Source organism: Amblyomma maculatum, chromosome 8, assembly GCF_055883805.1.
Source record: "Amblyomma maculatum isolate TAMU_Amacu chromosome 8, ASM5588380v1, whole genome shotgun sequence".
Classification (NCBI taxonomy): domain Eukaryota; kingdom Metazoa; phylum Arthropoda; class Arachnida; order Ixodida; family Ixodidae; genus Amblyomma; species Amblyomma maculatum.
The window spans coordinates 125,388,560-125,532,738 of record NC_139351.1 but is presented as its reverse complement, the minus strand read 5'-3'; the positions used below and the strand labels follow the sequence as shown (position 1 = coordinate 125,532,738).

The 144,179-nt window shown below is 47.2% G+C and overlaps 2 protein-coding genes across 3 annotated transcripts; both read left to right on the top strand.

Moving 5' to 3' along the window:
* Positions 1–37,290: 37,290 nt before the first annotated feature.
* On the top strand, positions 37,291–54,860 carry LOC146182487 (uncharacterized). Its single transcript, XM_084575960.1, has 3 exons — positions 37,291–37,647; positions 39,050–39,213; positions 54,496–54,860. The coding sequence occupies exons 1-3, from the start codon at positions 37,291–37,293 to the stop codon at positions 54,704–54,706; spliced, it is 732 nt and encodes a 243-aa protein (XP_084432086.1). The 3' UTR covers positions 54,707–54,860.
* Positions 54,861–75,358: 20,498 nt separating this feature from the next.
* LOC146182486 (uncharacterized) lies at positions 75,359–139,468 on the top strand. Of its 2 annotated transcripts, XM_084577614.1 has the most exons (22): positions 75,359–75,899; positions 94,779–94,851; positions 97,942–98,030; positions 102,016–102,105; positions 102,638–102,765; positions 103,997–104,170; positions 105,466–105,521; positions 105,771–106,062; positions 106,566–106,692; positions 107,316–107,404; positions 108,715–108,932; positions 109,403–109,568; positions 111,847–112,010; positions 112,674–112,893; positions 115,571–115,768; positions 117,462–117,603; positions 129,884–129,925; positions 131,132–131,164; positions 134,667–135,672; positions 136,335–136,470; positions 138,098–138,332; positions 139,240–139,468. In XM_084577614.1, exons 2-21 carry the CDS (start codon positions 94,790–94,792, stop codon positions 138,308–138,310), a joined length of 3,645 nt encoding a protein of 1,214 aa, XP_084433740.1. In that variant the 5' UTR covers positions 75,359–75,899; positions 94,779–94,789; the 3' UTR covers positions 138,311–138,332; positions 139,240–139,468. The 2 variants fall into 2 exon arrangements, with proteins under 2 accessions (XP_084433740.1, XP_084433741.1); XM_084577615.1 differs by lacking the exon at positions 131,132–131,164.
* Positions 139,469–144,179: the final 4,711 nt, after the last annotated feature.

Below are 144,179 nucleotides of genomic sequence, written 5' to 3'. Positions count from 1 at the left end.
AGGTAAGACCCGGAGCAGAAGAACTCGAGTACACACTGGTCTGCGCGGACAAAGGCCGGCAGACAAGAACAGTTGCGTACGCACCTTGCGATGTCTCGGAGGGGTCTCCCTCTGAGCTCCGCTCGGACAGTAGCGCGAGCGCGGCTGTCGAAGCGGTGCCGTGTTCCCGCCAAAAGGCGCCAATGAGAACCACCACTGGAACGCCAGGGCGGAGCTGTGGCCCGAACGACAGTGACAAGTCGTTCGAGCCCCTCTCCGCCGCCTCAGGCGGGAGAAAGGGAACGGGAAGAACAACTGGGAAGCGGGCGGCGGCCGCGCAAAGGGCAGCCGCAGCAAGCCCGAATCCCACATCCTCCTCTCCTTAATTGCCCTCCTACCCATCAGTGAAAGCACGCGGCAGGTCCCCAGCATGAGGAAAAGAATGCTATTCTCACGCAACAAGTCAACTACACTTCAGTTCCAGCAAGAAAGATCTCGAAAAGACACACTCAAGAAAGACAAACATTATCAAGGCGCACAAAAAAAAAATGAACAAGATGACATGAAGAATAATGTACAAAGTTTCGGAGGCTAAGTAACAACGACTATGTACAGAACACAATCATGTACAGAACACAACTATGTACAGAAGTTCCAAAGTTCGTCGGTGCAGCTCAGGGAGCCTGCGGTGACTCACCGCTCGTTGACTTCTGGGTGGCCAACGTTCATCCTTGGCTGCAAACGATCTCGGTCGGTGGTGGTACAGGTTAGGTGCAGGGACAGCGAACACGCCGAAGAGGCCCCGGGTGTGAAAAGTCCGTGACTCCGTGGCGATCCAAGGCGCACATGGGAAGACCGCGCGGGGCTTCCTTTCTACCGCGCTTCGCACACGCCGGCAAACACACATGGCGCGACGTCGTCGCCTCCACGCCCAGGCACGCACACGCACAGCCACTCACACACCAAACAAAGGGTGATGCCGACCTTCAGCGACGAACCTGTCCCGAGCACCTTCGCAACCGCGGCGGCCTTGGGTGAAAGGGGCATCGTCCATGTTCCCCGTCCCCAAACGGCCCCAACTTCATCTCCACACACACCGGAAAAGCCGCGCGTAGGGGCTGCCTAATGAGCAACCCTCGCAATTTCAAAAAAAGAAGAGAGATCACGCGCTGTACAAAAGAAGGCACTCACTGTACAATATTTACAAGATAAGAAGCAAGAATGGAAACAGAAGAAAGCGAAAAATGGGAACAGAGGCACACACAAAAAAATAATAATAATAAAGCACACAGGCTGGAACTGAACGAGCCAGAAAAAGGGGGAGACCAACCTTGCTTCCGGGTAGGGTTGAACGAGCAAGCTCGCTCGGTGAGGCGGTATGCCTTCGGTTGCGGAAAAGGCCCGCCGTCCGGCATCAATCACACAAGTGAACGTCGCCTCACCTTGTACCGGTGCGGGGCACGGCTGCGTTCCACCGCATCGGGTGTGCCTTGGCGCTTGCCTGTGGTGACAATGGGCACCAGCGCAAGCTCGTCAGACCGTTACGCATAGGCCTTCAGGTCTGCAATGTAGGCACGGCTGGCTTTCCCCATAGGGGGATTCTCCAGCAATGAGCCCCTGCTTGTTACTGAGGAAATGCCCCATGAAATCGCAGGTGGCCATCTGCCACGGACGCACACTGTCAGTTGGTTTCGTCATGCCCGGTGGCTTGCCACCCCTTGACTTCTCCATTTGACAGACATGGCAGGAACGGCAACAGCGGAAAATGTCGCGCTTCATGCCGGCTGCAGTCACCGATTGACTTAGTTTCTTAAAACCTTGGAGCCACTCAGATGACCAGCCAATGGTTTGTCGTGAGAGAACGCAACAGAGCGCCGCTCAGACATTGGGGAATAGCCACTTCAAATGGTTCAAGGACTCATCATCCGTGGCTATGTATTTCAGCGCGAGCCCGTCATGGCCCAGCAAACATGAATCCCCGGGGCACGCCGCGACACACGCTGGCTCGTGCCCCACTGCGCCCGCTCAATACAAGTAGCGTAACGGCGCTTCGTCTCCCAGAGACCGTCGCTGACATCGCGACAAAACGGGTCATTTTGCTGGACCGTCGTAGCTCTTCGTGGCTGAAAACGATCCCAGACATCCCAAAGGAGAGCCTGGTTTCGTCCATATGTATCAGCAGCGCATGGATCGTTACCAACTAGCCCGACAGATCGTGTTATTCAACTGGTTTCGTCCCCCCGCAGGTTCGCAGCAAAACTTCCGCTAGCATCGGCGTCTCAGATGTGCTCACAAAGAGCTTTCACCCTCGCCTGCTTTGCGAAGCGCTGCTTACCCGGATAGCGGAATGGGGAACCCGTCTGCGGGCGTCCCCTCCGTGCCGCTCTGCGGCTCGTCCGCTGTTTCGCCCCCTTCGCCCGCCGTCCGTAAAGACGCCGCCGCGGGCGAGTGGGGCACGGGATAGCGCGTCAGCTACCACGTTCGTTCTCCCCTGTAGATACTGCACCGAAAAGTCGAAATGCTGTACCAAGAGAGAATGGCGCGCCAGCCGGCTCGCAAGTTCAAGGAGCCGCATCAGCCAACTGAGCGCGCTTTCGGTCCGGTTTCCAGAGGGAGCCCGGCCGACACCTCGCCGTTCCCCGAACAGAAATGACTGCAAGCGGGGTACGGGTGCTGTTGTGCGGAGATGCCGGCAGCGGCGGCGTCGCGCACATTGCTTCCGCAACGGCGTAAAGCTGAAACAGCGGAGGCATATGGTCAACGGTCGCACCGCAGGGTGGTCCGAAGAACCATGTAGCGTGTTTCAGTGCCTTTGCCGAGTGCCGCGCAGGGGGCGGCAGGCATGGCGCATGAGCTTGATCGTCAAGGCGACCGGCTCGGCCGATGTGCTGTCCAACGACTCATGGAGCCAAGGACAATTCACGTTGGGCGCCAGTTGTGGTTTCCTACGTGGACATAAGCCACCAACCACCGCGGGTTCGAGCGTCGCGCGAGCCGAAGCCCCGATCAGCCGTCACCGCGCGCGCACTGAAACACTGCAGCGCGCACTCAACCTCCACAGGGAGGAGAGCACTTCGCTGCAAGGACACAAACCTCCAACTTCACAAAGGAGACGTTTATTGAAACGCCATCCTCCAGCGGCACACACACACACACACACACACACACACACACATACACATATTTACAAACGCACATAAACACACATACGCAGTCACCGTGTCAAGGGAGCGCGCGAGGAGCTAGGCTCCCCTGCGCGCACGAAGTGACACGGAGTGCGCGCCGCAAGCACGCAAGGGCGTGCTGTGATCTCTCTCTCGCAGTAACCAAAGGGTCCCTTTGAGAAAGATTGGGCAACCACCGCAAGGTACGCCTGTCGCGGTTCGTTGGATCACGATCGACAGGCTCGAGCTTCGCTCTTAGGTAAGACCCGGAGCAGAAGAACTCGAGTACACACTGGTCTGCGCGGACAAAGGCCGGCAGACAAGAACAGTTGCGTACGCACCTTGCGATGTCTCGGAGGGGTCTCCCTCTGAGCTCCGCTCGGACAGTAGCGCGAGCGCGGCTGTCGAAGCGGTGCCGTGTTCCCGCCAAAAGGCGCCAATGAGAACCACCACTGGAACGCCAGGGCGGAGCTGTGGCCCGAACGACAGTGACAAGTCGTTCGAGCCCCTCTCCGCCGCCTCAGGCGGGAGAAAGGGAACGGGAAGAACAACTGGGAAGCGGGCGGCGGCCGCGCAAAGGGCAGCCGCAGCAAGCCCGAATCCCACAGCACTTGTCATGAGTCAGATCGGAGATCCTATGTGCATGACTATATAGAGTCCACGACTTATGTAAATCAAAGTGATGACCATGAAGTGCCTAGTCATGCATATCAAAAGTGCTTAGTCATGACACTCAAAAGTTCTGACTCATGGTACTCAAAAGTGCCGAGTCATGACACTCTAGGAGCTACTAAAGAGCAACCAACGCACATGATTTCGCATTTCTCCAATGCAGATCTGTAGTGTTCTGAAAGTTTTTTTATATTTCAAATTATTTCAAAATTCCTACATTTATGTGACAGCCGTGCAAGAAGGGCGCTACCAAGTAAACGCCAGCTTCAGATTTCGCTACCTTTTGTGGAGGCGTGGCAGCCGAATATATGTAGCAGGACCTGCCATTTGGCGCATCAGTTCTACCACTGCTGGAACTAACTGGTGCCAGTTGGGGCAGTCTAGAAACCTAATTAGTTCTAGAGAATGTGGCTGGAAAATTTTCATTTCGAACTGATGGACTTTTCCAGCTGGCCAGCCAGCTCCGCCAAGAGGAGGACGTTATTTGGTTCAAATTCCGGCGACAATTTCTGTGCTGCGCACGGTCGTACGTCGGGCCCGAAAAGTCTGCCCTCCGCGATTATCATACTCCGGCGAGTTTTTAAATGGCAAATGGCACCTGAAATGATAGTTGCAGTGATATTCTAATGCTAGAAATTCAATGCAGGTGATCTTTGGGAGTAAATAAACAATATCAATAATAATAATGGTTTACAGGAAAGTAAAAGTGCTGTATTCCGTGTTTCTGCCCAAGCTAGGCGAGACCAGCTCGGCATTCAACTATTACTAGAAAAATAACATCTCACTAGTGTGAACGAATTTCTGCAAATTTTTCGGTAAAATTCCTTCCGTCAAAAGTACTTCACCTAGCGGCCGCAAGAGGGATGCGCTACAGAAAAAAGTTCCATTGAAGAGATGATCATAGACAGAAAGGACACAGGACCAGCTTTCCTGTGTTCCTCTTTATATCGGTGATTTGCGTTATAATGAATCCGGAGACAGCATATACCATCTAGCCCGCTTTCATGTTTTTGTTTTAATATCTGCTGCATGCGTGAGCACACCGTATTCAAATCGCTCGGTCGTTCTGCTTGCGCTCCTGCAATGCGCGCCCTGCTCGTGCTCTTTCGGTCAAGTTGAACTTGGTTTGGTTTGGTTTATGCGATTTAACATCCCAAAGTGACTCAGGCTATGAGAGACGCTGTAGTGGAGGGCTCCGGAATAATTTCAACCACCTGGGGTTCTTTACCGTGCACTGACATTGCGCAGCACACGGCGCCTTGCTTTTTGTCTCCGTTGCTTTGGCCGCTGTAGATGCTCTGGCGTGACACTGGTCTAGTCCTTACAGCGTGTCACAAGTAGAGTTGATCGCTGCTCCACATTCTCAGTGCCCATATCGTGGTGGTGGTGAAAACTTTACTAACGCGAGTTGTTTAGCCCTTAAGGGCTCTGGGCCTCCGCACGGCCCCACCTGCGATCAAACGTTCTTGTGACGCACATGACGTTGATAGCTCTGCATGTGGCAATCTTCTGCCGAACAGGGTCCCCGAATCGGATTCGACCTCCCAGTCGTTTGTGTTGCTCTCGCGACTGTAGTACGGGCGAGTTCCGCTATGTGTGTAAAGAATTACGCAAAGTGCCTCATTTTCCAACTCAAATTAAACTGAGCAGACAAAGATGCCGTCAACATTGATCTGAACGCCCTCGCCCATCTTTGGTCCCCGTACGTGGCGCCGAGCCACGCGCTCGATCCAGGTAAATCCAGGCGGCTAGGCCATGCCAGCTAACGATTGGAATGGATTTGAAAGAAACTTTATTGATCAAGAAGATCTATAGGATGGGATCAGTGGTTCTCTAACAAAGGGCGACCTCTCCCAACCAGTCCGCAAGTTTGTCTTATGTGCTCTTGTCCGGCCCAAGGAAAATCCACCACCACCGAAAGATCTCCTACAGCACCCACACAGGGAGTAAACGATGCCAACGGGCTGCGCGTTTTCGAAGCGTTTCACCAGATGGCGGCTTGTGTGCCGTGAACTTACGTGAATTGGGTGCCTCGATGCGCGCGCGCGAATCGGGCACGTGAATCGCGTAACTGTGCACTGAATCGTGGATAATAGCAAACTAACTACGATTTTTTCCTTTTCCACTTTCCACTGTTATCAATTTTATTGTGAGAGCTTCAGCAAATACTATAAAAAACTGCTAGGCAAATTAGGAAATTCGAAATAGAAATAAACCTCTGAACTGCCACGGGGGTGTCAGTTGCTCTAAATATATCGGCAGACTTAGGTCTATTTAACTAAACTGCACAAAAAAAAAAATCGTCTGCATAGTTTGGTGACAGCAGGGAGTTCGTTGCTGTGGAAAGGACGATGCCGTGTCAACTTTTGAAGAAGGTGATGATGATGAAAACGTTTATTGAAAGCCACATTGGCCTAGATTAAGGGAAGGCTGATTGGGTCCCTAGTCCGGGACACTGTTGGTAAAAGCCGCTGCCCATGCTCTTTCGAAGAGGGCTCGTTGTTCCTTGAGGTCCGAGCTGGACAGGGCCGCGCCTCCCAGCCTTCCCACCTTTCTCTGATTTATAACATCAATACTGGTATTTTGTTGACAAGCCCATACCATACGGATAAGCTTGCCTTCTGGCCACAAAATTTGCACTGCGCCGAAAAGGACTCGGGCTCAATGGCGTGAAATGTTGCTGGATTATTAAATGGCATGTTTTATAGCCTTCGAAGGTGACACTCTTCTGAATTATTAAGACCCTTAGCGGGCTTCGGGAATGTGTGCTTTTCAAGGCGCAAATGCTGTAATATCTCTGAATATGTTGTTAAATGAGAGGGGGAGCCTAAATCAGCAAGGGAGGACATAGAAGGATTCCGGGGAAGAAAAACTCGGGCCGAAGCGTGTGCATGCTCGCTTCCTTCAACTCCCTGGTGACCTGGTACCCATATTAGCTCCTTCCGTGCAGCTGAAGTTCATACATTGACTCAGAATTTTGCAGGCTAGCGGCGTGATTCTTCCAAGCATACAGTTTCTATAAGCTGCCTGGGAATCTGTAACTATGTATTTCGATGCGGAGTGCGTTGAGGCTAGGGCTATCGCCACTTCCTCCATAGCCTGCGTATCCCCGTTACGAACTGAAAACCAGTCCACGACCTGCATTTGGTGCACCACTGATATTGTTGATATCCCCGCTACACCGCAGCGTCCATGAAGAAGGCTTCTTCTTCTCTTAAATAAGATCCGTTCATCTTCTTGCTTCTCGCCACTCGTCTAGAATGATGATACTCTGGGTGCATGTTTGTCGAGGAGCGAAAGCGTAAGGAATTTGCTCTTCCACTCTTGAGGTATATCTTGTCTCCCGGCCACTTGTTGCGGAAAGCAAATGTTCAAATTTTCTAAGACCCAGCTACCAGTCTCGGTTGTGGCCATTCGTATTACCTGGCTTGTAAGATGAGCGCTAATCAGTTCATCAGCCATATTGTGTACCCCCAGTTGTAGCAGACGCTGTGTAGATGCTTTCATGGGTAACCCGAGCGCCTTCTTATAAGCAGTTCGAATGATAACGTCCAGGTGGTTTAGATCGGTTTTCCTCATACGAAGGTACGGGACCACGTACACTATCCTGGAGATGATAAAGGCCTGTATTAGCCTAAGGGTATCTTCTTCTTGCATACCGTTCTTCTTGGTTGCGATCCGAGATAGCATACGGATGACCTGTTCGCACACCGTTCGGAGCTTGATGATCTCTGCTGCGTTCACACCCTTGTTGTTAATAATTAAGCAGCCCCAAAACCCGCATTGTCTCCACCTCGGGAATACGTGTATCATGGACCGAGATTTCCAGCGGTGCAGTATCCCCCTTCCCGCGCAGGACGAGGAGCTCCGACTTGTCCAGGAAACAGCGCAGTCCCCATCCTTCTGCATGCTTTTGGACTGTAGTGGTAGCCTCTTGGAGGGCCTCTTCTATCTGTCCCAAGTTTCCCTCCGTTGCGCATATGGTTATGTCATCCGCGTAGAGGGCGTGGCGGATTCCCTTTATATGAGAAAAAGGAGATGCGGAACTGATTTCCGCGCCGCGTCGGTGCAGTGGTAAGACGCCCAACTATAGCTGTGCCGGAGTTTCCGGGTTCGATCCCGGCCGCGGCTGCTGCGTTTCGATGGAGGCGAAACGAAGTGACGTCCGTGTGCTGTGCGATATCAGCGCACGTTAGGTGGCCGAAATTACTCCACAGCCCTCCACTATGACTCCCCTTTCTCTCTTTCTACTTTCACTCCCACATTCCTCCCTTCCCTTACGGCGTGGTCCAAGTGTCCACAGCGCAAGTGTGACAGATACTGCACCTTTCCCTTCCTGTGAACCAATTATTATTATTATTATTATTATTATTATTATTATTATTATTATTATTATTATTATTATTATTATTATTCCGCGCAGAGCCGAAACCACGCCACTGCGGACGTGTTGCTTATGCCCACGGCACCAAATTTGAACTCCCTACTGAACTGCCCCACGTCACGCACATTGTTTGTGTCCTACGCGGCCGAAAGGGGTCTTTCGTGCTCTCTGCAAAAATTCGAACTTTTCATATATAACCCAAAATCAATGAGGTGCAAGGGAGACTTTAACGTAGAAATTAAGGTCGATGGCAAAACCGTACCAAAAGTCCAGCAAATCAGAATCCTCGGACTTTTTATTCAAGAGGACGGGTATAACGACGGAACGATAAAAAAATTCACTACCTACGCAACGCAAATAACAGGGATATTTAGGAGGATTGCATTCAAAGGCAGAGGCCTCAAAGAGAGAAGCCTCTTGAGACTGATGCAGGCGTACATAAGCCGAATATGCTATGCCACACCGTTCCTCAACATCAGGACCAATGAAAAAGATAAGATAGACGCACTCATCAGGCGTTGCGTCAAGAGGGCGCTGGGTCTACCCATCTCCTCTTCTACGGAACGCATGATAGAAATGGGAGTGCATAATAGCTGGACGGAACTTGCTGAAGCGGTGAAGATCGCCCAACATGAGAGAGCAAGTAGGTCGAGCACGGGTCGAACCATCTTAGAATGGGTGGGTCGAAAAATAGATAGGGGCATAGCCGACAAGATTGTCCTACCGCCACAATGTCGCGAGTCCGTCCTCTCCCCCACAACATGCACCCAGAATACCACAAGGAGAGACGAGAGAAGAGAGCGGAAGCACTGGTTAAAAGAGCAAAAGAATTCAGAGTAAAAGAAATTGCCTACGTGGACGCTGCAAGCGGCCGATCAGAGGCGGCAGTCGCTGCGGTAGTAGATGGTAGCGGCGCACCAGTCGTCTCCGCCACCATCCGAAGCAGAAACATAGACACAGCTGAAGAGGTCGCAATAGCACTCGCTTGCATCGGAACGAAGGCTAGATTGATATTTAGCGACAGTAAAACTGTTCTCTGGAATATCGGAAAAGGCAGGGTCTCACAAGAAGCCGCCCGAATTCTAACAGCTGCAGCTAAAATCGATCGCAAAATCACCCTAATTTGGATACCAGCACACACGTACGTCCCCGGCAACGAGGCGGCCCATGATTTAGCCTGAGATCTCTACTTCCGGGCAAACGCGGAGCCTCCCGACTGCCCGGCGATGGACGAACGTTTGCAAACCTATATAGAAATAATCGAAAATTATAGATTAGGAAGACGTCTGATGCCGCCACCGAATCCTAGCTTAAATAATAAAGAGGCCATAGCCTGGCGACGATTACAAGCCGGAAATTTCCCGAACCCTGTCTGGTTGTTCCACATCCAGATAGATAAAAGAAAAAATGATAAATATATAAAGCCTGCGAAGCGAGGAGGACCCTCGACCATATACTTTGGGAATGCCCTAAGTCTCCGGGCGCTAGGGACAGCATTAAAAGTAGAGAAGCCTGGGTAACCCTGCTGCGAAGCGACGTCCCCGCTGACCAGCAAAAAGCCGTCCGCCTGGCGGCTGAGGCCGCGAATAACCAATGTATATTCGCCAGTCCTTAGTCGCGGAGGTTCCAGCCCCCGTTCCTCAGGCCTGCGTGCTAGGAGCGGCGAGTAGGGGGCCTCCTAAATTGGTAGAAATTAAAGTTTAATCACCATCATCGTCGTTTTTTTACTTGGCGCATAGAAAAGGCAACTATGCCAGCTACACATGGTGGCTATCTGGTTTAGTTTGACTTATTGCGTTTAACGGCCCAAAGCGACTAAGGCTATGAGAGACGCCGTAGTGGAGGACTCCAGAAATTTCGACCACCTGGGGTTGTTTTACTTGCGTTGACATCGCACAGCACGCGGTCGCCTTGCTTTACGCCTCAATCTAAAAGCGACCATTGTGGCCGCGATTCGATCCCGCAGCCTTGGGAACAGCAGTCGAGATCCTCAACCGATGTACCACCACGGCGGGGATGGTGGTTATCTCTTAAAGCGACAAAGTTTAGGGAGCAGCATGCAGGGGTGGAATAAAGCGAGCGGTTCGAATTAGCGTCGTTGTAATTGCAACGCGGCACCAGCGATTCGGATTCCGATTTGCATGAAGGAAAAAGAAAAGGCTCGGGTTTCTTAACGCTTTTTTGGTTATAAAGATAGAGAACTGCTTCTTTCTTTTTCACATCAAAAATCGGTAAAGAATATATTGACCACGCTGTAACTCACCACCCGTGTGGACTACGTTTACAAATACCGGTGTATTAGCTCATTATTTATACGGTTCTTGAATGGCTGCCGCCCGCCGCGGTTGACAGTGTCCCCTTGAAATATTTCATTTTAAAGCCCCATATGAATTTTTGAAACCGCTCGCTGAAACGACCGGTATACACTATGTACTTCGTAAATTTATTTTCTTCTTTCAGCGCACACGACGTAATTGTTAAGCCTCGGTGCCGCCTGGTCTCGCCAAGATTTAGATGCGTATATCGCGATGAGTTTTCCCGTGTTGCTCAATTCTGGACGATTTACATACCCACAAAGCTTGGCTCGTCTACCGCAAGCGGCACACTAGTTTCTAGACTTTGTCAATCACCCACACTTCTTGAGCACATGCTTCCTGCTTATGTATTTGCCATATAAGCGTGCGCAGGCCGCATTCCTTATGGAAGAAAGGGAGGACAAGTTCCATGGCACTGCCTGTTTGTGTTCCCCTGGTAGCAACGGGCCCTTGCCCTGCCCCGTCCATGTGCACTCCTAAGGTCATTGCTTCTTTCCTGGATGGAGAGCGTACTCGCCCAAGCATGGTTTTGGCCATCACCTGTGTCCCGCTATATATACGGCTAAAATAAAACTTAACCCAGACACTATTCCATTTGCCGGGACTGCCAAGCAGACGGTCGCAAAATTAAATTACCAGTAGGTCTGCCTGTAACGAAAAGCTAACTTAACACTACATGATTATGGATGCTTGTGTTACGGGGCCCATGGCGCTCGATCGTCATTTCCGCTACTCTTCAGATGTGAAGGATCGCTCGCGGCTCAAACGCTCACTCATGTGCCGAGAGTTTCAGGGAACTGAAAATAAGACTTTCGAAGTATAAATACGGCTTCAACAAAAGAGTACCGGTAATGGCGTCTGACCAGTAGGCTGATTAACTTTTTTCCAATAGTTCCCCTCTTACCCACAACGATTGATTTGCAGGTGACTGTTATTAGTCGTTCTTTTTCTCATTCTTTCTTTCTTTTTCTTTTTTTGAAGTTCGCAAAAGCGATTGTCACAAACTCTGTGACTCAGAAAATACTGGCCACCTCGAGCACACCAAAACCCGCGCGACTTAAGTATGCGATCGCACCAACACTCACTTCCTGGTGCACGCGTCATATGACCCCCTCTGCCCCGCTCGCGCCTCTCGCTGTTCCAGACCGCACGAGAAAGGAGGAAGAGTGACAAGCGTGGAAATTGAAAGGTGCGCGAAATGGCTAGAATTAGTCAAGTCACAACGCCCGGTGGTCACTTCGTTTCCGAAATTATAGAGGTTGGTCTAATGCCAGTAGCTAAAGGCTTATCATCAGAAATTAGCAAACCAATTCACCGACCGGCATAGCTCACCCATTATTCACTTTCAATTAACAGCGGTATTCCTATGTCAGAGGCCTCTTTGATACCTGATAGGAATCTGTTTTTTAGCTAGAGGCCGGCTCCCCGGAAAAGCCCGGTATATATGTAACTTGCTGACGAGGGTCTAGAAGTTGAACATTACCTAATAGTTTACAGATACAGAGTGTGCAGCCACCGAACCAATGCACAAATGCATAGGTGACCTTGGAAATTTGGCAATTTAATTCTCATCAGCGCAAGTGCATTCCAGAAACATGTAAAGCTCAATCGCCCGTTCTACGCTGCCTGCAAAGCCTCAAACCCGGTATAGCGAAGTACGTCCTTTTCGAACGAATTGCTGTTCTCAGATCGCGTCGGTACGGACACTAAATATGACAACACACTGTTCGTTGAAAATTGTTTCTGCGCGATGCATCATGGTCATGAAAAGGGCAAGACAAAAAACGGAAGCACACTCAAAACGAGACGCGATGCGCGCTTTCATTTAGCTGAACGCTGACGTACTTGGGCAGAGGAAATCGCAGCAATGATAACGATGTTGTAGTGAGCGCAGGCAATGTACAGCATACAATTGCCTAGACTGCATGCTATGTGCCAGCTATGCGTGTTTCACATGCCTGGATGCGGAGCTAATCGTTGTTGACGCGATGAAGGGTGCACCAAAGCTTTGTTTCGTTGTACTGGTTGCGTATTGTGACCTCCGGCACTTCGGCCCTGCAGGCAACGATGCGTTTGGCGGCCGACTGCTCGGGTCAAAGATAGTTTCGCGTACGGGGCAAGGCGCGCGGCCTCTCTCCGCTCGCTTTCTCACGGCGCGTCGCAAGAGAGGCCGGTTTATGCGATACAAGAAGAACGGCCTTTCGCAAGCCACCATGGAATGCCGAAGTTCATCGGCGCGAAACCGTTTTTCTTTCCATCGTACTGCCTTCTTCCCAAACATCGCCTCTTCCTCCTTCTGCCTTGCCCGCGGAGGTCGCGGTCACGGCGCTCTCGTCTGCTACACGTGAGGCTGTTGCTTCGTCTGCTACGAGCAGAGATCGTCTGCTCTTTCTGCTTGCTTCATTCGATATCTCCATAACCGCCGCCTTCGTCTGCTTCCACCACCGTTATATATGGCCGTCCTAACGGTGTTACGGTAGCGAAGCGTGTACATGACTTCACGCACGGACGGTACGCATTGCGCGGTCTGTGTCGGCTATAAAAGCGGAACGGTGGACTGGCCTGCTACACTGTGATGCCTTTTCAGCGTCGTCTGTTTCTGTTTATTTTGTGATTAAATTAGCCCCTCTGCTTCTATAAACTGTGCCGTTTGGTAGCGATCCGCGTGCGCATTTAATTTAATCGTGCGCGTATACAGCCAAAGCACTGGGCGGTCCGAATGGACAAGCCGCGGGCAATAAAAGCAGACGGTGCGCTGTGTGTGGTGCAGACGATAAACGCTTTTTATACGGTCGGGGGCAGTTCGGACGCGGACATCGACGTCACTCTGCAAAGGTGACCCGTTTCCCAGGTGTGCTACATGTGTATCAGAGCGCCGTCTACCCTGTACTTTCACGACGTCTCGCGTGGGAAAGGTACAGGCAGTCCGCTCAGCGAGTATGTGTATATGTCTGAGACCGCGAATGAAACAGGTTAAGTTGGTCAGTTCTATCAGCTCCTCCTAATAAGTTTAAGTGACACGGAACCGTACGTGTGGACGATTTTCAGATTGCAAGAACGCCGAAAGCTCTATGCATTGTGGGTATTCTTGGGCAGTCCGCCATTTTCCTGTACAGTGCAGCAGTCGACCGTGGAGCGCGGGCTGCGCAAACAGTGCCAAAGCGATCGTTTACTCTGCGGGTTGTAACAGCCGAACGCAAACTAAAGCGCAAAAGCTAAGTCCGGACGAGACGACTGGCGAGTTTTTAAAATACCAAAGGTACGCTTGCACGAACGACCAATGAGCTCTCGGAACGTCGCCGGCGAGAATGGCTCGCACGCATCAACAGACATGGCATTCACAGCAGTCCGGACAAATACCAAGTGTGCGAATGTCATTTCATGTCGGGTACATAAACGGTTATGGATGTTACGGCAGCCCGTACGTCGCACTAGTCAATTTGTTTACTTTTTCGCAGCCGCGTGTCTTGCGGCAAGAATTCATACTTCCACTGGAAGCTTATATAAGCTTTGCGAGTGGTTGACCTGGACAGAGATTACAACAAAACTAGTATCTCACCGAAATTGTATCTCACTAGAATGTCATTTCGAATGCTTACCTGTGTTTTGAGAATGACGGTGTTGGCTGTGACCACTCTGGCGCACTGCTCGCGCACCCAACCACTCGTTCAGTAGTTGTGACCCTCAAGAGCTTTGCTGGCTTTCAGCTGTAGCTTGTCCTTAAAAGAAGAAATTCATCGATATCGGTGACGTCGATACACGGCAACAAGTTCACATCCATGGCACAGTCGTCCACGCCTAGCGTGAAAGGGTCTAAGTACGCCGTACTGTTTTACCGTCTCTTCATACTGCACGCGATCTTTCGGTTACATTGTCGCGGCATACGATCCCAAGGAAGCCACAGACATTCTGTGCGCACGTATTACACCAACAAAGTGAACCCGGGATAGGTCGATCGACTGTCAAAAGTGCGCACTCGGTTTGCACGCAGCGTACGCTGCTGCATGCAACTGCATCGTCTGCTGCATTGTCTGATGCGTCGTCTGGTAGTACGGGAATATGACGGCCTAATGCACAGCATTCGTGTGTTCGAACACTTCGTTCTTCCGGTGGTGACAGCCCTAAAAGTGCCACCAACCTCTTCTACAAAACAGGTTCAAACTTAAATTGTGTACCTCATCCTTCGCTGAACTCGTGCAAGCTAAAAAGTATCATAAGTTACCGTGGTTATCGCAACCTGCGTTCTTCCAGAAGGCTCTGTGTATCCATATTTTTTGGTGGAAACAACCCTACCGTGACGTATTAAGCCCAGAAGCCCACCGCAATCCTGTAGTCTCTCGACATCTCGACCCGCTTTCTTTTAACAAAACAAGGCACTTGATCATTTAAAGTCGCGTTTAAAGGTGCTGCGGCTGTGAAAACATTCCATGAAATGTTTCCTTCGTTCATTTTACCAGATCGACCTTCAAGTTATCCTGCATACGCGTTCAGCGCGCTTGTCTGCTCGCCCGGGAGGTGGAATTACCACTCCCCCTTGCCAACCCCCGTGCATGCCTGCATAAATCCATAGATCAAAATCAATCTTCCTATCGGCGTTGCCTTCCGTCAAGCCTATATTAAAAGCGGTGCTTGTGGTTTGACACTGCAATTTGGGCACCGTGCAGCCTCCCTAAACAGCACCCAGCAATGCATCGGCTGCAAAAGCGTTCAGCCGTCTGCCCGGTCTTCCGGACGACAGACGATTTCGAAAGGACTCGTGACGCCATGCCGAGGGGTTCTGGCTTAATGAAAAATCCTGTTCCCGTCGGTTTTGTCATCGACTGCGCACGCGTAAAGAGAAGCGATGACGACACGTGACAAGAGGAAGGAAAAAAAAAAAGTACGTATGCAAACAAAACGGGCAAACTAATCGAAAATGACGCCCATACCGGAAGAGCTCCGCGGCCGCTGCAGCAAACATATCAAGGCAGAAGAAGAAGAATGTCCCGTTAGAGGCCGAGGGAGCTTGCGACTGAAATGAAAATACGCAGAAAAGGAAAATCACTTGCCTCGCCCGCTCGTCGCGTGGCTTGCGTCACTTTTCATTTTTACCTGCGCGCGAGTTTTAGCCGAGCGGGTTTACGGCCAGCGGAGCGGAGCGAGCGGGCGCGGACGCCACTGCGCATGCGCAAAACGCTGGGGCGGCGAGCGTGTTCACGGCGCCCCGCTGGGAAGCCTTCTTCAGCGGAGCGCGCGAGCGTGCGCAAGCGCGCGCGGGCGTGTATGGGTAATCAAGATGGCAGCCGCCAGCACGACCGCCAGCAATGCTGCTTCGTCGGTTACGACCGCGGCGCAGGCCCGTTTGCAAGCCAAAAAGCCTCGCAAATGCTTCACACCTTATGAAGATATTTGTATTCTGCGGGAAGTGTCAGCAACGAGGCCTTTTGACGACGATATTAAATGGATATTGGTGATCACCAACTTGAAGAAAGTGATCAAGAGAGACCTCACGCTGCGTGGAGTGAAGGAGAGAGTCGATCTTCTTCTGGGATACTGGAGGCAGCAGGACACGAAGAATTTGAAGAAGTAAGTTTTGTTTGCGTATACTGCTAAAACAGTTGTACACTATCGTTCACTTGTTTATGAGACGTGTGTATTTTGCCATATTCAGGTCGGGCACGGAAGAAGAATACGCCGAAAAGGAACAGATCCTGCAGGATCTGTCAGATTATGCTCGCTCTGTTAACTATGAGCCCCGAATATTTCCACGAAGAGGGGGCACTTTTAACAGAAAGAGGCAGCAACTCGCAAGCAACTACACTACCTCCGTGAAGAGGACCGCATTTGACGTTGGAACAAGCAGCAGTAATTCGGCACAGGAAGCAGCTCGTTACAGCAGCGATTCCGCGGCGGTGGCTTCCCAGAGTTGCGTGTTAGGAGCGGTGGATGGTAAGTTTTGACATGTGTGGGTCCGTGTCGCATGTCTATGCTTTTGATCTCCGCCAATATTAGAAAATGCATGCAGAATTCGGAACATATTATGGGTCTTCTCGCGCTATGCATTTCTACAAATGAAACACTACAATATGAAGTCTAACTTTAATAATGTAGAAAGAATACACACAAAAGGGGTAAGGTTTCTTATAATAGTTTTAAGCATACTTCAGTCAATGCCTGATTAACAAGAGCTAACTTGCCCTCAATAAGTCAAAGGAATCATGTCAGCAGATTGAAGTTCTTATTTCAATTAATAATGTACACTATAAAACCTATATCTGAAACTATCTCCTTCTCAGCTGGTTATGCTACTAGACAAAGGCATGTTCCATATCAGCCGCATAGTAACTGTTATTGTATTGCTTTTCTACAAGAACGGTGACATGAAACGGATATTTTTCTTTTTGTGCTTTAACTTGTTTTGTCATTGCACTGTCTGGTGTATTGTTATTTTTCCCCATCTCATTTAAATTTCAAAATGCGAGATTTCAGTATCTACGAACAAGTAATAAAATAATGCCTAGATTGTTGCTGCTGTAGATTTGCAAGATGTTTAAAAGTAAGAATATGTACCCCATACTAATAGAAAGTAATCCAGCTTAAGGCAGTGGTTCAGAAGGCGACATGTAACGATCATACTTGCTATCAATCAACTTGGCGGCACCTTGTGCATTATCAATAGTGAAACAAAAAAAGCGCAGTGCAGCCTGAAATGTACTTTTAGGGAGGACAGCAGAGGACCCATGTGTTATTCAGAATGTTGGTCGCTTATACGCACATTGACAACATGACATAGAAATGCAACTGATTGTAATTATGGTATTGATTAGCCTTCGGTTTATTTACAAAACATGGGAGGAGGAGGCTCAAAAGTATCTCTTGTTCAGGATTTGATAAACATCTAAAAAGTAGCAACAACCCCTGCCTTTAATTATAAAAACTACATAAATGCTCAAAATACGCATTTATTAATGCGAACAAGCAGGATCATTGTTTTAATTTAGTCCTGAGAATACAGACCAGAAATATATGCATGAACAAGAGCAGTGGTAATTTGATAAGCAAAACAAAGTCTGGATTACAACAATAACAATGCAGTACTCAACACGAAATGCAATATAATATTGAGAAGAAAAATTATTATGGCATCCGTTGATTTTATTCTCGACTGCTGAGGCTTCTGAAAATGAATAGTCGGATGTGAGCCTGTTTATTTTTACATGGATCCATTTGCAGGAAAAGGGGCTATTAGACTGACTGCTATGTTTTTCTCTCCATTTTGTTTTCTCTGCTGATGCATTAGAGTCGCAATCTCCTGCTGCTCAGACTCTCCTCAGCATGTACAACACAGATCCAGTAACCCCATCTGCTGCTGCTTCTGATGGAGAGGTTGAGGAGCACCAGGAAGAAGCTTCGCAATCAGCTAATGAACATCAGCCGCTGCCCCAAGTCTCTGCAGGACAGCCACATCAGCAGTCGACGACTGTGGCTGGGCAAGATCTGCGCCAACCTGCAACTAGGCGACAACTCCTGCCTTTCATTACTACAGGCAAGATTTCAAGAAACGTTTATCCATTCACATGCGTAGTCAGTGTCAAAAATCTCTGGATAGCTAATAAGGAAATTTATACACATTGCCTCCACCTTATTTAACAACTACAATCATTCCAGTAGCCCAGATTACTGACATCAGTATCTCTTTCCCTGGCGCAAGTGTAGTCTTGTCTTGGTGGATAGTAAGGAAGCAACCATATAATTTGCTCACATATCCAGCAACATTTTTTCTGAACTGCTCAAGATAGAATGACATGCACAGAGGTATAAACACCAGCTTTAAAGCCGCCTTTAGTGTTTACGCATTTAGCACTGAAGAGGCATTGCAAGAGAAACTCTGTTCTTTATTTCTTTTCTCATATTTTCAGACACAGACTAAGAGGTGGCTGGGGCAAAGGTGATGACAAAACACCTAACAAAAGCTCCAACCCCTTACACAATTTTTTTATAAAACAAGACAAGACAAAGTTTGGCCCATGGCTTATATATTGGCAAACAATACAGACTCAGCTGTTGCATAGTGACATGTCAACACATACAGATACAAATTAAAAGAGCTATACACATTGGGAACATGATTGCAAGGCAATTGCAGCATAACAACGTTCAGTCAGTAGTTGAAAAGTCATAATGAAAACAGAAAAAAAAAGATTTTAAATGCTTTACTGTTCCTATGGGTTCTTTTTCTTTTTTTCATTTGTGTGCATATTAGTATTTCAACACTGATTTCATAAAAATCAGTCAGCTTCAGTTGTGGAATGCCAATTCATTATGTTTTGTGGAAAAATGCCATTCTGGCTTTTGTGCTTTAGCAAATTCTCTTACATGAATTAATTTTTATTATTCGAGAAGTTTGTTACAAGGCATAAGTTGAGAAAGGGGAATGGAATTCAGGAGATAGAAAGTTAAAAGAAGTCCAGTTTCACTAATGTAGTCGCAGAGGTATGAATTAACATTAAAACTAGCCTTCTTTGCCTGTCTTTGCAGGAAGCAGAGGACTACAACATATGGGCCTGCAGCTGCTGACCATGCGTGAGACAAACGAATACGAAATACGCCTGAAGGAGGTGGAAATTGAAAAAGAAAAAATTAAAATTGAAAATGCAAGAGTGGAAAATGAGGCACGACGACTCGCTCTAGAGGAGCGAAAGCTGGACCTAGAAGAAAGAAAACACCAGCTTGAAGTCTCTCGCCATGAAAGAGAGCATGAAAAGCTACTTGAGAGCTTTCAAAAAATGATCAACGCGCAAAGCCAAGCAATTTTTCACTTTTTCAATAAAAATACGTGACTCCTGTGGTAAGTGTTTGTGTTTAGACTGTATTTTAAGATAAGGTTTTGCAAAAGCTCAGATTTCACAATCTGTTTGTTTTGCTGGAACTACAGAGGAGTGAGGTAAGTTTCAAGATCTGGTGGATCAAGTCCAAAATATTGTGATACCTGGGCACTGTATAAACAGGTATGACAGTTTGCAAGAAGAGCACTAGCTTTGTAAATTCGGGGCAAGTTCTGGAGGTACATCTTTTGGTTCTTTTTAAAGTCTACAAAACCAAACAGCCCTGCAATTTTACCAAATCCCCACTCCACGGCCTGCCTCACACTACTCATAGCCTTGTTAAATTCGCACTGCTCCGGAGTCAAGTAAGCACCGCCATAGGGCTTCAGCAGAAGGGGCCGCAGGGGGTAGGCAGGGTCTCCATAAATGCAGTAGTCATGCCCCTGAACAAGCTTTTCCAGTTTTGAGTACACTTTGCTGATCCCAAAGTTACCTGAAACAGTTAAAAAAAAAAAAAAAAAAAAGGATAGTATGAAATGTGTCAGCAGCACTTGGTTAGGCCAGCTGGGCTCATTTGTTTTTGCTGAAGTTGGTTATTCACTCACCAGCATCATGTTTACTGCCGGGATATGACCCATCCAATTGGCAAATGATTCCATTGGGACACATTATGGCTTGATACTTCAGGGCATGGAATCGTTTGTGGCCGCTGAAATAAAGTTTTTGGTCCCTTGAGGGTCGGCAAATTGCCCGTGCTGTGCCATCGATGAAAGCCCAGCAGTTCGTCAAGGGGGCTCCTTTGGATTGAATGGCCTGAAAGAACAAACAAGTGGGTTAAAAGTTTCTGCAAATGGAACTGTGATCCTAATTATGATGTATTTCCCCGCCATGCTGGCGCAATAGTTAGGGCGCTCGACTACTGTGCCCGAGCATGCCCGAGCTGTGCCCGAGATTCGATCCCGCACGGGATCGAATCTCGGCTACGGCGGCCGTTTTTCGTCATAGCCTGAGTAGTTTTCAAACCTAATTATGATGTATTAGCCACTTACCTGCGAGAATTTCTCCAGCGTGTCGAGGTTGAGCCAGCTGTGGTAATTTACGTCGTCCAGCAAGTGAAAGAAACATTCGTCGATGTGCCGGAGAACTTGATTTGTCAAGGAGGACATCGTTGAACTGTGCCGCCCGAAAAGGTCTTCGAGATCGCATAACCGGTTTGGATAAGCCAGCCGTCTAAGCGTTATGCACAGAGCCTCGTCGCCAGGTACTGAAACCCTCTGCGGGGTTACCACGCATTCGGGCATGCGCAAGGCCACCCTTAGTCGCCGTACATCATCCTTTTCAAAACGAAAATAAGTCCTGAAAACACCACTGTCCATCGCGTCAATGTTGAGAAGTCCACGCACGGAAAGTGGGTCACGGCGCGTCTGTCCAAAGACTTCCAGGCACAACAAATCTTCTATCTCGGACCATTTAAGTCTTGACAGTAGTAGCGGATCTTGCAATATGCTTTTCGGCATCGTGGAATGTAAGCAGAGCAGAAGCAACTGAAAAAGCGCGCGAAAGATCTACTGACCTGGCTGTTCGGACTTGGCTTCATTTTCGTAACGTCGCAGTCGCAAACATTTTTTCTAACACAAATATTCCTCTACTGCATCCAAAACACCACTATTATAAATTAATATAAAGAAAACAAAATAAAATTGCAATTATTCAGCAGTTATAGCGTATTAAAACCAAGCGCGACATGTATTCATATTACGCTAACTCCAATTCTGACCACGAGATGGGGCCGCAGAGCGCGCCAATCTTGTCCGCTCGGGCGGGTTCCGGACCCGCCGAGCTAAAAGTCTTTTCTCGCTCGACGCTCCGCTGGTGTATCCGCTGGGCCACTCAGCGCCGCTGGCCGCAAACCCGCTCGGCTAAAAGTCTCTATTGACACGCGCGTGTTTGTATCTTTGTGCTTTCGCTCGGCCGTATTCGGCCGTAGGGAGAGGAGAAACCGGTTGCACAAAGCCGAGCAAATTACGCGACGGGACGGCGAGCCTCGGGTCATTTTTGGCAAGCCAGCGAGAGCAAAACGCGGCGAACTGTGAACACGCGAGGTGACGTAAAATAAATTCAAGCGGCCGGTCGAACCCAGTTAAAAAAGTGCAGTGTTGGAAAGGGTACGAGGTGTGCCGAGAGGCCGTCATTACAGTACACCGCCTGGCATCACGTACAGCAAGCGAACTGTTCGGACAGATCGCACATGGCCCATTTATTGTTTAGCGAGTTTAGCCTCAACACCGCGGCTTCAGAGCAATTCCTTCAATCATTCTTTTGGCAAACGAGTAGGGAAACATACATGAAGACAAAAAACAAGACTTCCGTGTACGGTGCGATGTCAGCGCTCGTTAAAGAACCTAAAGTGTTCGAAATTTTCGGAGCCCTTCATTACCTCATAATCTCATAGCCCGAGTCACTTCGGTATGTTAAACCCTATAAACCAAACCAATAAACCAAAGATACTGGTTAATTCCGGTTTCTCAGTGCTATAGACTGTTGTGCCACCTAGGAGCTTGGAACTCAACTATTGCAGCGCTATGAAATTCTGCTGCTCACTTGACCGCAGCAAGTCGGGTAAGCGCCGAGTTTATGAAGTAATCAGAGCCGACCTTTAACACATGAGCCCAGCGGGGAATTTCCCCAACTGCTGCCTTCATATCTTCGTACCAGACCTATAGGCTATAGCTCTGTTTTCACAGAGCTGCGTTTCGTCTGCGTTTATCGTGGAAAGCAGACGACTTTATGCTTCGCACGAATACATGCTGTACAGTGCACTATCGTTCCACGCCCGCATGCCTATTTCATAACGCTGCACCCATTTTTGTGCGTGCACAGAACACACCTAAGAAGTACCGGTCGCGCCGGGGAGAAGTCGCGGTTCCGTAATCTGGTTCCGGGGCGGAGTGCCTGTAATGACAGCGTTCGCATGCGAATAGATTAGGATCAGGAAAAATATTAGCGTCATCCGGGATTACTTTTTTTTTTCTCTTGCTCGCTGGCTAGTTTTGCGCGAGCACGCGTTCGAGAAACTTCCGGCGTGTGCGCGTGTATAATGTATGCAAGTGCGTGTGCGCGCGCATGGCTTTAAAGCGATTACTGGCCCGTCACAGGTCGATAACCGTTGCAGCTGTATCTCCCTTGGGCAGCGGATAAAACGGCTATAAGCAGACACCTTCGTTTACAGAAATCAGACAAGTTCTCCATGCGAAGTGTCTAATGCCAAGATAAGCAGTCGTCTGCTGTCCGTAATCTACAAAGTGCAGTAGGTACAGATGAGAGAGAAAAAAAAAAAAAAAGGTGTGATTCCATTCGGCTGAACCTACTTATGTAGAGTGAAAGGATCGGTTAAGCACGGTTAGACACGTTTGTTGTGCTTGGTTTAAACTTTATTGCACATCCGTGTTTCCGCGAGGCGAGAGAGCGTCGCCGGCTTCACGCATCGCACCTGCAGCAGGAAGGCGCGGCGAGACACGGGGTATGACGTAACGGACACACCTCCGCTAAGCCTCTTGAAGGCCAAATTTTCGGTACCAGATGACCTTCAGGGTTGGCATGACTCGAAGCCTGTCCGAAGCGCTCCATAGACCTACAGAGCTGTTAGGAAATCGCCATGGGTGGCAAATTTATCCCTCACGAGCCGTAGACTTGAAACCAGGCTGGTCGGAAAAGGCCCGCGGACGTCGAGCTAAGGTTGCGTGAGGGAGTTAAGACATCCGAGCCGTCACTTTCCAACTTCCCCAGGTTCTTCAACCCTTCCTTTTCTCAATCCAAGCGCTATTATCGCGGTGATTGGTGTTTTGTCAGAAACTTGGTAACAATTCACCTTCATCGCATTATTTCTCTAGAATAAAAAATATGATACTGAGAAGTAGGCAAAATTAGATGCCACAAGAATAAACACTAGTGATATCTGTACACATAGCCGTGATTTTAGTCACAGCACGTTGTTCGGCAAGCCACAAGAAGCATCGCATCCGTATACGACAAACTTAATGTATGCTAGCTGTGATCCCTGGAATGCGCTGGAAGGCGCTCGAGATTGAGACTCAAGCGCCGGACGAATGTGAGGCGCAGTAAGGACTTCACATAATGACTGACAGAGACATAAACTACCGACTGTAATGCATTTATCGGCGAACATTGTACACGCCTAATGAGTTCAAGATCAGATTTTGCGGATATTAAAAAAGTATACGCATACAAAAGTTAGTATCTTAGTCGTATATACGGCAGAAACATTGAGGCTAGAGGAAAGGGCTCAAGTTAAACTGAGGACAATACAGGGAACTATGGAAAGGAATATGATAGCTGTAGCGTTAGGACAAGAAGTAGTCAGAATGGGTCAGAGAACAAACGACAGTTAATGATATTTTAGTTCAACTCGAGAAGAAATTGACAACACAAAGGCAAGATAACCGACTGTTGCCAAGGTTGACAGAATGATTCTCAGAGGATGCAAGCATAGCTTCGCTGCAGATAGATCAGGAGGACAGATAAGATTAGGAAGTTTCCAGGGGTCAAGTGGATGCAGCTGGTACAGGAACGGAATAATTGAAGCAATGTTTGCAGTCAGGCTGATGATGATGACAATGCAAAATATACGAACAACACTATACAAAATTCATTTTTTTGTGCAATGTTTATGTGGCCAGATAAAGATTGTGAACTCAGTAATGAACTAAGCTTACTAATGAACTTTTTATTCACTGCAGTTATTGCGCGCGCCTTTACAGTGAAACATTCGAGACAGTGGTGTTCAAAGATTACTCTAGCCTGTTTTATACAAATTTACCTCCCCCTCCCACTCACCCTACGAAAGTAACCATCTATTTACCCGTGCGAGACCTCCACACTCTGCATGTAGCTCTTCTCTGGGTTCGCATTTCGAGTTTGCTTCGTGTTGGCATGTTTTCGCTCTTACCTCATTGGTCGAATCGCAGGAACCGGAAGTCGCCGCTCGCAGACGCAGCTGAACTGATATTCGATTTCTGAGCTTCCACCAATCGGGTGGCGGGCGAAAAAAACACCTTCAAAACGACGCAAAGCCCCGAAAACGAGCCCTGATATTACGTATGTGTTACCCATATGTGGCGTTTCGTCCCACAAGGATGTGTCCGGGAAACAGTCATGACCTTAGTTATTGGCCACTTGGTTATTTATCGCACCGTTTGACCGCATGTGAAGTCTTAGGTGGCAAGTCTTGTCTTCCACTCTACAAGCAATTACACTAAGAAACTGCGCTTGTGCCACGATATCCTTACAGTGATGAACGTCACACCGTTGCCTGAACACACACATGTCAGGCGAAATGCCGTTACGTAACGTAACAGCTGCGTCACACCAAGGCGGAGCTTCATGTCAAGCGCGGACGTCTCGCATGCGTAATTCGACGGATTGAGCTGAACTTTCAGATTAGCATATTTCAAGACACTGGCACATTTCTAATATTCTACCAGACAGAATAGTCTGAGTGCCACTTACTCTGAGTATCTAATTTAATGAGGCATGGTAACTGAAGTGATTAAAAAGTTAATCTTCGCTAATTTCCAAGCTCGCGACTACAATTTTTCTCACAATATGTTTCCGTTCAGCCGCATAACCCATTTACAAAAACGACTTTCGAGTACTGCGCTTCGTATTAAACAAATTCCGTAAGGTCTAGTTTTGAACATACCATACACCAAAAGGTGAAAAAAGGCTACAGAAGTGTGTTGCGTACTTACCATCCCCAAATTTCTAAAAGCGATACGTCTATGCTCAATCATGCCCAGAATTTTCGTTGACGTCAAGGAAACAGACAAATGTCCGGGGCTAATTTTCTTAACTTCAAGGGAAGTCTGGTGATGCTGAGCTTCATTAAGTGCAGGAATGCCGGTAAGATTAGCTTTCCTGTTTTACGTGGCTATTGCCGGGAATACAGCTTGAATTCAGCCACAACAATACGCCTCTTCTCAATGTAAACCTCCGTAAGACTTCGAAAAGGTACTATGAAAGGTTCCATTAGAGGAACACCGAACTATCACTCGAGTCAACCCAGGCGACACAGACCACCGGCCCAACGTTGACACTGCAATGACAATGCATTGGTCCTACGTTGGAGTACCAATATTGTGCCAATGCTTTGTGCTGCCGGGGAAGTTTATTGAAGGATTCAACAACACGCCGAAGAAATTATCTGCGCGCAAAGGAGATCATCGCGGCGCAGTTATCGATTCTCTTTCGATCCAGCGATATAGAGCCAAGTCGAATACGAACCTTTGTCTTCGCGGCATTTCTCTTTTTCTCTCCGGGTAATATTGAGAAACTCTATGGCGCAGAGAAACCGGTCGTCTGCGCCGGCGCCTTCGACGACGAACGTGAGCTAGGGGGCGGTCAGCCGGCCAACTGAGATTCATTTTTCGATAAATTTAAAACTACGATCACGTGCACCCCTGTCACGCGCTTTGCGTGTTTGTAATTGATCGACAGAACCGGCTGTGGACTTGGCCAGGCGGCAAATGCATTCACTAAGCCATGCTTCGTCGCCACCATTGCAACGCGTCTAATCGATTAATCCGCGAGATAAAGAAACAACAGGGAATTGAAATTTTCATCGCGTCGCAAATGGCCTGCAAATAGTGTTTTCGAGCGCACTTTAGTCGCCTGCAGTGAATAATGCACGAATGCATGTTGCCTATATCTTACGAAAGAGCGCACAGACTGCGTGTCTTAGTCACAATACATATGACCTAACCATTGCTTAATGCAGATTTTATCTGATATTATGCCCGTACACTAATAAATGCAGCGAAGTGGTCTGCTGTGTAAGCGCACGCATTCTGATAGTACGTTGAGGAATGCTATCTAAACCCCAAGGGGAGCCAGTGTATAGGTATGAAGGGAATTATATGCGTGATACCTACACCTTTTCTGAAAGGAAGAAAAATGAAGTAAACTCCATAACGAAACAACATCGTATACAGCGGTCAAGACATCGGTAAAGATCCATCCAGGGACGCCTCCCTCCCTTTCTTCCCCTTTCGATCGCCACAAGATCGATGCGCTGAAAAGAATGTGAGATGCCGGGCATGCGCACATCTAGACCTGTACGAAGCCTACTTTTGGTTTCGGTGAAATAGTACGCGCGCGATGTCCGGGCAGCAAAGAAAGTCGCGTTCAAAAAAAAAAAAAAAAAAAAAAAAAACATCCCAGCCCCCCCCTTCCCCCCCCCCCCCCACACACACACACAAACCGCGAAAAACCAAGGCCGACGCGACTAGGCCGAAAGCAAATCTTTGGTCAGACACATTGTCATTGGTCACAAGGTGATCATGTGATCTCGGAATGGAGATGTCATTACATGTTATTCATGAAACACGGGAATACCATTTCTATGGCCTTAATTACCAGGTTCGATCCCGACCGCAGGCGGCTGTGTTTCGATGGAGGGGAAACAGAGGCGTCCGTGTACTGTGGAATGTTAGTGCACGTTAAAGATCCCCAGGTGGTCGAAATTATACGTAGCCCTCCACTACGGCTCCTCTTGCTCTCTATACATCGCACGTTAAAGAACCCCAGGTGGTCGAAATCTCCGAAGTCCTCAATTACGGCGTCTCTCATAGCCTGAGTCGCTTTGGGACGTTAAACCCCACAAACCAACCGAACCAACCACTTTCACTCCCACCTTCCTCCTTTCCCTTCCTGTGAACCAATTATTATTATTATTGTTGTTATTATTGATATTAATGGTCATTCAATAGGGATGTCATCGTGCTCATGAACTCACTTCAAGTAGTGATGATAGAGACGACGAGTTTGTTTTGTAAAAAAGAAATAGAAAAAACGGCTATCGACCTTAGCTAGATAGCAAAAGTTTCCTCATTGACAAGTGCTCATTCTGTTTTGTAGAGACTGTTGTTCTTGTTGGCACAAATTATTGAGTTTGCTCCCCCGTTATGAATCCTCTCCGGACTTTAAGAGGAAAATAAATGAAAACATGTTCTCTTTGCGTAGAATTCGACAACCCGGACGGGTTGCAGTGGACGCTGGTTATATATGTTACCGGGGTAAGCCACATGCGGAACGTAGTTGGCACCAATCGGAAGGCGCGGGCATAATAAAATGACTCAGGGGCGTTTTCTGGCCGGCCATCGGTGTAAGCACGTTCTGCTTCAAAATGGTGTGCCCAAAGGACTGCTGCCGCCTTTCTTTTTAGTTTTGGTATTTTGTGACATGTAGTTACACCGTGCAACCAACAGCAAAAAAAATGCAGGACTATGCTTAACTCCGCTCAAGAGCGGAAATGTCGAAAGCCACACATTTTAAGGACAATTTTCACTATCATCATCATCATCATCGCCATTGGGGTACTATCATCATCATTGTCACTGTTGTATACTATCATCGTTATAAAGTAAATGTACCGTAATTGCCGTTGCTACTATTGTCAATACCATTATCACTAACTACAGTGGCTACGCTAACTGCAGCGTCATTATCATCGCTACTGTCATCATCATCATTATCACAAACTGCATCTCCTTGTCATCGCTATTATCCTCATGCTAGACTACCTGTTTCTCACGAGCCTGGCGTGGCGCAGTGGTTTTGCGCGCTCGGCTGGGGATCGGAGGGAAAGTGGTTCCATTGCCGGTGGAGACAGTTTTTATTGCGAAAACAATACTACTTTCACTTTCAAGCCTTTGCGGTGCGACGGCGGTGCACATGAAATCACCTTTCGCATGACCTTTGTGTGACGTCACGCCTCAAAGCTGGGCGACCAACTTGCGCCGTCCGTGAGAGACGGCGGTGCGCATGAACGGCGGCCTAACTCCCGCTCTCTCCGCCAGGAGCGCCACAGGTGTTATGACGTCACGCCTCAAAGCTGGGCGACCAATGTTGTGACGCGAGATTTCTCACCTTTGTCACTTGAAAAAGATTGGTATCCCGAGAGTTTTGCTGCTTTACCCGTCTCTTGCAGGGCTATAGCTAGTGGTTTCTCATCTAATAGCGTCAAGTACTGTTGCAATAACGCAGGCTTGCGTTGGAAACGTTGGAAATTTTTCCTCAGCTTTTTGCTGCCATTTTCCGATGGCAACTAATTCTGCCCTTTAAAGTTGTGCTTCGCCCGTAAGGGTTTGGATCTGGCTTTGAATTTGGTTTATTGCTCCCATAATTTGGGTCATGAAAGATTCAAATTTAGCTTCGATTTTGGCTTCTAATCTTCTTTCTAGTGCCACCAATGGATCAGCGTCATCCCCTTTGCGCTTCATTTGGGGCGGTCTCGCCGATTCTACAATCATATTTCCCTCCTCCGGTGCCGCAGGGTGCGTGGAAGTCGCAGCCTTAGGGGCCAGGGCAGTTGGTTTCGATACCAATTTCGGTGGCGCTCTATGGGGGAGAGGGACCCAGTACGCGCTTGCCCTTTTGGTCTATGCAACTCTTGAGTGAGCTTATCAATATCTTTAAGCTCCCCAACTTCTTTCCTTAATTTATAGATCTCCTCGTCCTTCTTATCATTTGCCTGGGAAGCCCCACTCTCAAAGCTTACATTTTTACGGTCCCTGCTCAGGCTCCGCTTCTTAGTCCACGGGTTCTCCGGGTCCCTGGAACTCGATCTCCAGCTGCGTCTGGATCCAGAACGCCCCCTGGAGCTGGAACTCGACCGGCCGCGCAGCTGTCGCCCTTCGGTAGTCTCCTCCAGCCTCGGAAAGGAGTCGTTTCTGGCGCGAAAGTCCTCGTTTCCACGCTTGACCTTGGAACGACCTCGGTGATTTTGCTTGCTTCTGATCGCGGAGGTCTCTGCTCCCGTCCCTTAGGCCTGAGTGCCGGGGGCGGGAATTGGGGGCCTCCTTATCTGGTGGAAAAATAAAGTTGTTACCATCATCATCATCTGGGCTACCAACTCGCGCCGTCCGTGAGAGACGGCGGTGCGCATGAACGGCGGCCTAACTCCCGCTCTCTCCGCCAGGAGCGCCACAGGTGTTATGACGTTATACAGCTGTATAACAGTAGCATTGATAATGGCGGTGCATTTAGTTGATAATAATGATGAGAGCAAACGTAATGCACCGTATGCAGCATCAAAACTCCAGCTTTCGCATTTCTGCAGTGTAGATTCCACAGTGCTCTCAAATTTTTTTCCTTAAGTGCCAATGCGAAGGACGCTTTGTGGTTACGTTTTCTTCTCACACTTTCTGTACGCACCCCGCATGTGGCAAGAAAGGCTTTCGCCTAAAAATTCACAAAGCGGTGAATGCGATTGAGGCGGAGGGAAATGCTTTGGGATGTAATTTCTCGGTGATTTGTGTTGAACTGGTTTTGTACATGGCGATGAGGAATCGTTTGCATTGAAAAAAAAATTCACATGTCTTTCAATTTTTGACTCTATTTCGAATTCCTTCCGCCCCGATTCGTCCCACTCCTTCTTGCAATCTCTGCAACGTACCTCTGAGTCAAAATCACCTAATCTGGCAATGCCCCGATTCTCCGGGAGCTAAAGAAACTGATCACCTTGATCAAATTACCTGGGGGTCTTACATCTGCATGAGAAGAGAGGAGTCGCTGGAGAAAGATTTGATGTTGGGAAAGGTTGAGGGTCGCCGGAGAAGGGGTAGGCAGCGAACGCGATGGTTAGATGGCATTCTCGAGGCATTGCAGATGAAGCTATGTGATGTTAAGAAGATAGTGAGAGACCGGAAAGCGTGGCGTGACATGGTCCATAGGGTCACGAAGAGTCGGACACGACTGAACGCCTGAACTGAACTGACTTACATCTGCAGCCCAAATGTGGATGAACAAAAGATCGTCCTACGCCTGGCGGAGGAGGCTTACTCCAAGACCTTCTCTGCGGCCACGGCGCAGGAGAGTCGGCAAGGAGACCCTCCCGCTGGCTGAGCCCCTGCCCCGAGGTCCATGTCGGTGTAAATAGTCATCTCACTCACTCACTCCTTCTACATTATCAAGTTTAATTGAAATCGATCTTCAATCTCGGTTTGCGTATTCTAATCTTGATCTTAATTTCAAATCCAAGTCTAGTTTTAAATAAATTTGTAATTTCAATTTTATATTTCATTTCGATTCTATTTCAATTCGCATTCACCCCTCTGCACTTGCGTAGATTTTTTGAATTCCGATATATTCATTTCAAGTTAAATTCCAATTTCGATTTTAATTCTAATGCTAATTTAAATTATATTTCTAATTCTATTTCCAATTCCAAGTGACCCCCCCCCCTTTTTTTTTTTTACTTCCACCAGTTTTCTGAACTCCCCCACACCTGCTAGTCTCACTCAATGCATGACGTCGAACCGTTTACAAACGTCGGCCGCCGGATTGTCGTTAATATAACCATCATAATACTATCGCATTAATGTTTCAGACGCTTGGAATCAGAGCCAATATTGTAATCACGTGTATTCTTTTCACAGGTGGGATCTATAGTCCAGTTACGCACCTTATCTACCTGTAACAGTGTACCATTAGATCAAACGAAACCAAACAAGTGTTCAGGTACGGACAACGTTTGCACAAGTGGACTTATCTTTGTATGGGCCTAGAAGAATACAAGCACACTTGTCGAAACTTTGGCTAGCGAACTGAGGCTGCTCCTGAATCCCTTGGTGGGTTTACTTTTGGGGCAGATTTTAATCAATAAGCAATTGGAAACCAATTCTCACTTGAGGTTAAACGAATTTCTAGCAATTACTGTATTGTAAATTAGGTTTTTCTATGCTAATTGCTAGCGTCACGACTTCCGATGCGGTTGTTAAAAGCTTTCTTTCATTGCTAATTACATCAAATAAGCATTATTTAAGAAGGGAAAATGCTTCTATTGCCAAAGTATAGCATTCCGTACATTTCGCGGTGCAAATATATCCTAAGGGCTTTGAGAGAATACCGCGTGCCCCTATAAGGGAATACGCTAGAGGGAATGTCACTCCCGTTTTACTCCCTTATTAGCTTATTTATGTTTAGAGTGTGTATACCTCGTTCTACACTCCAATGTAACCATAGGGACTTCGCGCCATAACAATCATGCCTTTTTCTAAGACCCGCCGGGGTGGCGCAATGGTTAGGGCGCTCGGCTTTCGCGCCCAAGAATGCGGGATTGAATCCCGGCCTCGGCGGCCGCTTTTCGACAGAGGTGAAAAGCAAGGCGCCCGTGTGCTGTGCGATGTCAGTGCACGTTAAAGCACCCCATGTGGTCGAAATTTACGGAGCCCTCCACTACGGCGTCTCTTATAGCCTGAGCTGCTTTGGGACGTTAAACACCACAAACCAAACCAAGCCTTTTTCTAACTTATTATTCGGAGGCATCGTTCAAAGAGGCGAAAATGTAGCCCTTATGTAACTTGGACGTAAACGTATTTCCACTTTCTTAACCTTTCAACGATCCCTGCACAGAACGTAGCTCTCTGTGATCATCAAGCTTCATTCGGGCATAGTAAACTCCTCGGTTTTTTGGTGCCAGCGAACGGCACCCTTTAGAACTAACACAAGTGGGCTATGGCTGTTGGACACCCTATGCATCGACAGTGACGTTATATACCCTCGTTTCCTCCTGTACGTAGGCCGACGGTGGCATACCAGTCTCATTACTCGCCATCCGGCACCAGTAAAAAAAAAAAAAAAAAAAAAAAAAAAAAGCATGTATTTATTAACCCGACGTCCGTGATGGCGGTCACACGCGATTAAGCCCCTGGCGCGCTCCCGGCTTGAGTAAAAGTAGTCGCAGCCGATATCGAAGTTGCGAGCTTACTTCCGCGGGCCACGGACAATGCAATTACCGCTCTCTCCACACCGTCTCATGGCTACGCATCTCTCCGCGTAAACGCCATACTCCCATACTCCTGCTGGTCCACAAAGTGGAACTCACTCCCACCGTGGGGGGGGGGGGGGGGGGGGGGGGGGGGGGGGGGGGGGGGGCTTGCGACATTTTTAAAACTAAATAATAACACTATGATTACAGCCTGGCCGTCGATCTTGGCAAAGCGCGTAAGCTACAGTCCGCGGATAAGTGTTTTCGTTTCGCTTCCAGTCTTTCCAGTTCCATTTTGTTCTCTCTCTCTCTCTCTCTCTCTCTCTCTCTCTCTCTCTCTCTCTCTCTCTCTCCGGAACCTACCAAGTCAGACGCCTCCTATACGCACGTATACATGAAGGACCCTTCCTTTGCTCAAGTGTGACCACTTTTTCTGATTAACGATACGGATCGGAGGGGGGGGGGGGGGGGGGGGGGCGAGGATAGCGCTGGCCTTGATTCGTTTCTTTATATGTTAATTCGCCTGTCCTGCGAGAAGAGTGGCGGTGTTGTTATTATAGGGGGCAAGCGTCGCTCGCAAAGCCCCCTTTCACCCGCAACCTTTTTGGTCTGGCGGTCACGTAGCATGTACCCGCGCGATCGCCTTTTCACCTCCGCCGTTGCGCCGCCATCTTTAATGAGAGCTCGAAACAAAGAAAAAAACCTCCTGCATCTGATTCGGACGCTGTGGGTGATGGGGCAGCGTTGAGCGAGCCTTTCGTATCACTTAACGGCCGGGCCGCTATGCAATATTGCTCCTTGCGCGCGTGTGGTGTTGCCGTAAACGACCTTGCGGGATCGTGCATTATATGTTCGGCTGATCCCCGAGGCGCGCTAATGCGGCCGTAATTGTTCCCGGCCCCTACACCGAAGGACCGCAGGCGTTTCACACTCGTTATTTATGCCGCAGTCCAACGAAACTGGGCGCTTGAAGTTTTGCGCTGCAATTATTCATTAGCCATTGTAATAGCGACTTGTTCTCTTCACGTAGCCTCGGCGCGCAGTGAAATTAGCCTTTCGATTTTGCACTCTTCTCTCACCGTTTTTTTTCTTTTTTTTTTTTTTTTTTTTTAGACGAAAAATGACATCTGAGGCTGAGCCTTATGCCAGCTATGAGACACTGATCCCGACGAGGTTGCGGGCTCGATACTCTCGACCAAACTGGGCGTATCCTTTTTTCTTTTTTTTTTGAAGTGAAATTTGAGCTTTCCGCCGAAGGTATCGGGACGACTTGAAAAAGAAAAAGCAAACAAACAAACAAAAACGCGCTGCTGTGTGCACGCTCTGTCGACTTCTGCAGCCGTTGCTTAATATGCCATCCTGACTTTATTTGCAGTGCGCGACCCACTTCACCGTATCGGAGCTGGACTCCGTTTCCTTATCAAATGTTTTCCTTTCATCGCGGCCGGCATGCGCCCTTACCACTCTGCCCAGCAAGCTAGCGTTGCAGGATTCAAGCTACTACAGAACGATCGTTACACCTGCTGAGATATTTTTTTATCGCGCGCTATAGAGAAAGCAGAGTCTCTCTTGCTGGGCTAGTTGGTCTGACTTTGTGTTTAACCAAAGGAAAAAACAGCGCTAAATATTAGAACGCACAGAACGCGCTGTTTTTTCCGTTGGTTAAACACAAAGAAAGCAGAGCTAGCGATTATAGATCTCTAAGGGGTAGCATGAGCACATCTCACGTACCAGGAAGTCCTCCTAAGCGCGACACAACACCAGACCTGCATGGTGTCCCTTTGAAGGCGTGCCTCATAGTCTTTCACGGTGTTACTTTCGATATGTAAAATTACGCTTTTTAAAAGCATCGTATATTCTATGCAGCCGTGGGCAAACGAACAATTGTTCCGTCCGCGCAAGCCAGCGCGGTGGCATATTGCAACCGCACACTGCTGAGTCCCGGTGTGGCCGCGACCAAGGTCGTGGGAAATGGGCGCTCGCGCACGCTTGGGAACCACGAATCGTGCGTGCCGCCATTTGATCAGACGCGCTCCGCGAGGAGGCACCACCCTCGCGAAGACTGCGCCGCCGTCACGCACTGGGGATATTTCGTTTTTTTTTTTTAGCTTGTGTTTGTTTGTTCCGCATACGGGCGCTGTGCGAACGGACAGTTGATTGAATACCACTCTCCAAATCTTCGTTCGGCACGTCCTCGCCGCTGCGGTTCGGGAAGTGTAGATTTGCGCGCCCATGGTGACTGCGTTCTGGGTCACCGGGTCGTCGACTTCCGCATTTCCCGAGCGAGCATTAGCACGATGAGCGGAACAAGTCATGTCACGTGATTTGGGCCTGTACTGAAACTACAAATCCGTTTTTAAGTTTAGCCCGCACTCAAGATGGGTAAGAGTTCTTTGGGGCCGAGAAATATCCGTGCGCCTCCATTTTCGGGCACCCCAGATTACCACCTTTTAAAACCAAAGCTTTCAGACATTACTAAATCTCTATCTTGCAAGCATAGCGCATGCCTGCTGTGGCTCCTTGTTTGGTGTCCCTATACCTCTATAATCATCATCATCAGCCTGACTATATCCACTGCATGATGAAGGCCTCTCCCATATTTCTCCAATTAACCCGGTTCTGTGCTAGCTGCATCCACTTGACCCCTGCGAACTTCTTAATCTCATCCGCCCACCTAACTTTCTGCCGCCCCCTGCTACGCTTTCCTTCCCTTGGAATCCAGCTTGTTACCCTCAGCGACCATCGGTTATCCTCTCTTCGCACTACATGTCCTGCCCATGCCCATTTCTTGTTCTTAATTTCCACTAGAATGTCAGTAACTTGAGTTATTTTTCTGACCCACTCTGCACGCTTCCTATCTCTTAATGTTACCCCTACCAGTTTTCGTTCCATAGCCCTCTGAGTTGTCCTCAACTTAAATAGAGCCCTCTTGATTTTTGCCGACCCGCCATGAATCGAGGCGAACTGCAAAATGGCCGTATGCTCATGTTAAGAAAAGCGGCAATGACATTCAGGTGGCTTGAATTGTTCCTGTGCTTCGTGTAGGATATTGCGTTGCCTAGATACGAGAGGATCCAACAACCCGTAATGCCGCGATACGACGCGTCAGAAGCATGTGCGCAGTCTTTGGATCCTCATATCACGTCTTGGCGTGTTGCTCTACAGCTGCTCCTAAGCGTTGGAAACTCAACTTTAAAGCCGGAATGTGCAATTAAGCTCTTGCATATCGCGCTAGGACCCGTATTCCGAGTTTGCGTCTTTTTCAGAAGTGTCGTTTTCGCCGTGGTGCACCATTGAACTGGCATCCTGTTCCGGCATTTCCACCAATCAGATGAAGTCGAAAACGACACATCTGAAAACGACGTAAACAGAATACGGGCCCAGTTGTGATGTAATTACCGGCCCATATGGCCCCGTATGTGCGTTTCCATTGCTTCGAGTATTTAGAAAACTGTCATGGATACGGTGGAGGACCGAACCTCTAAGGATCGAAGACTCAGCACTAATGATGGAGACGAACGTGTAACTTAACTACACGTTAAAATTTAAGGAGCGAAAGCTGTTACTACTTCGCTCCGTAGCTTTTTCGCCGTGTGCGGTTGTTTGACCTTGAACTGAGGAGAAACGACGTGTCATCTATGACCGGCGGCGCAAACTGAAGTAACCGCACGCTCGCCCAGAACCACCTATGTATGGTAGGAGGTTCTGGCTCGCCTCTGCCTAACCACAGTTACCCTGAAGCCGTGGCGTCGCTCTGTCTATAGGTAGCCTCCGCTGCTGTTGAAAATAAATTGACGAAACGCCGCCTTCGCCCCAGCTAGCGCGAACAATAAATAAGTGGCATAGGCCAGACGGCTGATTGCGTTCTTTTTTTATTCCACCATATCTGTTGGTGCCGAAACCCGAGAACGAACCAAGGATCTTCACATGCCGGTTAAATGCTTTTAACCGGTGCCAACGGATCGCAAAAGCTCTCGACAATTTAACGGCAGCAGTAGTCATTGATGATCCAGGCAAGACACCTCGTGAACTGTCTGCGTCTCAGAGGTCGACGTAGCTAGCCGAGCGCCTGCCGCACAGAGACGAAGAGGCAGATCGAGCAAAATGTGCCACCGATTTCGCTTTGGTTACCTAAGTTTAGCACACTGTAAAAAATGTGTGTGAAATTACAGGTATTTTTGAAGAAAATGTCTGTGCCAGTACAGAGGATATCTGTTCTACTTCACTAACTGAAATACATTCACAAAAAAAAAAATCTAATTTTCTGTTTTCCAGCCGAAACCTTGATTGGAAGGCAAACAATTCGATATACTTTTGCCGCCTGTTCTTTTTTTTTACCGAAAACTGATTTTTACTTGAATAGTAGGTAAATTCTGAATAGAAAGCGAAATGGTATGACAAACCCAAGACGCTGTATCGGCTGCGTAACATTTTCGATTCGAAAGAAGATAACTAGTAGCGCCACAAAGAGGTCCGTTGTTGGTTGGCTCCCTGCTACAGTGGTACCTGTTACGCATTTTGCCACTTTTCGGTGGCTAGACAACGCTGGTTGCAACCTAATGGGTGTCATCGATTATTGCCAGCGCCGAGAGATATTTGTTGGATGGAGTTGGCAAGGCTTTCGCCCTAAAATAGTGTTTATTGAAGAATTGTCGCTTAACGCAATTTTGTTGTTGTTACAGGCAGAAAACGTGAAATGAAAGACGAGTAAAAAAGAAATATTTGTATCATTATTTTCACTGCGACATAAAAAAACAAACAAATAACAAAACGCCATATAACAGCAAATTTTTTCTCAAAAATTTCTATCAGTTGTAAACAGAAAAAAACTAAAATCACACAAAAATTAAAAAAAGAAAACATAACAGAACAGAAAATTTATGGCAGGACAACCACCAGAAAATTTCTGTACTTTTCAACAAAAAGTTTTTACAGCGCAGAATTAAGCCTTGCCCATTTTAAAGAAGAAAAAAACATCAGCTGTGCTCTGTAGCAAAGCTCTATTGGAGGTACTGGAGGTTTGCTACACTGGTGTAGGTAAAAGAATGGCCTTTTCATAAACGGCATTGCACCAACAGGGCGGTAATGTTATTCCAACGCCTCTGCAAATTCCTGTCATATTTTGTAAATAACTAGAAAAAGGCAAGGGTCAGGCTCCTACTGTAGCTGGTATAACTAGCGTCTCACAATGCCGCTGACGCAGCGAACGGCAGCAGCAGAAGCAGTCATGGATGATCGTGGGCCGCCGCCGCCAGGGGCGATGCCTCTGCGCGCGCACGCGTCGGCCGACTCGGCGGCGGTGCGGGAGAGCAGCTTCGGGTCGGCGCGCACGGCCGACTCAGGCGGGGCTGCGCTCGAGGCCTGGGCCCGCCACCCCTACTACAGCAGCCAGGATGAACAGCAGCAGATGTACCAGCCGCTGCAGGCCTCTTCGGGAGGAGAGCTGAACGCCAAGGGCTCGCGCTCCAAGCGCGGCGGGTCGCGCAAGCACCGTGGAAGCAAGACGAGCAAGCACAGCTCCGGTATCTCAGCCAGCGGGGGATCGGTAAACGCACTCATTTTGTCCGCACAAAAGAAAAAATAATAATAATGTGGGAATGCCAATGTGCTTAGCATTGTGCGCTGATTGAACACCTACTAGCGGCCAAAACCATGTGCATCTTGGCTGCAGCCTCGATTTTCGAACATAAACATGCCGGGTCGTCAACTCTTTGAACACTCGGCGAGGTGGTCGCTCTCTTCGAAGCTCCGTTCTGTCCGACACAGCTGCGTATTGAAGCGAAATGTCGTAGGTAAAGTGGGACGTGAAGGTGGTACTTCGCATGGACTGTCATTTTACTTCGATGCGCTGTCGGGTCGGGCAGACTGACGCCCTGAACAGTGGCATTCCGTTCGGGTGTTCCCGCTAACATTTGACGACCCTGTACATATCATAATAATTATTTAAGAGTCGTTATAGTTCACGTTGGTTTCACAAGGCTCACGAAGGTCCCATTGATGATGAAGACGTCGTAGTGGAAGAGCAGGCAGGTGCGTATGTATGCGCGTTGCCCTTGTCTCAGCATTGAACTGCGCGCAGTTCGCAAGTTGATAAAGCGACGTCTAACTTTGCGGATTCTCATTTTTCGTAAAGTGTCGGCTGTGAGGGCGATCACTCCGCCTTACACGAAACTATTCGTGCGGTCGGGCTACCAGGGCTGAACCTGGGAAAGATGGTGCCAATTGAGCTTAAACGTAATGTAGTTGAATGCAGAAACGGTTCATGAAACCTACCGGGAACTTGAAACGCGTTCCACGTACATTTTGTTTAAAGTATGGTACCCATCCAGAGTTGCGGGCTTCAGGGCCGTGGCATATGTGGCTCATTGTGCATTAAAACCATTTCAAATTTTTGAAGGTAGCAGGAAGCCCGAATCCAAGTCATAGCCAATCCAGAATCCACATAACAAGCCAATACCGAATCCAGTCATTAGGAATTCGCTATTATGCCTTAATGACAATGCACAATGACTTGCAACGCTATTCATATCGTGAATCCCAGTTATTACCAGGAATCCAATGCTGAATCCACATAACAAGCCAATACCAAATCCAGTCGCGATTAATTGACTATAACACCTTAATGACAGTGCATAATGACTTGCGGCATTAGTCATAGCCAACAATGCAATCCAGAACGCAAGACGCCCCAGTGTGCTTTCGCATTACCATACATAAGGAGACTTAAGTGCACAGCTCTTAAACTGTATTACGGAACGAGTGAGTCCTGCAACTTAAACCATATGTTACGACTATCACGAGATGACAGGAAGTCTCGGAGGCTCGAACACCTTCAAGGAATGGTGTATCACGTCTTTATAAGCTCCGCATCCTGAAAATGCGCGTGTGCATCCTTCCTACACCACATCACGTCGGAGACCTTTTCTACTCTCCATCTCTGCTTGCAGGGTGAGGTGGGCCTCAGCAGTGGCGGGATCCCTAGCGACAAGCAACAGCTGCACATGCAGATCGAGCAGAACCGCGACGCCATGATGGCCCGCCAGAAGGAGCTGAAGAAGCAGGAGGCGGCCCGCGCTTACAGGACCATGCGAGAGAACAAGGCCGCTGCACCGTAGGTTGCCTCTCTCTATTCATACGCTACCCGCGAGGCCTATAGCTCATCTCTTTGCGCACCTGTTGTTTTAAAGGGCTCTCAGTAAATTTCCTGATTTTCCTGATTCGACATATTACCGCTTTCTAACGCCAGAAGTGGATATATGCTTTAAATGAAAATAAAAATTTCACGAGCTAGGAAAGTATAGAGGAAAGCGATAAAGTCGATACCACTCGAGTTCTAAGCTGCATTGCTTTTGTGTTTCCGTCAGTTTCATTACCGTTACTGCCAGAACATCAGCCAACACCCATCTGGGTTAAAGGTAGGACTCCACATTTTTCGGGTGGGCCAAGGGTGCCTGTTGAATTTGTTTGGTGCGGCTGATGCTCTGGGATTCGTTCTTCGTGGTAAAGTGCCTTCTATATTAGTAAGGTTGAAAGTTGGGCGAGTTGAATCTGGTTCATTTTGAAGGTAGCGCGAAAAACGAGGACCAAGGAGGACCTTCTATGACGCCGTATTTGCCTCGACCAGTCAGCTTTGACTCTGACGGCAGCCAGGTTTTGGTGTAACTAGAACTTGATTATTGAAAACAAAATGCAGGTATCGCCATTACTAACCCATTCCGCGAGGAAATTGCCTACATCAACACAGTTCTAATGCGAAAGCAATTCTTGCCTCATGAGGGATGTGGGCAGAGCCTATCGTCAATATTATTATTATTATTATTATTATTATTATTATTATTATTATTATTATTATTATTATTATTATTATTATTATTATTATTATTTGAACATACTGCTGGCCTCACATTTGAGGCCGTCGCAGGAGTGGGACATCACATACACTAGAATAACACAGGTCAAGTAAGTGCTGAAATGTGTCATGCACGAACTGGCATTGAGCAGGAACATCCTGTCACCACCCGAAATCGAACCACCATCCTTCCACTCCTCAGCGGTGCGCACAAACGACTACCTTAGAACACGTTCGTAATACCCCTTGTCTAGCGCAAGGACGCCGGAGGGCACTGAGGGAATGGGCAACAATTACAGTAAGAAAAAGAATGATAAAGATAAACAAACATTCGGGAACCTATCACAGAGTAAATATTATGGCGGACAACGAAACTGTTTCGAAACCTGCACATGCAAAATTCAAAACAAAGACAATGAATCGCTCGTTAGACGCGTTGCGCCATCTAGAGAGGTTGACACAAAACACCACCGCACGACAGTCTCGACAGTCTCGTGCTGCAAGGAGAGCAGCAAATGAACCTCGAGCCTGGAATTACCCTTGATTTATAGCGAAAGACGGGTGTCATAAAAAGCAAAGGCATAAAGAAACGAATACGCCGCAATGTATTTGGCATCAGTAACAAGAAAGTGGTTTCGCATTACAGCACCTCAGCAGAATTAAGTGTGCATCTGAAATTTTTTTGATGTGCGGATTCCCGAGACTAGGCTACACAGCGGTCCAGATAAAACAGCGAGAAAGGAGAGCAGTGGCAGAAAAGGGAAAGGCGATAGCGAAAGTTGGAATTAGGAGGAGGAGAGTATACGGCGGGGGCAAGCAAGAGGTGTCGCGCGCAGTTTGCGTCTTCTGTTGTCTAATGTGACGTGGTGAAATGTGTGCGTGCAGAACAGAAATTTGTATAAGCGTCGCCCGAAACTAGGTCGACGATGTGCGGCGGCGACTACTCCCACAGCTCGCGTAACTCATGGATACACCTCGCCTTTCAGAACAAGGCTTTAATGGTCCGGCATCTTAACATCTGGCACTTCTCAGATCTCAGATTATAGGCCATGTTTGTATAGTAATAAAAGGGAAATGAGTGTCATCTGAGGGATGATTACGAGTAGGAAACCAAAGAGTGGTGTTTAAGTGCAAATATATAAATGACTCTCCCAAATCTCGTATCTGCCTTAGCAACTCGTATTTACCTTAGCGGACGGCAAAACAAAAATTGTAGACTTGCGCTCGGATATCGCAGCACCCAGTTTAGTAGTAGCCTGCCAATTTTTTTATTCGTATCTCCTAGATCTTACTGCTGTGAAGACCTCCCTAATGGGCGTATAAGCCTCACCTTTAATTATGAGAGTCCTTTTAAACTGCCTCCATAAAGAGTACCGGCAACGTTTGAACAGTGTCAACTTTAATTTGGCTGTTCTCCTGACGCGTATCTTCACCTCATTAGCTCGCCGGCACGGAAGTTGACTGAGATATCACTGCTTGAATTATTTTAGGGGTTTTATAGGGTCTCAACGCAACCTCAGTAGTGGTTATATGCTGAACGGGTGGAACGGGAAATTCTGGACGGTTGATTGGCGAGAAAGCGCCTTTACATGCTAAGTTTTCAGGACACACTCTTCTATTCAAGACCTCAAGGCAGCACTTGACAGTTTTCGCTGTGGCCTGGCAAATTTGAGGCCTCGTCCTGGCGTCTTCACTGGTCTGGCGGGGCCGAATAACGGGACTTGCGTTTCATGAAAAAGGTTCCTGACGTTTCGAGACGAGGAAGATCATGTGTATTAGCATTTGAGGTCTCGTCAGTCTTCGCACCACGTGGTCTTTTCGTTTTTACACGAACTTAAAATGCGAATATAACATGAAAGTAATGCATCTTTCTCCTCATTTTTTTTTTTTTTTTTCGTTATTCGGTTTTTCTGTGGCGCCTAGACGCCCTTCACTGTAAACAGGCGTAGGCCTGCCACGGCAGATGCGACACAACCGCGCCGAATCGCGTAGGCCGGGCGTTGCAAAACGGCGTCTGCTACATTGGCGGCCTCAGTGTCTGCTCGCCTCGCAGACGGCGTTAAGGCGACGTAAAAGACGAGCACAACGTGGCGTAGGCGCCGTCTGCGCGCCACGGCGCGTTGCTGTGCAAGCTTGCGCGAGCAGACGATTCGCGCCGCCTTCACATCTTCGTGACGTCTGCTTCCGGTTTAGAAACCACCGGGGGCGGGGAAAACGATGACGATCCGTATGCGCTTGTGGATTGCTTTTCGAAATACCAAAGTTTCTCGAATATAAGAAGCCTGTGATTTGTATAAGAACCTTACTCACGATTTCCATATGTCATACGGTGGAAAACAAAACGACATATCTGCTGATTAACGTAAGCATCCCTTCCTTCAACGCCATCATGGAGATGTCTCAACCCACGTGTGATGTTTTTTTTTTTTTTTTCAAATATTTGAATCAGAAGCCCCGAGTTGGAAAGTATTTGCGGACGCTAGTGACAAATTGGAAGACAGTCCGATTTCGAGAAAGCGACTGAACAACGCGATGGTGAAGGCGGCCAGATGATTGTGCACTTGAATTTTATTTCTGGACAGCACGCATGACGTCACTGCACGCGCCACGCCGGTTGGTCACGTTCGTGAAGTTATACGTCACGTATTGCAGTAGAACGCACAATGCTGAATGGGCCGGAATCGGTGGCGTCACTTGTGGCAGCATAGAGACGTTACACGCACGCTGCCAGAAAAAGCTGATTATAACGAATGATGTTTTCCTTTAATATTCACCGCGACCATCCTAGACATACCCCTGAACGTAGCCCTGACACACTTTGACTGTCATGTAAAATGTTTGTATCGACATCCGTTAGTCTCTCCGGACATCAAAGGACCGTAGGTCGTCCACAGAAAGGAGGAGGGGAGGAAGGTAGACGCGGGCCGAGGAAGCAGGCAGGGTAGCCGAGGAGGAAAAGCCAATAGCGAGAGTGCATCAGATCGAGCGGAGGCGTGAAAGCCCATCGAATGTGAGGTTGACTTACGGAGCGCTAGAAAACTGAGGGGAAACTAGTCTCTCCGCTGTCCAAACTTCCCCTTTATGCATCACAATCTTGTGCCCTTCCTGCATCCTAATCATGTTCTTTTTTTTTTTTTTTTTCGCAAAGAGCCATGATCCAACTAGTGCAACATTAAACTTTGACAAGGTGGAAGAAGGGGGAGTATGTGGAATCGCTGAAAACTAAAGAGCCTTTTTAAATTGAGTGTTTCAAAATGACAAAACCTTTGAATTACCGGCACTCAATCGCGCACCTATTTCAAAAGTCATGCACCGGCTACTGCGAGAAAGAGCTAGCCATGAGCAGTGCAATAGAGCCTCCACTGCGCTTCCTGTGGTTCGAATTAAATTATATTATAGGAAAGGAAAGGCCCAGTATCTGTCACGCTTTCTACGTGGCACCTGAACCGGCCGTAAGGGAAAGGAAGAAGGTAGAAGTAAACGTGTAAAGGGACAAAGAGGTGCCACAGTGGTGGACTACGGATTAATTTCTACCATTTGGGATCTTCAACGGGCTCTGACATCACATAGACAGCACTTGTTTGGTTCCGATACAGTAGTCGGACGTCTTGACCACTGCGCCACCGCAGCTGGGTTTCCTCAGTGAAAAAACTCACAACGACAAAAGTGAAAAACGTGGTGAACAGGTGAACTGCACGTTAACGTTAGGACTAAAAAAGGGAGTCAAGAAGTGAGAAAAGCACCGGGAGGTTTCCAGATAATTATTTTACCACCTGGAGCTCTTTAATGGGCATTTACACATGAAGCTCGCGGGCTCATTTTCAGTTTTACCCCTGTCAAAACTCACGATGAGGAATGAACACTAGCAGCGATAACGAATAAAATCACCTATGCCACGAAGCGGCATCGTTAATTAGCACGCGTCGAGTACCTGTAAAAAGCGTCACCAGAAAAAGGCGACAAACACATCAGCGACAGTTCCATTCTGAAATCGTTCCGCTGCATCAAGCACAGCAAAAACTGCCAGGCCAACACATGGGCCAGACAGCCACAGAGCTAGGGTGCTTTAATAAACATTTTACACGTTAATAAGTATGTTACATCATTAATCAACCAATCAATCAATCAATCAATCAATCAATCAATCAATCAATCAGTTTATTTCACTCTTAGGAAAAAGTTTACAATTACAAGCCTGCCAAAGCTTCATAGGGCTTCTATTGCAGCACCTAACAGACAAAGTCGCGTGCAGTTCAGTTCAGGCGTTCAGTCGTGTCCGACTCTTCGTGACCCTATAGACCATGTCACGCCACGCTTTCCGGTCTCTCACTATCTTCTTAACATCACATAGCTTCATCTGCAATGCCTCGAGAATGCCATCTAACCATCGCATTCGCTGCCTACCCCTTCTCCGGCGACCCTCAACCTTTCCCAACATCAAATCTTTCTCCAGCGACTCCTCTCTTCTCATCAGATGACCAAAGTAGCTGAGCTTTAACTTTAGAATTTGACCCTCCAATGAGCAGTCAGGGTTTATGGTCGACAATATCGACTGATTTGATCTTCTGGCAGTCCAAGGAACTCTTAAGAGTCTTCGCCAGCACCACAATTCAAACGCGTCAATTCTTCGGCGGTCAGCCTTTTTCACAGTCCAACTCTCGCATCCATACATCACAACTGGAAAGACCATAGCACGGGTTATACGGATCTTGGTTGGCAGACTAATGTCTCTGCTCTTTACTAGGCGGTCAAAGCTAACCATTGCTCTCTTTCCCAGAAGCAGGCGTCTCCTAATTTCATGGCTGCAGTCTCCTTCCGAGGTAATCTTGGCGCCCAAGAACAGAAAATCTGTCACAGCTTCCACTTCTTGTCCCTTGATGCTCCAGGACTTGATAGGGCAAGACGCCATGATCTTCGTCTTTTTAATGTTCAGTTTAAGCCCAAACTTCTCACTCTCTTCTTGTACGCGCATCAGAAGTCTCTTGAGTTCCACTTCACTTTCTGTCATTAAAGTGGTATCATCCGCATATCTAAGGTTGTTGATACGTTTTCCAGCAATCTTCACTCCAGACCGGCCTTCCTCATGATGCACTCTGCATATAGGTTAAATAGGCAGGGCGACAGTATGCAGCCTTGCCTCACCCCTTTCTCAATCGGAAACCAATCAGTAAAACCATGCCCAGTTCTGACTGTGGCCTCTTGCCCTTCATAAAGGTTCCTGAGGAGACAGATGAGGTGAATTGGAACTCCCATCTCTTGGAGAGCTTGCCACAATCTGCTGTGATCTACGCAGTCAAACGCTTTCGCATAATCAATAAAGCAGAAGTAAAGTTTACACTTAAACAACTAAATAAAAATAAAAGAGAAAGCAAAACTAGGACGCAAACAACACAATTTATGTCACAAATGTCCACAGCTGTTCACAGTACGTTAACCTTTTGCTCAATATCGCAAAGTCAAATACCGCAAAGCCAAAGAAAAAGTACCGAAACCCGATCCACTGATAAATGGTCACTTCCACAAAGCACAACAAAATATGGAAACAAACACTCAATTTCATTGACATTTTCAACCGTAGTGAATCTGACCAGTTTAGCGTGTATAAAATCCCACGAATTTATTTCCAAGTTGTATTTTGCGAATAGAATTTTCTTAAGTTAGAGTTATCGCGATTTGTTAACTTTCTGTTGTTGTTTTCATGTGTTTGGCAATTTCAGCTGCAAGCTCGTGCGTGATCCACCATCGCTGCTCGTGTTCATTTTTGTTGTTGTTGTAAACGCCCCACAGATATTTCAAACGCTATTCATATTTCTACATCTGGTCTCTTCGACTGGGAGAGATGTATATGGGATACTCCTTCTGGTCGGCCTCGCATAGCTCTTTCTCGTTTAGGAGAAGGAATTTTGAAAGCTGCTCCCGGCGCCTGCGCGTTGTATATCCGCTATTCGTACCTGTGAGCCGCATTTCCACCTGTGAGTCGCATACATATCGCTGTTCAGTCAACATAAGACGTCTGCTAATACGACGGGATGTGGGATGGAATAATCACATCGTCACCGTTCTAGCGGCGACATCCAATCTTGTTCAAAATATGTTCTGCTTTTGCGCACGCCCACGGTTGCAGCAGTTTTTTGGGGGTGGCTTTTGATGTGGATACAGTCATAGAGACGTCGTATGTACGTCGTACGTACGTCGGACGACGGACCGCTTACAGGACTACCGCCATACCTGCCACAGTGGAACATGGCGTCGGTCGCCGAGCAGACGGTTCCTTCCGCAGGCTGTGCGTGTTTTCGTCTGTCAAGCGACGCGCGCATCTGCATACAGCGCCGCGGGGGCAGAGTGGCGCGCGCGGTGCCGTCTCGCCTCCACGTGACGATTCAGGTCAGCGGCTCTTGGGCGCGCGCGTAGCTCTAAGCGGGACTGGCTCGCCTTCGTCTCGTCTGCTATCGGAAACCTTAATCTCATCAATAGCCACTGCAGGGAGCGGCCGCCGGTCGGGACAGGGAGGCGTAACGGCGGCAGCCACGGTGTGCTATGTGTGCGCGAGCCCCATTCGATTAAGTGGACTGTGTAAAGTGGCCTCTACGCTCAGCTGTGTATGTGTGTGTAATACATTCAACACTCGACCCCCAAAGAAACGTGCAGCACTCTGTAAGCTGCTCCCTGCATCGGTCCATGTCGGCTGTTCTTAAAAGTATGAAAGACGGCCTACAGCAGACAGGCGCAGTGGGTTTTTGACATGTGGTTGGCCCTGACGAAGAGGTTAGTTGGCAGTTCGATATACAGGGCAAGTACAGGCCAGGAACATAAACAGTATAGGTCAGGCGCTTGGCTGGTGAAAGCCTCATAACGTCTTTCTTGAGTCCTAGTTAAAAGAGGAACTAGGCGATCTTGAATACTAGAATGCATGCACTGTATGCACATCGTAAAGAGCATCCAAATGAGCAGAGGCGCAGACAGGACAGGGCAGTGGAGACCTGCTGCGCACTGACAGGAGGAATACGTATAGATGGTAGTTGATAGAGAAGGCATCGTTAAGTATACGGTGCGACGAAAAAAGCGCGAAGACCGGTCCCCAGCAGAACGACAGAGCGGGAAAAGGGGGAGGAGGTGGGGCGAGCCCCTCTCCCGTCTATTCCTGAGTTGTCCTTTGGCATATTCTAGCCAGTACTATTTTCTGCTCTTTGGCCTCTTCACTCAAATGCTAGCGAAACTTTTGCTAACGCGGAAGGAGCAGAGAACGCAGTGACATAGTAGTTGGTATAGTTAGCCCCGACCTGTGTTTGTGTGTTCTAGCAAAAAATATTTTCCTAGATGGACCATTGCGCTTCTATAATAAGTGCCAAGTTTAACTTTATTAGGTCCAGTTTTAATAGCTCCAACATTAATAGCATAACAAGGCAGCGTTACTCGAAAGGCGCACTCACTAAAGCGACCGTTTGAAAGCACCTTGTAGCTCCCCCAACACTGCACAGCTTCGGCTATAGCGCGAGTGCTTGGCATCGCCTGATTTCTCGGGGCTCGATGGCTGGGCACATAACTGCTGCTCTCATGGAGCCAGTCGTCGTAGGTTAATTCTTGGAGTCCCCACTGGAAAGTTCCTCACATGCAGACAGCACGGCCAATTTTTTAACCTACACTAGTGCAGCAAAAAAAAAAAAAAAAAAACCATTGGAGGTATAGGAGATTTGCTGGTGTAGCTGGTGTAGGTTAAAAAAAAAAATGGCCTTCAGAACAAAGTTGCTAGGTGACATGGCTGGGCACTGATTGGCTATAGGTTTGTGTGACGTCACAATAGCACATTCAGACATGGCCGATATGGCAGGAGCTGCCATCTCGGACGCATCCTTTGAGATATGAAGGTGCGATCGAAACTGAACCCGCCACTCTGATTCCGAGTCACGTATATTACCCCTGGGTTCCGGTTAAGTTTCTATCACTTTTAACTTTTCAACATGCACTGATATTCATACAGCGTGCGCGCTTTTGGCTCTAAGGTTTTTTTTGTTGACGCTCGGAGCATGCAAGATCGGAGTTTACAACAGTATGAGGCGCACTATTGGGATGCGGTTGAGCGATGGTGAAGAAAATTAAGCAGCAAAGACTTACAGAAGAAAACATGGGGAGGAGGGGGACACTTAAGCTCCGCCCATGAGGGCCATCTGTGTTTTTTTTTTTCTTTTTTTTTTTTTTTTGTAGATACTTGTCCACGTCTATGCGCTCTGTGACTCGCCTAATCACTGATCCTCCATTTTGTGCCTGTGCTGTCTCGCACATCATCACCCACTGCAGGGCGAAGGCCTCTCCCATATTCCTCTAATTAACCCGGTCCTATGCTAGCTGCATCCACTCCACCATTGCGAACTTCTTAACCTCATCCGCTCCTTTCTGCCGCCCCCTGCTACGCTTTTCTTCCTTTGGAATCCAATTTGCTACCCTAAGCGATCATCGGTTGTTTTCCCTACGCTCTACATGCCCTGCTCATGCCCATTTCCATGATTTTCGCTAGAATGTCATTAATTCGAGTTATTTCTCTGACACACTCTGAGCGCTTCCAATCTCTTAATGTTACCTCTACTATTTTTCGTTCCATAGCCCTCTGTGTTGTCCTCAACTTAAGTAGAACCTGTTTCGTTAGTCTCCATGTTTCAGCCCTATAGGTGAGTACGGGTAATATGCAACTGTTGTATACTTTCGTCTTGAGCGATACAGGTAAGCTGCTATTCATAATCCGCGAATACTTGCCAAATGCGCTCCATCCCAATCTTATTCTTCTTGTTATTTCCTTTTCATGATCCGGATCTGCGGTTACTACCTGTCCTAAGTAGATATATTCGCCTACTACTTCCAGTACTTCGCTACCTAATGTAAACCGCTGTTCCTTCCCGAGGCTGTTGAACATTACCTTAGTCTTCTGCATATTGGCTTTCAAGCCTACCTTTCTACTTTTCCTGTCTAGGTCATCAATCATTATTTGCAGTTCATCCCCAGAGTTGCTTAGCAAGGCAATGTCATCAGCAAATCGCAGATTACTGATGTATTCTCCATCTACCCTTATCCCTAACTGCTCCCATTCCAAGTCTCTGAATACTTCCTCTAAGCAAGCTGTGAACAGTACTGGGAAGATCGTGTCTCCTTGCCTAACACCTTTCTTTGTGGGAATTTTGTTACTTTCATTAAACAGAACTATGGTTGCTGAGCTGCCACTATAGATATCTTCGAGTACTTTCACATACGGCTCGTCTACGCCCTGATTTCGCAATGCCTCTATGACTGCCGAGGTTTCTACTGAGTCAAATGCTTTTTTATAATTAATGCTATATATAAGGGCTAGTTATATTCCGAACATTTTTCTATCACCTGATTGATGGGGTGGATGCGATCGATGGTGAGTAAGTATACCTTTTTCGAAATCCAGCTTGATCTTTTGCTTGATTGAAGTCTAAGACTGTCCTGATTCTGTTAACGATTACCTTAGTAAACGCCTTATTTGTTACAGACAGTAAGCTGATTGGCCTGTAATTTTTCAAGTCCTTAGCGTCCCCTTTCTTGTGAATTAGGTTAATGTTAGCGTCCTTCCATGACTCCGGCACCGTCGATAACACCAGGCATTGCGCATACAGGTCTCGCACATACTCTTATAGTATACAGTCGTAAGTTGCCATGTTATATGAACATCCCCTCTTCCGCCTCCAAGAGACTTAAACCCCGCTTTAACCGAACCATCCGAATGTGCCTGCGTGGCCTAGTGGTAGCGTTCGTGAATAGGGATCGAAAGATCCCGGGTTCGATTCCCATCTTACCCTACCGCAAAGAAACAATTCAAGTTAGCAGCTTCTGCCGACTCGGCCATGTCACGTGGTTTCGTGACGTCACATAACCCGTCGACCAATCAGTCATTTGCCGGCCGTGTTACATGCCAACTGCGGTCTGCGAGAGGCATGCTTCTGGTTTTTCGTTCCTAACGCCGAAAGCACAGACAGTGGATTTTTTGGCAAACGGGGTGTTCAAGGAGTGGAATTAAATATGTACTACTGATCATAGATGTGATGCGACAAATCTGCCTTAGTTCTGTTCTTCATTTTGCTTTTATGTCTGCCATCTTCCCACTGAGTTATTGAATTTGATTTCGCCGTCACGTTTGATCCCGCTGCTGTTGCAGGGGAATCTGTTCGGTATAGGATTCTAGAAGATGAACATGAATGATGGCTAAGGTGTGGGATACATTTTTACCGGTGAGAGACGGAAATGAACATGAATGATGGCTAAGGTGTGGGATACATTTTTACCGGTGAGAGACGGAAAGTTACTACCGAGGAAGTACCTTCCGGTCATCTGCCAGTCAGCGGGTCATCCTGAACGAGGCCAGGAACCTTGATCTCCGGCTTCACTTGAGTCGGCCGTCCAGGGTGATCTCAATGGGAGAGTTGATAGAGTGAACGGGGTGTCGCCGGCGGTCAGTGATGAAAAGTTCCGATTTCTCAGCGGCACAGGCAAGGCCACATCAAGCGGCATGCATACTGATCAGATTTGTCGTCGCTTTACCTTCGTAAACAGGAACTCGACCGGTTGCACACTAGTCAGAAAAGCTGTCAAGACAGCTCTGGGGCTTCTCCAATGCACGTCTACTGAACGCTTACTCCAGTTTGTCATACATAACCCTACTGGAGAGCTGCATGAAGCACATCACCTGGCACAATTTTTCAGCTTAGCAGCCTTTTTAATATTGCTCCCCCTATACAACCCAAGATTGCGAAGATTTCCACAGAATTTTCGGCAACCAATTACCGTTAAACCCCTCCCCAAGCACACGCTTTGCAAAATGTCACCAAGCCTGCTGACCAACCTTTCTCTAGTATGGGACAATCAACCGGAAATTTTATATATGTAGACGCTGCCGGCCCAGTTAACGGTCACATGACCATTACCTTGACAACCCCAGCGGGCCCCCTCCTCAACTGTGCTTCTCTTCGGACCACTGAAGCGATTATTGAGAAGGAAGCCGCCATCGCGCTGGCCGCTGCCACTAATGATCAAGCTACCATGTCAGATTCCCGCGCGGCCTGCCGTAACTATCTTCGCGGACGCATCGGTGCCGTCAGATCTTCCTCGTTGACCCTCCGCAGATGATCGGTGTGATCTGGATTCCGGGACATCAGTCGATGACCGGCAATGCCCATCAACACGGTCGCGCACTCTTTCCTGAGCTTTTCCTCCCCCGGATCACATGTATGCCTCCCCGCGACCCTTATACATAAAGCTTCTTGAACACTACAGGCTGTCTCGCCGTTCACTACCACTCCCTTCTCTCCCTCAGTCTGCCCAACAACCAGCAACTTACCGCCGCCTACAAACTCCCTACCACATGGTATGGACGTGTCAGGTTACTAAATTTCCGGAGTCCTCCACTACGGCGTCTCTTATAGCCTGAGTCGCTTTGGGATGTTAAACCCTACAAACCAAACCAAACCAACCAAACCTCTTTCTCCATTCCCTCAACCCTGTGGAGAAGATAGGGAGGCCGCCCTGCAGGATCCCTGCCCGAAGCGCCAGTGATGGCTGGCCCGCCGCGCAATTACTGGAACCTCGACTAACGGGACCCTGCAGGACTAAGGTCATCCCTAGATATCCCGCAGTGGCCGGATCCGATCCGCTGAGGGCGCTGGAGGATGTAGGCTTCACACAGACCACTGCTTTTTCGCCGAAAGATGACTTATCAAAAGTTAGATTGCCAGTACCTGGCTTCTTCACGGTTGCAGAAGATTTTCGCATCAGACCTCGGATGCGGCCATCTTATGGACTGTGCTGCGTCGTTGAACCACCCACGTTATGAGCGTGCAAACTTATTCAGTATGACCGCTCCCACATATTGAAACTGAAATGGTGCGTCTACACCTACGTAGGAAGAAGAACGTGTCCGAGCAGGAGGAGGAAGAGCAGGGTCTTTGGGAAAAGTCGCCTGCGCGTGAAAGAGCGGACGCTAATTAAGGCGTCGACAGCGCGCGTCGCCCGTTCCCACTGTAGACAATGCGGCCGCCGCCCCGGGATCACTTCGTGCACGTACACAGCATAGAGCCCGCGTGACCGAACGCTTGTCACGCCGAGCGAGTCGCGTACGTAACACGTTTGGGCAGCGGCTGGAGCAGCGCCACGCTGTGCGCAATCTGCCATGTAAGCTATTCCTTTGCTTTGTTGCTTTCCTTCGCTGCTTTGGTGCCCGGCGTGGTTCGACGACTTCCCGGATGGCGTATTGCTTCCTACACACGCTTTGTTCTATGCGTCCGTTGCGTGGGAAGCGAACGCGGCCTGCCCGGCGGGTGACGAAAACAGAACCGTTGCGTAAGGGTATTTCCTCTGCGCTGCTATGCATAGAAAGCCGGTCTTTTATTTGACAGTACGCTGGAAGCGTATACGAGCATTTGTTAGGAATTTGAGGCTCGACTCGCAGTTTAGTTCAATCCATCTTCAAGCATGCACAACTTTGACAAAGTCCTTGATAAAAAGGTTGTGAGGACAGTTTGACGAGGGCTGGTGACAGACGACAGGGACAGAAATGCAGTGATTTATACGAATACGCGTTGCCAATCAAATAATATAAAAAAGATTTAGCACAGGTTTAAAGACAGGGAGTGAACTAATTATGTCACAAACCCCCTACTTTACGGTCAAAAGAGGCGCGGGATCCCCTTTATGGTAATCCGTCGTCCCTCTATGAGGTTTGAGAACACATTTAAAAGTTAGGCCGGTCAACCCGTGAAGTAAGTGTGTCGGTGTGTGGTTAAGGAATAAGTTCAACTAGGTCACTTTCTCTTACAAAAAATTGAATGTTTATAATTAGTAGTCCAGGTTACACTGCATAATAATAAAGTACAACTAAAAAATAAAACGCCACAAGATATTGATAAAAGACGGCTATTTCAATGACAAGAGAAAAACCCGACAATGAAGAAAACGCTGCGATAAAAAAATGACTATAAAGATAACAAAGCACGTATTCTAGATATAATAAGTATGGTCAAAAGTCACATAGAAAACACAGCGTAATATATTACTGTAAGGTAAAGGTTAACAAAAGTGAAAATAATGTTCGATTAAACAGTCTGTGGCAAAAGGAATTCTCACGGCTTTCTTGTTAGTTGAGGCGTTGTTAGTTGATCGGTAGCGGCGGCCGTACAGGTGAGGAGAACGATGCGTCGATCGCGGGCCCGAGGAAACGCAATACGCTTTCCCGGAGTGGCCGCGAGAGTGGCCCGGAAGTCTGAATCTTCCCAGAGCGCACTGGCGCGGGCGTGCTGCTGGATGCGTTTTTATGCTCTCGGCTGTCTACGCGGCGCCGGCGTCAAGGACGCGTGGTCGCTGCCCCATCGGCTTGTCGAATCGTGCTCAGAGGAGCAGCGAGGTCCCGTGAGTAATTCGCTCTATCTCTGAGGTAGAAGGTCCCGCAACTTCCGTTGTATAGGTGAGACAGCTTGTGCCAAATTATATGTCATGAAGTCATTATATATCAATTCGTTATAAAAGCTATTTACTATTCCAATCTGTCTTAACCGCACTGTGGTCAGTTCAGTTTTCCTCCAGCGCGACCAACTTCCAGATTGTCATGGCAACAAAATGGTAAGCAAGCGCGTTTATGTACCCTAATCGACTCGCTGGTCGACTGGACTGGAAGTTCGCAATGAAGCAGCTGGATTAAGATTAACCATTGTTTAGTTCGGTGCAGCGGCCTTCAATCCTCTTCTTTTTTTTTTTTTTTTTGCCATTCCCGATGCCAAATTATCTTGTGAGTCCTTAACTCCAGCCGTAGCGACTTGCAACGTTGTACAATTCGTGCAAAATAAGCATAAATATTTGAGGTTGCATATGCCACGCCTATCTCGATAAAACCGATATGCTGTACCGACGTTGAACGATATAGCCAACGAACTTTGACCATGCTAGTCTCACTCGATTTCGCTTTCGCTTTCAAAGACGGATGGGTAGCAATACGGCCCAACAGTCAGTTTACCTGCAACACAAGTCGACTCCGGGCAACCCGATCCGTCGATCTGGCGCGTAACCCTTTGTCTAAGGCTGCATGGACTACCCCCATTTCCCTTTCTCATATGCTACTGCTACCGCAGCGGTGACGTATGCTTTGAGCGGAATTCGACGGTATCGCTTATGCACTGAATAGAAGCTTTTCCCATGCGTGCTTGGCTTCTCAGGGGTCAAATATTTAAGTCTCTGTGACCCTGACGCACGCACGCACGCACGCACGCACGCACGCACGCACGCACGCACACACACACACACACACACACACACACACACACACACACACACACACACACACACACACACACACACACACACACACACACACACACACACACACACACACACACACACACACACACACACACACACACACACACACACACACACAAATGCCTTGTGTAATGGGTTTGATACCTGATCAAAGCTGCCTCGCGCCATAAGAAATCGGCACAAACCACTACCGAGAGTGATCTAAGGTATATGGTTCGGCGTGGCATATCGCAGGTCCCTGGCCGCCCTTCTGATGGTCTGCATCTGGATATCTCTCGTGTCCGGCTTTTCCATCCTGGCGTTCGGTTGGATCTTCAACGTCTTCGTGCAGGCAACCCCGTTCTTTTACGTCTCTCTGGGGACCGGATCCAGCCTCGTTCTGCTCGGATCATTCCTGGCGGCCTTCCGTAGCAAGACGCCATCCTCGGTCGCCTTCGGCGCCTAGACCGCCGTCCGCTTGCCCCGGCCGCTTATCGCTTCTGCAGTCTGGCTGCTGTTGAGCCTTGCAGGTTTGTCTGCAAACAAGCACGGTCCAGGGCAAGGTCTCGAGTGTAGAGCCGTAGTCTTCAAGGAGACCTCCAGGCGTCTAGTTCCAGCGGTGTGCACAAAAAATGTTTCCTTCAGTCTTGTGCAATAAACACCGACCTTGTTCACTCCAGCTTCGATATTATTTTTCAATGACATACCAGGTATGGTGGCTTGACCCAGGCAGCACCAACCTTGGACCCAGTGTTGGCATAACGTTGGCAAAGTCTGGTCCCAGATGGGACCCGGTGTTTCCAACGAACTACAAACACTGGGCCCAAGCTTTTTTAAGGCATGCTTGGACGATATGAGCACGTCCTTAAAAGCAAGGTGGGGCGGTTGATACAGCAGTACCCTCCATTGCATGTTCTCTTAGTTTCTGAAGTCAGCTGGGTTGAAACCGAGAATAATCGTTTAAAACCAACAGTTGAAATTAGTTCGAAATTCTTCAAGGCTGAGACAGTGGTCATCAGTGCAGACGCGCTCATGCCAACAAGAATTGTAAATGAAAATACGCTTTATACCCAGTCTTTGACACGCAATATTGTATTCCTCTTCCACCTAACTTTTCTGAATGCAAAAAGTCCGGTCTGCGAAGTCTCGAACAAACGCAAGTCAGAAGCTGATCAAATTTTTAAAAAGAATCACCTAAGGTGAAGTAGATTCGTAATTAAGGAGTATTTACTCAATATACTGCATCTTGGGGCATTCCCCTAAAAATGAAACCAGCGCTGTTTCCTCTTCGAGTTCGCCCTACCATCTGATCTGCTGAGCGGCCTGGTTAGCTCAGTTGGTAGAGCGACTGCCTCGGAAAGACTGTGGTCCCGGGTTCCATCCCCGGACCAGGACGATTTTTTCGAAGTTTCTGAGAAAGCTGAATAGCTTTTCATTGCAGCCGTATGGCTGCACTTGGATGAACGTCACTAATTACTCCATTATTACAAATCGGAAGTGCACCTGGTCTATCTCAACTAAAAGTAAATACTACTTTATTGCAAATCGAAAGTGTACTTGGCCCATCACTAAACGAAATGATAGCCAAGAGCTATAAAGAAGGTGCAAACGATGGAGCACTATTTCTGCTAGACAGCTGTGGAGGATGAGTAGACGAGGGCCGCCCGAAAGAAAAACATCCGATAGTCGCTCATGATCACGCCAGTCGCACGCTATATGAAGAAAACAAGTACACAACACGTTAAATAGTGGAGAACGGGATGTAAGCTGGGGCCTCAGAATGCTGCAGATCCTGTCCGTGCCGCGAATGGACCAGCAACGGAAGATGACGTTCACAAGTATGCGCGTAAGTTCACCGTGCGGGCGCGCGTGTTCTCGCACGCCTGTCGGAGCCGCGGTGGCTGCCGCTGCATCAAGCGCGGCACGTGTCCACGCCTGCCTTTCTAGGTCGCGTGGCTGATTCATACGCGCAAGATTCCACGTTCTTCCCTGCTTTTATTTCCTCGTCCAGAGCCGTTTTCGCGGCGCGGCGATAGATGGCACTGCTGGCAGCGCCCGTTGCTGGAATACAGAACAGCACGTTGCGAGCGCGCCGTATGATGGGGGTGAAACGTACTTTTGAGGGAGTGATTAAGTCAGGGTGCATCCAAGTCGGAAAACAAACAAACAAACAAACAAATAAACTACACAACCATGTCAAACGTACAAAAAAAAAATACTCGGCAGTTCTGTCGTAAAGGTGAAAATTTTATGTACAGCCTTTGTGAAAAGTTTCGAGCCCAGGGGGTCTGCTTCTGAGCCGTGTAGTGGCGCTGATTTAGCGTTAGTGGAGGTTCAATTGGGGAGGGTTGGACAAAAAATCTTCTTACCAATGAAGAGATTCAGAGCTCTGGAAGTGTGTTACAAGCCGCACGAAGTGGCTGAGAAGAAGACCCCCTTGGATCTAGATTTTTGACAAAGACTGTACTTCTGTATACTTTACCTTTTTGAAGTAGTCGGTAGTTCTGTAGTAGTATTCTGTTGTAACTACAGAAATTTCTGTTGTCACAACAGGTTAACCGTCAAAAGGCGCACAGAAATTCAGTCGAGAGAACAGGAAATTTCCTGTTTTTTTTTTTTCTGACTGTGATTATTTGCAAAGAAACACACCTCGACGCAGCTTCAGTGAGGAATTTCAGATGTGCTACTGATTTAACCCTGAGAATACTCGTCCTGTCCACCAGTTGCCACACCATACGCCTTCTGGTCAACGCCACCAGTTGCACTACGCCGAACACTGTGGCTGTTCCTGGGTGGCGCAACAAACCATCCACGTGCCCGGTGCTCAATTCATCTTGAGCTTAGAATACGAGGGACGATCCGGAGATAAAAAGAGGAAGAAGAGCCTGCTTAAAGGGAGGAAGATGACAGCGGTCAAGACTCAAGTCTTCATCGTCCTCTGATTCATTAATGGCTTCAAATGATGTTATTGAGGCAAAAGCATTTCTAGGCTCTTGGTGAAAATCTAGCGGCCGTGAGATTCCACCAGACGTGCTCGCAAGATTTCGCGAAATGTGTTCACTAGACGTCGCGATAGGTTCTGACGTCGACATAATTTCCCAATTCGGCTAGTTAGGCCTAACCGTTGTAAAAAAAAAAAAAAAAAAAAAACCGTAAGGCCACGTATCAGACAGTTCAGTCTCGCATATCGAGTGCAGTACTGAGATGCCGATCACGCCGACAGGGAAACCAAAGAAAAAAAAATGAAATTATAACGAGTACAAAAACACGTAGTATAGAGGCAGAAGAAAAGAGTCAGAAGGAAAGACTTTCGCCATTAGGCTCTTAAGCGAAACCAAGTGCCATTCTGTGCTTTATTTCATCCATCCATCACATTAGCCAGTCAGTAGAAGTGTACACCACTCTCGGTTTGTGTAGAAACCAAGCTGTCAGCGGCAGATTTTGACATAAGGCACTCTTGACAAAACCACGAATAAGGCAGTGCAGGAGGACAACGTTTCAATTGCGTGCAGCGCAGAGTTGTGTTTTGAACGTTCAACATCTGAGGAAGACAGACAGTAAAACAGGCAGAATTAGACAGACAGACAGACAGACAGACAGACAGACAGACAGACAGACAGACAGACAGACAGACAGACAGACAGACAGACAGACAGACCTGCCTGCCTGCCTGCCTCTGCCTGCCTGCCTTGCCTTGCCTGCCTTGCCTTGCCTTGCCTGCCTGCTAGATAGATGGATGGATGGATGGATGGATGGATGGATGGATGGATGGATGGATGGATGGATGGATGGACGGACGGACGGACGGACGGACGGACGGTTGGATGGATGAATAGATAGATAGATAGATAGATAGATAGATAGATAGATAGATAGATAGATAGATAGATAGATAGATAGATAGATAGATAGATAGATAGATAGATAGATAGATAGATAGATAGATAGATAGATAGATAGATAGATGGATGGATGGATGGATGGATGGATGGATGGATGGATGGATGGATGGATGGATGGATGGATGGATGGATGGATGGATGGATGGATGGATGGATGGACAGGGACAGACAGACAGACAGACAGATAGATAGATAGATAGATAGATAGATAGATAGATAGATAGATAGATAGATAGATAGATAGATAGATAGATAGATAGATAGATAGATAGATAGATAGATAGATAGATAGATAGATAGATAGATGGATGGATGGATGGATGGATGGATGGATGGATGGATGGATGGATGGATAGATAGATAGATAGATAGATAGATAGATAGATAGATAGATAGATAGATAGATAGATAGATAGATAGATAGATAGATAGATAGATAGATAGATAGATAGATAGATAGATAGATAGATAGATAGATAGATAGATAGATAGATAGATAGATAGATAGATAGATAGATAGGGGAGAGAGAAGATAAAATCAAGCTGTTGCTATAGGATAGGGTACAGGCGTGAAAGAATTAGCTGCAGGAAGCTTTAGCTGACTTCGTAATTCAAGGAACGATGACCTTTAATGCAGTAATTGTTGGTGTTCTTCATTGGTTTTAGCAGGCCTCGGGCCAAAATTCTTTCCTTTTATTTTATGCCAGAAAAGCAAGTCGTGTACAAGTCCCGCCCACCTTTGTTCAATTGCAGCGCTTTTTGCAATTGGATAGCAGTTGCTTTTGTAAGGCATCGGTCGGACTAACGGGGCTTAGTTCCGCTAACGAACTCTTCATGTGTCTGAAACAAGCAATTCTCCAGTCGTGTTGGAAGTGAGTGCGTTGTGCGAAAGGCCTGCCGGCAGTTCTCACCTACGACGCAATTTCCACACGAAGAGGGACAAAAACGAGCCAAGTTCAGGGGCGCCACAAACCGCGTGGATACGTGCGTAAAACCCCGCGTATCCGCCAAGTCTCAACGACCCGTTGCACGCGATTTTAGGGGGCAAGCGTATTCAGAACGCGTTTTATCGACGAGGGCGTGAAAGAAACGACGTACGAAAGCAAAACAAAAATGAAGACGGATAAAAAGGGAGCAGGGAAATTGTGCCTCGCAGGCAGAACGGCGATCGCATGCCGGTCAGCCATGCCTCTTCGTCGTGCATAATACCCGCGGCTTGCGTAATGATCAACGCGGGCGCCTCCGCCGGCCATTGCGGCAACGGCGGCCGATCGGCCCCTTCTCTCCCTCTTCTTCAATCGGCCTCGTAAACTCGGCGTCCGTCCCTTGGCGCTTTCTCGGCGCTGCATTCCACGGACGGCTTGACCGCCTCGCTTTTCTCTTTCCATTCACCGCGTCGCGCCGACCCATCTGCGAGCTCCTCGTGCTGTCACGATTTCGGCTCGCGTAGGCTGGCGCGCTCCGCCAAGAATCTAGCAGAAGACGCATAGCCGACGCAAAAAGCAGGAGTCGGCTGCGCTTCGGCTCGGCTCGGCTGCGCACTTGGCTCAGTTCGGACCAACAACGCTTCTTTTTCGCGTCTCTTTAGTCTTCTTCTCTCTCCCTCCTATGTTTCTTTCTTCGTTGACCGACTGAAGGAAAGATAGATAGAGAAGCTCGCAGCGTCGATAGGGATTCATCTTCGCACCTCTTTCACGCCTGCCCTCTCCTAGCCTACGGCCTGCTGTGGCCGTTAGTCGCTCCCGTAACCTTTCTTCGTTTTCTTTCCGTCTTGGCAATGCTCGCCGCGAGCATACCGTCTTACGTTTTTTATGCTACTACCTTGTCGTTTTTACTGTTGCTTCCTTTTCAGGACAAAACGGGATAGCGGGCCGCCAAAAACGCTTACCTGGCTTCTGCGTGCTACCGAAATAAGAGCGCCGTCTGCTCTTGCCAGGAGGGAGCCGTCGCCCGCTAGGACTGGAGAGAAAAACAAAAACGTTACACGAACATGCCATTGTCTGCTTACGCGCGAAGATGGAGAAAAAGAAAAGCACTCGGACTACGTCTTTTGCTCCACAGAAAACAAGAGAAAGAAAGCGAAGTCTTTACAGAACGTGCACGTGTCACGGTGCACGGCCTGGAGAAGGCGTCGGACGTGTGCACGTGTTTTATTGTTTAGTTTTCGGATACTAGTATGGGTTAGGTGTATTCAAGAGATTCGGCTCGTAAAGAAATGGTTCTGAACGCGCTAGACTGCACAGCTTTCGCAGAAGTTTCGGTATTCATGAGCTCAAAGGTAAAACAGCTTCGATGTAAAAGAGAACACATTAACCATACTAATGCAGAGGAAATTTTAAATTGAGCACAGAATTGCCGAAAAGCACCTTTTTTTTCTCCTTCGTACAAACTGAATGCTCTCTTTTACAATAAAAATATATGTACCATTTGTAAAGCATTTTGAGCGAGTAACATTTAGTGGAGTCTGGGTCCGATTATGCTCCTGTGTTCGTTTTGCAAGACTTCTGCGGGGTTTGTGTTCGAACGTATGTTCCATGGAGAACTGCAAGTGCGTCTGTTACGGCGTCTTCCTTGGGAACGTGTCCCTTCACAGTGCACACGGCCGGTGCAGAAATGGCTTCGTTCCCGTGCACTCAGTCGATGACACGTCTTTGCAAGGGCGTCATATCAATTAAAAATCTTGGACGTCTTTCTGCTATGTTTAATATTGTTTGTCGCAAACTAAATAAAAAATGTACTGTGCGTCCCACTCTGTGTGTCCACATCTAAAGAAGGATGCGATGTGCAAAAGTGTTTTCAAGAACTGTGAAAGTTGATATGTATAATTCATCACGTGGAACCTGGTGCCTCAGTAAAATATGTTTCTTTTACAGGGTTTTTTAGCCTGTTGCCACCACTGTCGATGAATATATGCGCATGTGTGTTGCCACAGTACGTGCAGACACAAATACTTGTATGCATCATTACATTGACAGGAAAGATGAACAGTTTACCGGCAGAGTTTGCTAAAACTCACTCAGATTCTTTGTATTTACTTCTGACTATTCCGTCAATAAAATATTTCTTTAGGTTGCTCAATAGTGACCCCAAAGTCAAAGAAAACAAGTAGGTAAATTCATCTCTCTGTTGTGCAGCCGAAAGATGACTGAGCACAAGCTGCATGCTCAATATGTATATTTATGTAGGGGGGGGGGGGGGGGAGGGGAAAGGGGCGTAAAAAGTTTCCAGACTACAGTGCCTGCTTTTAAGAAATTTGTTCTGGCAATTAATGCGCTTGCAAAGCTACCAATAGGCTCGGAGGCGACAATGGTACGTCTCCAACTTATTGAAAAAATGTTGCGTTTCGGGTGTACGTTTTTGGAGCTTCTTCCTGTTGTTGTTGCGACTGTAGGAAGAAGGAAAAGAAAATGCACGGGCCTGCTACTGGCTCTGTAGCTGAGCCACCTCCGCTGCATCGTGCGGAGAGATGAGAAAATGGAGAAGAAAGAAAACGAAGAGGGAGAGAAAGACGCGCGTCGCAACAGCCGTCGTCCACCACCGAAGCGGTGGCGGCTGCAATGACGGCCTATAACAGATAAACATCCGCTGGCAGGCTAGCCCCGGCCGCAAGCGGCGGTGACCTATCAGTCCCAGCCCCGTAGGGCCAGGAACAGCCACCACCGAGCTTCTTCCTGCTATTTTTTGTTTATAGCACCAATAGAAACGCGCAATATGGGACCAAACACTGCATGTAAGAACAAGAAGGAAAATCCTATTTTGTTTATATTCCTCAACGAAGAAAAGGTACAAACTGAAACGTTCGCAGCCCGTTAAGGACTCTACCGGCGAGGAGAAACCAGGAAGTAAACAAACCGTCAACCACGGCCTAATGATTTGCAAACCCTTACGGATGACCACCCGCTGCTCAAAAAGCGATCGAGGCGTCGTGCGGCGACTATCGGCACGCCGCCGCAATTACATCCCCATCCGGTCGTGCGGTAAACGCCAGCCCGCTTTAACTAAACACGAGCCAGCCAGACATCGCGCGCGCCAAATGTACCGGCTTTTGCTTTGTTTCTCACTAGGGATAAGGCACTTTCTCTCTTCATCTCTCCTGCGCTTGAAATTGATCCACCGTTTCCGCCTTGGCGGCGGCCCGCGTTGCTTTCGAGGGAATTAGAACGCGCGAAGGAACCATTAGCGTCTTCACATGTACTACGACCCATTGTTTTTCGGGCGATAGCGAACGCCGCTTACGATGGCGGCCGGCTCCGTCACGACACCGCCTCCGGCGATATGCGGTCCCCGGCTCGATCGTCTGCATGATCGTCCGCAATGAAAGAGGCACCATAGAAGAGGCGCATGAGCAGCGGTTGTTGCTAGACGTGTCGCGGCGATCTGCTAACAGCGTCGGCAGGGTTCGACCTCGATCACTTTCTCGCTACTGTTGCTCCGTGCACGCTCGTGGGCTTGGATATATGATAACGTGCTGTCCTTATTTCGCTCATTTCGACACGTGATAAAAGCTCGCGGGAAGTAACGTAACCGCAACACACTCGAGTGCGTTGTGGCTCCCGCTACATGCTCAGCCCGTTCTCATCAGTTCGAACATAAATTTCCGGAGCACGGAAGTTCCGCCTTTGGACCGGAGGCGTGACGTGCACGGTTCCACGCGAACCACAGAATTCTGAAATGTTCAACTATAGCCTGCTGTACATATTAAACATCAATGCAATGTGGATAAGAGTTAATGAACTGAAATCGGACAAATAATGGGGGATCACCCTTCAAACATCGTTTAGACTATTTGCTACCCCCATATGGACTAAAAACGGTGATTCAGCAGCACTGCAGAAAAGTGGTGAATTCGCCTTATTTTACCCCCACTGACAAACGGAGTTTTTTACAGGAATACTCTGCTTGTCCCAAACGAAATTGCAAGAACATCATTCCTTATTCCTTGCCGTCTGCGCATCTTCTTCGCATGGCGTTTGCTAAATAATAAACAAAGTAATAATAATACTTGCCTAATACTGCAGCCAAGCATCCTAGAGATCTTAATTTCTTGAGTAATCACATAAAAAAACCTTCCCCCGTCAAGTTCTGAAACAATGCGCGGGCAGCGACAGCAGTTTTTTTTCTTCTTTTTGTTGCTACCTAGGAATCGGATTTCGTCGAAAGACCACGATGCACCTTGCCAAGCTATGGCGTAAACCGCGAACACGACATGCAAAAGCGCAGGCCCTTACAGTGCATGTTATGGCTAAGCCTAGCCGACGCTGGTGTACCTGACCACGGTTCCGTTTACCTTTAGGAGCGTATCGCGAGCGTTGCCCGCGATTCTGTGCTCTCTTGCAGCTCCAAAGCCTAAAGAAAGCGATGTCAACTTACGAAGGCTAAAAGAGAAAAATCGAAAAAAGAAAACCTAGCCGCCATACACAGCGTGCGAACACCCGCCTACTCTGATCGCTCCATCGCTTCTGCCCTTTCTTCCGTCGCTGGGTTGAGCCCGGTTGCTTCTTTGTCGGCCATACATAGCGACGAAATGCAGCCCCGAACTCGGCAGCCGCAAGCGATGAGCTTGATTCGTATATGACTGACTGACGGTCGCCGCTGTTGTTGGCATGGGCGCGCTCACGATTTTCCGTGCCCGAATCGGCCTCAGATATATCTCTCACTGCGCGGCTTCCCCGCTCTTTTCTCCGGCAACACACGGCACACATCTCAAACGAACCCGCGTGAAGCTTGTGAGGCGCAGTATATGTGCCGGAGATCTCCATTTTTTTTCGGCGTCGTGACGACTTTGTTGCGCGCTTATACAAAACGCCCGGCTTCGCTTCTTTTGAAGGAAGGTCTTTTTTCTCTTTCTTTTTGAATACCGGAGATTAACGTATAGGGTGTACACCACGCATAGTTACGCTGTTACGACTGCAGGTAAAAAATAAATACACTTTCGTGCGTGCGCTGCCTCGGCCCTGTGGATATCATGTGGGCTGAAAGGTGCGCCCGATACTACGCACGTAGTATATGCAGCGTGCAAAAGCAATTGTCGGTCAAGCCTGGTAGACGGCGAAACAAGGCATGGTGATGAGAAATGCATGTGCATCACCCCCCCCCCCCTCCCTATCTCTCTCTCTTGTATATATATATATATATATATATATATATATATATATATATATGAACGAAAGAAGCGAACAGTCGGCGAGATCAAGGAAGGCATTGGGGATTGTACTTTGTATTTTTTTTTAAATTTCCACTTCGATAATCACATAAATTAGTAATGTAATCTGTTTAGGGGAAAGATAATTAAGCACAATGCAGAAGGAAAAACAACGTGCCGATGGTGGAAACTGAACCCACGACCTCCGAATATCGCGTCCGGTGCTCTTCCAGCTGAGCTACATCGGCCACTGTCCCACCTGCTACTTTTTTGGGTATTAATGTCGTCTGTATACGAACCTTGAGAGTGTTCACGTTCCTCAAAGGTTCGGTGTTTTTCCTGAATCAACCCTGTCGCATACAGCACGCGGTCATATTTCTCAAGTGTCACTGTTCTTATTGGGATCTCGTCCAGGTTACGCTGGGTCTTTTTCTTGGACTCTACTGAATTTGAAGCTTTAATAAAGGGTAGCAAGATTCCTAAGACTGTCGTGACCTCAAGTGAACTAAAATTCGTTCCGACACACGCATAATTTGTAAACCTATGCCCATCATGGAGGGGGGGGGGGGGGGAGGGGGTCGATGGTGAGGTGATAGGCGATGGGTATACCTGCACACCAGGTGTCCTTCTCGAAGGTGAATCATCAATGGGTGCTACGGCGCATGCGGATGCCAAAAAAAAAAAAATACATTGGTTGCGTCGTTGTACAGTAAAGGTGCGCTTGTCGAACCAGCAAATTCGATGACGCCGCCACTGTCGCCGAAGTGGCGGCGTCATCGAATTTGCTGGTTCGACAAGCGCACCTTTACTGTACAACAGAAATGACCATCAGCAGTTGTGTGACCCAGCAGGCATTACAGCAGAGGCGGAGAATCTGGAATTTTTGTACAGAATTTATGCACCTTCCCTTAACCTATATGTACAGAGTAGCCCGAAATGGTTTAGGCCGAATTAAAAAAAAAAAATTCAAACAAGTTGCTTTCGAAGTGGAGAAGCCAAATCAAAACAGCAAACATAGATCGCTGGCTCTCGTGACCTGTAGAAAGTGATATGCCGTCTTGTGACCGTGCTGTGCGTTTTGAACTGCCCGGGAAGACTGCTGAGAGGAAAAGCCTTCCTTGTTCGGCGGGAAATTAAGTGCCAAGAAGGGGCTTTAAGGCTTCAATGTCAGTGCTGTGTACGCGGTCAATGAGTCATCGGATTATCAGACGGCTTCTAGTGCTCTGTGTGTATACGAGTCTGCCGTTGCGACCGAGCGCTTGTCAGACAATTATGCGCATGCATGCGTGCCACAGCTGGAGAATCCGGAAAAAAAATGTCGTGGGAAAGAGTGGCGCAGCAAAGAGAGGGAAGCTTAGGAAACAAAAGAGCGACTTGTACAAAAGAAGCGAAGAATAAGCCCCCATCCTGCCCCCGCCTCTTACATAGCTTTTGCTGCCGAACAGGTTCACCTTGATCACGCGTTTACTACGCGATTCTTGTCCTACAAGAAGGGGTGAGAAATCCTTTCCCGATCTTGTCGCGCGGTTGCCAGATAGAAGATGCCTTCGCTAGAGGAATGCTCCGCTCCAGGGATACAGCGACACAATAAGCGCTGTATAGACTACATGCGTGCAAGAATTTCACATATAACTTGCCTCCGGTCGCGTAAACACAGATCCAGTTTTGAAGGGTTTTCCAGACATTCGTTATTTCTCCGGTTTATTGTTTTTCGTCCTCGCTGAAAGCTGAAGGGCGACGGCCTTAGGTTATGCATGCTTCTTAACAACGATCGTCCACTACAGGTTTGAATCGCACTTTCTTGAAAAACTCAACAAGCCGCGCAGTTGGCATCGATGAGACTTCCTTGTTCATACTATTTAGTCGTTGAGGGCCATTCACGAATAATGTGCATGTTTCAAATCCAAGTCGACTTTGTTATCCAGCATAGCCGACTTGAATTTTGAAACATGCACATTTAACTTAAAGCATTACCCTGGCTTAAAACGTTCTGCCTGGAAAGAAATAAGTCACGTGCTCGCGATATAGCTGAGTCATGGGAGGAGCGCTTGCAGGAGCAGGTCACAAGTAGCTCAGATATATTTATAGGCCAGTCCCTTAATGATGCTATCATAGATGTTTTTAACAAAGCAGAAAAGCATTGGCGCTTTCCTACACCGGTTTACGAGAAGCCAGTTGAGCAAATCACGTGGCTCAGTCCGTAGCTGCCACTGCCACAACAGCGCCACCGCTTAGCGTGGCCTATCTTGCGACTCTGTCTTTTTACGCCTTGTCATTCAGGGCCTTTGTTTCTACTGACGTAGCTTTAATTTACAAGGGGGTTCATAGTTGTTGCTCTGATCTTACGAGGTCGGAGTGACGGTTTTTTATTTTCTTCTTTCTCGGAATACTACGCACACACTATGCATTTTTAGGCTACGAACATGAAACTGACGACCTTCCACAGCAGCCGCCGGAGTCTTGTAAAGGGTGTATACCGTTCGTTCTTTGTCAGACTGCGCAGGATAGCAAGGACAGAAGTTGGAAAAAAAAACGTGTAAACAAATGTGTAAAGAGGAGGAAAAAGAACGTATAATGCCCTAGAACGCGCGCGCGCGCGCGCGCGCGCACACACACACACACACACACACACACACACACACACACACACACACACACACACACACACACACACACACACACACACACACACACACACACACACACACACACACACACACACACACACACACACACACACACACACACACACACACACACACACACACACACACACACACACACACACACACACACACACACACACACACACACACACACACACACACAGAGAAAGAGAGAGAGAGAGAAAAAAAGGAGACCTTAAAAGAGACCGCTACACATCCCGTCAGCGGCGACAGCCCCAACAGCTCTCTTAGCTGGGACGCGCGGCGTGTGATACGCCCCCGACACGTTTGTCGTGATCCTCGTGCTCTGGAATTCCGAGCAACACCCTTTTGACTCCGACTTTTTGCTTCGTACGTTTCATACTCCACCTCGCATGACTCCCGACAGACCGTGCAGGAGGGGTCCGACAGACGACTCCCCCTCGGTTCTGCGTACACTCCTCTCCTACTTTTTTCTTTCTTTTTCGAGGAGCCAAGGGTTTGCCGCCTGCCAGTCTGGGGCGCCTTTTCCGCCTGCGCGCCAGTTGCTGCCGCGACTTCCTCCGACGCACAGCTGATGATCGCGAGTCTTCACGTGACGTCGCTGTGGAAAACGCGCTCGAAAATGTGCTGTTTACAGAACAAACGAGTGGCCCGTCATTCTGCCTGATCTTGCGTTTCGCGGACCCGCGTGGATAGTTGTGCTTCTGCTGTGAATGCTTTTAGAAGGGCGGATGCCTATTTGCCTAGACGTGGTATGCTAAATTAACGGAGGCCAGCTGAACGCGCCTGTGGGGTGCGCTCTCCTACACTGATACGTGTGCGGTATGCTAAAGCTATGTTGTCACCGCACGCGGTGATTTATCAAAGTATTAATGACTGTCCTTGGAGTAAACAGTGTTTTCGTATGACCCGTTCTCATTAACAGGATAGGGACGCAGGCCAGTTCAGTTGGCAAACGTTCATTCTCAAACAAATATTGCTGAAAAACCAGGTAGAAAAAGAGCAGACTTCGTTCCGGCATGGCGGGCACTTTCCTGTTGCAGGTCTTTTTCGCACTGTTTAATTTAATGTCTACATTTTCATGACTCTTTTACCGCCCGTCCTTCCGCGGCTCTTACTCTATCTGATAGACCAGCAAACATGCACAAGATGCCGACTGAACGCCGTGAAGTCTTGTTTTCTAGGCTTTCTCTCTTTTAAGATCTGCCTGATAGCACGAGGTATCGCCTAAACACCGTCAAAATTCTCGCTCCCAAGTTTCTGTACCTGCTAGTTTACGGTAGCATCAATCTTAGCAGTGCCCATTACTCAAACGTTTATATTATCCATGGCTTATAATGAGGATGTTGCGAAGGCTACACGTGTATCACAAAGGCGACTGCTGGGTTGGAAATCTGGCAAAGCTTTCAACATTTGCCCGCTGGCGACGTGCGATACGCGGCTCTCGTGTTCACGCAAGAATCGCCACGAGGGCGCGCAGAAGGCGTAACATTTCCCAGAGCTGAGCGCACGTGTGCCACATCAGGACTAATCAGCTGACGGGCATCCTAAACCGTTAACTCACTAACTGTCTTGCTAGGATATAAAAAATGGCGTCGACATAGACGAGACCTTCTTTATACACGGAGGAGAGCGTCAGCACGTGCATCAAGAGAGGCATAGGATGTTCCGCTTGTCAGTTGAGAGGAATTAACGTCAACGCTAAACAATCGCGGTGATTTTAGATGCTTAGAGTAGTGCACCGTAGTCCTAGCACGAACTTCTCAGTGTCACAATTGTAAACTCTGTGCAAGTGACCACCAGACCCAGCCATTGCATTGATAGCATCTATGCACGGAATGTCGATGTATCCAGCAATAATTATTCATCGTACTTGATATGCCACACTGCCCTTATTCAGAATCCTGAACAACGGCACAAAACACATCCATCAATAAAGTAAATTTACTCAAGACCTTTGTTTATAGCCACGAAACATGGAAATGGGTCTCCGTGCATGCATGCATTCCTTCAGTATGATAGTCTAGGCTCAGCACAAGTTACAGCTTATGCTTTTTTTTTTGTCTCAGCTGAGAGGTAGCCTTAGTTATCGCTCTCAGCTTTGGCATCATTTGCCCATGAAGGAAACGAATCGCATTTCAATCGAACACACACACACACACACACACACACACACACACACACACACACACACACACACACACACACACACACACACACACACACACACACACACACACACACACACACACACACACACACACACACACACACACACACACACACATATATATATATATATATATATATATATATATATATATATATATATATATATATATATATATATATATAACGGAAAGAAGCCAACTGTCGGCAAGGCCAAGAAAATCATTGGAATTTTTTTTATTTATTTTTACACTTGTCCTGAATTAGTACTGTAATCATTAAGGGAGAAAGATAAACACATAGCAGAAAGGAAAACAACGCGCCTATGGTGGGAACTGAACCAACGATCGCCGAATGTTGCGTCCAGTGCTTTAACTGAACTAAATCGACGGCTGTCCAACCTTCTACTTTGTTGTATACTGATGTTGATTGTAACCTAACCTTGAGAGTGCTCACCAGCGCCAACCTCATCCATAGCGGCAGACGTGGAACGTCTTTTGCCGCGAATTTCACGCAATATTCGGAGGTCGTGGGTTCGGTTCTCACCATCGGTGCGCTGTTTTTCATGCTACTCCGTGTCTGCTTTGACCGAAGCAGGTCTGTTCTATGCAAAACTCCACTGGGTCCACGCATATAAAAGTCCGGTGTTCTGATTGGGGCAGAAGCCATAGGGTGCAAACATACCATGCACGCCACGCCACTTTATCGTGAGGCATTCAGAAAAATTCGCAAGAACTGCTAAATACTCCAAAACTTCAAATACGGAACCAGCTCGATACACTGCATTTATCAGCTCTTATTAGATGACGCGTCCACTTGGAAATCTTCATCAACTTACTGGAGAGCCAACGTCAGGATTTTAATTTGGAATTTCCTAACTAGATATATCAATGGAATCGGTGGTCGCAGATGACAACTGTAAATGTCTCGACTCTCGTCATCATCATTCAGCCAAGAATTGCCGTGCATATTGGGTTCTGTCTACACAATGTGGGGCCGAAGACCAATTCTCACAGACATTTCACCCTAGAACGCCGCGAGCCATAAGGCGGGGGATATACTGTATGCTAAGTGAAAACTGGTAGGTGTGCTCCCAGCGGAAGTGATGTATCCAGCGGAAGTGATCACAAGCTTTCATGCCGTTGACGTCGTACATAAAATGGCGCACACCCAGCGTGGCAGATTAGGCGACCTTCAGTCGCACGACAACGCCTCATTTCTAAAAAAAAAAAAAGAAAAAGAAAAAAAAATGAAATAACGAAACTGAAAGCAGAAGAAGGACTAATAAAAGCAATGGCGAACTTATGTTTGTGAGATATATGTGTAAATAAGACCAGGAAGTTCGTCTCACCGACATATTTTTCCTATAGAACCTATATTTTTGAGCTACTCGACAAGGAACTCATGCTGTTTGATGTCGGTGCTGAGCATGTCGTAGGCTTGTCATCTTCTGCTTTCCTTCCTTCCTGGTAATTTGACAACGAGGCCATTGTGTTCGTGCACATTGTTTGGTCATCTTAACCGCCCCTACGCACACTGCACTGTGCGCAGAGATTCGCGGTTGTACAGGCGAAATAAATGAAATAAAAATGCCGTTTCTCAGCGACGTCAGCAAGACCATATAGGCATACAGCCGATGACCCTCGATCATTGAGCTAGCAGCAGACGGCAGAGCAGACGATAAGAAAAAAAGAGCAGAACCAGCGCACGTTTGCAGACGATCGAAACCACGTCCGTGTATCGGCGCACGGCTCTAACGCGTCTTTCGCAAGACAACGAAGTGTCTTGCGTAAATGGAAGGAGAGTTACAGAGCGAAGAATCGGAGAGGGTGAGGAAGTCGTCTTCCAAACGCGAAAAGATGATTACATCATCCGGTATGGCGCCGGAGATCATTGGACGGACTCCTTGGCATGTGCACAGCGTCACTGGAATGCGATGCCGTGTAGCCAGTTTCTATGTTGAGTTGCTGGGGACACGTACGGAGCTTAACAGACAACCGAAGGCTGCGGTAACAGTCTGAGTGCGGTCGACACATAAGCACTCGGCCGAAGAGGAGCCACTACTGATGCAACATAAGGGACCGCGCTTATTTAATTTACTCACGCTCATTTGTAACCCGAGAGCTACGCGCTCCACGGCCAGGTTGAAAGGAAGCAAGCCACATGACGTGTGATGAGACGGCTATACACGCACGTGCTGCGAGACGCACGTACGAACGTGGTTAGGGCGGTATCCTCGCGGATTAGATTCACGACGGCCCGGCATTATAAACCGGGCGACCCTACGGGCGATTAGAAATGCGACCGGAACATCCGCGCGAGCGTCGCGGCGTTTCCCTTTTGGTTTATTCAAAAATCTCTGATAAGAGCGCGTGTGCATGACTCAGTGAGTGAAGCGGCTACGAGTGGCATTTTGTCCATTTCTAGCGCTATATCTGCTGTTTGAGGAAAGTTCGCTAACAAGTTTTGAAAAACAGTTCTTTGTAGATAAAGAGATGGTGGTTTTCGGAAGAGTAATGCGAAAAATTGAGGGTACCAGAAAACAAGTGAATTACGTTAAATAGTGAGTTGGTTTACAGAAACCTAATAGTAATCTCCCAACTTTTCTACCATTACCGATCGGCACCTGCTTGCAATTACAATCATGTCCAATACTATACGGCGGACGCGAGATATGTGTACACGTGACCCTTTCTGTCCCACCTGAGCTACTACCGAGGCGGATACTCTCAACAAAATCGCCCCCTTAAATGTGCATTTCCGTGGACATTATTCACACCCTCTGCAAAGGGTGCACTGGGCTAAAAGTACAGTGCCCCCTTTTATATGTGCAGTGTTTTCAAAGGGTGCATCACTATCTCAATGCGCCCTATCTGAAGGGTGTGTGAATTGTAAGCACGGAAAAGGTTCGATTTTGTTTAGTGTACAAGAAAGTCACGTGACACGGGCGCGTCGGAGTGATGTTCACTACCGTCACACGAGCGCCAAATTTTCAAACCGTGACAGAAATGGCCAAATTTGTTGAGCCACACAGCACCGAAGGTAATCGCACTTACGAAATTTAAAAGCAAGAACACACATGGCTATAACTAAATGTCGCCTACAAATATCCGATTGCAACCAGGCGGTCGCTGTGATAGTCAGATGCATGTTACCTGTGGCCCCACTCTAAACACGAATTGCCCGATAGTGAAACGCACTTCCTCATAGGTCCAGATCCTCACCCTTGGAGTGGACCTTTGCAACAAAATGCACGGACTGTTGTCCAACCCAGAGTATATTTTCCCAGCCCCGAACGACTTGTGGCCAGCAATTTTAACTTCAGTTAAAACTTTGGTGACTGAAAGAACTTTGCATATTTTGAAGTGACAGTATGATTCCGTTGCCAACCATATCTCGTGCTTTTTGGGGTAAAAGATTTACCCCAGGACGCAGGCAGCATACCCTAACACGTTACGCTCCAAAGGACATTTTACTCCCTCTTTACTCGTTTATAGGGTTATCACATTTGGAGTGTAGACTTTAGCCTGCTTTCTAACTACAAGAATAATCGTTTTCCGATGTCCGCCAACCCTTACATATTAAAACTCTGAATAAGTAACCTTTTTACCTTCAAAAGCCCATATTCATATTTATTTTTATTTGAGGAATTCCTTCAGACACAGTTGGTTTTGGATGACAGGGCAAATACTCTCTGCCTGACGAGGGCCCTGTCACCCACACGCAGGACGGCAAGCACAAGTGATGAATTAAATTATTATACAATTAAGTGCTAATGAAAACATAGTGTCGGGCCCCGTCGCGTAGAGCGTTCGACTGCTTTGGCCAAGGATGCGGGGTGCGGGAAGATGGCACGAAATAAACTTTCGTACAATGCAGACGATCGCGCGCGCTACTGCGCCTCATCGCAGACGAAAGCGAAGAACTTGAGCATAAACACGCATTTGTACGCAGAACAGGCAAAGCCTAGCTTACGACGTGAGGTAAGAGCGAAATATTCAGATACCCGCCGAGAAAGAATGGTCTCAAGACATTATGCTCGGAAACGCTGACAGCTGAAGTCGTTCGTAAAACGCGCCAGCAGTTGTTCAATGACGGATCGCGGCTTTCGTGACCTTCTGATGCAGCGGTAGTTTCCAGACCACACGCAAGTGGCAGAAAAGAGTTACAAATTCGGATAACTTTCTCGGTTCTTTAAAAACAAAAGGCTGTAACACCTCCTCTATGACGGTTTGCGGCTACGAATAGACGTTTTGAAAACGTTTAACAGTATAATGAACGCTTTTATGCTGAGTCGGCAGACGTCGCGGCAATTTGTAAATGCCGAACATAAAACCAACTGGGGCAATACATACTGACATAAGTGTCTGAGCACAGTTGCGTTACTTTCGAACGACCGAAAAGGCCTTACAGCCAACGGGTCTGGCACGAGCATCCTGTTGGACAATAGCTTTCGTGGTGTAACAGCAGCAAACACATATGCTGCTGGGATGCTGACAGGAAATGAGAGAGTACGGCGTGTGTGCTTTGGAAAGGCAGCTGCTAGAGCGGCCTTGTCCGTTGTGATGAGACAATGGCCTCGGGGAGAGTGTTGCCGGCGTGCTTTTGCCAGCAGAACACAGTGGCCTCCGCGCGTGGTCCTGATCAGCCGCTCGCGTTTGTCGCAAGGCTCTGCCGAGTTGCGCGGAGCAGATATGCTTCTTCGCCGCCGCCAGCTAATGGTCAGCTCGGAAATGCTTAACAGTTCGCTTTATCTCGTACATGTGCTCGGTACTGTAATGCATAAGCAGAGGAAGCTCGAAGTAAAACAAAACGCAATGAAAGGAAGGGATGAAATCCAACGCAAACTAATGCTATATTACGTAATTGGCACCAAAAATGAAGTCAAAAACGTGCAAGCAGCAACTTGTTAACTGCGTGCTGTTTTATTTGGAACGATGCCCAAGTCAAAAGCAAGCATATGTATTTCCTTGTCGGAATCGCCTAAGCCGGTAAATAATTTATACCATTTCCTTTTGTTTATTGTATAGCTCTTATTTCGGTTTCAGCAGCCGAACGGTGGTTGTAGTTTGCGAAGACGAGAGAAACCCAGAAGCTACAATACAATCGCCAACCTGCCCAGGAGCCGGAATAATAGCGAGTGAACAGTGATTATATGGCCCACGTGATCTGAATCATACTTACGTCACATTCGATCAATGCTGGGTGCAAAAGCGTAAACTGCAATTATATAAATACGTTTTCTTTTACAGTGCATAGGCTGATTTTTCTTGGTGGACAGGGTTATATTAATGTCTAACGCACCATTCAAAAGTAACCGACACACAAACAAACGAAGAAAACTACAGGGTCTTGCACCAAAACTCGTCGAAGTTATATGCTACCTTCAGTAAATAATAGAGCTATAAAAATTACAGCATCCCAACTTACATAAAAAAAGAAACTAAATCAAGCATGGAGAGAAACCAACTGAATTATTTACCGATATATCTTGTTCATCTACATTCATGAAGCTTTCTAAAACAGGCACAACTGATGCACACTATCGTGTGAACAAAATGGGCGCAGAGAGCACTTTTAGGCCGCTCGATCTAATGTCCCCTAATTTCATATACCCGTAGGTCGTAACACTCCACTAGAAATGAGACTGCGCGCTAGAAGATACGACTTCTCAACGCGATCTGGCAAGCGAGCTGTAGAGCAAATAAAAAACGAGAATAAAGTTTAACGGTCGATCGGGCAGACGACACGGTAGAACGTTCAGAGTGACCAACATTTTTTTATTTTATGCGGCGTCTAGGCGGCAAAGAAGGTTAAGAGTTTAATTACACGCGCAATGCCTCAGACGAAAGGGAAGGCGCATCGAGGAGGGAAAGGGCTGCTTGATTACGTACGGTTTTCCGTAGCGAAGAAATAAATAAAATGACGGTAACGTAAGAAGGGGAGAAGCTGGCAGACACGGCCAGGAGCTTCGGAGAGGATAAGGCTAAATAATGAATCGAGTACAGTTTGTTGCTGCTGCTGTTGCTGAACGATGCGTAGTTCCAGATTTGGAACCGGTATTGGGGTCAAGCGCTGCGGGAGAGCCTGACGCTCCAGCAGAAGTCCACGCGCGCTCCTCGCGGCGAACAGCAGTGGCGGCTTATAGCGGCGGCGGGTCTGCACATCTGGCCACCTCAAAGTAGTCACGTGACCAAAGCTTTGTAACTTCGGCCAGCAGAGGCCGCCGCTGTCGCTTGCATTTTCTTGTTTGTGCGTGCGTGCTCGCGGTACGCGGCGCTAGTCGGCGTTGGCGCATTTTTGTTTCTTTTCTTGTTATCTTCTTTTGCTTCTCGTTCTACGCGTACCTGCCTGCATACCGATGCTCCGGAGCGGCGTCGCCCGTCGCGAAAATGCAGCCGATGCCGTCGCGTAATTGGTAAAGTTTGTTTTTGTGTGTCCGCTGGTGCCCGAAGCGACGTCGTCGATCGCCTCGGCGAGCTACGAAGAAGCGATCGTGCTCGCCGCTACGCCTTGCATCGTCCGGGAGCCGACCTCGGCGAGCGAGAACGGATTGCCGTCTGTCCGACATCGCAGCGACGGGGGCTCCGTGGTTCGGCGGAGGCACTGTTTCCGTGTGTGCGCGAGCTGTGGCGGTTTGGGTTGCCCGCCTGAATAGCACGCTGCTACTGTCACCCCTGGAATATTAGCGGTCGCCAAAGTACACCGATGCACCTGTCCGGCTACCGACATTGCGTGCCGCTACCATCGCTCGAAGAATTTCCTGCCTAGGCTGGCTAGGCGAGCAACGCACTACAGGTGGGTACTACGCTCGCAGGTGGGGGGTGCTTCGGAGAAGCAGCATTCATCCGTATACACTGGACGCGGTTGACTTGCCGCCGGACTTGTGCTTGTTGCGGCGTTTGTGTTTCTGTCCTGGGCGTTGGGTGACGGCGCAGGTTAAGACAGCGGCCAGAGCCAGCGCCTGAGCGTGCGTTTTCTTTTTCTCGGCGATCGGCGCGCGCTGTCCTGATTTCTCCCTCGCTGTGGCAGGGCGGCTTGGGCGAAAGCGGCTCGCTGCTTGCTTGCGGCGTCGCCACGTCTTCGCCTGTTTGAAGCAGCATGCCCACTCTGCTGCCATGTATGGGGCCCATCCGTCGGCGTAGCTGAACCTACGTGCAGCTCTTGGTGCGCGCAAGGTGGAGGCGGCCCGCCTCCTTTTTGCTTCCGCCACCTCCGATCTTTTATTCCCCCTCTTTTTTCTTTATTCTTTTCTGCGCGGCATTCTGCTCGGATCGCGCGCGGCGCCGCTGCACCGTTCGGGAAAACGCGTTCCTGCCCTTTTTCTTTTGTGTTTCCGTCTACCTGACAGATCTTTTGCTCTGTGTGTACGTGTGTGGTGTCTGCTTGCAACGGTGCACGCGGCGACTGGGCCGATCACGTCGGCGAAAGCCGAGCCGTCGCCATCGGCGTTTGGACTCTCGTACTTCGGTAAGGAAATAGAGATCGCGTAGTCGTTTTCGCGTTCAGCTCGATAGCCGGTGGGATGAGGCACGTAGGCGAGTGCTTCGTCGTTGCCTACGGTCCTCTGGAGAGTGTAAGTAGTTCTACAGTGGTGATGCTTCTGGGGCATTCCTTCAGACGGCTTTCTTCTGGTCGAAAAGCATGTGGAGTACGTCACCTGGCGTAGACGTCAGGTTTCTTTTTCTCGGCCTGCGCTCCTCGGCATGCCACCCTATCGATCATTGTTGCAGCCTAAGCTGACACACATTTGAAGCGGAAAGAAAGGAAAGGCGTCACGAATGCCGATTTCTGCTGCAGCAGACGTGAACAATCGCGTTTTCTACACTGTCACTTCCGCGTAGTAACCAGCTGGAGAAAATTCTCACGCGTTTGTTATTTTTCTTCAGCCGTCGCACCTTTTGTTTGCGCTCAAAGCGAGGAATTCGTCTGTTTTTGCTCACAGCGGGATAGGAGTCTGTCGTTGCAAGCAGGTGGCAGCTGCTGGCAGCAGACGACGTTGAGAATGTGGTGACTCTAGCAGACGACACGCTGTGTGCTCGCACACGACTCGGTTCGCCATCGTTTACAGAACCTTTTGTAACGTTTCATCTGCGCGGGCGATCTGTGTTCTCCGGGATGCGAACTAGAGTCACAGATGTCGATTGACAATGTGTGCAATGCCATCTGGAAACTCGTGCGCTAGGCCGGTAAAGCCTCACCGATGCGGCCGCAACCGAAGAGCAAACGAGGTTGCATTCTTGTGCTCGGGCCAAGTCTCGGTGGCGGCACAATGTTTCCTGGTATGAGCAGCGCGCCCACGAACGCTGCTAAACACGCGGTGGCATGATTACGCAGGTGCTGCCTTAAAAGCGGTATTTCTTCATACGTGAAAATACCCGCCTCTCTTTGCTGCGGGTCTGAGGCGTGTTTTATATTTCCTCGAAGGACTTTTACCTGCGAGCGGCGCGGTCCATGAACCAGTGCAGTGAACGCCGCGGACCCAGCTACTAGGTATGCTGGAGGAAAACATGGACGGAAGACATGCTTTCTATTTGTCGCTGAAGCAAGTTTAGCTCACACCTGTGGCTAAACAACAACCTGAACAAGGTGCTTAAAACAGTCGCCGGTGAGATTTTAATTTCGGGAGACGTATTGGCACACCTGCCTTTCATTTGAATGCTGCGAAGACCGCTGCTTGGAAGTGTTAACGGCGAACCGTGCTTTTATTTCTTGTTCAGTTTAGACATGCGTTTTCGTGTCGTAGTTATCATGTTCGTTCTTGTTTCATTTTGGCGCTGATTGTGTACGCGTTTCAAGCTGTTAAATTAGGCTGCAAATCACTGCAGAGGGCGATACTGTTCCGGTAATAAGAGATAAATGATTATTCATCAGCAAAATGGAAGGGAAGCAGGTGGAGTAGTAGTCGCACTAATTGATCGGGAGCCCTTGCAATCGATCCATTGCCCGGAGTTGGGTTTGCGGGTCGGAGCTGAGATGCACAGCCTTCTAATGCTCAGAATTACATCGCTGCACAAGACCTGGAGTAGGTGCACCGTGGATGCTGCAGACAGTTCCATAAGATGCGATTTAACGGAACCAGAGAGCCACATCTAATGCACAAAGAGAGGTATTCTGAGCTTTTGTTAAGTGCAGTGTAGCGTTTAAGGCATGGTAATGAAGTGTGCAGTAGAGATATGGGTTCAGCCGGCCCTTTGCAGGCCTCAGGTCCGAAGTGCCCACGGCCCGGCCAACAGAAGCTGCGAGAGAATGCATGCTTCTGCGCGCTGTTATTGTAGGCCGCGTCGAATCTGCGTTATAAATCTACAAACACGCTTTTTTTTTTTTTTCCAAACGCAAACATCTGGACCGAAACACAATTCCAACTTCAGCGCAGAAAGAACATCAGTACATGACTTCAGTCCTGGCGACTGTTCCTTTCCATATTAGAGCTACCTCTACGCGGTCCATTGTATTAGTTTGAAAATTCTAGGAAAAAAAATAATAAAGAAAAAAAAACGTAGCTGAGCGGGAACGAAGTGTTACCTTTCGAACTACTCGTGCCTGTACGTGCTTTTCTTATGTACCGACGTCTTCGAGGTTTGTCTGGCATAGTTTCGTCTGCATACTTCCCTACCGTACAGTGCGACGTGTCAGCGGGCACATAGGGAGGGTCGCGTTTTTGAACAGCTGAGCTAAGACATTCCTACGCCATCTATTCATAGTAAGACGTCTGAGTGGCCTGGAAACTGTTAGTACTGCGTCACCCGGCACAAAGAGTGAAAACCTATGCGTGCGTCTGCTTTACGCGTGATCCGCCTGCAGACGTCTGCGTCGTAGCGTCTTCGTCTGCAAACAGAGGCGCGCCGACCGCTGGCCAGGCTAACTCTCAGCCCTGTAGGGTATTTGCGTGTGCGGGCAGTAAAACGGGTCAGCTCCGACAAGGACCGTTATCTCTGGCCTGACGTTCTTTCTCTTTGGCCACCGCCTTCTTTTTAGCGCACTTTGGTGGCGATAACGCAGGTAGCCGCCATGCTTTCTTCCTTGCAAGGCTTCGTCTGGGGATCGCTGCCGTGTTTGCGCGACCCGTCGACATTTTGCTACTCAACGGCTACGTAGCGCCTTGTTGACTGCGTCGACGACTCGATCAGGTTTTGGCTTTAAGCGTAAGGCATAGACGAGGCCGACACCGAAGTTGCCGTGTTCGTCGAGGTGTTCTTTGTCTGCTGCCATGGGTAAATTTTACAAACGAACGCTGTTATAATACTTTGTGCCCGACAACGCGTTGCGCAATTACATGTGGGCCGTAGAATGCTTCTCCTGGCTAAACCGCTCAATTACAACGATTCCAATTTTCCACAGCAACGGCTTTTGTTCGTCAGTATTTTTAGACCATTCTTGTGGTATTTGCTTGATTTGGCAAGTACTAATTACCACAGAAGTCGAATGTTCGCGTCGTCTGTGGCGGCGGCGGAACAAAGCAAGCCGCTGTCTCGGCGATTGTAGTTTTGGCTAGATGTTGATTATTATTACAAATCGGTTGACAATTAGGTAGTCAAATCTTCAAAGTGACTCCGCCCGCGTACCTTCCTTTGCCGAATCGCTATGGCAGTGTTGCTGCAAAGAAAACGAGATGGCACTACTGGTGCCATCGCTGGGACTGTGGCTTGTTTTGCCTCGCTGCCGCCACAGACGATGCGAACATCAGACTTCTGGTCGACTGAGACTGTACCCCAAACAAATTTGGTATAGAAAAATACTGACGACCAAATGCAGTTTCTGTGCGAAATTTGAAATTCGAGGATTCATAGATTTAGCTGGGAGAAACAATCTACGGCGCGCATGTAATATCGCAGCACGTGTTATAAGTTGGATACAACTCGAGTCCGTAGTAACCGCCATATACATTTCTTCCGAGACAGAAAGTAGTCCGCTTTTAAGACTCTTCTGCTTGTCGAAATAAAAAGATAACACATACACACACACCAGGTTACAAGAACAATATTTTCGATGCTCTTCACTTCTTTGGCGCAGTCAAATATCAAAAATTGGTTTCGTTCACTGTCCAGCGGAGTGATACACGATGGGAGCTACAGAGCCAGTATTCCCGTGCATTTTCTTTTCCTTCTTCCTACAGCCACAACAACAACGTTCCTATGGGCCCACGCGCTGCCTCCCGCGACCTCCCGGTAACTTAATTATCTCTCTTCGCTCCTCCCCAATGCCACCCCTGCGCGGCGGCAATCTGAGCACCGGATCGGTGGCGGCGGATCTCGATATGTGCACCGCCCGAGCCGAAATGTATAGCCGCCTCCGTTCGCCACTGAGTTACGCTCAAATTTCGCATTAGGAAGTAACGCAATCGTCGGCATTTTTTAAAAAAGTTGTATCCTGCTATATGGCGTAATATCAAGGAAACGTAGTTCGAGGTACGTTCACAGTCTCAGTAAATACGAGAGTCTGGCTTTTGTTATTAAACACGCCCTCAATTGAGGCCCTTTTTCGGGTGGCCGCACCTGAGGGGGTGGGGAAGGATCCACCTTCACGAGTGCATATTGAGAATGTTACGATGATAGGTCTAGAGAGAGCGTTCGCCGGAAACCCCCGGGAGCATAACGGAACTCTGTGATTGGTCATCACAGTGATGGATGTCACGGGTCGTTACGCCATTCAGCCACCGTTGCGAAGTTCCTCATAGGAAAGAAAAACTCGAGGAAAATAAAAGGTTGTTGAGACGAAGTGGAACCGCTGCCCTTTCGCTTAATTGCATGGCGGGCAAGAGGCCTCATGGACAGCAACTACACATTACAGCTACCCTCATAATGTTCCAGTTGTAAATAGACTTACGTGGAACCAGATTAATGTAGTAGTAGTAGTAGAGCAGCCATAGTACAGTAAAATCTCAGTGATACGAATCCGGTTGATACGAATTTCGGGATGATACGAATTCACGAAATTTCCCGGCTAGAGTGCATTGTGTACAATGTGCAAAATTCGGATGTTCCGAACACTCTCCCGCGCCAATACGGATGATACGAACTACGCACTGCCTGCACATCGTTGAATCCGCGATCGCCAGCCGCGCCGTATGTACGCATCACGAGCAGTCTGCGTTGACGCGGTGTCCGCACTTCGTCGACATCGCGATTGTCGCGCGCACGCGCATCCCAGTCGATCTCTCCATCGAGAGTAGACGTAAGCGTGAAATGAACTGGGGAAGACTGTACACTGCAGCGGTCTAAGCTAGGTGTGCGATTCTGCTTCGGCGGATGTCTCCTAATCCGTCGCTGTGGCTCAGTGGTTGAGACGCTCTGCCGCTGAACCGAAGTACTCGGGTTCGAACTCGACTACGGCGGCTGCGTTTCGATGGAGGCTTAGCGCAGGTATAGTGCCTAGTATATTCTAGGCACTATAGCGCAGGGGCGTCCGTGTGCTGTGCGATGTCAGTGCACGTTGAAGATCCCCAGGTGGACGAAATTACTCCGTAGCCCTCCACCACTGCTCCTCTTTCCACTTTCGCTCCCATCTTCTTGCCTTCTCTTACTGCACGGTTCAGTTTTCACGCAAAAAGTGAGATATGCATGGCGTCCTTCCTCAAAAACCAATACTATAGTGAACTATAACCAAAACCAAGCATGCCTCTTCAGACGGTGCGTTGTACCTTCTGTACTTTGTTTTAGGTGTGCACCGAGAAGTGAGATAGTTTCGCGCCTTCCTAGTCGGGAAATATAGTATGGCCATTTTTTTTACCTACACCAGCTACACTAGTGTAGCGAAAAACTATCGGAGGTGTAGGAGATTGGCTACACTGGTGTAGGTTCAACAAAAAATTTAAAGAACACTGCAGACTCTGCATTGGAGTAATGCGAAAGCACGGATGCTGCTGTTGGTTGTTTCTAGTTGCTTAATTCACTTCTTGTTTGCCCAATTTAGTCATTGGTACTTTTAAATTGCGCGCTAATCCCTTCCTATGCCATTTTTCGGCTATAATTCCGGTTGCGTGACGTCACATCCTCTACCTCACTGTAATTTACTTCTTGTTTACCCATTTTACTCTTTGGTACTTGCAAATTGCCTGCCAATCCCTTCCTATGCCCTTTCTTCGGCTCTGTTCCGGTTTCGTGACGTCATATTTTTGATGTCATATCCACTACGGCACCCCTTTCTCTCTTTTCCACTTTCACTCCCACCTCCCCTAACGCCGCGGTTCAGGTGTCCACAAAACAAGTGTGGCAAATACTGCGCCTTTCCTTTTCTGTGAACCAGTTATTCTAATTACCTAAATAACTTTTGGCCTAATTATTTTTTCGGACACAACATTACGTCACCCTCTATCGATTGATACCGCTCATTACCTTCTAACACTTCTCAATTACAACTGCTGCGGACACGTTCTGCGGGCACGGTCTGTGGACAGAAATCTGTGAACATAGCGAAGTAATGCTTTCGCATTAAAAAAAAAAAAATGGCGCTGCTCCTGCAACAGCGCAGCATGTAAGGATGGCTGGCCTGCCACCGATTTTCTGTTGTAGGTCATCATTGCACCCGCCACCGCTTCGGTGGTGGACGACGGCTGATGTTGCGGCGCGCCCCTTCCTCTCCCTCTTTCTTTTCCTCTCTATTTTTTCTTCTGTCTGCATATTTAAGTCCCGATATAACATACATTTTATGCGGATGACATTACTCTTTGGGTAACAAGAGGCAGTGACGCACATTTGCAAGAAACTCTACAGCACGCGGTGGATATTGTTGAGGAGCTAGCAGGGGAAGCAGGACTCTCGTGCTCTCAGCCCAAGTCCGAGCTTTTTGTGCTGAGGGACAAGCCAAGAGGGATACATGCGAGACACTATGTGCCGCCACCGCCTTTAGAGGTCAAAGTGGGGGGCGTACCGGTCGCTGAGGTTCAAACGATCAGGATCCTGGGTATGTATCTGCAGACTAACAGGAAAAATAGCGAGTCCTTGAAAAGGCTTAAAAATACGGTCAATGCTACCGTGAGGTTAATCAGGAGAATCGCTAATCGTAAGAGAGGTGTTAAGGAAAAGGACTTGTGTAAGCTGGTGCAGGCGTTTGTGCTCAGTAGAATAGTGTATGCGACGCCTTATTTGAAGTTGGACGCGACGGAAAAAGGCAAGGTGGAGGCTATGATTAGGCAGGCATATAAAGCGGCCCTTGGGTTGCCTCACAATGCGTCTACCGAAAGGCTGCTGGGATTAGGGGTGCACAACACCCTAGAAGAACTACGGGAGGCGCACTTGGTGATGCAGCTCGGTAGGCTTTCAAAAACAAAAGCAGGAAGGGACATATTGGAAAGGATCGGCATTGGAGTTGATGCTCCAGCTGGTGACACTAAAATTCAGATTAGGCGGGAAATGCACAAGGGCTTGTACATAAAACCTTTGCCCAAGAACATGCATCCAATACATCACGAGGACCGCAGGAAGGCAAGAGCCAAAGCTTTACATGTTAAGTACGGGAAGTACAACGGGGCAGTCTATGTAGATGTCGCCGAGTATAGGGACAAGGACGCATTTGCAATTGCGGTGGTGGACGGGCGGGGACGCTTGATCGCCTCCGGATCAGTCAAAACCCGCTCCCCAGAAACTGCAGAGGAAGCGGCGATAGCACTAGCTATTACTAGTAGTAATGCTGACTTGATCTTCAGCGATTCCAAAACAGCCATCCGAAATTTGGCGAGGGGCAGAATATCTGTCACAGCGGCGCGATTGCTGAATCGGGCCACGGGGCGAGGGACTACGGAGGCGGAAATTGTCTGGGTACCAGCACACTCTGGGAATCCTGGGAACGAGACGGCTCACATGAATGCTCGAGGTTTCGTCAGCCGAGTAGGTGAGCCGGACGTTCCGGGAAGGTCCACGAGAGATGGGCTAGTATCCTTTCATGACATTACTAATCATTTCAAACTTGAGCGGAGGATTTACCCACCCCCGGACAAGCAATTGGTGAAGGCGCAGGAATGCGTCTGGCGACGATTGCAGACTAGATGTTTCTTCAACCCATACGTGTTGAGCAAAATCTACCCGGACATTCAGCCGGAGTGCAAATGGTGTCAGGAATTGGCAACCTATGACCACATATTATGGAGCTGTAGCATAGCACCGCCATCGGCGGATATTATGCGTGATCCTTCCCTCGAGCAGTGGGAGGCCGTGTTGGCCAGCTCAGACCCGGTCGTCCAGACCAGGGCCGTGGAGTGGGCCACCCAGGTCGCCGTCAGCCATGGGTTAATGGCCATCTAACACGGAACCATCCATACATGCTCTCTGACGAAAATAAAGTTTTTCCATCCATCCATCTTCTGTCTGCACGAGGCAGCGGAGGTGGCTCAGCTACGGAGCCAGTAGCAGGCCCGTGCATTTTCTTTTCCTTCTTCCTACAGCCACAACAACATCAGAAGGTGGCTCACGAAACTTGCATTTAGGTTCTTCGCCTTTTGCCCCGCCGTGGTGGAGCATTGGTTTAGATGCCCGAATACTGTGTCGGAGTACCCGGATTCGATCCCGATTGTTGGCGGCTTCGTTTCAATGGAGGCGAACGGAAGGGCGTCCGTATGCTTTGTGATGTCAATGCTCGTTCAAGATTCTCAGGTAGCCGAAATTACTCCGTAGCCCTCCACTACGTAGGCACCTCTTTCTTTCCGCTTTCACTCCCACATTCCTCACTTCCCTCACGGTGAGGTTCAGGTGTCTACAGAACAGTGTGACAGATACTGCGCCTTTCCTTTCCCGTAAAGCAATTGTTTATTTATTATTATTCGGCTTCGTGTTCTCCGGTTCGGCGGCACGCCGACAGCTGGCGCTAAAAGCTCTGCAAGGTTAAAGCCCCTTGGTTAGAGTCACTCGATACAAGGTTTAATTCTTTTTCCGATGTGGTTTAACGTGAACTGTCTGGCGCACGGTAGTCTTGCGAAAGTGACTAGAAAATCGGCCGTAGCACTAGCGCACTCTACCAAAGCCGAAGTAAAGGGCACCTTCGTATTTAATTGCAACATTCCTTGCTCGCCGAGTGGCTGTCTCGAAGTCATGATCTGGCGGAACTCGAGATCGAAAATGTGTGTACACGCAATGTCCGTCCGCGTGACAGCAGCCTCGCGTTCTGAGTTGGCGCGCTGAAAGCTGCGCGTGGGACCGTTATAATAGCGCTCCCGTTTTGCCGGTGTCAGGACGCGAAAAAAACACGCGATGTGGCGTGTTCTTGGAGAGGAGGAAGACCGGCGGACAGGAGTCGGCGTCCTCCCTTTCCGAGACGTTGAAAGCAGACGAAATCATTAAACGACCACTCGACCTTGTCCGGCCTCTTGTCAAAGAAAAAAAAAAAAAACAAAACAAAAAAACGAAAAAGTGGCTTGTGCGCAGACGATGGCGGCCAGCCTTTTCAGGAGCGCCGCAGTATTGATAGTTAACGAGAGACAGAAGTAATGAAAGTAGAAAACGCCGCATCTCGTGAAAAAAAAAAGAATGCGCGGCTCCGTTTTGTGTGCGCGCTGATTGATAGGCAGGGCACGCGGAGCCATTTGTTGACATTTCTAGCGTGGCCGCTTTTGTGGGCAGAATGGAGCGCTTATTGAGGCGTGGCGTTCGGCCCCGTTTTTCACTGCTGCCCGCTTCCTGCCCCCTCTCACCATCTATTCCCCCCCTTCCCTGCGTTATCGTTTGAGGCGCGCCGAGTTAGCGTGATCGCCCGGTTTGTGGAGGGGGTGGGGGGTTGACTATTAGTGAGATATAGCACTTAGCGGAACGCAGAGGTGGGCCCCCTTTGACTCCACTTATCGTCGCAGTTAGGTTATGTCATTTCGAGCGGTGGGAAGAGTTGTTTGCGCGGGTAATTGGTGGCTGTCGGTGTGGTGGTAAACACCACAGCCCGTTGGGACCAAGTACTGGCTTGGCGTGTGGGCTGTACCTTATTTCCACTAGAGTGCTCTCTTCCTGAGTCCATAGCATCGTCCGTGCTGGTCATAAAATTATGCAAGCTGTATAATGAGGCCGTTAATTGCCGTGCACAGGTCAGTGGCTCCGTAGCTTTCCTGCCATTCCTGTTTTTGTTGTGCCCTGCCAGAGAGCATGAGCCGAGAAGCCTACTATATTGAAGACATTGTTATTTATTAGCAAGTGTTCAGATTTATGAGCTGGCGAGAAATAAAATGCTACAATGCTAGCTAGCTATATATACAGTGACCATAGAGATATTCATGAAGACATAGTTCTTCAGGGTATTTATTGCATGCCAATTAATTTCCAGTGCTATTGCGTGGCATGTCATGCAACATGTCTTCGATCGGATTAATGGTTCAGTATCTTCCATCAAAATTTTAAGTACCTTAATGCTTCAGGTTTGAGATTAATACAAGAGGTATAGGTTGTTGCTGGCTACAGGTGGGGTTAGCCTTGTGAGTCCTGCTAGCAATTGCTCCATCATAATGCCACTTGAATATTAAAGAATGTCTACAAATCAGGCGTACACAAACAAACACACATAATAGTGAATAGTCACGATTGATGTCGCCATCTCGAGTCGTCCGGTGAGGCCTGTTTGTTTTTCTGTTGTTATCGCTACCTGCCTTTAAGTTGACACAAGTTACAACACACATAATAGCGAATAGTCACGTTTGATGTCGGCATCTGGAGTCATCCTGCGAGGCTTGTTTGTTATCTGATTACCACATTGGTTGTAGCCACGCTTTACTTTGCATTTGGTTTCAAAGAGCACAGTGAGCATGGTTGCTGTCTTGCCTACTGCATTTGTACAAATTCTGTTTGTGACCCTAGTAATCCTGTAAAAATGACTCTGATATCAGGTGCCTGCAAATGACAGTGGGTACCATATATGAACATTGTGATGCATGATCCATAGAGGTCGCTTGCATGGCCCACTAAAGACCTTCATGAAACATGATGTAGCTGTTAGCCTATTATGGCAGATATTTTTAAGGATACTTGATACTAAAAGGGCCGTATTGACTCGCATAATAAATGAGAATTCCACCCCCCTCTTCTTTATATCTGAAATTCTGAGTTGTGTGCTCATTTTGCAGGGTGAAATATTAAGAAAGAAATTCAATGCTGTAAACTGGGACAACATGGGCTAGTGGAATAACTTCTCGTTGCAGTAAGGGTAGTCTTTTAAAGAAAACAAAACACACTTTTCATGCTATATTCAGCATGGTTTCTTTGTGAGTGTAATGAACAACTAATATCCTAATCACAAACATATAAACCATGTAGCGGCCAATAATGTTCTCTAAGAGCCCAACCGTGGTTCACTGTAATGGAATTCAGAGCACTTAGCACAATGAACAACTGGTGCAATTTGGTACCATCCCTAACATTGCAGAATGAACAGAAATTTTTTTGCGACCAGGCATTACATGGTTTCTATTGGTTTTTGGATTTTTCATATAGAATTCTTTCTGTCTGCTCCCTTTTATGGTGAGATATAGTACTCAGCACACAACGTTTATTGTATTGCATACTTGTCTTGGGGTTCAGAAAATGCTGCCTACTACAGTTTATCATCATCAGTGCAGTGCGTGCAGAAACAAAGGGGTGCATTTATTACGTGTCAGAAAGAGAAAACTTCACTCTGATAGCCAGTGTAGAGGGTTCATTGACTATGCAAGCACATTCATTACACGAGTAAATATGGTATGCCTGCCCAAACAACTACAATAGGTAGTTAACAGTATGTATTTCATAAGGCCACTACAATTCATAGAACCGAACTGAGATGTGACTGTATCAAACAGAGCCTGTCGCATGCACACCGCAATCAAACAAGGCTATGCAACAGCATCACGCTCAGTACATATCGAAATATGTCCTACTCTGGGCTTCGATAGGCCATATGCATGTGAGCTCTTTTTTAACAAGTACTGTTTATTTGTTGGTCAAAGCCGTGTTGCACAACTGAAACCTTAAATTGGAGGAATAATGAACAGGCCAGCATACATCAAACTGCATACATGTTCTAGTGGAAAGTTTTATCATATCAGAAGAAGCCACTGGAAAGAGCCAGGTGGTAAGCTGAGGCTATTGTGTTTTATGCAGTTAGATTCACTGAGGCCAAGTAAACAGACTATATGTGGTTTATGTTACAAACGCTGCACGAGCACTTTTCATTGTGTAGCAAGTACAGCCAGCATCAAATGTCTAGGAGGGTATGAGTAGCAATAACATAACTTTTCTAGAAGCTACAGGATGTGCCTTCAAACGAAAACATACAGACTGCACTTTAGTGCAAGACTTCTTCAGAGCCCGTCATTACCAGGCTATCCGCATTGGCAACGCGTGTTCTCTGCGAACTTTTGATGCCAGGAGTACATTGTAACTATGGCTACACTTGGAGAAAATGTCTAACTAGAGAGCAAGGATTTTCTCTCTGTCGGGGTGAGATGGGGCTATCTAAGTAATGGCTGAGAACATATCCCGCAGAAAGTGAAATGTTCCAGGGCACTCTGCATGTCCCTAGCAAGTGCGCTGCTGGGCTGGATACGGGAAGATTTTTCAGATGTTCCTGGGGCTTAGTGTTTTTGGTGGGATGAGGCTGTTTCATCTGCTTATAATTTAGGGAAAAAAAAAAGAGCTGCATTTCAGTATTTCATTGCAGCTAGAAAAAATGCAATAGTATGTTGCCCTTGTTATCCAAAGAAAATAAAGTCCTTTGGCCATGGCCTGTGGCCCAACGCAGTAGTATCAACTCAAAGCCCTTGTAATGGTACTCAAGTTGGCACTATAACCGAACGCTTGTGTAGAGTACTGTAAAAGTACAAATGTGAAGAATGATGAATTTATTTCACCTTTCATCTCAGATCATTGAAAAGAGTTTAAGAGTAAATTACATCAGAGAAGTTTCAGGACACTATTTTTTAACTTGGTATTATCAGAAAGAGCTCTTAGAAAAACAGTAGTGTCACCGTAGAGCTTGTGTGTCACTTGCATGCTGCAGATGGCATCAGTGCATTTGCATTTTTCGTGCGCCTGCTTCGCAGTGCCCACTGGCACATTTTCACAACCTGATTAGGTCTCTCCAAAGTTTGGGAACTTCTTGGCAGTTTGGGTATTGGAGCTTTGTGTCTCTGATATCCCCGTTTCAACAGTGTGCCATGTATGGCCAACTTGTGCTACTCGCCTCACATGCTGTCATTTTTAATTTGAAGTTTCGTGCATTCGTTCATTGCCAAACGCGCACTGCTGCTGAAGCCGGCTGGGGCAGAAAGTGCTTTGTCCCGGGTGTCTAGGAAGTATGCTTGGAAAGCCACACTTTTCTGCTTGTCGCATAAAACGCACATTTCGTGATGGGCAAACCAAGTAGCCCAATCCTCCAGTGAATCTTATCCGCGGGATGAGAACAACGCTTTCTCATCATTTCTGAGGTTAAATGCTTGGGAAAAGGGTCTTGGGAAAGCAAACATCCAAAGGACTGTTGATCCTCACAAGACCGAATTCCGCTTTATGCGGTAAAACCCCGGTACGTTCTGCCCTAGGGTGTGAGATGCGTACGGAAGCAATGAACCAGAAATCGATGCGTGAGGCACATATGTATGCGAGGTACACTACAGCTTCCTGCAACGCAATGCGCCTGTCCTACATACAGAGGGCGAGTTGTTCTGCGAGCCCTTAAGAAAGAAAAACCATAGTGGAACAAAACAAACTTAATGCATTGTAATTGTAATTCAGCACACTGATCGAATTGGTTGGATCAGGACCCAAGGGCTAGCCTATCGTCGCGATGCCGAGCAGGCATCGACTGTAGTGACTGGTCACAAAATCTTTATGTGAAGCAGGTGCAGTAGCCTAAACACGTATATAACAGTTCGTCAAGGGATAGAAGATAAAACAAGCAATATAGTTCAGCGCGTCTGAAGTTGACTAACAGCGACACGTATATAACAGTTCGTCGAGGGTTAAAAGATAAAACAAGCAATATAGTTTAGCGCGTCTGAAGTCGACTTCAGGCAAAGGTCTATTCACACTTGTGACTAGATGAGGTCGCGCGACCAGAAGAGAGGAGCTCGCCACTACCGATTTTCACACTTGCGACTGTCGCCTTCTCGAAAAACGAGTTGGGAGTAGGAGAGCTGCAGGGCAATGACAGCGAACGTCGGTAGCAGCCGCTTGCCAGACACTTCAGCTTTTTCAGGCGAGAACGCCGCCGACGAATAGACGGTGTCAATCACCGTGGTGTCAATATAAAATGTTGCGCCTGCGTGAAAAAACCATTTCTCAAAAGTTCATAGTACTTACCATATCTTTCTCCCTGCCTTTGAATTCCGGGTGCCGTTTGTTGAAAAGGTAGGGGTATTCTTTAATTGCATTGGGAAGGTGCTCGATCGAGTACTCCGGGACCTCGCTGATTGGTGAAATGGTTTGCGACTAGTAGTCGCGCGACTAGAAATTCGAGCAGTGCCCGATCGGCCCGCGGCAGTCGCTTTTCGACCGATGCGACCATTTGCGACTGTCGCACAAAACGGTCGCGCGACCACCTTCATGCGACTCGCAGCGGTCGCGCGACCGTTTTGGTCGAAAAGCGACAGTCGCGAATAGTCGCATCGGTCGAAAAGCGACTGTCGCGGGCCGTTCGGGCACTGCTCGAATTCCAGTCGCGCGACTGCTGGGACTAGATGAAGTCGCGCGACCAGAGGAAAGCAGCTCGCCACTACCGATGTTCACACTTGCGACTGTCGCCTTCTCGTTCTGTTCTGGTGCCGAGTGAGTTGGGAGTAGGAGAGCTGCTGGGCGATGACAGCGAACGTCGGTAGCAGCCGCTTTCCAGACACTTCAGCTTTTTCAGGCGAGCACGTGCGCATGCCGCGCTCGTGTTTCCAGGAGAACGCCGACGACGAATAGACGGTGTCAATCACCGTGGTGTCAATATAAAATGTTACGCCTGCGTGAAAAACCAAATTCTCAAAAGTTCATGGTACTTACCGGATAGTCCGAATATCTTCCTCCCAGGCCATATCTTTCTTCCTGCCCTTGAATTCCGGGTGCCGTTTGTTGAAAAAGTAGGGGTATTCTTGAGAACGTGCTCGATCGAGTACTCCGGGACCTCGCTGATTGGTGAAATGGTTTGCGACTAGTAGTCGCGCGACTGGAAATTCGAGCAGTGCCCGATCGGCCCGCGGCAGTCGCTTTTCGACCGATGCGACCATTTGCGACTGTCGCTTTTCGACCAAAACGGTCGCGCGACCGCTGCTAGTCGCAAGTGTGAACACTGAACAGCTGACGTGAACAAGTTAGCTTTACATGAAACATGCGGCGCGCGACCACTGTCTGTAGAACGCATGAGGCCCTAGGTGCAAGAATAACGCGAAACTTGCAAATGAACGCTGTGGAGCTAACGATCTAAAATGTGGTGAACAGTCAAGGTAGACACGATGTGGAAAGAAACCCGCAGTTCTCATTCGCAAGTGTGAAGACCTCCCGCATCACCTAGTTTAATTTATGCCTGTCAGCGTATAACCGGATTTTATCATTAGTCATTTTTAAGCTATCGTTTGCTCAAAACGTACAGAATATCATCTGAACTTACCTACTCCAGGACACTTCTGCAAGGTCACAAACCAATGGCGGCAATCGGAGCTCTCGCTTTTGCCGTTCCGGCGACTCGGCCCACTGCAGCGCTCGTAATGTGGTCAGTCGAAACTTGCCTATGGCTTTTGAGCGCTGGTCACTGTGCAGAACAGTGCACTCCGCAAAAGTTTCCACCAATGGTTTCTACCCGCAAACTCCAACCCTCCAACTTGGAGACGGGGCACTCAAAGAGGCGCGCAAACCTGGTTCACGCCAAAACTCGTAGCTTCGTGAAGCTGCGAGATCGAAACAAGAAGTTAGTGAAGCCGCACCGGTTCGTTCACAAACTGCGGCGCTTATGCCGCCGCCGCCGCCGCCGCAAAAAAAAAAAAAAAAAAAAAAAAAAAAAAAAAAGGCGAGGTTTAACTATTTATTATTGAATCAGCCGCAGTCGTTGCTGCCGCTTCGATTTTGGATCGCTCCTGTTCTTGGTAAGCTTCTCGGCAACGGGGTACTCTGGCCCTCTCGTTGTTCGGTGGTTTCGTGTATGGTGTATATGTGGCGTATCTACGTAGATTAAATGAAGGGGCGGCGCAGATGGAATTTCATAAAGACGACGACGTTCAGTGCATAGCGCGAGAACGTTTTGCAGTTGGAACTTGATGACGATGTTTACTGCACAGCGCGAGTGAGTGTTGCAGTTTTACACGAGGCGTGATCAGCTGTGGCCATAGCAGACAATAATGTTCGCTGCTCAGCGCGAGATGAAACATGCGGCGCACGACCACTGTCTGTGGAACGCATGAGGTCCTAGGTGCAAGAATAACGCGAAACTTGCAAATGAACGCTGTGGATCTAACCAATCTAACCATCTAAAATGGCTCCACTTTCCCAGTGGTCGATTCCTTGTTGCTTGTTATGAACATAAAGCGGGATTCACACGGGGGATTCCGACGAGGATGGATGTGGAAAAGAGGCGTACGATGTCACGGGCTGGGCAAACTCGCCCCCGCTCCCGAACTCGCACATTCACACCGGGGATGAAGAGTCGTCGAAGAGAGACGTCGACTGTTTCAAGCCGCACGCAGCAGGAGAGGAACGGAGAAGTACACAAGACGGCCGTTCCTGACCCTAGTAACGTTTCTTTACCAGTCAGGGACACAAGTTCAGTGAAAAAAGCAAGCAAAATAAAATAAACAAACTCGTCCGAAATGGAAGGGGCCAGCGGAAAAAGGGCCGAATGCAAAAGGCCCGGGTGGGGTAGATCTTTCTTACCTGCTCGCACCGCTCGCACCCCGCGGCGCGCTTCTTTTTCCCTCTTGGGGGGACTCGGGGAGCGTTTGTACCGGTCTAGATTCTAGTTCACTGTAGTACCGGCCAGCTGAGATGTCCCCCAGACGGCGGCCGGCGGCGGAAAACCGGAAGCTGCGACGCCCCGGAGCCTCTCGAAGGCATGACGTCAGCAGTCTCTTTCGCTTAGAGAGGGATTTGATTAAAGCGGGATTCACACGAGGGAGACCCGCGGGGATGGATGGGGAAAGGAGGTGCACGACGTCACGGGCTGGGCAAACTCGCCCCCGCTCCCGTACATCGTACATCGAAATCGTACACTCATACGGGCGATGAAGAGTCGTCGAAGAGAGACGTCGACTGTTTCAAGCCGCACGCAGCAGGACAGGAACGGAGAAGTACACAAGACAGCCGTTTCTGACCTACTAATGTTTCTTTACCAGTCAGGGAAACAAGTTCAGTGAAAAAAAAAAAAAGCACGAAAAATAAAATAAACAAACTCTTCTGAAATGGAAAAGGCCCATGGAAGAAGGGTCGAATAGAAAAGGCCCGGGTGGGGTAGATCTATCCGCTCGCACCCTGCGGCGCGCTTCTTTTCTCCTCTTGGGGTCTCTCGGGGACTCGACTCCGGGAGCGGGAGTGTTTGTATAGGCCAGCTGAGATGTCCCCCAGCCCGGAGATAGCGGCCAGTGGCGGAAAACCGGAAGCTACAACCTCCAGCAGCCTCGCGAAGGTGTGACGTCAGCACAGTCGCCCTCGCTTAGAGAGGGATTTGAGCGCTCGTGTGAATGCCGCTTAAGGAGGCACTTTGTGGACACTGTATTGCTGTCACACTTGGTGATGGGGTGGCTTCTGGAGCAAGAATTGTGGGCCCTCAAATTTTATAGTGACATTGGGACTGAGGGCATTCAAACTTGCATATCTAGCACAGAATTGCTATAAGAAGGATATCTATTGTGAGAGGAATGCTGTCATATTGTCACAAGTAATCAGCGGTTAAGTTGTTCTCTCTATGGGTAATATTTTTCTTTTTTGTAATGGTGCATAATACATCACTGTGCGTTATCACTTTGTGGTATTTGCCTACGGCTGCTAAGTAATTTACAATCAAATTTCTTCTCTCACGCGTGCCAATTGTAGTTTCAGCGGCCAAATGGTGGTGGTGGTGTCAGAGCTCAGTACAGGTCGCATGCAATATGAAGAAAACTGCAATATAATCGCTTCTTGTTCAGTCGTTGTGATGCCAGCTGTGGGGCTTGCCTCACTTTAGCATCGCAGTTAATTAAAATGACAAAGGAGATATTCTGTCGCAGTTTTTTTACAACTTGACCTTTCGCGTCATAACTAAGCATAGCCATCGCTCGGCTATTGAAACTAAAATAAGCGAAGAAAGAAATTCGATTACAAATCACTAGGCGAATACCATGGTAATGTCTCGTACAACGTGACGATAAATTAAACAGGGCAGCTGAGGGCTGATGGTGACGGTGCCATATAGATACTTCAAATACAAGAATGCACAGTAGCAACACTGTAAGGCAGTATTTGCAAAAACATACGCTCGAATAGAATCTAATTTCAACACATAACCCTAACCTGTGATCTAAAAGCAATCGCACGGGTAATGCATTTAAATAGCAATTGCACCAGTGATGTAAACAACACAAGGAAAAGAGAAATATTGAGCACAAGTAGGTGAAAGTGCTGTAGGGGAGGGTATATCATGGAGCAGTTGGAGACAGTATGCCGTAGCTGCCGTAGTTATCTCCATGAGATGGAAGGCTCAGTACAAAGATTGGGACGACGAGGTGTTGTGTGGTTTGCATGCATGGTTTTTTCTGCATTTTCTCAAGGTGGCATCTGTTGTGTGCTTTTTCAGATGCCAGTTGAATGGCAGCCATGCCAGGGGTGATGAAAGTGGACAGCTGGGAGGACAGACACTCTTTGAACAGGTGAGCCGTACTGCGCCAGCGCTGTTCATTTGTCTTCGAAGCTGACAAATATGCTGCTGGATCAGAGGATTGTCAACAAAGCAGCGGTGTCAGAAAGCATACCTGTTGAGCGTTCCAGGAGCCTAGGGGAAGTAAGTGCCTTGTATGCAACTAGACACTCAAGATGGCACTTGTGCTTTGGGCAACACTTTTGCTATGTTAAAATGCAGGTGTTTGCTGATATGGGCACCAAATGAAGAAGGATCGGCAGTGTACAAGTTTAAGCACACTTCAGCGAGTTAGTACTAGAAGGCCCATTATCACAAAAATTTTCTCCGTATTGGGTGGCAGTTTGTGAAGCCTCAGTAGAAAAAGGGTGCAGTGGAGAGAGAGAACCTCTCTCGCTGCTTTCAGGAGAGATGATGGCGTGTGAGACAATGTGAGACATATGGAGAGGGCGGGATGAGATATATGGAGAGGGCTGGAGGAGATAGGTCATGGTAGGGAAACCATGTTGACCAATCAAGAGTCGTCGAGGGGTGGTCAAAGTGGAAAGTGAGTGCGGCTTTGAAGGCTGTGAATTCTGGAGACTGCATCTAGCTATTTTCTGGCACAGTCTGAATATAGCGGAGGCAGTCGCATTTCCATCTGGAGGGAACATTAAAGCTAATGCTTACTTTGCTGCATCAATCACATTCGTCGATTGTGATTTTTTCGTTATGATCCGGTTAGGGCATGTTATTTCTTATGGAACTGGAAAGTGGGACTCTTAAGGCCATAAGCTCCACAAGCTCGTTACTGCCCACTGTGCAGGTGGTGCAGTGCTCCTGAGCTCCTTCTGAGCCAATGTTGTGCCAAGCTGCACAGCCATGTGACACACAGGAGCTGGGAACATCAGCAACTGCATCCATCTGAACGTGTGTGACCACGTGTCATTTGCTTAGCACAGGACATCATCGGGTGTCATTTTACTATGAGCTGCACTTTTATCTTAGCCACAAGCACATCACTAACGTGTATTGGCATTTGCTAGTCTTGGCTCGGTGTAATGGTGTAGAGCAGGGGTTCTCAAACTGGGTTCCGCGGAACCCCTGTGTTCCGCGGGCTGTCTTCTTGTGTTCCGCGAGAATCCTCAGAGGTCAGGGCAAGCACTGCTCTCAAAGAGAAATTTAATGGTGAAGGCTTGGTGACATTTTGGATGGGGACTGCTCCACTGTTGCCATGCCTCTTTGAAAGGGCAGTGGACATTTCGCTTCCTTTCGCAACTACATATGCATGTGAACAGGCATTTTCAGCCCTCGCTTATCTGAAGAACAAGCACAGGAGCCGTCTTGACCCGGCAGCTGATATGAGACTGGCTCTGAGTGCTACTGAGCCACGCTTTGACTTGCTCTTAAAAGGGAAGCAGTACCACCCATCACATTAGTATTTGTATTAATCTGTGCAATAAGCATTTAACCTTTGCAACTCTCTCTTTGCAAAAATGCACTCGACAACATTGCTCGTAAGTGAAGGCAGGGAGAGGGGGAGGGGGGTTCCCTGCAACTTATCGAAGGCTTTTGGGGTTCCTCCAAGCAAAAAAGTTTGAGAACCCCTGGTGTAGAGATTGCCTTCTGCTGTACGGGCCCATCTACCTAAGAAATAGAAATGATAGATTTTGTTGTCATGAAGCAGTGGATGACATATCTTTCCATTAAGATCTCGACATTCTAGTTGCTGACGTCGTCTTATTGCTGGCGAGTTTTATGTAGCTATATTTCTTGCGATGTGATGCAATTCTGCTGACTTATTATTGGTTGTGACAAATTTCTGTTGGACATTTAAGTACCTCTTAGTTACTTTTTCTTACATACATTTACATACATACATTTCTTACATTGCATACATATAATGCCCCTTCACACTTTATCCTTGTTCTGGAGAATAAAGCAACACTTGTGAACAGCGTTTATATGCCAGTCAGGTGAACTAATTTGGTACCCTTTTTTTTTTTTCACGCTTTACAAGTGTCCAAGTTACAAGTGTAATGTGAGAGGGAGGTCAAGTCAGTATGCAAGCACTTGCCACCTGATTCTTCTGCTGCCCAAAATAAGGCTTCCAGAGCAACCATAGCTTGTCTATATATAGCGCCTGTATATCTCCTTTCCCGTGATGCGTACTGTTATTTGCGTAGGACTTCCTTGATCTGCAGGTTCTCATGTTGGCCACAGCGTTGGAAGCATTTTGTTGCATTTCAACTAGTGCTGGAACTTGCTTCTCTTAGGGACTGCGTTGGTCTGGCTGAATACTGCGTAAACCAGATAATTTTTTTTTTGTTATTGTTGCGTGATTAAAATACATGGTGAGCTAAACCATGGTTTTCCGCAAGGCATTTGTCCAAACATTTACAAACTGGTATTCATGCTGTAACAGGCAATTTGAAAACAAAAGAGGGTCAAGCTACTACTTTCTGTAGCGCCAGAGCGATGACAGGCAATTGTTGCAAACAATGCCAAGCGCTTGCGAATCGCTCTTGGCTCTGCTATAGATGTTATGATGTAGACTATTATCCTTATGTGGTCTTTCTCTCTACGACTGCATTGTGTGAAAGGTTTGATGTGTGGAAGCGATGAAGTTGAGTGTGCAATCACAAAGTGTATAGCTGAGCTCTTTCCAGTCCTATTATTACACAAGGCTCGCGAGGGAATTCCTATCTGGTGGTCTATATCTTTAAGGTCGACTTGCCCTTATATGTGCTTCACTTCTTCGCTGTCCACAATCTTGGCCTCTCTCTCGATATCAGCATCACTGCTGCTTACACTGAGAGCTTTAAAGGGGGGCTGGGGGAGAGAATGGTTGATATAGCTGTGCAGTTGATAACACCTGCGAGGGGGTCATTGCGAGGAACGCTGAGCGCATTCCCGGGCATAGGAGAATTATCTTTAGGCATACATCAAAGATATGGTGTGACTGGTGCAGAATAGGCACAACAGGGGCGGTTTTGCGCGCTGTCCTCTGTGGCTGACGTTCAGGGGCCGGCCACTGGACGCGGCGTGTTCCTGGTTGTTTGTGCCGCTACAACAACGCCGGGTGGGTGCAAATTGATCAGTGTGGTGCCCATTGGAATTGCAGTGATTACGACCCCTACTTGGTGCACAAGGATCGAGCAGACCTAGACATGAGGAGTTCACGGTCGGCGTACTCCAATGGCTACAGCTCCGGTGAGTGCTTGTTTAGCTTTCTCTATTTACTATTCCCTTTCCATGTAGGTCCTCTGCTTTACGGTGTTGCGTTGCTCTCAATCGAAGTATGGTGCAGTCGTCATGCTATTTTTAAAGACTTTTTTTTTATTGTTGCTGTGAATAACATTGATGGGGGTGTGGTCAGACGGAATGTGGGGGCCCTTCATGTGTGGTTTGTTTGTGCACCCTCGCTATCATTCTGATGCAGCTTTGACAACACCTTAGCAGCAGTGAAAGTCAAAGAATAGGTAGTCACGCTCACGATCCGTATCAAACAAAACGCATTGGTCTTTGTAAAAACGACATGGCTGTGAACTTGGCACCTGTTGGGTGCTGTTATCTGCCGATTGGAAGTGCTATTCATTTGTAGCTGATTGCGACACGACTGGATGTTAGTCACGGCTGGCGTCTGCTCTTGGCATTGCAAAAATGGGGTGTCACTGGTAGCGCAGATGTCACGAAAAAGTCATAATGAAGAAGGGTGATTGAGTGTTTGGCCGCTGAACGCTGCTCACATGTCCTACAGGCCTTGACCTGTTTTTGCAGTCTTAACTGGAGTAAGTTTGGAGCGCACTCTTATATATCCCTCGTGCCACGGTTAGGACTGAGGTGTTAGGGTTAATTTGGTCTGGACCTGTGTTGGCAGCTGTGCTGGAGAGGTGGTAGCCAGAATGAGCACAAAGGAGGGACTCGTTTTGGGAGCACTATATGATTCCTTGATTGTGATGCTGATTGAGTTGGAGAAATAAAGGAGATTACATATGAATAAAAAAAATTTATGACGTGCTTAGCTGACGCATTAAATTGCGTACCTCAAGAATAGGACACTATCTTGAACAGTCTATGCTCGGCAGTCTGCCCACTTTCCTTGCACTTTTTGTTTCAGTTCGCAATTTGGCTGAAGGCACACATTACTTTTTTTTTTTTCGGCTTAGGGTTTCCAACAGCATTGGCACGCTGAAAAGTTTGCTCTGAAAAGCAGCTGACACGATTTTCTGGTTAGAGGCACGCACCAGCAGCCTTAACAGTTTTAAATATGTGTGAATTACGCATTGCTGCGGTGTCTCACAATGAGTGATTAGCCACTTGTGTGGCCGGTATAGTATTTCAGACATGTTTGCAATTTTTTTTGATGTCCTTTGCAAAGGAAAACATGCCCGACTGCTTTGTTCTCTGGGATGCTGTTAATTTCTCATGTGCTTCGTTTTTTCCCTGTGCTTCTTACATTAAGCTTGTTAAGGCTTGCAGCCAGTTGACCTTTGCTACTAAATTAAGGTTTCAGTCATTGCAACAACCAAATAGGGGGAAAACGGTGCCTGCTGGCACTATTTTCTTCCATGATGTGATGAGTTTTAAGGAACATGAGCGTCATAGTCGTATACCTCAATTTAAAGCCTTCGTTGCCTCCCTAGTGGTGTACTGGTTTGGTGTTAGAAACATGTTTCTTTACCATATGTCATAATGTTGCTTTTACGTTGTGTTGCTGAGAAGGGTGGATAGTACTTCTTCCTGGTTGCTCGTCTACAATGAAGTTCTTGCAATAAGGTGTGTTTTGTGCCTGATGTCTTGGTGCAGTGCCATGAATGGAGAGGAACTGCCAGCTGTACAGGCGATGTGTGGTTAGAGTGAAAATAAAAAGACCTTTCCATATCTTAATGTAATCAGGTAGGGCGTGATTGCATGCATAGTTAGGTTGTTAAATTGGCACAGAAAATGACACGAAACTAGACGAGGGGTGGCTATTGAGGAAACTAAGGCATGCTGTTTGGGATGTGTTCTACTTCGTGAGCTTGTATTGAAGTATTCATGGTCCAGTTCTTGCTACATGTGTTACATTCTAAATTTTTTTACGTGCTTGCTGTATCTTAACACCATATATGCTCTTCTTGGTTCACACTTTGTGATGATGTGAAAAAATGGGCCCACTATTCTTTTCCTTTTTTTTTGTGAGCGGAACAACAAGACATTACCAGCTTGTGCATCACGCCAGTTTGCTTGACTGGTTTTGTTTACATGCTTGCTTTTCAACTTTGAGCCACATTCTTTGCTTGCCCACTTCATTTTTCTCTGTACTCCCTTCCTTGACTGTTATGTCCTCCAATTGACCCTGCCTCGTTTCCGGTGCAGGGTTTCTTGTCTCAGTTAACCTCATCACCTTTGTTCTTCTTCCTCCCGTGCGTTAAAAAGAATGCAAGGATGTGCATGTATTAGCATACAAGTAATTCAAGCATGTTCAAGGCATGCATCAAAGCGAGGCTAGGTTTGTTTTCCGTTTCTCACTTTTGCTAGCGTGCAATTGTTACTGCCACTCGCATTGCTTGCAATATCGGGATGTTGAAAAGTAGCCATGTCCACAAATAGAAGACTTTGTTTCGTGGCATAATTAATGCAATTGTCACACTGTTGGGCACTTTGGCCACAACGCTTCTTGTCCGGCTGCAAAAATTGCATGGAATTCCTAAATATTAGTTGCTGGCTCTTCTCAATCTAGTGATGTATACTCTGTGTCCTTGCTCATCTTTTTCTGCGTAATATACCCTTGGCTTTGCACTTCCTTACTGCACAGGCATAGATTTGGGTGAGACCGTTAGGCATCAGACAGTATACAGCTGCCCAAATCTTTAACTGGCGTGCGCGATGGCTGCCTTTTTCTGTGCTCGTGCGCCTTAGTGCGGATAAAACTTGCCAAAATGCCAAGATTACTCAAGGGCTTGGTGGCCCTCAATTACAGCACCCCTTTCTCTTTCCACTTTCACTCTCACCTTCCTCCCTTCCCTTACGGCAGTTCAGGTGTTCATAGAAACAAGTGTGACAGATACTGCGCCTTTCCTATTATTATTATTGGTGAGCCTTTGCTTATACTTGGACTTTTTGCGGGTAGTTCCTCTGTAATGCTCAGAATCCCACAAAATACTGCCGTTATGCACATAAAGATTTGGGTGGCTGTGCACCTACAGTTAGAAAAAGGGTTAAAAAATGTAGTGTTAGCAAAAATGCATTATTTCTACGTAGTGTTTGCTCACAGGTTGTAATAAGACTTAGTCAGCCTAATTGCTAGACAGTGAATGATACAGTGCACCATTAAATGACATGCAGTGGACCCTAGGTGTAATAGGAATGGATTCGTTTTGAAAACTTTTGTTCCTCAAGCTTATGACAGCAATGCACTTCCTAATTTTGCTGTGGAAAAAAATCCCAAGTATCATATTCCTCCTCATTGTCTGCATCCATCGCTTGTTCCGATAGTTATTCCGGTAGCAGTTCTTGCTAGTTTCATAAACTTCGTGTGTTCACTTGAATGCATGAGGCACAGCTCATGAGGCTTGTTGGTTGGTAATCCTTATACACACCTGCATTGCAAAAGGCAAGAACAATAAGAGACCCTCTTGTTGGTAGTCCACACTGTTTAAAGGACAAAAGGGCAAAAGGGTAGTTCACTTTAAGAACACTCTTTGTAATTCACGTATGATGTGACAGGTCCCTGCGTAACTCGACACTCTGTAACCTGCTATATAGTGGTGTGTGGGCTGAGGCTGCCTTCTTTTTATTCTCTTTCAAGCATATTTCAGTTTGTACATAACTGGAGTAGGGTTTATAACATCAAATGGGCCCCTGTCAACTACTCAGTCCTGGTGAACAGTTAGAATTGTGACGGGTGACTGAAAGATTTGATGGTAATAGAGATTAAAGGGCCGAAAATTCTTTGAGAGTCCATGAGAAGTGTGGGGGATTATCCACATTGCTTTTATACCAACTAATGTTAGTAATGGTGCAGATGGATGGGAGATAACAATACAATATTAAACAAAGTACTGCTTGACGAGGCAACATTGTGAACAGATAACTAATTATTTCGCTGGGAATTTCTAGTTGAACTTAAACCACGAGCAGTTGTGCATAAGTTGAGGTTGTTACATTCTCTTCAAGTTGGCTTACCAGCGTTCCTTTGCCCCCTCTCTTGTAGCCGACCAGCACAGTGACTTTGGAGCTGAGGAGGGGGCGCCCTCGTACCTCCTGGAACACTTGGCAACTTTCTCCGTGGGCCAACAATATGGTAAGCGCCGCCCTTACATTAACTTGACGCTAGCAACCTGATTAGTGTTACATAACTGTGCAGAACAGAGACTTTAGGCACAAGAACAAAACACCTTGAGAGGTTTGCTTCCAAGGGTTATTTATATTTTATAGCATTGCATGCCGAAAAAACGTTTCAAAATTTTTTTTTGCTTATGTATCGAACCGCAGGCGCCTGAAGAAAAGCATCAGCAAGGTCATGGCTGAAGTGCCTTTGATAATTCATTTGCACTGCATACTGTTAATAGTAATGAAAAATGGCAAAACGAAATCTAAGGTTTCATGACAGTTTGTCTGGTTGGGTAGAGAATGCATGTCAAAAAGGAGAGCACCAATTTTAAGCCTGTTTAAAAAGTACGGCTTTTTCTTAGTACTCATATTTTCTTTTTTGACAAAAGAACTGTCAAGCCTGTCATTTTAGACTTGTTATGTTGAGGTGAATTTGTGTGCTGAAGATACCTTTCTGCTGGCACTTTGTTATTTAAGTGGAATGCCTTTGTGCCTGTGTACAGCCCTGGAGAGCCCCAAGGATGGGCTGCGGAAGCTCTTCCAGATGGAGAAGTCCAAGGGCATCTGGACGCAGAAGATGAAGATGAAGCTGGATCGCAAGTGGGTCATCATCATCGACTGCGAGAACGGGGTATGGCACCGTTTTTGGACACTTAAGCGGCCCGGTTAGGGCCTAAGAAATCAGTCGGCCACGTCTGTGAGACGAGAAGGTGATGAACAGAGAAGCTCACTGAGTAGCGAAAACAATTATTTTCTGTGTGCTATGCAGTCTGTTATTCACTGTTCCGGGCTGATTTCGCAGCAAAAATTCTTCGCTTCAGCAATTTTTGAGCTGGTCCTTTGAATTTTGTTACAATGGAGTTAAACTGTATCATGATTATTGAGGCCATTAATAATAATTGGTTCACAGGAAGGGAAAGGCGCAGCATCTGTCACACTTGTTTCTGTGGACACCTTACCCACGCCATAAGGGAAGGGAGGGAGGTGGGAGTGAATGTGGAGAGAGAGAAAGAGGAGCCTCCACTCCGGAGTAATTTTGACCACCGGGGGGTCTTTAACCTGTGCTGACATCGCACAGCACACGGACGCCACTTCATTTCGCCTCCATCGAAATGCAGCCGCCAACGGTCAGGATCGAGCCTGTGTACTCTGACGCAGTAGTCGGGTGTCTTATCACTGCACCACCATGGCGGGTCAATATATAGCCATTAAAGTTAAAAAAGAAAGCTCGGAAACTGTGCAGTAGTACTTTTTGTACATCATGCAGTGGCAAGGAAATGAGCAGCGTGAATGCATTCGCTCTATGATCGAGGTTCCTGTACCGTGCGTTTTGGGCTTAGGTGCTGTTTCATCAGCGAGCCGCTGCCGGAATTAGCTTCGCTGAATCACCAGCAGGTGGCGTTACTAATCCTTCATGTTCACTTTTCCCAGTCTCTCATTTCGCTTTCTCGGCTATCCCACAGCTTCATAGGCCTGGCTTTTTGTACATGAAGGCCCAAGTTGCTTATGTGCCATAAAACAGAACACAACTCATGGGCATGACTCAGCATCTGTGGATATGCAGCTGCTGGGACATGACCCATTGTTAACCCATGACGCAGTGAATGTGTTAAGGAAGAGAGAAGAAAAATTGCAGATGGTCGATTCGAGAAGTATGCACGTAGACAATGGCGGTGTAACCGAGGAAGTCTAGGAGTCAGATTGAGCAGTTAGCTTAGGCGACTTGTGTCAGCACATTGCAACAGCAAAATGGAGTTATTGGAGGTCGTTGGGAGGGTTCCTTATCCTCTTAGTCCAGCTGGCAGTGAAGACACATCTTTGGAGTGGTTTGTGACGTTTCCCGACGACATGGCCACACACAGGACGTGGTGGAGCGCTTCCCCATGAGCTTGATCAGCGACCCGACGGCCTTCACATCGGACGACCCCCGGGAGCTGTACAACAACATCCTGGTCTTCGTGGTCCAGGACGACCCCACATCCTCCAGCCAGCAGGAGCATGCAGAGATGCACATCTTCCAGTGCGTCCGCATCTCGGTGAGAAACCCCAGCAGACTGCCAAGTCGAAGCATGTCCACTCAATTCGGCTGGTCGTAGCCATTCAGAGTACGCGCAACTGTGGCTTGCATTGGCAAGAAGTGCAGACTTGCTTCGGTGCCCTTTGCAGTGATTAGTAAGCCATACTATACGGAGCATGCTTTAAACTCTTCTGATGCAGGCTGAAGAGTGTGAACTTAGTATCTACTTGGACAAAGTCTGTCCATCCTCACAGATGTCCCAGGTGCACAAGGGTGATTGACTTTGTGGGCGGCGGATGTCAGTGGCATGCAGATTTTTTGACTGGTGTGGTTTGGGAAACTTTACCATGAGAGGCAGGGATCTGGGTACTTGCGGTAATAATTGCTCTTGGCATCCACCTAAATGTAGCCACATGGTGCCAGGGTGAGCTTTAATGTATACTCGTGAGCAGTGTGAAAGGGAACAAACTATTTGCACAAAATTGCGAATATATTGTCAGTATTTCTCTATTAGATACCAAGGTGGCCCTTGGATATAGTGCATTTAGAGGAAAACTAGTTACAAGACTGAAAGAACTGTCCTCATCGCTCGTAATTATGGAGTAATCAACAAGTTAATGCTCAGATTTTATTCCTTTCTGATATTGTGCATGACTGTACCTTGGTTATTTGCTTTATCAGCCATATCAGCCATTGAGACGTGAAAGAACTGTGCAGTCTTCTTTTATTGTCATTTTAAATTTTTTGATAGTTGAACTATTGCACTCTGGTGTGTGCTAATTTTGTTATCTTAACAATTTTCTCTCCAGTGCACTACTGCACCTCAACTGCTTGTGACCCATTCATAGCAAAGTTGTTGCTGAGAACAGGGTGCTTTTTTCTGTACACCCGCCCAAATGTTTAACTGGCATGCGTGACGGCCGCATTCTCTGTCACTCTAAGCGCTGCAGAAGAGTTAACCTGCCAAATGCCCAAGTATAAGCAAAAGCTCACCAAGCCCTTGCTTAATCTTGACCTTCCGGCAAGATTTATCCGCCCTAAGGCGCAGGAGCACGGAAAAGGCTGCCGTCATGCATGCAATTTAAAGATTTGGAAGGCTGTACATATTACCCCATGCTGTGTAGTGTACCCCTTGACACAGTGATTGTAGGCTGTTCAGCCGCGGGTTGTTGTTCTTTTGACGGTGGCTGCTGCACTGCCATCTTTGCATTTTCATTTTGTGCCACAAGGGAGGGATGTCTTTGTTTGGCCAGAGGTTCTACGTAGCACAGCCAGCATTGTTAATGGCTTGCTTCTTCTCTGCTTTACTTTTAGGCCAAGGAAGTGGTGGACGACATCAAAGCCTTCATGATGGGGAAGAGTCGAGGCAGGTAAGCCGGTGGGGATTCCCTAGCCCTTTGTTGTGGGAGTTCTTCCCTGTGGCCATAGTGTATGCTGGTTTGGTTTGGTTATGCTGGTACTATGTACACACTGAAGCACGGTGCCCTTAGGTCTAGTGGTGTGTAATTTCCACTTCAAGAGTGCGACCATGCTGAATACTATGCCCTGGAGCCCTGAAAGATGTCAACAGCTTCCCATGGTTAGGTTCGGATGGTTAGGATGCTCTGGTAACTATGCAGGCGCAGTAGTCATGACCGAGGTTCCGGCCTGCCCCCACCTCCAAATGTTGCGGCCCCCGAGCCCCCCGTCAACGGCGGCATCAATGTGCGGGAGCAGGTCAGCATCTTCAACGCGGCCGCCGTGTCACAGGGGTCTCCACCGCCCCCTACGCATGGGCCCATGCTCCGCGGCGGGCCTCCACCCCACGACAAGATAGAGGCGCACCATGTTCGCGGAGTCGCGGGTGGCTATGTGCGCGAGTCAAACGACGAGACCAGCTCGACAACTAGCGAGAAATATGAGCGCGACGTGGTGAGTGATGTTTTTGTCTGCCCTATCAAATGCTTGTGGACACTGTTGTTCGTGGGAAAGGGGACAGCTAATCTATGCGGTGAATTGGCAGAAGGTGGCCATCTTTGAACTTCATATTGCCTCGGAGGTTTCTCGCTCAAATAGCGATAGAAATTCACTCTACTGACCGCGCGTTTGTAGCTGAAAGGTGCAGTTTGCCCAGATTCATTCCTTAGCTCTCCAGAGAGGTCTCAGCAGTCAGACCAAGGCTGTTCTCTGTGCATGACCCTGATAAAAGATCGTAGAAAGTGGGGACCTAGCTCGACAGCTGTGCAATGCCGATTGCTATTTGGAGTGTGTAGTACCGCCAGTCAAAGCCAAAGTGCTTAAGCTGCTTTCACTGCACTTTAGGAGCCACCTAAAGGGAGATGAGATTCTTTTAAGCAGCCACATTTGTGCCGCATGGTGTCGATGTGAGACCACCAAGCAATGTTGGGATTGTCCAATGTTGGTATTGTCCTCAGGCCATCCTGAACCACTGCTTCGATGACATCGAACGATTCATCGCCCGACTTCAGCACGCTGCTGCTGCGTACCGGGAGTTGGAGCGCCGCCGCAAATCACGCAAGAACAAGAAGAAGGACCTCGGAGGCAAGTGGAAATGTCACTTTGCTAAGTGCGCCGCAAGCCACTATTGTGGCCCTTACCCATGACTTACAGTGGAATGGGACTCATCGAAAGCTCTCAGTTTTGTTATGGGCGCCAAAATACTGTGATGACTAAGAGCAGGTTGTGCAGCTAGCTGCAAGTACGGATTTTTTTTTCTTGTGCGGATACATGCGTGAAAGATCAATTTGAGAGGGATTTCACAAGTTACTTTTGCTGTTTTGTCCGTGTGCTCTGCTGTTGCATTGTAAGATTGAAATTTCAAACAACTACTACTATTATTATGATTATTATTATTATTATTACTGCTCTTATGACTTATAAAGCTCTAAATAGGCATGGCTTGGTATACCAAACATGTTGGAATCTTGGGTGGAATATAAGAAGATTAGGAAGCTTTGTGGAAACCGAGAGCTTCGGATATCCTGCATGCACTTTGAAGGGCTCCGAAACTTTTGCAGATTTTTTTGGTCCGTAGGACGTTGCAGCACTAGATAGTTCACATTCCGCTAGGCAATTCTTCTCCTGGCTTAATAGTTAATCTGGCAAGAAGTTTGGATGGGCGGTAACTAATGGGCACCACTCCCCCCTTCTCCTTGAAATTGCAGACGGGATGCTGAGTATGCGTGCCAAGCCGCCTCCAGAGCGGGAGTTTGTTGACATCCTGCAAAAGTTCAAGCTGTCCTTCAACCTTCTGGTGAGCGGGACTTGGCTTTTTCTGAAATTGCGTTACTTGGAAATACTGCATGCAAATATAATTACTTTACAATTAAAAAAAAAACTACATCTACTACTAGGTTGATGGTCAGTCACAGACTCATTTCATTTTTTCTTTAATGCCATCTTCGTAGTTGTACTGTTTGTTACAGTAAAACCTCGTTACAAACGACACTCAACGGACCCCAAAAAGATGTCTCTTGTAACCAAAAATTCTTACCAATTCATATGTGTGGCAGTTTAGATTCCCTTAACTAAATTCTGTTCCATATCAGTGTCATGTTTTGTTGCAATATGTCAGGAACCAAGAAGTGGTGCCTCCTCTTGACTGGGAGGTCGAAATGACCTTATTGTTTCAGCCACTGCCACCTCATCTCTGCATGACTGAAACAACAGGGACATTTTGACTTCCCAGTCAATAGGAGGTACTCCTTTTTGGTTCCTGACATATTGCAACAAAACAGGACACTGATATGGAACAGAATTTTATTAAGGGAGTCTAAACTGCCGCACATACGAGTTGGTACGAGCCAGCTGTGCTGCATGAGCATACCTGGGTTAATTGTGTCTCTTATAAATAGTGAATAATTTACTTTAGGGACCTGCAAAAGTTGCCCTTAGTAACAGAGTGCCTCTTGTAAACATGTTTCTTGTATGCAATGTTGTTAACATGGCAAACATAGGAGAACCAACCAAACCATTCTCAAGTGTCTCTTGTAACCATGTATCTTGAAACAAGATTTCACTCTGCAACATTGCTTTACTGGTGAAAATGTGAGGCACCTTGAAATGTGCACGATGCACTAATAACGTTGTTTAGTCAATTGGTTGTGTTTATGAGGTGTTCAGAATGTGCTGTTTCCTGAACATATGCCTTGTGAGTTTCTTCTTTAAATCTAGTTTAGATCTTCAGCGTTACTGTAGCTAGGCCGATGCTATGCATAACCTCTGGTATGAAGATAGATGGGGCTGTATAGCGATGACATAAACTGCGGGAAATTAAGAAGGAAGGTGTGCATGACTACCTTTGAGTTTTTGCAGTTTTAATGGCAAGTCGCCAGGTCTTTAAGGGTAACATAAGCAGCCAGGTTGGGAGCTTGTGGAAGTTCGGGAGAGGAAAAGGACCGACCCGGCGTGAAAAGAGCAGTGTGGACTCCCAAGTGAAAGGAGATGCGAGTAAGTTGAGGAAGTGAGGCGTGGAGGAAGTGAGGGCAAGATTGATTGGCACATCCGGGGTGAGAAGCCAGGGCAATGCACAATCACCGTATCTACCTGCCCCACATTGTGCAGGCCAAGCTGAAGAACCACATTCACGAGCCCAACTCTCCGGAGCTGGTCCACTTCCTGTTCACTCCGCTGGCAGTGATTGTGGATGCCGCGCGAGACTGCGGCCGTCCCGGCACGGGTGCCAGCCTGGCGGCACGCGTCGTCAGCCCCCTGCTGACGCGCGACGCGCTCGAACTCCTCGCCAACTGCTGCACCTCCAAGGAGAGTGACCTCTGGCACAGGTCGGTTGCCCTGTTGGGTGCGCCATTAGTTAATTTAGGTGTCTGTTGACTGTTGGCTTGTTCTTTTGTAGTGTTTAAAGGTGTAGTCGGAAGCATCTGAAACTATTATGAGACAGTATACATATATATATCTTTTCATCTCCGTATGGTTTGCATCCGGCTGTATTTTTGAACACTGCCTGCTTTATTTTCCGATAGTTCGTAAGCAGCTATGATGCAAGGCTGTTTGGATGAATCATTCAGTGATTGTAACATGGGTGCGGCTTGTGCAAAAGAAGGTTAACTTGTGATCAGTGGGCGACAGGCCTTTGACCCACACTGAACACAGCTGGAGTGGCGTGGTGAAGATGGTGTGTGAGCTTGATATCTCTCGCAAGCTATGGTGTTGCCTGAAGACATGTGGCTTCCTTTTTGGCCCAAGGCTCTGCTGCTCACATTGTCCCCCCATTCCCACGTTTGTTCATTTGCAGCCTGGGTGATGCCTGGGTGGTTCCGCGGGACATGTGGAAGGGGTACGAGTCAGAAACCTACCAGCCTGTCTTCTCGGACGGCTGGGCCCCTGACTGCAGCGGCTCTGATGACCAGGCACCGCCCCCTGCGCAGCCACCCCGCATGCGACGACGGTCACAAGAGGAGGTCAGTTGGGCTTTCCTGAAGGTTTTGAACGTCTCTTTGTGCATAGCGGAGTCATGCTGCCAAACCTAGCATGCCTCTTAGTGTTGGCTACTTTTGCACCCAAAAGAGTAGTTCATCATGCGCTCAGTGTGTTGGCCAACATCTCTTATTGTGATGAAGCTCATGTATCATTACTGACAACTTCCCACACTTCATTCCACTACTTGCCATATTTTGGTCCTGCTCCTTGTGAAAACTCGAGAAATGGGGAAGGCATGCCGTAGTGTGGTACATTGCTGGTATGCCTCTTCGCTGTGACTCTATCCATGCCCACTGATAGTGAAACTTATATTCAGAGAATTCACTGATAGTGATCAGTGAAACTTATATTCAGAGAATTCAGTAAGTTAACACCTGACTGTTTTGTTTACGATTCTCAATGCCGTGGATATCTTATCTGCTCTGTGCTTTAATCAAAACTCTCGGCAGATTTCAGGAAGCATGAGGGATGTGCGAGTAATATATATGATACATATGCATGCTACTCTCATAGCTTCCACAACACTGCATGCCAAGTGTGAAATGGAGCACAGTCCACATGCAAGCTGTCTCTTGGATCTAAACTATCCATAGTACAAGCAAGAACATGAGCAAGGATTGCAGACCGCGAGACAATCAAGCTTTAATGTTTGGCATTTGTTGCGAACTAAATGAACACTGTTGGTTTTCGCTGCCCACTAGTTGTCACAGCATTTTGAAATCGTTTCAACTTGAACAGTGCATTCAGTGCACTCAAACTGCTGCACGTTTTCGGCTAATATATACTGAACCATTTAGAAATCCAGACCAACAGAGCGGCAAGCCTGCGCAATGTGCTAATAGTTAAATTGGCACCCAGGCATGTAAAGGGACAAGGGGGCAGCAGGTGTGATGTAGCCACTGCAAGTAATTCTTCATTTTGGCTTCCCAACATCGTTCCCACTGTGTCATGAAATGCAAACCTGATTGCTTGCTTTTAATTTTTTGACGTTGGATAAGAAACATTCTCAGAGAATAAAGGAAATGGGCCTTTACACGTGCAAATGCACTATCAAGTCTGCCATCACCAGAACAGCACTCTTAAAAGAGGCTTAGTGCATTCGTAATGGCAAGGTGCGCTTTTTTGTCAGGTGGCTTACGTTGTAGTTTACGGTTGTATATTTTGTACTTTCTCCGGTTTTGAGCAGCTGAAAGATTTGAGGTCCCCCGAAAGGGTTCAGGAGAATGTTCTCAGAAAAGAAAGAAAGTTGTGTTTGATAGGATCAGCTTGTGACTCCCAAGTTAGTCCACTCCACAACCATCCCAGTTTGAGTGAGCAGCCATTGAAGTGCACTAAAGATGGATTTGTAGCATTCCAAATGTGCACTGATCTTGCCACATTTTGTTCCCACAGGACTATCCGGAGCAATAGAAAAGCCTAGCAGTACTTATCTGAACGTAAGCCCCGCCGTGGCTGTGCAGTGGTAAGGGCACTCGACTGCTGTGCCCAGGGATGCCGGATCGAATCCCGGCCGCGGCTGCCGCTTTTCGAGGGAGGCGAAATGCAAGGCGCCTGTGTGCTGTGCGATATCAGTGCACATTAAAAAAACCAAGTTGGTCAAAATTACTCCATAGTCCTCCACTACGGCGTCTCTCATAGCCTGAGTCGCTTTGGAATGTTTAAACCCCACGCAAATCAAACCATTGTCTGAACATAAAGGACTGCATGATAGGTACTGGTGTTATTATATTTGAGTGGAGGAAAATTGATAACTATCAGTGGCTGTATTATAGTAACCACTTATTTAAGTACAGTGCTATTGAACTGCGTGCAATTAGGTTCAAGCGTGTAACATTTGCGTGCAGGCCTGATCTGTTGTCCGGTTAAATTGAACAGAATATGCATTCAGGTACACTTATACCACAGTTGTTTTTCTCTGAACTGCACTGTCACCTTCATGGACCTAAGGTTTGGTTAACAAAGAAAATTTAAAAATTTAACAAAGAAAATTGGCATGTGAAGAAGCAACAGGATTGTGGGAAGGATTTTATTTTTGTTGTACCCTCTACAACAACCAGGAAGGCCTCCAGGTGAAGGACAAACAAACAAACAAACAGGCAAGCAAGCAAACCATAAAATAGACTGCCACACAATGTTGCAGTATTGCTCGCATTCCAGTGTGGGCAGATGGAGAGGGAATTAGTGAGTGTTCCAAAGAGTTCCATTTGCAGGCGACTTGAGGCACCTCCTTTCAATGCCCTTTCCAACACACTGCCCCAGGTGGAACTGCGTGATGTGCCAGACTACCACGCCCACCGTGGAAACGTCGTGTCCTCGCAGCATGACGTGGACAGTCGCTACGGTGGCAGTGACTACCTGAATGAGCGTGTGGGCACGTCGCCCTACGACCGGGGCTTCTCACCACGAGGGGACCACATGGAGAGGTGAGTCCAGAGATCCTCACGCACTACCACCTCACCTGAAGAATACACCTTCTTCTTCTGTGGGAGCCTTGAACAGATTTAATTATTCATTGTACAGGGTTGACCTCTCTTAGTGCAAACAAGCATTCTCTCTTTAGAGAGCTATTGCCTCCAATCTGGCCGCGCATTGAAGCAAAGTCGCCGACTATGCGAAGCCCCGCCTTCGGATCTCTTTGTGCTTGCACCGCTTTGCTTTGATGTGAGGCCGCCTCGGACTTAATGGTGCTTTGAAGAAATGTTTGCACGAAGAGCAGATGACCCTGTACATTCCTGCAGCACCTGAAGGCATTGTTGGAGAGAGAAATGAGAAAAGCATATGCTTTCATCACTGCTTGAGCAGAGTTCAAACATTGCAGAGTAGCTCGTTTGTTCCTTCACATCAAAACTATGTTGAAATCATTTTTTGTGTAGAAGATTGTGATGCTCGAAGCTCTTTAAAATTTGTAGAAATTGGAGACACTGCGTTTATAACAACTAGTCCTACTGTGTGTCTTTAATTGACTCGCGTCCTACACTATCACATAGGCGTGAGTAGGTAGACTGACCATTTAACTCTGTGGCTGGTGCTGTTGGAGTTCAGTTGTCTTTTTGGCGGAAGGGTGGAGCTTCGTGTTTCTGCTGCAGGCCTGGCACTCAGACTCCGTCGGAGTCGGACCTGCATGACCCACGGGACCAGCGCTCTGAGCTGAGCGTGGACTCGATGGAAGCTGGCGACCCCCAGCGGCAGTGGCGTGCATGGGCCGATGCCCTCCGCGACCAGGGTGCCAAGATTGTGCAGGTGGTGTACCCGCGCACTGCCAACAACGACAAAGAGCTCACCGTCGTGCGTGGGGAGTTCCTCGAGGTGAGTGCACCAGCTGGTCTATCCCCGTTTATTTGCTGTGCTTCTACAGAGTTCAGGCAGATACTGAGTTCAGAGACAGGACGCTGTAATCATTGAATAAAACTCTTTTGGCATTCAGGCTTCTTCGCAGCATGCCTCCTATGTAGAGACACTGATCATGACGTCACCTGTAGAGGGGATCCATTTCCAATGCATAAACGCTTGCACTGCAGAAAAAAACCAGTGTCAACGAAGGTAAAGGACTCGAAGCCTTGTTTGGTGTCATCGGGCGACTCGCAAAAGGAATTGGGCGAAATAAGTAGAAAATTTTTGAAACGTCAGCATTAATGACGTCATCATCATATTTCTTCGCATTGCTTTTCCTGCTGTGAGGAGAAGCCTGAATATTGTTGCGGCTTTAATAAGTGGCATCACAAAACCACTCCTTGAGCTTAATGTACAAGCTGCTTATATATTCTAATGTGTGCATTTCGTGAAATTCTCGAAAAAGTGTTTCAACTTCTCTCTAAGAGGTGGAGGTTCTGTAACTGTCATTTTATCAAATGGTTTGGTCGAACCGGTGCACCTGGTAGTCTGTGCAGATGGTACCTAGTGCAGGTACGGACTTGAGTGCAGCTGTATATCCGCACTTTCATGGAGACAACTGGCACCGTCTCTCGAATTATCTGATAGCTAGGAGTGCCTAGGAAATTTGTTTAATTAAGAAGTTTGTTTTCTTTTCTCTGAGCATTGAAGATTCTCAGTTGTGTTCCAAATATGCTTGAAATGATGAATGCTTATGGTATATGATTTAGGATAAAACTAGTAACTGCCAGCAGGGACTATGTTATGCAGCATAGAAGGAGAGGGCATGCTTTGACTCTGTAGCTTATGCTCTACTTTCAGAAAAAGTTGTTGCGGACTATAAAAATACTGTGCTGACTAAAAGAATGACACATATGTGCTGCTCATATCTGTAAACTTAAATCTTCATCGTTTCTTGATGCATGAACTACTTTTAGCAGCAAAAAGTTTTGGAGAGCTTCAAGAAAAGCCTGTTATATTGGAATTGTTTTGCTACTATGTTGATTATGTGTGTTTTTCTACTTTGTGTTGAAGATAAAAATAGCACCCCCACCCATGCAAAAAAACCACATTATGGTACGATTATCGATCAACGATAGAATTCTGGCATCTGGAAGATTCTAAGGCGAAAACCTTTAATAGCTGGTGACTCGCCAGCTTGTCCCTTCCTGCGTTAGCGAGAATCTTCGTGAGATTCCGGGCGACTGTGACGTCATCACCTGGTGACGCCATGACCGGATGACGACGTCACATCCGGTCATGATCGATGACATTAACAGGCGATTCGCACATACGAAGCTTACTCGCCGGGCGTCTGATCCAGGCGTCCATGCTGCGCCTTTCATTTGGTGCATCCTTGAACGCCGCACCACACAGCATACAGAAGCAGATGCAGTAAAGCAGGAATCGGGCATTTCAGATTGGTTTGCGGGAAAGAAAAGACGCAGTATCTGTCACAATTCTCCGTGAACATCTTAACCGAGACGTAAGGAAAAGGGAGGAAGTGGGAGTCGAAGGGAGAGAGAAAGAGGTGCCGTAGTAGAGGGCTACAGATCACTGTTATAAAGGCTTTCGCCTCCCCGATAAGTTTTACCGCGAGAATTTGTGTCAATACTTAAAAAATAAAATACTTCGAAGAGAATGATGATATAAAAACTCTGCATAAGTGCCGCAAACGGCCGCATACTTTGAGCAGCCGCAAATCACTGCTGCTCAAAGTATGTGGCCGTATCGTCATCGCCAGATTGTGCATTTGTCAACAATGATGCTGACTAAGCACAAGGCAGTATCTTGCATTGAAACAGCATCTTCGTCGGGATTTTTGGCAGGTTTTCGAAGTTGGAAGCCTCACAATAAAATATGGGCTTTTGTAGTCAAAGACTCACTGACCCAACCTCTCGCTGATTGATTTCATGCACCCAAAAGTACTGCTGCCAGTGTATATACGCACAACCAGAACCGATGCACAGAGCTATTGTCAAGCTTCTGTTGCCACTCAAGCAAGCACAAATTCGTTACTTTTTAAAGCATGATTAAATTAGTTTATGGCTGCTTGTTTATCCTGTAATAAATGTTAAGTGTTCCTTAGAATGACTCGCATTGTTCGAGCTGATAAATAGCTAAGCCTACATGCATGGGAAACTGCGTGGGTATGTCTTTTTTTCTTTTTTTGCCCGATCATATACAATGGTCACTTATTACAATTAGATTTTCCGGTCGCTCAACAAATGCACAACATTTTTGGAGTTCCATCATATTCATGTGACTTAGTAAAAAGGGCACAGGATTGTCTTGTCCTTGCCCCTTGCCTCTCATATGTATTGTACAATGGTGTCCTCTTTGATGTACAGTCTAATGTCATTACAATGAAATTTGTGCTGCACCCAAATATTTCCGATTCTCCCATCAGCAAACCATGTAAAGCGATGCAGTTATTTCCCGTTACAATAAACAATTTTCAGAGCAATTCCTCCTTAAATCTCTCCAGGTGGCACAGTGTCTATCCAAGCTCTCGCAGGACGAAAATTGGCCCTTTTTTTTTAAGCGCAGATGCAAGTTATTGAACTGCCTACCACTATATGACTGCCTGACAGTGCTCTCGTTCTTGCTACAGATCTTGGACGACAGCCGCAAGTGGTGGAAGACACGCAACATCCGCGGCCAGGTGGGTCACGTGCCGCATACCATTGTGACAGCATACCACCCAGACGACACCGGCAGTGTCGGCGGCTACGAGCGCTCCTCGAGCCGTGAGAACTACAACCGCTCGCCCTATCCACCGGGTGGAGCATTCGCAGACATGGGCTTGGAGGTGAGAGTTCCGTCAAGCCTTCTTCTTTGGTCATGGGTGCAGCGAATCTTTCATGGTTGCACTTAGAAGTGCGCAGCAAAGCAGTGTAATACCAGTCAGGGCTCAGCAGAGTTAGAAAGTTCGAAAATTTAGGAAGTACCACCATGCTTTGAACCGTGGCCACCTTCGTGCAACTTCCTCCCTCGCCTCCTTCTTTCTTGTGCACCCTTTTCTTTGCGTGCCGGCTTTGCAGCTGCTTTCCTGGATTACTGGTGGTTCTCCTCTTCATTGTTCTTAGAAATGCGCGAACTTGCAATTTTCATTTCTGAAGGTGCTCAGAAGCTATTTATGGGGGAATGTGCTTTCTTGCTGTGCTGTGTTCTACTTAAGTTGAGGACAACCCAGAGGGCTATGGAACGAAAAATGGTAAGGGTAACATTAAGAGATAGAAAGCGTGCAGAGTGGGTCAGAGAAATAACTCAAGTTACCGACATTCTAGTAGAAATTAAGAAGAAGAAATGGACATGGGCAGGACATGTAGTGTGAAGAGAGGATAACCGATGGTCGCTGAGGGTAACAAACTGGATTCCAAGGGAAGGAAAGCGTAGCAGGGGACGGCAGAAAGTTAGGTGGGCGGACGAGATTAAGAAGTTCGCAGGGGTCAAGTGGATGCAGCTAGCACAGAACCGGGTTAAGTGGAGAAATATGGGAGAGGCCTTCGCCCTGCAGTGGGTATAATCAGGCTGATGATGATGATGATGATGTGCTTTCTTTCTTGGAAGCATTTTATGTACTATATTTTTGTATCGAAAGCTACACTGCGCTAGGTTTTGAAGCCGTCGGTGTGGCATCGTGGAAGACAAAAAAGAAGAAGAGAAAGAAGTAAAAGAAGAAGGAAAAAACGAAGAGAAAGACGAAGAAGAAGTAAAAGAAGAAGAAGAAAACGGATAACTCGGTAGTTGGTAGAGGCGAACAACAGCGGGTTGCTAGGGCAGAAGGTTCGTTCGAACGTTGTGACAGCGGTGTGCCCTGGATTTTGATGTAGAGACGATGTCATATCACTAGAAGTCTTCTACACCCGATTGAGAATGGTCAACGACGAGAGGCAAGGGGTGCTCATACGTGAAGTGATTCCCCTATGACATAAAGCTGAAACCATAGAGTAAACTACACTGCACAAAAGCCATGCCTCTACTTTAAAGCCAAATCTAAGCGTAGCCGTGCAGATTGCTTCCGTGTAACTCCAGGTTTAACCACAAGCTAAACTACAGTTAACTTTTTCTTTGCTTGACAGTGCCATGCTACGTACGTTCCCTTGATTGCTTCTCGTGGAGGGTTACTGTTGCTTGCGGGTTCTACAGGAGTTTATCATAGCTGAACGACACAAGACACTATCCACCTTAAGTGGATTTCGTCAACATTGATTCCATTGTGAAGCCGGCTGAATATTCTTGCATTGTTTATCTTTTCTGAGAATTCGTCTTACCCGAGCTTGTCCTAACAGGAGTGAATTTTCTGATGGGCCAGGATGACAATGGACAAATAACTATATTGCGTTCATTGATTTGTAACTTCTTATGCACCAGTTATAGTATTAGCAAAACATTTGGTACTTGTACACCTTTAAAAAAGTGCGATGTGCAGTCTCTTGCATCATGAGAGGCAAAGAGACGTCAATGTTTCTGCAATGTATGTGTCTTTTTTGGGCTCGCAGGGTGACTCATCACCACCTCATGACCTCGGAGGCGACTCGATGAGCTCCTCGGGGCTAGGCATGGGGAGTCCACGCGGTGGCGGACCTCGCCAGCCTCCTGCTCCGGCCGACTGGGTCCGCCGCGAGCGCCAGGGGAAGAAAGGTGAATTCCGCTACTTTTAAGTGGCGCGCCCCATCCGCTGTGCGTGTGTGTGTGTGTCACCCTGCTTCCGCTGTTGCCACCACCTCCGTTCCCGCACGCGGCGGTGAAGATGGTGTGAAGTTGACGAGAGGACTTCGTGCGCACCGCTCCCCGCTTGTCGCCTGCCTCGAGGAAAACTGAGCGAGCATTCCTGCCAAGGTTTCTTGCTTGTTTGTACCCTCGCTGACGTCCTCCTGCTTCTGCCCAGCGTGAAATTCGGCTTTGATCGTCCTCCTCCGTGCGTGATGTGTCGTCTGCTTTTGCTGTCGTGTCCCACATCCAGGTGGAGGCAGCATCGCCTGCTTTCACCATCTTCCCGACTGCTTTGGAAAGGAGGCAGCAAGCACTTTGAGTAGTAGTTGCTTCGTTGACAGTTTGCTTACTACGAAATTCAGTTGTGGTGACCTTTTGGTTTGCACCTTCCTCGCTGACAACTGTAGATGCTGTGCACCTTTGGAGAACTGCTTGAGGTGACACAAACGGTCATTCGTGGGAACATCTTTTTCTCCCCTGCGTCTTCTGAGCCAAATCGCGGTGCCCGATACTGGCTTTACGTCCTCTCGCAGGGTTGAGCAGATGGCACTGTTTACCCTCAAGTTTAATTCACACACTTCTGTCGTCACCAGACTCGTGACCTAAACTTGTTAAGCAAAAGAGAGAAGTGTGCGTGTCTCTCTCTGATTGCACTGTCCTTGGCCCTCACTGTGTGCAGTTGAATTGAAGAGCACTAAGCACTTTCTTCATGCTTTGTGGAAGCCCACTAGTGATGCGAATTAGTTATGCACCAACCTTACAGTGGTGTTGATCACCACATTTCTCCACTGAAGGGTGAGAGAGCAGCGGTGATTGTGGGCCTCCTGGCTGGTGGATTCATATGAAGTCAGGGGTGCTCCATAGTTTTTTTGTTCACAGGCTCAGGCTCGTGATCAAACATTAGTTGCTTTCACTGTGAAGGGATGAATACACTGGGGCCAAGTTTGCAAACCTCCCAAAGTCATTTATCATTGGAACTGTAAAAAACAGTAGTCTTTGTTTTATAGGAGGGACCAAGCAGTCTTGATCACACACAGAATCTTTTTTTTGTTTTTCCCCTATCAGTACATTATTAAAAAAGAGGAAAATTGGGGTTTGAAATGAAATGTTCGCGCTAAATTAAGCTGCAATTTTTTCTGAAATGAATTAGCAAAGTAATAACCTGTACTGATGCCCTGCATTTTTATTGGCAACCTCGTAATGAGAAGACCTACGAGCCAAGAACCACAATAAACTTGACATGTGTGATGTCGAACTTTGATACGCTTGTTTTATGGCACACATTTTACCATTGTGTTGACGTGTGAAGCTGCCTGAAGTGCTTTCACGTGCTGGTTGGCGCTGTTGTGACTGCTGCCACCTTCCTACGGCCTCTCCTCAATTCTGGCTCCGAGCCTCAGAGACGCCTTTGACAAAGGGGGTTCCATTTGTTTGTGACACAGATGTGTCGGTGTACTTGCCTGGCGTACAAAAACCGATGGAGTGATAGATGTTCTCGCTTCTTGGCATTGATCCAATTGTGAAGGCTGAGGACACTTCCGATGCTATCTTGGTGTGTGCTTTTATGTCCACCGAGTTGGCTTTGAAAGAGGAGCTGGCAATTTGGTACAGCACGCAATCCGGTCACTGTGACTGCCCTGTGAGTACCTTGTCACAACCTTGTGACCTTGAAGGTTGTAATGCACCTGAGCCCACGTTGACTTGTGCCACTAGTGTACCCTGTCTCGATGCTTGTGCTTTGATGCGTCCCCGTCGCAGCGTCGAGAGGACTTTGGCGATGTGTTGTCCGTGCTTTCTGTCTAGGCTTAGTGCTACCGCAACAACTGTGGAGGACCACAGTTGTTCGTCTGTGAAGCTGTTCTGACAATGCATTGTTGTAGTCGGTGCAGTCATTTAAGCAAGCACCAACTCACACTTGTCTGCAAAATTAGTGCGCAATTGTGGTGTGAATATTGCTAGAGCACTGCTCGTGAGGCCTGTGGTATCGCTTGGAAATTTGCGGCATGTTTAGTGAGGTCAGGTGAGGATCATTCAGTAGGCGTGACTATTTAGTGGCAGATGTTAGAGTTCGATTTAATGTAGCTATGAGATTACTGCCAAGAGAATAGTAATGCTTGCACTGGCTTGCGGTTGTCATAATGGAAACAAAACCATACTTTGCCATGATTCTGTTGCAAAGAAGTCCGTGGGAAGAATTATTATTTCTTTTGGAGAATGGGTGACGAACAGCATTACACAGTCTGGTTCAGCTTTTTGCTGCCGTCTTCTTTAAGCCAAACTTCACTTTTTGCATTGATTTTTAGTGGTAAGGGGAATCCGAAACATGGAGCAATATTTGCATAGTACACTGCCATTGATTGCAAAAATGCATGTAGCAGCTTTACTTGGCAGCTCTGTAATCGCTGACGGAGCCTTCTCTGTTCAGCCGATTGCAGAAATTATGTAACGGTAGTGTCAGCAGAGAGCCAGTGACACTTTGCTAGTATAGTACTACATCAGTTCAGCGCTCAATTTTTATATACTCTTCATTCTGATCACACTTGGGGGCAGGCATTAAGGAATCAAAGTGAACATAAGTTGTCAGAGCACTGAACTGATCTTCATCTTTGCCACAGTTTCTGTGCATGCGTGAAGTTTTGAAAATGAGCCCTGTTCTTAGCGCAGGCTTTTACAGACTGCATTTATTGAAAGCTGCTGATGATCAAAAGACATTTACAAATAGTTTACATTCCTGAATGGCTCAAGGTGGTTGCTTGGTTTTTCTCGCACTGCCAGGCTTGGGCCATTGTCGGAAATGTGAGATGTTGCGTGTTTGGTGTCACGAGTGGTTTACAACTGAGCCATCTGAAATGGCGGGTTTCACTGACATTTAAGCCATTGGAGATGCAGTACCTGAGGTCTAGTTCAGGTAGCGTGGACTTTGGGAGAAACTGTACTGTGTGCTTGTTTTGGAGTTTGTGATTGATGTGTTGCTTGTTGATTACTTACGTGTGAGATTTCGTCCGTGACATATGTCTTCTGGTAAGTTTGCTCGTTTTTGATGATGGCATAAAAAGTACATAGTGGCCCTTTTCTTGTGTTCCTAAACTTCTCACATTCTCTTGTGTCGTTCGTTGTTTCAGCCTGCTGGCAACTCTGTCATTGTGAGTTTATTTTACACACGATGCTTTTGTTGTTTGTTTTCCCCTTGAATACTTTCGCAAGAGGTTTTAAAGAAGTTTGCTTCTTTTACTTCCTTAGCTTGTGCCATCTCGGATGGCTCAGGTTTCTTGTTTTTGACTGCATGGTCGCTTGCCTTGTTTTGTATGGCGAGAAAGTATTGATATTCTTGCTTGGGCATGTGTCAAAGAAGTTGTTCACCACTGACGTGCACTTTCAGTATGTAATTTCGAAGGTTCCACCGGTTGTTCTTTGCACTATTCATACAAACTGCGTTTGTTCGCTGCACTATTCATAGAAGCGGTGGAAGACATTCCATTTTTGAGGCAGTGGTTTTTTAACTGGCATTTTATCCTTTGTTGTGGCAGCCCATTCTCATTTTAGTCCCTGACCTTCAGTGAAAGGACTTTGCGATGCGTTACGGGAGTCGGCCCTTACAGTTTCCTTTCAAGCTGTTGCTGTTGTTAGACATGATGTTTTCTTTTACCAAGCTTGGGTGAACTGTCAGTTCTAGATCTTAGTGTCTAGAATTGTTTTTACCCTTTCCGTCCCATTTGACGATGAACCAAGAGTCAAGATCTTCCAGTTATCCATTTGTGTACATAGGAGACTACTTTTTTTAACATCTTGTTCTTTGCCTTTTGTTGGGTGTCGGCAAGTGAATGGTCGGCTGTTTGCGGTGGCGACCGGCAAGGCAGCATTTCGTAGGACCTGCCAGGTAGTTCTTGCCAGCGTCGGTGATGTTCGAATCATGTGCTAATTGTGCCAGTGCATAGCCACTTTTTTTTAGAGTTGTTGGCTGGCACGTCGTTATTGAGGTGGCAGTCTTTGCTCGGTCTGAGCCGTGGTTGTGTTTCTCCAGTGTACTTTTGGCCGTTGTTACAGAGATTCTTCCAGAAGTGTTTGTAGTTTAAACCAGTTCCATGTTTGAGATAGCGTTGTAACTACTGGTCCATTCCTTGCAACGTTGTTCACTCCCATGTTCAGAAGCCAAGTTGTCATGCTTCACCCCCAAACACTTGGAGAGGCACCCTGTCCGATTGTTTGTTAGGCAGTTGGCACATCTGTCAACACTGAGTGTCAAGCAACCTGTGTGACAAAAGTGCCTTAGAGCTCGGTTCTGGGGGAATGTGTCGGTCCTTTGGGCTGAATTCAAGGCTTTGTGATCACTGCTGATGAAGCAGCTGAAGACGTTCACGTTGCGGTTGTTTATCAAAAGGACATTTAACGAGCAGCACGTGTTTGGCACGCTTATCCAAGTGTTTGCAGCACTTTAATGTTAATGTTAACAGAGACATGTTAGCGAGAAGAGATAGATATATACTTACTATATACAGAGGTTACTGAACCAGACGCGTATCCGAGAATGCCAGTCTGCCCCACATTTGTTGTGTTGTGTGTCCTACAAAGTTTTTTTTTTTTAACATTTACATACTACCTACCTCTTAATTTCTTTTTTGTCTGTTTGTGTGCAGAGATCAAAATGAATTAGCTAAGTATATCAGTTAGCCATGGGACTCACCCAAGTGTCACATTCCAGCCGTTGTGTGTTTTGACGACACTTGGTGTTCTGTATTTCTATATGTGGACTCTTGTCCCAATTCTTTCTGGGTGTTGCACTTTTTATTGAGTCCTGTACAAGCTAAAAAGCTGAGAGACGTGCATCAATAAAGTCTTCCCCACCTTACCATTAACAAAACCACAGCTGCCTTGTTTCTGTTCCCTTTTGCTGTGCCTGTGTGCGTGCTGTATATGGAAGGCTTCCTCTTTGTTAGTTATAATAGTTAAAGAAGTGTCATTTAACTAAGCAATTCTGTACCTTCTGAAATAGTGGAAGAGAATGTGCACAACTTATGATGGTTGCGTGTTGGTGCTCCAAGCTCGCTTAACCTTAGCAGCGTAGCAGATTTCCATTAAAACGGGCACTGAGAATAAACTATACTTAGCTTTCATGGGTAGGTTAATGCATTCTAATTAATGAAGATGTCATTTTCACACAAAACTGAGCCTTATTAGCTAGAAAAAAGGGAAGTGATGAAGTACAGCTGTTCTCACCAGCAGATGATTTTGCAGGAAAGCTATGGTGCATCAACACAGTTTTGTAGCGAGAGCTACACTACTGTAGGTTTTCAAGCCGTCGGCATGGCACAGTGGAAGACGAAGAAGAAAAGAAAAGGAAAAAGTTAAAGAAGAAAAAGGAAAAGTAAAAGAAGAAGAAAAAGAAGAGGAAGAAGTAGAAGAAGAAGTAAAAGAAGAAAAATAAGTAGGTATGTGCCATTACAACAAGGGAGAAGAAGAAGAAATAAGTAGAAAAAGATGAAGAAGAAGAAGACATAACTCGGTAGTTGGTAGAGGCGAACGACAACAGCGAGTTGCTAGGACAGAAGGTTCGTTCGAGCATTGTGATGGCGGCACATTAAATCCAGGTATCCGCAGAAAAATTCACTGCAACACTCACAGCTTTCGCTCTATCACTAGGTTCAAGCCATGCTTAAACCACCACAACTATTTTTTTTCAGTGATGCCAGAGGCTAGGCTACCTCACTATTCACTTCGAAAGAGTAACCGTGCAGTCCTTTTTTGGTGCGAGCACAGATTTAAACTTTGCGATGAGAAAATTTCTGAATGCTGTTTTTCAAGAACTAAGCAGTCTTTTGCTGCTAGAACTGAGAGCGAAAGCTCAGTGGAGTTGTCCTCTGTTTCGCATGAAAATGCACTTGATTCCGTACACTTGATTCAATATTGTGAATGCATACATCTTTCTAGGAATTTGGTTCAGCAAAAACTCTGGAATCAGTAGATTGTGCATGGAGAGCATATTGGTGAGCCTATTCGCTTGATGTCTGCGTGGGCAACCATGATGCAAAACAGCGACGTGGATGTACCACATCACGCCCCGCATGAGCAAGGCAATCCTGTTTCCTGGCACATTCGATTATGACTTTCATTCAGAGACTTAGTGGAAGGGGGCTTTTGGCAGTACCGTTCAAGCACGCCTTGTAGAGAAATGGAGTGCACTACTGCTCTCTCTCCACATTCCTTGCACAGTGTGCAAACGGCCCCCCAAATTCAAGGTTTTATTTTTGGTGCGAAAGCAACACTACGACAGCCAAAGCGAGACCTTGGGTGGCCGCAGCTACATCATGAAGAGGCGTAGCTACAAGAAGATGAAGACGAAGAAAAAGAGATGACAAAGAAGAAGATGACGTCTGCAATCAGCTCGGACACTGGCAAGACAGCTGTTATTGCAAAAAACAATGGGCACCATAACTGACCGCGCACAAACTGGTTCATTGCGAGGACGAAGTGTGTTCTAGGCCACTGATCAAAGTGACCAGGAAAACAGTGTAGAAACGGGCTGGCTAAAAAGAAGAAGGGAAGAACTTGGAGAAAATGGAAGGATGCTGTCGTGGACGGATAGAAAGATTAGAAAAAAATTTAAAATGTATGGGAACAGTGGCTTTCCCCTTTCTCGCCTCTTGCTGTTGGTGCTATGTCAGGCTTTTGAGTGATATTATTGTTGATATCCAGGTTATAACGAGAGAAAGAAGATGGCTACACAGTATGAAAGAGCATTGAACAAGAGTCGAGGGCGAGCCTCAGTTTGAAAGCCGAACCAGTTTTCCAACAAGCGGACTTGTCTTCGTCTGGGCAGCACGATCATCACTGGCGGGGATTAAATACGCTTCTTGTTTCGAAGAAGAAAAGCCAGGGAGGGGAATGGAGGAGAGTGGGGAAGGAAGAAGTAGGGTAAGGAGTGAAAGAATGTTTCTTCGGAAAGTGGCCTCTTTAACCATGCACAGTCCTTACCTTTCCGAGCTGCGAGTGACACACACACACAAAAAAAAAAGCGGTGATAGAAGCAAAGGCCTTGAAGTCAATTCACACAATTACATCATGTACTGCGCAGCACATGCAGCATTTGCAGGGACATAGTTTCGCTTTTGTTGTCAGAATACCGGACTGAGTAAGCCACTATCGTGATGTGACATTCACGCCACACCATGCAAAGACACCACTGCAATAGCATAACAGCCGAGTTTGTATTACTCAGATTTCTTAAAGAGCTAGATTGAGACTGGCTCACGAAAATGTAGCAGCTGGGAAAATGCAGTATCTGGGAGCACAATGATGGGGAAGAAGTAGCCATACTGCCTAACTGCTGGTAACTTGCTCGAATCCGATACTAATAACAGGGCCTTAAGTTGAAATATCGATTAGCATTATCAGTGCTTTGACACTGCAAGTTTTCTGGAGTTCCTAGTGTGGCTGTATGCACATTCCTTTCTTGATGTGCAAGTGTGTGTGTGTGTAACCTGTATGACCACTGTGAAATTTGCAAACGTGGGTCCCACCAAGCCAAAAGGGAGTGACTTTGAAGCATTCATAGTGGACGTTTTACAATTTGACGGTAAGGTGCAAGCAACAACTACATATTTTCTTGCGTTATCTTTGAATTTTCTTGCTGAACGTTTGCATCTTGGCTCTACTAATGTTTAACATGCTATGTCTCCCGCATGCCATGTGACACTCTGTGTTGCATAGATATTTTCAGCATGTGCAACTTGTTTCATAGCATGTGTGCTTCGCTTAGACATTGGCATAAAGAGCCAAGGTTTGGGAAGCTTGTGCAGTGTCTGCTGCTGCTAAGCTTAAACTGACATTGCAATTCATGTCGTGGCATAATAATGGAACATACTTGGGCTAATTTTGCAAATGAGGCCACATGTTTAAGTTGTAAGATAACTTCAGTGCTATTAGTGTATGACATTCTGAACCAAAATTTACACCATACTTATTGACGACGCTCTAGGAGTGTGCATATGTTACTGAAATATATATCGTCAAGATGGTGCTCCGTGTAGTTAGCTATGCGCATTGTGCTGCCGTGCATGTTAACGTATCATACTAACAATTGCACGTTCTCCTTTGTGTATGTTTTAAGAGTGACGTATTTGTGTATCAATGACTGGTTTATTTTGCTGCATGCTTGCCGTGGCCTTTACCTCTCTGCTTACATCTGCATGACTGTAAATATAAGGCCTAAATGATAGTTCTGCTGGTGAAGTAAACTGGCTGCATGAATGTGGTTCTGCTTTCTTTTCAACCTTCTGTGTTTGCTCGAGAATTTGTAACCAGGTGCCAATAATGGCGACAGAAAATGCTTTGAAAGTGGAAGAGGGTCTGTAACGAGTTAAGCTTGTAACAATGCGTGCATAATGGTGTGCAAATTCAGAAACATTTGTAAACATGTTGCAGAGTAGTGTGGTGCTGAGGTTGCTGTCAGTAAAAGGGAGGTTACTTAGATGTTAGGATGCTGAAAACTAACCGATACGATCTGTTGGATGAAAAGTTTTACGCCTGAATGGTAAGCAGCCGCAGTGGAACAATAGCATGTTTACGGCATCAACTGTTTCAACGAAGATGACCATTGATCACTCTGCCTGCAAGAAGGCTATAGCTTCACAATATGGCTGCAACTGCTGGAAGCTGACCAGAGAGCTCAGGATAAACATTTTTCCTGCTCGTTTATTATTATTATTATTATATGTAAATTTTTATTTTGTTTGAAATTTGCTGTGCACAAGCATGTGCTAATTCATTGCACATGACATCTACTGTTGTGCACAAGATACAATGGTAGGGCATTGAATTGCTTCTCTGAAACAAGAAATAAAAATGGGCCTTGAAAAGCCTAAATCGGCTTAATTAGGAAGTGCTGTAACTTGTTCCTTCTTTCGCATGGTGGACTAATTTTCTGAAGCACAGTGCAGCTTAGTTTTGGTTGGGAAAACATGACAAGGTGATAAAGAAAATGATAAACTGGACATAAATGTATATATTTTTAAAAATAGGGCTTTATTTCTGTGAGTGCATAAGCATTCAGCATGCGTGAATTCTTTATTTTTGGGTCATGTTAGTTTTTTGAAATAGGAGGCAGGAGGCTCTACATATGTAAGAAGTGCCACGTTTATGTTACGCCGTGTTTATTTAAAGTTTTTGCCCTCCTTGTGCAGTCACTGGGTACAGATTTGTAATGACAGTTTGCTGACATTTATATTGTCAGAGACTTTGCTATGAGGAAGCACTGGATGGTTTATCTCGTAGTTATAGCAGAAATCAGTACGTAAAACTTTACATAGAGGTTTTCTATAAGAGAGCTTAAATAAAGTTTCTTTGTTGGGGTGTCATGTATGGAACCTTGTACAGTATAGTGCCTCACCATCCCAAAGGTTGATTGAAAAAAGCTTCTCATCATAAATGATATTTTTCTTTTGGTGGTGAGCCAAGTAGTTCTGCACTCCTTTTAGGGCATCCTCTTCGGTGGGATAGCGCTTAACAGGCATTGATTTGATGGGATGCGATGGAGAAATCAGGGCGCAACGCTTCGTCCTCCTCTACCACCCTTTCGTAACAGAAACGCGAAGTCTCAGATTTTTCTCGCTAGTAGGACATAATGCGTGTTTATAAAGTGTCTGCAACCTGCAAAGTTAAAAGTGCGCCCGTGAGAGGTCTGGCCACACGAGCTTGCCAAAGGCGCTTCCAGGAGGCCGGTTCGTATGAACCCGCAAAAGCTGCCTCACTGATGCATGGACATGCTCTCGGCGTGTTTCGCTATACCGTCTTGCGTTTGGCGCTCATATGTGTTTGAGATGTCGCGAGACCTTCCACGGAAATACCTGTGTGTGCAAGGTACGCGCGCAAGCCATACAGAGACGATAGAATACACCAGCGCACAAATCGGTTCTAGCACATTTAGCGGTTGACGATTTCAACTTGCCAACGCTTCCTGATGCGGTTTCACTGGTGCACGCCACTGGCGCATATGCTTCAAACTGATTTCACGTTAGCCACGTTGGCTGTTACCGGAGGTGGGCACATGTTTCGTTTAATCCCCTGTGAGAATTTCTTCGCATATACCAAGTTATTCAGATGCAAGCTGGAGCAAAGCATGAGTTGATAGATCATCAAGAGCTTGAATGAAGCGATGCATGCTGGGTAATCCGCCAGCAAACGGCGGGCAGCGCAGCCAGAAGCATGTACCACGTTGTTTCCGATAGTCCACCGAGTAAACAAGTGTACGCGGCTTTTCGTGCGCTGCCCTTACGTGCGTGCAAGGTATTTTGCAAGATATCAGTGGAGAACTTACGCGTCGATGCTGTGCCCGACAAATTGGGCGCGCTGTGAAGAAATGCAAAGCAGCGCGGCGCGGACCTGTTCAAGCTACGCGCGGACGACTGACTGTGGCCGCCCGTCGATATCGCCGTCATTCATCTCTAGTTCTGGAAACTAGTTTGATACTTGCCCGGATTGGAGTCGATCTCACGTCTCTTGACCCGTGCGAGCCATTTAATTGCGTCGGCATCGCTAGAGGGATCCTTTGCCTTCTCGCACTCGTGCAGGCGTATTTTTGGAATTGTGTAGAACCCGTAGTCGGCCTGTCCGATCGGGCTAGCATCGTCTGCGCGCACTACGCAACCAGAAGAGACTATATGGTAGTGACGTGCTGCGTCGTCTGCTGCCAACGACATCATCACGGCAGATTACCCAGCATGCATCGTTTCATGCAAGCTCCCTACAATAGGTGCAGCGAACACTTCCAAATTTCTTACAGTTAGTGGGTTCAAAATATAGGAAAAAATATTTGCATAAATAAACTCTCTGCCGCGGCGAACAGAATATGGTGCAAAACTTCATTATCCAGCTAATTAACTAAAATTCACAATTTAAGTTTTTTATTATCGCAGTTCGACGGTTAGTCGCAATGGGGTGTTCGAAGCCGCGCTCGTGGAAAACGTTTCGATATCAATTTTTGAAACGAAGAAAAACTCAATTTCTAAAACCCGCAGCGTGAGGAAATCGGACGTTTTTCCCGCACGAAACTGAAACTGAGCGCTAGAGACGCGTAGAAAGATTGGTACTGAAGTGACGTCTGATGATGACGTGTAGAGCGACACTGGCGCGAAATTCGAACTTGCTCCTCTACTGCCGTTTGTCATATACTTTAGCTCACTCCCTTCTCTACCAAAAACACGCATAATAATGACCACGCGGTTGGCAATAACTGGCTTTTATCATGAAGCACGCATCATCACCAGTCATAACTTCTTTACGGGACAAAAAAAAAAAAAAAAAAAGAAGAAGAAGAAACGACGCGTCGTTGCGAGAATAGCGCAAATATCATTCTAACAGAACCGTTTTGTGTAGTACGTTCTTCATGGTCCTTGCATGTCCACGTCCGCTAGCAGCGGCACCACTCATTTTGGCGAAAACAAACTCACTCAGCTGAGACTCCTGGTACTTTTATTGTTGTTCCACAGAGGTACTATCTTTTGTTCGACGAAAGAGAGAGAGCTTATAACGGTTGACAACGCTAAGTGTAGAGGATATCCCGTACCCAAGTCGCAGATACCAGCTGGTCCGAGGCTACAGCTGCAGGCCCGCCACGTTGAGGGCAAATGGGTAGGGACAATGAAGGATAAATGGAAGCGAGGTAGTAGAAAAGGGAATGAACAAGGTGAGCATTGAGTTCGGGTAAATTGGGGCATTCAGGGCAGGAAAGGTGGTACATTGTGGTAGAAATGGGTAAGAGTGTGTTAGCAGTTCAGACACTCCAGGTCACACATTTTCTTTTCAAGGATCCCTTGCGTGGAGAGGGAGCATTCGCAACGGGAAGACATGTATATATTGTGAGGTGACCTGTACAAATGTCCGATCTACAACAGCGGTGATTAATAGCTAGCACGCACTTAATGAACGCCGTTTGCGCGCTAGTGTGGAAATGTCGGAGCGTTGGAATACGACAGAGCCCCTGCAATGGCTAAGCTCTCATGCATGTACGCACCTTTCCAAAAGGATTTCTGGCAGTCGTCATACTGAGCCATCTCCCTCAATTTGTTTACACTAGATTGCTGCAGACAGTTGGAGCAGGCTTTGGGACAACTACTTATTCCCGATGAAAAAGATCTATAGCGCGTGGGTGAAGTAAACTATCCGCTGGTCTCATTAAGCTGACGATCGTTGAGAGTGACCTATTTCTTTCTTACAGAAACATATTACGAAAGCGATCGTTACGGGTCCATGGAAAGGAGTAAGTGTCATTTCGATTCTTATTATCAAACCTAAAGAACACGCCGACTGACGTCGAACAATGAGCACTTCACTATATCATACCTGCAATATGGCGTCAGATGAGGGTTCTATAGCGTAATGTGATGAGTTGTTCTGAATAAAATAGGAAACACAGAAATCGTTTGGGGAGAACATTTACGCATTGAAGAACGAATATGCAATTTTAAATAGGTCCCGAATTCGTTGGTCCCGAGATCTTAACTTAAACTGATATTTTGGTTTGGCGTGAATGCTATTACGAACACGTTTGTTTTGGACGATGAACGGCATATCTGATGTAGATTCGCACGCCATCTAACGAGACTATGAATTAAAACGCAAATGATTTGCATCATTGGGCTTATTATTTTGTACGCTGAATTTCGTACCGTGAGGCGTCATTCACGGCGTGTCATTGCGACATGATCCGATGTGATCACCGCGGCCCACGAGGAAACAGTGCAATCAAGGAACGCCTCCTGGAATTGCATTGCCCACTTTAAGGAAGGGGAGGTTTTTTTTTCTGAAAAAGAAAGAAAGCAGTTCGTCTACCATTTCTCTTCAAAGTGGTCTTGCGGTGAGCAAACGGATACACGTGAGTGAGTAAGCATACGCGGGGTTACCAGAAATATATTTTTTGTGAAAACTGATAAATTACGCATGAATAACTGCATCGTTTGCGGCATACGAGTTCACCTATCCACTTATCAAGGAAACGATGACGTGATTGTGCAGTAAGAGGAACTTTCGTCTAATGCAGCTAAAGTACAATAACAAAGGTGATACAAAATCGCTACTTGTAAGTCCTATCGCCACGTATAAGTGCACTAAGATAAACTTAGAGAAACCTGTCGTCGCCATAACGATCACAACGGGCGCATGTGTTGACGTGATTAGCTCTAGTATGTTTTCGGTGTCACAAGAGCGGATGTACGTGGTCACGTGATGACACGACTGGTAACGTGATTAGACGTTGACGATCTGCGCAACTGAATCCTCCTTTAAAAGCCGATTTGCTGCAAAACAGCTAAATTGAAATTGCAAAATCTTACTCGGGATAGCACCTATAAGGGACACGCGCTGATATGCGAAAGTATGCCTGGACAGTATAGTTCAGGATTTGAACCTGCACTGAAGGAGCGAGTGGTGAAATTTCTTCTTGTACGACTCACTCTCTTTGCTGTAGACATCCCACGTGCTCCACCGATGCCGCCACCTGGTGAGTGCTCTTCACTTCCTGTTTCATAACGCGCGCCTTATGTGGCGCTGAATGGACAAATATTTCGAATGGCACAGGCTCAACGTTTAACTTTAAACTAATGGTTTGCTGTTACCGAGAACTTGGGAGAACACGGCCGGTCTCGAGGAAGAGAAGCGCGCTCTCCCTCGAGACCGGCCGTAGAGAAAAGTGCTTTGTTTCCTTCGCTGTCACCATGGGGCGTCATAGGTTTATTTATTTACCGACAGCGCCAAGCGGCACAGCGGGGGAAGGCACACGTAAAAAAATAATAATAAAAATAAAAGCAGTGTCAGCCACGGAAACAAGTCAAAATCACATGAAAACAAAACAAATAAAAAAAATTCACAGCACCACAAAACCGACATGACTATTATAAGGCAGAAAAGAAAACATCATTGGACATTACACAAGCAGTGTCTGAAGACAATTTGTTCCATCGCGTATTGTTTTGGGAAAAAAAAAAAAGAAGACAATCGAAATACGTCAGTTTTTGAGGTAATCTCCCGTACTTTGAAACTGGTCTACGCTGTGCCGGTAGGTGCCAGTATGTATTTCGCCATTTAACAGAACATCGATACATCGCGTAAAAAACTTACGTCGACGGACTTCCAAATGGTCCCACTGCAGCCTTTATTTTAGTCTCGGCATAGATATCTTTTCTGTAAATTTCCTGACACAAACCTAGCAGCTAAATTCTGAACCTTTTCTAGTTTGGCTTTGTCTCGCACCGCTAGAGGGTCCTAAATTGTGCAGGCATATTCAAGGATTGACCTGACATTGGTCTTGTACAATTCTTTAGTAGGTAGCAGAAAAGCAGTGCGATGCAGTGACCACAGGATGATGAGGTCTCGTATTAGCCTAAATCTGAAGAAGGAACGCAACAGATTAGTAAGAAAGAAACCCATCAACGAATTAGCGGTGAGGGGGAGGGCAGAAGAGTTCAGGATCTCGCCACAGAACAGATATTCAGCTCTAAACGAGGATGGCGACATTACCCTACAAGCAATGAACGATAATTTCAGAGATATCATTAGTGAATGTGCGGTAGAAGTAGGCGGTAGGATAGTTAGAGAGGATACCGGTAAGCTGTCTAAGGAGACGAAAGATTTGATTAAAAAATGCCAGAGTATGAAAGCTTCCAATCCAACAGACCAGATTGAATTGGCCGAGATATCAAAGCTAATCAATAGGCGCTAGGTGCCCGATATAAGGAAGTATAACATGGAGAAAATTGAGCATGCTGTAAAGCACGGGGGAAGCCTTAAAGCGGTAAAGAAGAAATTGGGCATAGGCAAAAACCAGATGTATGCGATAAGGGACAAGGCGGGCAACGTCATCACGAATATGGACAAGATAGTCAAAGTAGCCGAGTAGTTCTATACAGATCTCTACAGTAGCCAAAGAAGTCAGGACCGCAACTAGATTGGCGGTAGAGAAAAACAGTCAGACGTTCCACCAGTGACGAAGAACGAGATCAAGAAAGCATTAGAAGCTATGAAAAGGGGGGAATCAGCTGGAGAGGATCAGATAACTACAGATTTGCTGAAGGATGGGGGGGATATTATTATAGAAAAACTGGCCACCCTATATACGCAGTGCCTGGTGTCATCAACGGTACCGGAACCATGGAAGAATGCGAACATTATCCTCATTCACAAGAAAGGGGACTCTAAGGACCTTAAAAATTACAGACCAATCAGCTTACTGTCTGTTACGTATAAGGTATTTACTAAGGTAATCGCTAATAGAATCAGTACAACCTTAGACTGCAATCAAGCAAAGGATCAAGCAGGGTTTCGGAAACGGTACTCTACTATCGATCACATCCATACCATCAGTCAGGTGATAGAAAAATGCTCGGAATATAACCAGCCCTTATACATAGCATTCATTGATTACGAAAAAGCATTTGACTCAGTTGAAACCTCGGCGGTGATGCAGGCATTGCGAAATCAGGGGGTAGACGAGCCATACGTGAAAGTGCTGGAAGATATATATAGTGGCTGCACAGCAACCATAGGTCTGCATAAAGAAAGTAACAAAATTCCCATAAAGAAAGGTGTTAGGCAAGGAGACACAATCTCCCCAGTACTATTCACAGCTTGTTTAGAGGAAGTATTCAGAGACTTGGAATGGGAGCAGTTAGGGATAAGGGTAGACGGAGAATACCTCAGTAATCTGAGATTTGCTGATGACATTGCTTTGCTAAGCAACTCGGGGGATGAACTGCAAATAATGATTGATGACCTAGGCAGGAAAAGTAGAAAGGTAGGCTTGAAAATTAATATGCAGAGGACTAAGGTAATGTTCAACAGCCTGGGGAAGGAACAGTAGTTTACATTAGGTAGCGAAGTACTCGAAGTAGTAGGAGAATATGTCTACTTAGGACAGGTAGTAACCGCAGATCCGGACCATGAAAATGAAATAACAAGAAGAATAAGATTGGGATGGAGCGCATTTGTCAAGCACTCGCTGATTATGACTAGCAGCTTACCGCTATCGCTCAAAAGGAAAGTATACAACAGTTGCATCTTACCTGTACTCACCTATGGGGCTGAAACATGGAGGCTAAAAAAGAGAGTTCTACTTAAGTTGAGGACAACCCAGAGGGCTATGGAACGAAACATGGTAGGGGTAACACTAAGAGATAAGAAGCATACAGAGTGGGTCAGAGAAATAACTCAAGTTACCGACATTCTAGTGGAAATTAAGAAGAAGAAATGGGCATGGGCAGGACATGTAGTGCGAGGAGAGGATAACCGATGGTCGCTTAGGGTAACAAACTGGATTCCAAGGGAAGGAAAGCGTAGCAGGGGGCGGCAGAAAGTTAGGTGGGTGGATGAGGTTAGAAGTTCACAGGGGTTAAGTGGATTCAGCTAGCGCAGAACCGGGTTAAGCGGAGAAATATGGGAGAGGCCTTCGCCCTGCAGTGGGTATAGTGATGATGATGATGGAAAAGACCTGGAATTTCTACGCAGAAATCCCGAAACGTAGCGCGCAGACATCTTCCGAGGCGTAATAAATAAAATGTCCGGGTACATGGCTGAATCACCGCTAGGCTTAAAATGGTGCTGCCCCGTATATTCCTGACAGGCAAATGCCGTTTATGTTGAATGGGAGTTGACAAGGGAGTGGAACAGAGTATTTTATTTAATATCATATCATGCGTCATTTGGCCCGTAATCGATAAAGGACTTCACTAAAATCGCACTGAGTACAGCCCAAGTTAAGTAATGCTTGCCGATTGAGACCGCACATAATTCAGTCGTTCCGACAGTGGGCGATGAATTGCCATTTTGTTTAATGTTCCTGTATAGGCTAGCGCAGTTCACTAGTAGAGGCAGTTAAAAAGATGTTGGGTCATTGAAAGGCTGTAGCCCGGTTAACAGCGGCGACTCAGAAGCCGTCTTGCATACTGCTACAGCGGGTCCATTAAGTCTCCAATTCCTTCCACAGCGCACTGCACTTGTTTATGTCGCAGAACCTCCGTTGCGGTCTACACGCTCTGGAAGCGCCGCGGAGGACGACATCGCATTTGATGACTACCGACCCAAGTCCGGCCAATCCGACTACTTCGTACGACATTCGAGCAGTGGATACGACTCTGAACCATGGAGCCGACACAGCGTCACGCCAAGAAACTCTGACGAGATCGACACTACTCCCGAGTCGACTCGACATGAATACCACAGGCGAGGGCCCGAGCCTCGAGAGGGACCGCAGGAATCGACTCGTCGTTCCGGCGGGTTCGACGACGAACCATTGCCACCACCGCCGAGTCCATACGATGACGCTCCGTTAGAGCCCGGGAACAGGACACGAGCTGTCGACAGCTATTCGACAAGGCGTTCGAGCCAACATGACGCGGACTCTTTTGGGCCAGCTAGACCGGATTACTATGCGCCTCCGCCGCCGCCGAGTGACGGTGACACGAGAGGCCGCGCTGATGAGTTCCATTCGACACGGCATTATCCAAGCCACTCAGAGTCCGTGCCCGTCACAATCCGATCGAACTCATACGCAGGTGATTCCGAGCCACGTTCGGCGCGTAGTTCGAGTCAGTTCAGCTCGTCTACCCCGACGCCCCCGCCTCCACCGTCGCAGGTAACGGCAAGTGCCGACTACTACGTCTCTGGAGGCTCGGAAGCGCGAGCGAGGCGACACTACGACACAGAACCGACGCGACACCAGGCAAGTCGATACGACATTCCAGCGGCGCCTCTGCCACAGGCGGTAGTGCCTGTTGGCACTGGAGCGACCGCCAAAGCCGACGGTCGCCGCGAGGACGTCAGCAAATCCAACAGATCCGCGTCACAGCGAGAGGACACGTTCGAAGAAGAGCTGAAGTTGTGGGTGTCCCTTGGGCCCAAGTCGGGTAAAAAGTGGGGCAAGGCCACGGCTGTGGCCTCGCGAGCGACCTACATCACACCCGAGTCTACGGTCGAAGAAGTACAGGCTTGGCTCATCGCGAAAGATTTTAGTGACAGGTGAGATATCTCTAACCTTCTAAAATCTCATAAGCTACTCGCGTTGCGAAGCAGTGTGAGGTCTTGCGTAATAGTTGGTGTCAACTTTTGAATTTCACCCGATATAGTTCTTTGTATGATGGAGTTAACTGCACGAGGAAGTTAATATGGCGGTCGCGCTTTTTGGTAGTTCGTACTTCAGGAACAGCGTGCACAAAAGCGAACACTGGAAGACAAGATACCACAAACGCTTGTGATATCTATTATTGTGCATTGTTCCCGCTGCGTAGGAGGCGTACCCAACTAGAAGGCGGAGCAACCGAAAACTCCCGCGTGCTCTTGCTGCACCCTTAGTGAACGGAGTGTCAAGCCAGTGTAACGGCACCACTTACTCATTGCAACGGATGGTTAGTCCCCTAGGGGCTAATTGTGGTTGGTGTCGTTAGTCTCTGAGGAAGTAACCCTGTTTCCCCCAAAAGGGTAATTCTGAGGTCGTTAGCCCCATTTTTGGCTATGTAAGAGGTCCTGGTACACACATTTGATCGGCGGAGTCATCGCCTTTACAGGATCGCTTCTTTCCGCAGGTTCCGAAGAGGCCTGTGATATCTTTCCAACTAGAGTGTACGTTATTTTTTCAAGTTGACGGCACGTGCGGTGTCGCCCTTGCCTTCTTCTTACTGCAGGGTGAAGAGTCTCTGCAAAGAACTGACGGGCGAACACATGTTTGCGCTCACCAAGGAACGCTTGGAGGAGGTTCTCGCAGTAGCAGAAGCTTCCCGGCTGATCAGCCACCTGACTGTGCAGAAGAACTTGTGCGGGGTGAGCGTTCTCACTTGTACACGACCGGCACAAAGTACGAATGGCGCTTGTTGCGTTAATAGACACACATATTGATATCGGAGCACGGACTCAACTTAGCCCTCACGTAAGTCACGAACCGGGACCAAAAAATGAACTCCGGTTCATTCCAAGTGTGGAAAATACCTTAATAAAGAAGGCGCTTAAGCGGGGAGTGCCTTTCCGACCGAATGCTACAGTGCTGCCAGTCGCTTTTTAGCCCTTTGTGGTACATTTCTGAGATATGGAGCTGTCATCGGCTTGCCCAACTGCCAGTCTTAATCAAAAGTAAAGGCTCTGTGAATTGTCTTGGTATAGACAATACGTTTTTCGATCGAAGTTCTTTCAAATTTTTTTTTACACATTTATATGCGACAGAGATGCGGAAAATGGGCCGTGAAGACGGGAAACTCTTCAGAACCTATTGAAGTTATTTCAGAGATGCCTATGCTACGATATCAGATACGGGTAGTGGTATTAATACAAATTGGCAAGCGTATATCATAACGTAATCTTCGCTTTTTTTTTGTTGCTTGGCTGAGCATGGCGTTGTTTATTTTGATTTTAAACGAAAAACAACGCAGAAAACGGGACTCAGAGGGAAAAATGCATCCAGCTGATAGTCAGTGCTCGCGTATGCCTTTTCTTCGACACGTGCCCCATTTTCTTAGCATAAGAAGGGGGTCAGCAGTCACTGACACAAATGACAGTATCGAAAATTTTTATTAATAACGTGAAATATTAATTAAATGGGAAGTAATTGACTAAAAAGAAAAAGCCCAGTGGCGGCATGACCCGCTTCTGCCTCTACGCCTTTTGAGCATACCCAGCGTTCAAGATCTCCCCAAGGCTTCCCTCGTACTTTGCACGGATGCCACATCAGATACCCACTGCGCAGTGCTGTACTTAACTTTACTATGGCCACATGTCTCGAATGAAGTTGCAGATGCTTCTCAAAGGAAGCCCTCCGGTAAATGGCTTCCACAAACGGCCGTAACCCTAGCGAAAACAACCTTATGAGTCACGATAACCTCATACAAATTTCTCATACTGAACTCATATTAAACTCATACAAATCTCATACAATCTCATATATTTTTCATATGGTAAATGATATTTGTATGAGATGATATGAGATTGGTACGAGTTTAGTATGAGTTTAGTATGAGAAGTCTGTATGAGGTTATTGTGACTCATAGGGTTTTTTCACTAGGGAAGGGTGAACCTCCTTACATCTGCTAGCGTGACATCGGATGGGGCTGACAGGGAGATTAACTACGGATTAATCGGGTTAACCCCGACGCCATGAAAACAGATCCACGTCATTGGTAGGAGGACTTCCTTCGAGGAGCATCTCCTGATTCGTTCTTGAATTGTATCTAATTTAGACCAGACACACCAGGTCTGACGGCTCTTGTCAGCATGTATCTCTTTAACATTATAATTTTCTTGTAATTTCTATCCCTCCTTGTGTTCATTGAAAACACGACAGCCTCAATCGGGACCTACAAAACGAGTGGGTTAAACATGATGCCAGGCGGAAATAAGCCAATTTATGGTAGCTAGAATGGAGCTCCAGTGGCTAACCTTGGGCCTCCTATGTGCGCAGTACAAGCCTGGCGGTAAGGACCAGCTGAGTGAGATCCTCCAGCTGCGGCGCACTCGCGTGGAGGCTGGCGTGCCGGCCTTCGAGGAGCCCCCCAAGAGCCCAACCACCACCACTGTGGTTGTCGTGCAGCCCTCAGCAGGAGGAGGCAGTTCAGCGACCACTGCGTCGGCGGCGGCTCCTGCGGAAGTGACAGTCGCCGCGACCGTCAATTAGTGAAGATGCAAGCCTTAATTTTGTAAGCAAACAATTCGCACTCCCAGATTTTTCTGAACAGCAGTACTAACTGACCGGGCGTAATTACTACTGGGATGGTAATTTGAACGTTAAGAACAATTGAGGTTGTGCAATGAGCGTCTAATAACTGTCGACATGCACGCATGTGCAGGACGTCTGTTGGGTTACTTTGCTGCATTTGCATTTTCCTTTGCACGCAAGCTTTAGTGAGTGCCTTGTGACGTCAGGAGTGGCATCGTTGCGTTAGAATCTATCGGTGAATATTGTGAACGCGACTAGTCGTTGGGACGTCATGCGTGACATTTCTGGCGAGTCAGCGTAGTCAGGGTCACCATGGACATCATGTATTCGTTCTATTCTGATCAATCAGTGCATCGCGTTGAACCTGCACCACTGAACCTGCAGCTGACAACCACACCGATGCCGCGTGAATGGTAAACGAGCCCTTAACAGCTGTCGCTAAAATAAAGGGCTCTGTATAGGGAATCGGTGTGGCTTTATAGTTACCGAGTTTAAACGCCTGCACCCAGGTGCTGCCGTATCACTGCAGAGGGAAGCCGTGAGTCCTTCTCAGAAACCTTGCAGATCAAGAAGAATTCAGCATTTTCAAGGAGTCGAACCTGGGATTATAGTGCATGTCCGGGGCCCTCGCTTGACGAGCTCAGCTAACCAGGACGAGTAGCGGATGACAGGACGTGGTTTGCTCAACAAATCCAAGCGGGAACTGTTTTAGTCCAGTGACTTCAGGGGCGGGGCAAAAACAATTCCCTCAGATAGAATCTATTTGCTCCCCCACATTGGGGGATTACCTTAAAATAATCGTACTAATGGGCGAAGTTCCACTTTCGCAGCAGTTGCGGTCAGTGTTCCGTGCTTGTATATTCACATATCTTCCGTTCCTTTTGCAGAAACAAGTTCAAGAGAGGAGGAGCACCGCACTGCTGTAGATTTTGTGCCGACAATATTTCACATTCCAGCCGACTGCCGCGCTGCTGACAGCGACGGCTCCCAAAGAAGCCTCGTTTTCGGAGCCACATCGCACGAACAGTGTTACACAAAAGAATAAGTGATGTGGTCGCCATGCCGTCCAAAGATGCTGAGTCTTTCATAGGGAATTAAAACTAAGTTCCGCTCGAACGCGTGCTTTCCTTTGAACTGAACACCATTTTCTGACGATATTCTACACCAGTGTTTCTCAATGGGGGCCGGGGTACTTAAAAATTGTGATGATGTGAAACTGTTTCTCAAATGGGGTCCGTGAAGCTGGTTTGGGTTCTGTGAAACCCACACCCACACACAAAAAAGAAAGGTTACGCGATGGCTGTGATCTGGCTGGATACATTTTTTTAAGAGTACAAAGCACGGAGGTTCACAGCCGACTTCAGCTTCTCAAAGCGAAAAGAAACGCGAGAGGAGTGCTAAAACGGAGAAGGCGCGCGCGAGACAGGTAGCGTCTACGGCGTTGGTTAATGCCAAAATCAGTAAAACTCGAGCTCTGTTTGCAGTACTCGACGGGGCTGCAGTGCAAAGGGTGTCGAGGGTTCGACGAGAGAGCGAGACAGTTTTGGGAGGAGTCGAATCCCCTCTAGCGGCAGGCATAACGGCGCCGACGCGTCGCCTCTTCCCCACGTCCTCTGCAGGCCGCGGCGCGCCAGCTTTCAAGTGCGCGTTTTTGTTAGATACCTGTTTAGCTTTGACTCAATCTTAATTTCCCAACCTGCTCCCGTACCTGCGGCAACAGAACACACAAGATCACCCCCGTCCCCCTTTCCCGTTCCACCATGGTTGTAACCACTGTACTGCTGTTCTACGCGATACCTGGAGTGCGGCAGTGGGAACGTTTTTCCGGACCTGCTCTTGGGATCGGGTGTTTCGCGCCAGACCCAGCGGGAAGAGTCAGCCTTTAAGTGCTCTGGGATGCCGAGTCAACGAGTCAAGCACGCTGCTCCTAGGCCATGCAGGCACGCTCATAACGGCTTGGTTAACGCGGGCCTTCATAAATTACAAAACAAACAACATGTTTACACACATAGCGGATATAATATGGTAAGACGCTGAAAAGATGAAAAGAGAATGAACCAATACCCAATAAGCAAAACAACAACAAAAAAAAAGAAGATAAAAAAAGAATCATGTGGAATCGATGACTGATGAAAATGTGCACAATGGAAAAAACCGCTTTGTGGCAGGAATTGTGTTCCAATGACCGGTAAAAGAAGCTGTATTTGAAAATATTAGTATGGGCGAAGTATGACTTTAGGTTGAGGCTATGATGACTCCTGGTTGATCGAGGAATATCGGGGCCAGGTAAGGTACACATCAGGTGTTACATGGTAAACTGAATTACCGATGCAGTGCAATAACTTCAATGAATCCATGTGACGGCGCACGGAGAGGGGGATTAGATTCAAAGCGGCACAAGAAGGTGCGAAAGGGCGATCGTACCAATGACATATGAATCTGACTGCTTTTCTTTGAATGCTGTCGATTATGTCAATTTCACGATGTTTATGAAGATTCCAAACTGGAGATGCGTATTCAAGTACCTGAACGAATTAAGGATGTGTACCTTGCTAGCTTTGCCCCTTTTGGAGCATTAGGCAATGTTCCTCTCAAATATCCAAGCTTTTCAGTGCTTCAGAGCAAACGAAATTAATATGCTTTGACCAGGACATGTTAGTAGTAAATATAACACCGAGATACTGGTATTCGGAATTCCTGGGCAATGGTTAGTCGTTGAAAGCATAATTAAACATCGAAGGGGACGTGCTGTCAATAAAATACATCACTACAGTTTTAGTAAAATTTATTTCCATTTTCCAGGTGTTACACCAAGCACAAAAACTAGCAAATGAGGCGTTTAGTTGCAAATGACTCTCGGGTGTATTAATTACGTGATATAAAACACAGTCGTCCGCATATAGGCGTATTCGTAAGAGGTATGACAAGGTAAGTCATTATTGCGTATTAGGGATAATAAAAGGCCAAGCACCGAACCTTGAGGAAGGCCAAATGACACATTTGCAGTACTGGAACATCTACATATACCGTTGAAGTATAAGAAACTAACTGTGAGCGGTGCGAAAGGAAATTAGCAATAGTAAGAAAGTGAGAATATTTTTCAATGGCGTTTAGTTTGAACAGGAGATTCGAAGCTTTAGCAAAATCTACAAATATAGCATACATACGAGCTTCGAAATCCAGGGTACAGGAAACGTCCTGCGAAAATTGAATTAGTTGTGTTACGGTGCTGAAACATTGCCTCAATCCGTGTTTACATTCCAAAAATTCTATTATATGTTTGTGGATTATGTGCTGCAGCATTTTACATGAATACGATGTTAATGAGGTAGGTGTGTAATTCGGTAAAAGTTGCTTGTTACCGGATTTGAACAATCGAAGTACCTTCGCTAGTTTTTAGGCGAAGCTTAAGTGTATCCCATATTTTTTTTCTTGCAGCCTTGGACAGGCTTCTTGCTGCATCTTCGCATATTCTTCGTCTTATAAAGGTATAAAACTATACTAACTGGGCTGGTTTTATGTTCGGAATTAAGGTGGGTATCAATTAAATAATCCACAAAGCATAATATAAACGAAAAATTAGTTTCATTTCCGGAACGGTAGGAAACTCGGGCGCTGCACATGCAAGTAAATGGGCTCCCCGCACAGTTATCTACTTTGATTGCGTCACGTTAAAATAAATACTAACAAGTATAAAACTATACTAACTGGGCTGGTTTTATGTTCGGAATTAAGGTGGGTATCAATTAAATAATCCACAAAGCATAATATAAACGAAAAATTAGTTTCATTTCCGGAACGGTAGGAAACTCGGGCGCTGCACATGCAAGTAAATGGGCTCCCCGCACAGTTATCTACTTTGATTGCGTCACGTTAAAATAAATACTAACAAGAACTGACCTTGGTTCTTCAAAAGATAGCTCACGCCTTAGAACAATGTTCGGAATCGGAACGCACGCGTGAACTTGCTAGCGATAAATACTTTCGTCGCACGTTATCTACTGAATCAAAACGAAGAAATGGTTATGGACAGGATGTAATGCGAAGGCAAGAAAACGGATGAACAGGATGGATTCTAAGGGAAGAAAACGTAGGAGAGAGGGTGACAGAAAGTTAGGTGGGCAGCTTTTCGTGGCTCTGCAGGGGAAGCTAGGCAGGAAATGCATGGAACCACAATTTTGCCACCGTGCCAGGGGATGTATTGTTCTGAGTAAGGGTGCGGTGGGCGAAAAGGGGAGGGGAAAAAATAGTCCACTATCCATGGGCCGGGCTGATTTCCTTCCCTTTCTCGCCTAGCCTCGGCTAGAGTGTACTCGTACTCTACCTCCGCTAAATAGCCAAAAAATGGTGTCTGCGAGTATAGGAAGTTTATGGATATCGAATGGATGCAGCTGGCACTGGACCGGATTGATTGGAGGAATACGGAAGAGGTCTTTATCCTAGAGTGTGTACAGTCAGGCTTGTGATGATGATGATGAGGATTACAGTGACATAGCAAATACTAGGAAGTACCTGACACGTTCGCTAGCACATGCAACTGATACACTTTTCCACGGAATGCGAAATTTCAAACACGAGAAGCTAGCGTCGTAATATTTTGACTACACCTGTGCAGGTAAGGACGGTGCTTGTTCGGCTGGTCACACGTAAAGAGGACTGAGGCCCAGCTCGCTGAATTGAAATCAAAGCAGTCAATATTCTATAGCGAAACCATCGCGAACTGTTTTAACTTTCAGCGTCATGCAATGATTTCTCAGTCTTTCTTACTGGTAACAATGCAGCATTAAATTGGAATTGGCCTTGCATAATTGTACGTTTTCCGACATTTCGCGCTGGTGGTCTTCACATAGCTCCTCTTTCACGGCGGATTTTCGCAGACACAGGCTGCTGATCTCGATTTTGTCATTGGTTCTTTGTTTTACACCTGTTAATGCAAATAGTTTAGCTAACACGAAATGTTTACATTCAGTGAAACAAGATGAATCAATCGTAGAACCAAGGAAACTTGCGCACAAGGTGGTCATAGATGGAATTCTTTTTTTTTTTTTTTTACGGTCGCCATCTTGGCCAGATTGCGTCGCCGCCTATAGTTTTACTAAGAAGATCGCTAATAAAATCAGGGTGACCTTCCACCAACCCAAAGACAGGCATTCGCAAAGCTTATTTAGACAGTAGACCAAATTCACGCCATCAGTCAGGTGATTGAGAAACACGCACCTACCTATACCCTTACGTATAGGTAGGTGACGGAATATCATTCAACTCAGTCGGTGCCTAAAGAAACATGAATGTATTGCAGAACTGAGGTGTAGACGAGCCATGTATAAAACATTGAAAGATATCTTTAGTCGCTGCACAGCCACCGCAGTCGTACATAAAGGAATTAATAAAATTTTAATATGGAAATGTATCGGGCAGGCAGACATCATCTGTTCAGAGCTATTCGCCGCAGTTACTTACAAGACGTGTTCCGAGACGTGGATTGCAAACATTCGTTAATAAGGGTTGACGGAGAATACCTCAGTAATCTGCAATTGTCTGTTGGCATTAACTTGCTCAGTAACCCAGGCCATGAATTGCAAGGCATTATTCATGACCTAGAGAGGCAAACTAGAACATTGGGCCGAAAACAACATGTCGAAAACTAAAGCAAAGTCCATCAGTCTCGAAAAGGAACCGTCGTGTATCATAATTAACGCGTAACTCGAAATGACAAGGGAATACGTCTACGTCTATGAAAAGAAAAATGGCACGTGCAACATTAAAAGACACAAATAGAGCAGAGTGACTCAGAGCACAAGCGCGACCTAGGGACATGCTAGGCGAA

What these genes read in the sequence shown, in the direction of transcription:
- LOC146182486 (XM_084577614.1), top strand. Translation starts at nt 94,790, where the DNA reads ATGGCAGCCATGCCAGGGGTGATGAAAGTGGACAGCTGGGAGGACAGA. An exon ending in CTCCGTGGGCCAACAATATG is followed by an intron (nt 102,106 to 102,637) that starts GTAAGCGCCGCC and finishes GCCTGTGTACAG; the next exon opens with CCCTGGAGAGCCCCAAGGAT. An exon ending in TCGCAGACATGGGCTTGGAG is followed by an intron (nt 115,769 to 117,461) that starts GTGAGAGTTCCG and finishes TTGGGCTCGCAG; the next exon opens with GGTGACTCATCACCACCTCA.
- LOC146182487 (XM_084575960.1), top strand. Translation starts at nt 37,291, where the DNA reads ATGCCGCTGACGCAGCGAACGGCAGCAGCAGAAGCAGTCATGGATGAT. An exon ending in TCTCAGCCAGCGGGGGATCG is followed by an intron (nt 37,648 to 39,049) that starts GTAAACGCACTC and finishes CTCTGCTTGCAG; the next exon opens with GGTGAGGTGGGCCTCAGCAG. An exon ending in GAGAACAAGGCCGCTGCACC is followed by an intron (nt 39,214 to 54,495) that starts GTAGGTTGCCTC and finishes GGCATATCGCAG; the next exon opens with GTCCCTGGCCGCCCTTCTGA.